We start from the raw sequence: 144,179 nt of genomic DNA on the forward strand, positions 1-144,179 counted from the left end.
CATTCATTTGTCTTTCATTTTTCTAAAGGGTTTAATGTTTTTCTTATTCATATATTTGTTTGTTGTAAATTTAATTTTTCTGTGAATTTACTTCATGTTTTAACACACAATCAATAAATTTAGAAAGATATCTTATGGGATCTTCTTACTTTTTGATCTATTTTTTTAGTTTTTGACCTTTTGTTGATATGGGATTATTTAGATTTTTAATCAAATCAAACATATATTTTAATTTATAATCCATTTTTTTTTCTAAATAACCTTACTACTTATATAATACATATCTTTTCAACAACTAAATCATTGAGTCCATTACTTAATTTTTACAAAAATTAATTTTAAATACAAAAATACATTATAATAATTGAAATTAAATAATTTACTTTTCTATCAATATATTAAATTCAAATTACTCAATATCAAACAAGTTTAAGGAAAAAATATATTTCATTTTCCAAAAGTGAGACCTAGGAAAATGTCAGAGACAAGTACTCCTAGGTAATAGTAAAGAAATATAATTTTGTTAGGGTTGTCGATTACAACTGGTTTATGTTTGATTTTTTCTTTTTAATCATTCAATTGCCTTATTTTATTTTTATAAAATTTAAATACCAAAATCTTATAGTAATTTCAATCAATTAAAAACTTAAATAACATATTTTTTCATCATTTTTATTTTCCAAAAAAACCCTAAATAAACCAACATCACACAAGCTCTTAAAAGATGAGTTTTCCAATGATCTTGGCATTTATTATACAATTCCTCAAATTAACCAACAGTAAATATAGTAAATATTACGTACACAGTCTACTACAACCATAAATTACATACACAAAATATTTTTTCTATAAACAAAATTAAAAATATCATAATATCTAAACTCAACACAAAATTAGAAGCCAAGAAATTATGCTCTATAAAATAAATACATATAACTAGCTAGCTAGTTGAATCCTTCATTATATCATTAAAAGGTCTATAAAGAAACATAGAGAATAATAATAATAATAATCATGTAAAAGAGATAAGTTCATTTTGGAATATAAATTATAATATATATATTATAAAGTACCCTACTACCCATTTTTTGTTTTTATTATTCTTCATCATCATCATCATGATCTTCACCACCATCTTCTTCTTCTTCCTCTTCTTCTTCAAATCGATCTACACCAAAAGCTCCATGTCCATGACCAAAAGCTTTAATATGATCTTTAAGAGACCTTTTATGTTTAAAATCAGAACCACAAATACAATACCAAAGCTTTCCACAATTCTTCTCATGTGTCCTCCAATCTCCTCTAACAGCAAAAGCTTTACCACATTTCCTACAACTAAAAGGTTTAATCCCATGCTTCCTCTTGTAATGTGTTTGAAGAGTTCTGAAATCTTTCAACGGCTTAGATCTCGGATGATCGATGTTGTTTCTACACCCGGGTGCACAACAGTAACAAGGAAGTCTTAGCATCCCAGTTGGTTGAGTTCCCCTTAATGATTCTGGTCCTTTTCTATATTGTGATCCATGCCCCCACATATGCATCTATATTTTTAAGAACACATGATGATATGTGACATATATATAAATCATGAATGTTAAAATAATGTCTTGTTTGCAGGTTGAAAAGGAAATTCTTGATTCCTTAACAGGAAATGATCTATCTATCTGGGAACAGTTCTGGGAAAGAAAATGACTTTTCAATCTTACACAGACTTCAAAGCATTGTACTCATAAATAAATAAATAAATAAATATATATATATATGGAGCAGAAAGAACATTGGATGTGTTGTTCAATCCAATTAATATTTCATATCCGGTCATGTCCTATCAACCCATCACCCATATGATTATAAATCCCCCACATGAAAATATTCTTAACAAATTAAATATGAGAATAATCTTCCATTTTAACAAATAGGGTTATTTGAAAATAATAACTTTATAAGTTTGTAAATCTGTAAAAAGTTGACAATTTCAAATAATCTATACATTCATTACATCTTTCAATTATCATATTGAATATATTGTATTTATTTTTTAAAAAAAATATTTTAATTATATATTTATGTCTTTTTACCTAATAGTCAAACAAGGGTATTTAGAAATTATTTTATTGAATACAGCAAAAAAAAAAAATAAGTTTTTTGAGTTATTTAAATAACCCATTAAATAAACTTGTTTGTTATCGGTTAAAAAGTTGGGTTATGACTTAAGGTATTAATTAAAAAATATTTTAAAAAATAAGACTGTATTTGGCATTTAGGTTAATAAATTGTATGATGAAGGGATTGTATAAATTGGTAAAAAGGGTTAACAGTAAAAAAAACTCCATTTGAAAGGAAGGAATGATAATTGATTTCAAGGTGAATAGATTAATGAAATAGTCAAAAATGGAAACTAGATAATAATTAAAAGAGAGAGTCAACACAACACATATAGCTAGGGTTTAGGTTACTTGATGTAAAATTGACATGATGATGATAATAATAAAATGATGAGAAATAATAAATAAAGATCTGATCACCTGCATGTTATTGTATCTGTTGAATGTCTTGAAACAAACAGGGCAAGAAAACTGAGTTGGTCCAATGAGAATCTGAGAAGGGGATGGAATCCAATACTGTCCTTTGTTCAATGATCTGTTCATATGTTCACCTTCAATCTTATCTCCATCAGTTTTCTGATCATTACTAGAAGTGGTAGTAGTTGTTGAAGAAGAAGAAGAAGATGATGATAGAATGGCTGCCATGTCTGCAGGACTAGGGTTTGGAAGTCCTATGTGAAGTGCAACTGTAACACCAGATGAGTGATGTTCTTGTTCTTGTTCTTGTTCATGTTCTTGTTCTTGTTCTTGATGGTGTTGTTGATTTCTCATAGGGCTTAGATTTAAGAGGGGAAGTGCTTCTCTAAGAGGAGGAGATAAAGGGATTTGACCAGCTGCTTCATGATAATTAAAAGTAAAGAAATTGTTTGAGAAGAAGGTCTGATTTGTATGGCTGAATCTGAACCGTTGATGATGAGAATAGAGATTTGAGTTATAAGGATGGTCTTTCATGATGTTAGTTGCAGAAAAAAAAGGGTGGAGAAGAAAGAAAGAATGGACCTTGATCACTTTCTTTTATAGAGAGATAATGAATAATATTTATAAAAGGGTGCCACTGGAGAAAATTAATTAATTACCCACTGTTTTTTTCTATGTTACAATTTATATTATTAAAATTTAAATAATTATATTAACAATTTGAAACTCTATGAGTCACTTCTAAAGTGATAAAAAAATGTCTCACCTTTATTTTATTTTCTTCTAACATACAGTTTTATGAATATCAATATAGAATAAAAATAAGTACATAGATTTAACAGGAATTAAATTACATTAATTAACCTGGAAAAAAATGTAAAATGTAAAATGTAACTTGAAAAAATTAAGAAAGATCTAGGTTTACCAAAATGTTATCTTGGTCTTTGGGGAATCTAGTTAATATACCGACAATTAAATAACACGTACATTGTTGACTAACAAGAATTATTTAATATAAATGTATTATGTACTACTTTTATTTAACTTTTTAAATTATGAAAAAAATAAAGTCGGTATATATAAAAAAAAAATAGTGTTGAAAACATTTGTCTCCACTATTTGAGTATTTTTTTCTTATCAAGTCACAATGTTAAGGATGAAAACAAAATCCAAATAAAGTTATTAAAATAAACTTGTTAGGTAAATCCAAACAAAAATACATAACCTAATATGTTGTGCGAACTAAGAACCAAGACTCGCGTGAACTTTCACGCATTTTTAATACTTTTTATCGTCTTTCTTGCTACCATTATAATTAACAATCTTGGTGTCAAAGGAAATGTAACTAGAAAAGAAATGTCGCCATGGGTGGAGAAAACGCAATGTTCGGAGAATCAATTGAATACCAATAGTTTAGACAATTAAGTCGAATATGATACAAACTCCACATTTTTAAAAGACCCAAAAGCATGGAGGAATATTTTCCTTAAATTTTTTTATTTGAACATGTGCTCCTTCTAGGTTGTTCATTCTAGGGTTATATGAATGTTGTGTCAAACCTATGATCCCAGCCTTTGCAATATTTATAGTTTCTGAAAAGTAAAAGAAAAATATAATAAGAGTATTATGAAACATAATTAATTAAGTTGAAACATGGTTATTTTATGGGGGGTAGATTGTAATTTTGTAAGCAATCAAATTGTGCATGCAGTCAACAAAGAATTAATAGCAACAAATTAAGAGGCCTTTAAAACATTTCCTTTTGCTGCATGGTGGGGACACACCTGTATGGGGAAGAAATGGAAATTAATTATAATTTGGCATAATACAATTTACAATATAACCCAATTGCATTTATTTTCCTAATCCATTACAAAGAAGTGAAATATTACTTATTAAGATCAGGATTAATTAATTTAGTCATGCCACATTATTATACTTTTTCTTTACCTCTATTTTTCGAGCTATAAAACAACTCGATTATCACTAAAACCACATTAAATTAAAGGGTTATGCAAACTTTCAAAATAAAAATAAAAAAAATACATTCCTGTTTAACAATATAGTTGGTTATTAATTAGTTTATGATATTCATAAAAATTTTACTTGAAAATATCTTTTTGTAAAGTTTAAGGGGATGTATTTGACTTAATTAATGTCCTTACATATTAATATTCAATGCCATGGTTAATGTTTATTTTTTTTTAAACCTGATTTTATTCTCTGACACTTCCTCAGCCAATAATTTATGTTAATCTAGATGAAAAACCAAATTTAATTTTCTATGGTGTAATATTTACTCAACACTTAAAAAAATGAAACAATTTTCCTATATAAAACCAAAATAACTCACCCTGCCATCTAAAAAGATTATTAAATCTTATATCATTGCTTCATTTTGTTTTCATCACATCTCCATAAATCGCTTAGTAGTGTCATCAAGGTCAAAAATTGATTGGTTCCTAAAATATACCCTAAAATTCTATTACTTAGTTTAATATATACTCGAAAAGATAAAAAATAAAAAAACTCGTAAAATCCGAGTATATAAAAAGTTAAAAATAGTGAATTCAAGCTAGATAAGCTCAAAACATATAAGCACATGTTATGTCGGTTTTCGAATTTGATATTCTTGGTTTCATTAAGAAAAATCAAAAGACTAGGTAACTAATTAGGGTGCAAAAACAAACAGGATATAGTTCTAGTTGGAAGAAGATCTCTAAGATATACTATTGGGTATCTCAAAAGAGAAATAAACTAACCTAATAAATCAAAGATATCATGTTCAATTTCATTAAGAAACAACCTAAACTAAAGTAGGGTAACTTCATAAAAACCTAAAACAGAAAAGTAAAAAAGTAAAAAAGTAAAAAAAAAAAATGAGAAAGATCCCAATACGAAAACCCAAATCCCCAAAAATATATACATTTATCCCAGCATTTGGTTTGGTAATAGTGCTCTCTGGTCGGTTTGGACTCAATTCAATTTCGGCCATTTTCTGGATTCCCATAATAATGTCTGGAGAAGATGGAGAAAATACACATTGATCCAAGCATTTGTTGCTTAAAATAAACAAATCAAATTTGGGTTCATTCAAAAAAAGCAAATCTTGTTTCTTGAAACTACAAATGGGTAAAATAAAATATAAAAAAATTAAAACATTCATCTTTCATTATACATGAAACATCATTTCACATTTCAAAATCAAAATTTTTTAATATTACCACTACTACTACTAATAATCCATTTTCTGCAAAAGATCGAAACTGCCTGTACCCATTTTCACAGGCAAACCGAGGCATATTCTCGCAGAAGGCGTTTCCATGGCGTCAATCATTGAGTGAGAGGACGCCTCCACTATGAACTTCGAAGCGGTCTCAAATGTCATCTTTAGGAAAGGCGATGTTGAGTCTGATATGGCACCATGTCTGCTCATAGACCTGTAACTGCCTGTATAGGTCATAAAGTCTGAGATCAAGCTGATGTGGCGAGGATCGATCTCCACACCGTAGCTGCTGAAGACATTGTTGACTTCTCTTATGATTGTTTCTCTTGCAGCTTCTACTCCGTAATTTGTAAGCATGTAGTAGATGTTATTAGAATAAATCCTGTTTACGTCTAGATCCTCTTGCATTTCCCATAGGGCTTCGAAATCGATCCCTGCCATCTTAAGCGCCCATGGACCCGGATCGTTTTCGTCGGAATCGTTTGTTTCATGGGAAACAGCCACATCATCAACTTCGGGCCAGATCACCTGGTCTCTTCCTTCCCGTGAGAATTTAACCGAATGGCATGTCTCAATTTTTCCAGAATTTCTTAAACAAACTTTCTTAGCAGCCTTTTGAGCAATCTGTAACAACATTAACAGTTGGTTTTAAAGAATGTGAAAACAAATAAATCAATATGTTGTGAGAAATGAAAAACAAACCTGAGCTAACAAAATGTGCGGTTCGTCAGTAAAGCTGAAGTGAACTTCGAAGTCTAAACCCTCGGCAGCGACAAAGATTGATTTATCCGATTCCTTTTTAGTCCTAGGTCTTTTAACTTCTGCTTTTTCCTTCTCGTTGCTTTCTGTTGGGTCAGGGTTTTTCTTTTTCATCTTGGAATCTTCGTCGTCCGTTGTATCATTCTCCTCGTTGGAATCCTCATCTTGCTTTTCTCTTTCATCCATTTCCGATGTCTCTGTTTTATTGAGATCATCGTCAGATACATCATCATAATCCATTTCATCTGTAGCCTGACGTCTTGTTTTCTCTGTAAGACCCAGATCATCAGCCTGTTCTTCAACATCAACTTCATCGTCATCATCTTCTACCCCCTTACTTGATTTGGCCTTGGAACCATCTTCATCTGTCTCGGATGAGAAATCGGAGCTTAGTTCAATCTCCGCATTTTTTATTCCACTGAGTCTGGAGAGAAGAATCATATGATGTTTTATAGCATCTTCCAGCTCCCTTACGTACATGTTTTCTAGAATATCCTTAGATTCTTCCAACAAATCCTCTTCATCTTTGGAGAATTTTAACTTGAGTTTGTAAACAGAAGTATGCTGGTCCTTCTGGAAAACTGGCAAAACGCTTACTTCAATGCTCTCAATCACATCTGCGACAGTTATCTTCCTAACCTCTTTCACAATTTCATTAACTCGGGAACTGCCAAAAAAAAATGGAGAATTTAATTCTGAATCCTTTTTATATAATAAAATTAATCATAACTCACCTCAGTTTCCCTTCAAGAAACGGGCATGTCATGATTGGAGTCTTGATTTCATTAGAACCAGTCATCAAGATCTCCTGTAAGCGGGGAATACCTAGAGTAACGTTCATCTCACCTCGACCGGCGTGATGGAAAGTGTTTAGTCTGAATAATTAAAATATTAAGTGAAAATAAAACCAAATGTCAGAAAAATGAAAATAAAAACGGAGGAAGAATTTACGTCATCTGAGTTGACGGTTCACCGACTGACTGTGCAGCAATTACCCCAACTGGTTCCCCAGCGTGTGCAAGGCTCGAGATATATTTCTGCCTCACAAGCTTCAACAAGCGTTTCAACTGTTTTTTGTTAGTAGCCGTTTTTTCCACTTCATTCAACTTCTCTATGTACTTCTTTGCTTTCTTTGCTAGCATTTCTGGCAACCCCGTGATGTAAGAATTAAAATCAAGATGATCTCGATATTTCTGGCTAATAATTTCCTGGTTCTGAAAATTCAAAGGTTTTGGGAAAAGAACGATTATAGTACCAAAAATATAGTATACATTTTAATGTAGACAAGATAAGAATAAAAGGCGTATTCACCTGTGTCAATGCCTTGAACTCAGTAATAAAACCTGTTTTGTGAACATCGACACCATCCCCACCATAGGTGAATTGTATAACAGAACCGTCTGCATCTCGAACAGTATAATCATAGCAAACTTTCAGGCTCTCCATATTTTTAACCAGGCACCTTTGCAAGTATCCACTACGAGAAGTTTTTACTGCTGTGTCAACCAACCTGCATGGGTGATGATGATTCTTTAGCATGTTATAATTCTTTACGAGCTATCTGGAAAATCATTGTTATGCAATTTTTACCCTTCACGACCAGCCATGCAGTGGAAATAGTACTCTTGAGGACGCAGACCAGTGAGAAATCGATCGCCAATAAATCCTCCAGATCTAGATGTAAATTCCCATGGGGCGAAGCAAGGCAACGTTTTTCCAGAAACCATTTTAGGTACCCTTTTCCCTTCAAGCTCTTGCTGACCCAGGCAAGAAGATATTTGTTGGAAATTGACCTGTTTACCATGTTACAAATTGTTTTAGGCCAATCGCTAGAAATAAAGTTATTTAAACTAGGAAAGGAACATGGAAAATTCATTATAATTACCGTACTGCCTTTAGCCCCACTAATGGTCATAAGAGAAATGCAATTCTTAGGAAAGGTTTTCAGTACTCCTTTGGTAAGCAATTTCTTATTGATGGTGGAAACAGTGTCATTCAGTTCATTCTTCATCCTCAAGTCCAGTAAAGTAACTGCTGCTTGACCATTGTTGTGTATTGCTTTCTCAATTTCCAATTGCAGTTTTGAGGAACCTGCAACACCAGAGTAAACATACACACAGAGACAATATTACAGGCAAGATTTGACAAAATCTCCCTAGAACATTTCCTTCTTTTTACTTAGAAGGAGTCATTCTCTTTTATTCCATAAAAAACTCCCCAAAAATGTATAGAATTGTGTGATTGCTTGAGGGTGCCTCCAAAGACAAATTCATTCCAATTCCAAACTAACGAGAGATGAGGGAATTTACACAAATGATAGATATTTATACTATGTAGCAGTGCATACCAATTGTACCCTGAATGACATTCAGGAATTTACAGTGAACCATTTCACCAGCTTCACCATCTTCTAGACACTTGTTGCGCTCCACGTCAGCTTTAGGCAATATCATTAGGTCGTCAAGGCCACATGTAAACCCGTGGAACTGAAATATAAATTCGAATACAGTTCTTCACATAACAGAACATAACATTGGTACTCTAACAAACTACAAAAGGAGCAAAGACGGGGTAAGAGAAAGCTTCACCTGTAAAAAGACTGTAAACAAGCGGCTAAATGCTGACAATAACAAGCCTGCAATATTTGACCCGTAGAGTTCCTGCACCGTGTGAACCAATCCATACTTCCCGAACTGAGCCTTGTCAATTACTCCACGCACAAGTTGGTTTTTCCAGATTAAGAGAACGTGTTCACCCTTCTCTTCTTTCATGTCCAATACATTTTTAGTAGGCTCGTCACGAAAATAAGAAGATGGAATCTTACCCTCTTTTTCAACAGTAAATGGGGGGTAATCTCTTGTCAAATAATTTAGAACAGCAGAAATGACCTAGGGTGACAATAAATGGAGTTAAAAACAAATCATGAGAAGATAAGGAGTTCGTACTAGTTTAATAATTCAAAAGAAATAGAAAACATATTTTGAAATAGTTACCTGTTTCCCAGTCCATAATGGACTTGGTTTCAAAATTGCAGGTAAAATTGGTGGCAGGTTTGCTTCAATTAGCAAGGATATCTTCTTCACTTGATTACTGTACAGTGAACCACTAGAGGCAGTGAAAATTCCAGAGGAATATAGGAGATGGTTAAATTGTTCGCGCGTTAAAAATGAGTCCTTCATCGTAAGGATGACACCACTTACGATGTGATCCTGACAGATAAGACAAAATATCAAAACCAGCAGCAACATCTGGAAGTAGTAAGCAATAAAAGTAACTGTGGATTTAGGTTACGTCACCTGAATTAACCCCCTAACAGTATCCCCCCTCGTCGGAACAATGTATTGCTCATTAGCATTTACAATGTTATATGCTTCAGAGCGTGAGATGTCGTCTTGAGGAAGATGGACATTCATTTCATCACCATCAAAATCAGCATTATAGGAACTACAAGTAAATTGCTTATTTAGAGACAACAAATGTATTTTGACTACTAGTATAAAGTAAAAAATGAAGAGCTCATGAAATGTGTGCATAGAGGAGGAACCTGCAATTGGCATAATGCATTCTCAGAGTTTTCTCCCCCTTTAACACTCGAACAACATGTGCCATTATACTTGGCTTGTGGAGTGTGGGCTGCCAAGATAGATTGAGCACAACATATCGTCAGAATAAGAATTCACTAAAAACGGTTAATCTTGAAATTACACTATCCAATGGTATCAAATTTGCACATGATATTGCTTCAATTCATCGGTAAACTATGCACATGATATGAGCAGTTTGCTTTTGCATAAACTGGCAGGTGAGGTCAGGTATAGATTGGAAATGAGTTTTTGTTCAAAATTTGCACTTGATAATTTCTTTAAAGTAATGGTCAATTTGTACACATTTGGGGCGGACAGGAGTACAAAGTTAAAAATAATATATAGGATTAGCAGCCATGTTTTTGCCATCCGAAAAGAGTCCATGCATTGATGACTCCCCAAACTTAGCAAACAAGCAATGTACCCTTGTCTATTTGTTATTATTTACTCAAATGGAGAGACAGAGAGACAAAAAAAAACCTGCCGATTGACAAGCACAATATCCCCATCCCTTAGATGGCGATAAACCGTCTTTCCCTCATAATCACCTTCTGAGCTCTTGCTAAACAGTGACACCACACCTCTTGAAGAAGGAAGTTTCCTCGAAATAGCAACACGCGCTTTCTTATTTACGGGAAGCTTCACAGTAGACATCTTATCAACATAATGAGTAGCTCCGGGATGAATTTCAGGGCCATTAATGATGGCATTTCTTAGATTTGTGGCATTCCAAGGAGTCAGTCTCTGCAAGCATAATAAGAAACTTCAGGATAAGAATTTGCAATATCTACCAGTAAATCCCAATAAAGCAAGCAACCATAAGCATGAGTAAACAACATTTCAGTGAGAACTGCGCGTAGAAAACTTCTCAAAAACAGCTTTACGACTAAACTAATTGTGATTCAGATTAACTTATTTACCTCTGGATATGTCAACCTTAACGCAAAGTAAGGAGGAATTCCAATTTCATTAACAGCCAAATAAGGATCGGGAGATATAACAGAACGGCATGCATAATTAACTCGTTTCCCCATCATTTTCTGACGGAAGATGCCTTCTTTTTTCTCCAGTAATTGGCAAATGCCAGAAGCAGAATCCTTACCTATATAAAATGTGGAAAAACACTTAGAATAACCCCAAAAGTGACATGGTTGTATCCCCACTATAGAACAATAAAGAAAAATATTGAGGTGCTATAGGTGTAACAATTCAGAACCTTGGATGCCAGTCATTTGTATGCAAGTATGTAAAGCCTTTACAGTATAGGTCAAGTTTACAGTAAAGGTCAAGTTTTCTGACCGTGTAGACACTCATTTTGGGTTACAGGGTGCAGGAGACAATAGCAAGCATGAAAAGACTAGAGATATAATGTACCCACCTGTAGATGTCTTGCTATCATACAGCACATTCATTGATTGTTGAAGTTCCCTCAACCGGTCAATAGTCCTTGATCGATCAGCACTGTTGGCATAAGAATTTGCCAACCCTATATTGGACTGCAACACTTTTTCCATTAAGACCGTTTGAGGATGCTCCATCACCTAAAGAAAAGAAAAATCAAAGACAAAGGCATATATATAACACTGGACAACCAATTTAGTATGGAAATAAAGCATGCAAACAATAATCTTTGAGCTGAAACATCATTATTTTAACTTTTTAATTTAAAATTAAAAAAATCAGGGAATCCTTCTTTGTCCAAATATTGAACAAAGCATGAGTATAAATAATTAGTGCTTGATAGAAAGAATGTACTTACAGAATCACCACCCTTGGCCGGGGGGCGGAACTTAGTAGGGGGTACAAGAACAGACTCCAAAAAAAACATAGAATAGCTGGAAACATTTGCAGAATCATTGTGATGTTTATTATGCTGAATATTGCAGATAAAAGAACATAAAGGAGCCTCGTTTTCCCACAAACGCTTCAAAATCTCCCTCGCCTGAAAGTTACAACTTTTAGGTGGTCAAATCAATGTGGAGTGTGGACAAAAAGATACATGACAAATTGTAGGTTGTCAAAAAGAAAAATGGCTTTCATACCAAAATTGGCACCATCAAAGACATACCTCATATGGTAAAAGAGGCCCTGAAAAGAAGTTCTTTTGCTTAGTGAATTCATCAACAATGTTATCTTCTTTTCTTTGTTTGTTTTTTGAGATAGCTCCTTTTGATATACTACTGTCACCATCTAAGACTTCCGAGGAGGATCTCTCCTCAGTTTCACCATATAACTCTTTCGCAGAGTTGCCTCTAACCACATTACCTTCAACATCGGAGTTGTTCGAATATTTCTGCGATGATCAAAGAAAAAATAAGAGAAGCAAAACGTTCATTCTCAACTTCATTTTTTAAAATCTAATCATGGAATGTGACTTCATTAATAATAAAAAGAAGAAGCAAACCATGCATGGACTCTATAATTGTTTCATTTTATCCGGACAACTTAAACACTAAAGCATATTGTATTCGAGGTAAATTGAGCTAGTGGAGAATGAGCAGGCAGGCCATGTATACATCAAGGAAATCACAAGTTATCGTTAACACTAGCATCCCAGCTTAACTTAGTATTATGAGAAACCTGTTCAGAGAAAACAGAACATATAAACTAAGCAACTTCAGTTAATGTGGAGATGATTAGTTGTTCTAAATCCCTAGAAACACAATACTCAAATGCAACACTTCCTAATAAGTTATTTTTTCAAAAGTCAACATAATAATTTAGTTGAAACAAAAATCTCTTCTATTTGATTCTTAGTTTGATAATTATCTGAAGAGCAAAATCCCATTAATAAATGGGCACACGATGACCTCCTTAATTTCCATAATATTCCTCATAAAGATAGTGTTTGTGCTAAAACAATAATTTCTTAAACACAAATAAGTGTTGTAATGTCCCAATTACTAAATTAAGGAGCATATTAGGTAATTAACATAAGAAAATGCAATTGGACCATTCTAACTGAGACAATTTGTTTGTCTTTTTTATAGAGGACGGTTAATTGAGAAAAAAAAAAACAAAAGGAAACACATACAAAAGAAAAAATTGTATCAGAAGGTTTACCAATTTAAACCATCCAAAACTGGGTCTAGTGATTTTCGGATTTTTATTTCCACAGTTCTTGCACTTCTTCGTTTTAATCTTCAAAAATGTATACAAAATAGACATTGCTTCTGTGAATTGAAGAGATGTCCATCCTTGTCTTCCATTATCTGAATAGCAAGTTTCTTCACTACTATGAACTGTAGAAGATGAAATATGACTCATATCACTGTCCTCAGGAAGCATTTCGGTGTCTAGTGAGGATGACTTTAATCTTTTGGCTCCAGCAATATCCCCTTTGGCAATAAGTTCCAATTGAGCAGCACATTTGTTAACCTTGCATGAAAATGTATACTCAATAAATAAGCCAATTTTTTTTGCAAAGGATACAAACAAGATTAGCATGATGCCTTTGCCAAAAATAAAGGTAAAGTTGGATTACCTGATTCTTATTTTCTCTGAAATGAAGGCAGAAGAAGCAAGTACTATGCAGAATATTGTTAAGCATGTCAATCATCAAAGGGTTAAAGACTGGTGTAACAAGATCGATGTGGCCACAATGACCTGGACAGTGAAAGTACCGCTGGCCACATGATTTACAACTGCATTTAGAAAGAAAATATACCTTATTAACAAATTGGCAAAATAGAATTTAACATAGACTTGTTCAATTCGATAAATCACTTGCGTATTATCAAAGAAAATAGCCTTGTTCAGAAGGAAATCCCATGTTAAATAAATTTAAGCAAGGGAATGTACTTAAATTTTTGCATTTGAGAAAGAAAAAAGAAAAAACAACAGAAGAACGTGATCATATATCTCAATAGTTAACCTAAACAAAATCCACTTGCTTCTAGATTTCATTGTTTATGCAACTCTGCAGTTTGTGTATTTCCAGGACCTTACACTCTTTCATGTTTATGATTAATTTGAGTAACTGTCATTATCATCTAGAAAGCAACAAATCCATATATGCTCATTCATCCATCTTTTGCAAAACCACATATATAAACAAGAAGTTCTAAAAACATCCAATTTTTTTGTATTCATCCTTATTTCAGATAATTTTTCCATAAATCTAGAACATTGTCACCAAATGCTTGTTAACCACAAATCAGGACAATAAGAAATATTAGTCAATCATGAAAGGTATCATCAATCAATCAAACCACATTGTGTGCATTCCATCCCATCCAAATTTGATTTATGAAAGCTAGATTCTCTATCCTAAAAACAAAGAACCCAACCAAACTACTTTACTCTGAAAATATAGTGAAGCAACTCCAGAGTTTAAATGCTTTCTCTAAATATCTGTAAATATATTTAAGCATCTCTAATAATCTAAATTCTCTCTAAAAATTAGACCAATTTCATTCCACTCCTCCAAGCTGACACTTTTTAACCCAAAAGACAATTCTAAAGTTTCATAGAGGTCTTGCTCAAAATTTATTAAATTCTACAACTTTACCACTTGATGATGTAAATTAAAAATATCACACCTTCAGTACATCAACATCACTAAATTAACATGACAATAAATAACCTTAATCACCAAAACCTATAACATATCAGGACATTTGAGATCATTCAAATTTTACTTGATAATTCCAATCCCATTGAAAGAAAGGGGAAAATATATTTATCAATACAAAAAATAAGGTTCTGAATATAAATGAAACTTACGGTGATTGCTCATCCAATGGGCCCATATATGGGTCATAAAGACCACCAGGCACAGGCTTGTCCATACTATCTAACAATATAGGGTTTGTGATTTTGACCACACTGTGCTTTCTGACCTCTTCATCTGTCATAAAACTGAACTGAACACCTTCCACCGTCTCCGATGCATCCTGCAATAAGCTTCATTAGATATACGACTACTAAAAGAAACTACATTCATTAATCAAACATGTCTTTCTCAATTAGTAACAGTAGATGAACGATAAGATTAGTAAGATTATATTAGATTACCTTGTCGGATTGAGCCATGTTTCTGTTGATAAAGAAACGCTGAAAAGGCAATGAAGGAAGCCGGCGACGAAGGTTCTATTGAGAAGGAAGCAGTCGGCGGCGACGACGGCGCGTTGAGAAGGAAGCCGGCAGCAGCGGCGGCGGCGGCGTTGAGAAGGAGGCGAACTAATGAGTGCTTTGCTACGTGAAGGAATAAATAAAAGAGCGGAGAAGAGATTTTGGGTTTATAGCTATAACAAAAAGAAGAAGATATGGGCCAATGTCAATGGGCCTAGTTTGGGCGATTTTAATAGAATCCATTTCTATCAATAAGATATATATTACAATATGTTATATATACAAATTATAAATATAAATAAATAAAAATTAACTTAAATATTATACGTTAAAATAAAAAATATATATATATATTATATTAAATAATAATTTTTTAAAAATTGTATTAGGAGATTAAATCAAACTTATTATAATGTTTAACTAAAATAATTACATATTTTATGAAAATCATAACATTTTATATTTAAATAAAATTATTATATTAAATAAAAATAAAAATATCCATTCCAAAATAAAATAAACTTAGCCAAAATTATTAAAATTATTTTAAAATATGTTGGTTGGTTGATGAACATGTCGACTTTTGAATTTACTATGTTATATTTTGAACAGTGAAAATTTGAAAATCTGAATCAATAAAACTAGTATAAATCTTCTTGTTATAATATAACTAATAGTTTATCTAGTTATTTGTGAAATTTTCTTTATTATAATATAAAGTATTGGTATAAATCTTTGTTTCAATAAACTAATAATCCAATTGTTTTATTTAACTTTTTTTTTTGGGTGATAAGTCAAAGTGGAAACGGGTGAGTTTGTTTCTCAAAATAACTGTATACTTGAATTTTAGTTTCTAAAGTTTTGGATTATACCATTCATTTATTTATTTTTTTAAATTAAAATTATATCATTAATTTATAATAAGAATATTTCAAAAATAGATAGACATTGATTTAAGAGATTTTTGAATTAAAAAGCAATCACAAATAACAAATCCCAATAGAGCTACCCAAACCTAATAGATGCCTGTTTATAAGGGTGGGAGAATTCCAGATATTTTTTTTTTAGTTTTAAAATACCGGTTTATAGGTAGAGCTCAAAGCCTCACATTTGTGCACTATTAAAAAAAAATGTTTATCCACGGTTGATAACGAGGGTCAATACCAACTGTTGGAAAAACGCTTTAGTGCAGATGTGTTAATATCAACAGCTTAAAATCGTCTTTTAATCTGTTATTATTACTCAATATTAATTGTTTTATCTTTAATATTAAAGAAAAATTATGTCTGTGTTAGACATTTTTTGTTACTAGCGGTAAAAATATGAATGATAATGAGTACTTGTATGTCTGATATATGTGAGTATTTGATAGTCGGGTTCAGGTATTTTAAATCGGGTACGGGGTCGGGATGAGAAATGTGTGAAACTCAAACTCGATACCCGACTATATATAAAAAATAAAATGCTTTTTTTAAACTTAATGTGACATTTCAAATACATCATCGTTACAAATATCATCAAAAATATTTTATTTTTATCCGCATTCCACTCTAACATTATTTTATAATTACTCTTTTATTCTAATTAATTATATAATAAAAAATTATTTATAATATATATTTACATATAATATAATAACAATATACTATAATATAATATATTATTATGTATATATATTTATAAATGGTAAATAATAATAATTATATTTTTTCTTAATTATTTTCTCTCTCATTAATTATAATATATATATATATAAATGATAGAAAAATTAAAAAAAATATAAAAAGATTTTATCTTATATTTTTCTCTATAATTAATCAATAAAATATATATTATCTTATCAATAATTATATATATAATAACACTATAATATATATATAATTTTTATAAATGATAAATATTAAGTGGGTGGTGAGAAAATAAATATATGTTAATATTAAGTTTAAGATTAAACTTAATTTTTACAAACTAAAACTAATATAAATTTATTAAATTTGAATAATATTAATTTTATCTAAAATATTTATAGATAAATAATATTTTATATATATTCTTAATTTCTGTAATCATTGTATTTATGCTAGTTAATATTAGTTTCGATTAAAGATAGTAATAATTTTCCTTTAATAAATTCAAACATTATAATAAGAATATGAATGGTTACATAATCATAATACTAAACTTTTATCAATTATACTAATTATTATCTCTTATATTTATCAATCATAGATTCATAGGAGTGTAAAAAATAAACTCGACCCTCGAACCCGAACAGTTTCCCAAACTAACTTTGTTTGGCATTCACTTTCCTAAACTAACCTAGTTTGTTCATTTATTCCCAAACTAACCTAGTTTACTATTCAAACTCATTTTTATTTTTTTTATATTTCAAATTTATTATATATATAGATATATATATATATTTAAATTATTATTTATAAAAAATAAATTATTTATATTTTGATATATATTTTAAATTATTATTTTTATAAATTTGATTATTTATATTTTTAATATATAATTTAAATTATTTTTTTATAATTTAAATTATTTATATTTTAATATATATATATATATATATTTACATTTCAAATTTATTATATATATATTTACATATATATGTGGCGGTATGATTTTCATCCCTATAAAAAAATTTTTACTATTCAAATTATTATTTACATTTATTGGGTTGTCTTTTATTAAAATATATAATTCAAAATATAAATAATCAAATTTATAAAAATTTTATTGTGAAATTATATCATAATGAAAAGTTGTCAAAATTATTTTAATAAAAGACAATCCAATAAATATAAATAATAATTTGAATGAAAAATTGTTAAAATTATTTTAATAAAAACAACCCAATAAATATAAATAATAATTTGAATAGTAAAAAAAATTTATGTGATGAAAATCATACCGTCACATATACATGTAAATATATATATAATAAATTTGAAATATATATATATATATATATTAAAATATAAATAATTAAATTTATAAAAAAATAATTTAAATTATATATCAAAAATATAAATAATCAAATTTATAAAAATAATAATTTAAAATATATATCAAAATATAAATAATTTAATTTTTATAAATAATAATTTAAATATATATATATATATAATAAATTTGAAATGTAAAATAAAAAAATATAAAAAAATAATAAATGAGTTTGAATAGTAAACTAGGTTAGTTTGGGAATAAATGAACAAATTAGGTTAGTTTGGGAAAGTGAACGCCAAACAAGGTTAGTTTGAGAAACTGTTCCTCGAACCCAACACGAGTCGACCCGAAAAATATTGAGTTAGGGTGGAGTGATTTCAGGTTTCGATTATGTTGGGTTAGACTCAAAATCTGACCTAAAAAAAAGTTGTGTTGGATTGGATTCGAGTCAACTCAGATGGACCTTAATTAAAAAAATTTAATTTGGGTTGGCTTGATGATTTTTTTGATCGAATAACATTGATCACAATTTTTGTTATTTGATATTTATTTTGTTAAAATTTTAAATTTCCTAAACAATTTTTTTTTGTAGAGTAGTTAATATTTAGACTTAGACTTTAAATTTAAATTGTTGAACTTATCAACATAATTATTATATTTCTGTCAGTCTTGCTATTTTATTTTTAAATTAAAATATTTTTTTTTTATTATGTATTTTTAATTTTTATTTAATTATTTTGTTAAATAATAAAATAATAATTTTAATAGGAAAAAATTACTTCAATTGATAGGGTTGACCGGGTTGATCAGGTTAAGTTCGAGTGAAAAAATTTTATTTTATTTTATTTATTATTATTATTATTATTTTTTTTTGTTTATAATGTATTTACTCGAATCCACAGAATTAACACCACTTCAATCATATTCTTATTATATTTTATTTTATTTTTTAAAGTTAAAATAATAGAACCAATAATTATACCTAAAGAAAAAGTACCTTCCGCCCCAAGAAGACAAGGATTCTATAGAGGAACAAAACCAGAGAACCTAAACATTCCTTTGTGGCTTGTGGCGACTGGGGATCGCAGAGAGAGTATTCGAGAATCCGTACATCTCTCAGGAGTCAGGACCTCTTGGTTTCTCTCTCTACGACCCCTCCTTCCATTGAACTGATTTGCTTAACTCTGTATCTGGAATTCTAGGGTTTTTCTCTGTCAAATTTGAAAATGGTGAGTTTGCTTCAGCTCGCAATCGGTTCGTATTCGGTGCAATCAAGATTCCGAGTTTACATCTATCCCTTCTCATGTTGATTAATATGAAACCCATGTTAAGTTGAAGCAGTTTCTTTGCTTTAGCTCAAGGGTGGTTAACCCTTGAACCCCAGTTTCTAATTCCTCATTTGATCTCTATTAGGTGCATGTGTCATATATCATAGCAAATTCACTAATTTGGCAGTCATCTGTTCAATTTTAGTAGCATATTTTAATTTATTTGAAAAACTTGTCCTATGTTTGTATTACTCATTATTACAATCTTGGAAGTTTTATATTCGTCTAGGATATTATGAATTTATTACAAATTCGGTCTCTTTCCCCTTTTTATTGAATTCATAATTATGTCAATGTCATGTGATTCTGTATCCAACTGCAGAACAAGCTCGGTAGAGGTCACCGAGACAAGGTTCAGCAATTAATGACAATAACTGGAGCTAGGTAATTTTGATAACTTGGGATCAGCTTCTCTTGAATTTATTTGTTTAAGTTCCAATTATGTTACAAGAAGTTCTTGGAGCTATGTTTAAGGCCCTTTTTTTCTTTATCTATTCTCTTATGAACATGCAGTGAAAAGATTGCTCTTCAGGCCTTGAAGGCAAGTGATTGGCATCTCGAAGGGGCATTTGATGTATTTTACAACCAAACCATGGTTAAATTTGCTGATTCTAGGAATTTGGAAGAACTATACAATAGATACAAAGGCCAGTTTATGTTTTATACCTGCTTCCTATTGGCATGTGCATATTCAAATCATATATTGTTTACATGTTGGTTAATACATTGAATTAAAAATGACACTTTTGATTCGGAGTTGCTGACTTTTTAATTATTGAAATATGTTATCTTTTGTGTTAGGATGTGAATAGGTTGGATTGGGGTTAAGGCATTCTTGCAAATGTAATAGATGACATAATTGTAAATAGTTGTAGAGAATAAATAATATTAGTTTAAACTCTTGTATTAGAGGATAAGTTAATGAATTGAAGGAAATATAGTTTCCTACTACTCTCATCCATCAAGTTCTTCTCAAACCCTAGAAATCTAACTTTAATCCTCACACATGTGATGGCGCATAGTCTTCATCATCTTCTTCTTTTCCTTGTTCTATTTTGAAAGAGGTAGTTCTTTCCGTGAACAAGATCGCAAAGATCGTCACAACAAGAAGTAAAGGAACAAATAATACAAATACCCAAAACACTATCTTTGTCATTAGCAGTTTTTGGAAATCATAATTGAATCAAGTGAGCCATTACGAACAGGGTTCAATCCGAATGTGTTTTGGTTTTCGTTAACCAGAAGCCAAGATAAGCCCAAATCCCGTTGAAGGCAAGTCCTATGTTAGCCAACCATATCAGCACAAGAAAAAAAAAGAATGTTATCTAAGCCTAAATTCTTCTTCAATTCTTATGTTCTGGATTCAGTAAGTGACATTGTTTTCTAGTTTGTGATAAAAATATTATATGTGGTCATTTGTAAGAAGCTTATCTTAGCGACTTTCTGCAATGAATAAGCAAAAAAATAAATCAAGTGGAAGAAACTTGTCCTATTTTTGTAGATCTTAGAAATCATTTCTCTTTGTTTTATGATTTAAAATCTATTAAGTGTACATTTGATGTATGCTGTCATATAAGGTGCACTTAGCTGCAAATTTTGTGATATCTGTAAGGGGCTACCATGCTAAAAATTATGGCTATGGTTCTTCAAGTTAATGAAGTATACCTTTAAAGTAAATTTTTTCTTTTATCTATATATATTTTGAAAACCTTACTGATACAAATAGAAAATAAAATGCCAAAAGGCTTCTTAAAGGATCATAATGATGTAAAACTAAGACTATGTTACGGTTTATGATGTGAATTTTGTTTGGTGGAGTACCCGGTAGAAATTTTAAAATTGTAGCTCAAATTAGATTCCCACAAAACTGCTTTGATTACAGAAAATTTATATTGGGATCGAAGGAAGTCTAACTCCAAGAAACTTTCATGTTTTTTCAGACCCTTATGCTGATATGATTTTGGTTGACGGCATCACTCTTCTCTGCACCGATCTTCAGGTATTCCAGGTTTACCCATTAATAGCTTGTGAATCAAGGGAAAAGTGGTCAAATTATTTTGAAACTCCTCATGCATCCTTGTCCCAAAACTAGATTCTTTTAAGCATTATTCTTTCCCTTGTTGCCTTTGTTGAGATCCCCACCTGATCATTGAGGTAAATTTGAAAGTAGCTTTCTTATGTAAGTTAAATGACTTACCAAGTTCTTCTCCATTGGCAGGTGGATCCACAGGACATTGTTATGGTATGTGAATATATTTATTTACCCGTTTCCCCAGTAGGAGATAGATATACATCACATCTCAATGAATGCCGTTATTTGGGAAGTTTTCCCTCCAATATATTATAGATTGCTGATTTCTTTTGTTCTGTCCAAAAGTTTTGGAACTGTCTGAAAGAGGGGAAGTCTTGTAGTTCTTGATAATTCTTTTGCAATGTCATAATTCTTTCACTGGATTTTGTCATGGTACTCCTGGATATGATTTGTTGTTCACATTCTGCATTGTATGTTTTCCTTTTACAACTGTCAAATTATTTGTGGAATGTGAACTTATAATTTGTCTGTGTAGCTGGTCCTTTCTTGGCATATGGAGGCTGCAATCATGTGTGAATTTTCCAAACAAGAGTTTATTGGTGGTTTACAAGCTCTTGGGTAATTGTTTTCAAGTTACTTAAAAATTCATAGTGGTTCATGTCAAATTTGGCAAAAACTAGTGATAATGGTTCTGTGATAAGATCTCAATGCATTTTCAATCTAATTGACAGGATAGATTCCCTTGACAAGTTCCGCGACAAACTACAATACATGCGTTCTGAACTGAAAGATGAGCGTATGTACATGTGATATTGCACTTCATTCTTGATTACAACTTGAGTCTATACTTATTTCCCCCCTTCAATCTCACTAACATAATGGATAGTATTGTAGTAACTAAACCATCTTTCTTCACAATCATCCAGAAAAGTTTCGAGAGATCTATAACTTCGCCTTTGGCTGGTCAAAAGAGAAGGTACGTGAAAGCTATGGAACACGTTTTTTTATGTTTGTGACTTTATGATCCATATTTCTTATTCATGTATGGAGTTTGAATTTCCATAATTTTGTGTTTTCATATTTCAAATTATTTATGGGTTGCATGATATCTACAAGAGATGAGCAATAATATGAAGATCGAAATAGATGTCAGATAAAATATATGTTGAAGATCAATTGATTGGGTCATGTAGAGGCCGAGGTTGCTTATTAAGGAACATTTCAGTTTTAGTCATTTAAGTAGAAAAGTAGACTATAAAATATATGTTCAAGATCCTCATGATTGGTCTCCTGATTAATCTATATCTTTTATTTGTCTTTTAGCATGTTCACAATTTTCTGCATCCATTCATCAGATTAGGGCCTTATTTGATGTTGGGTTCCCACTATCCAATCAATAATCTGATATGAAAAGAGAGCAACCAAGGACAATAAATCTGAAGACATCCAGTGAAACTGAAGACTAAGTAAGGGAAAAGTGCGTGGAAGGTTACTAGGGTTGATAGTTAAGCATGTGCTCGATAAATTAATGCATTATCAATTAAGAATGGGCAAACTAATAAATAATAAGACACAACGCTATAGCCCATAGAGAAATAACCCAACTTTCCAGAAATATATGAATAGGCTAATTAGCTACTATTGCAGATTAGAAGGTGTGAGTTGTTTAGTTCGGAAAAGAATTCTAAGTTCTCATCCCCTTTCTGGATTTCTAATACAATTTCTGCAGTTCTTAGGTTACTTTGTATATTTTCTGTTTTCTACTTATCACAATCTACTCATTCATCACAGCATTCAAATTATCAACCAAAATACCCTCTATTTTGAAAGTAAATAAATATTTTCATTATATATTTAAACCTCTAATATTGTGTTTACCCAAATAACATGATTTTCATTAACCTACAACAAAAAAGGTTATTTGGAATTTCTTTTGAAAAACAAAATATTTACTAATTATTCGTCCGGAATAAAATTTCTTAAGCGCATATGGTGGTAGTTATTAATTTTTCCGTTTATGCCCGACGACAAAAGCATTTACAAATAACCCCTTATCATCTTCCCTTTGAAACCCAAAATATTCCCAAAAATATCAAAATCGTCCTATACATTTCCTTGTCCCTAAATGTCCTATTCACATCCAAAAACAACTACCAAACACCACATTCAAACACATACAAGCAACCAAACACACCATACACCCAAACACAAAACAAAACATAAGATGAAAATTACATTACCTTACCTCTTCCTTTTCACCTTTTTCCTTTATTTATTCATTCTTTTCTTATCTTTCCATTAGTATACCCCTCCATTCAATTCTTCCTTTATCTCTTTTCATTTCCTTATTTTCTTTACATATACATAGTTCTCTTCCTTTATATGCTTTTCTCTTTATCCTTTCCCTTCTTCTCAATCCCTCTCATCTGTTTTTGCTTCTTTCCTCCTCACCCCCTTCCTTTGGCCATGTTTATTTGTTATATCTTCTCACCACAATAAAACCACCAACAAACAAAAAGGAAAACCTCCTACACAATACTTCAATTAACCCTTGCAACATTATCCGTCAAAATCTCTTTTCTACTCTTACTAATCAATCCTATTATACATCTCATTCTACTATCATTCGATCCAACTCAAATCTCTCATATTATTATCAATGAATCAACCCATTAACTATCTACTTAATCCCAGTCAGCATAAAAAAGAGCATCATAAACATTTAAGACTACACTATTAAGAGTTAAACTCTTACCTTGTCAATAAGACACTCTCTTGCTCCTTCTATCCTCCACCCATTCTTCCTTTCCTTCCACTACTTCATATATATGATTTCCTCTATCAATTCTACTGTTTCTCCAAATGATTTGCATGGCATTTCATTCTTAGCATCCGTCAATGTCATAAAAAACATACTTATAATCAACTTCAATGGCGTACTTTTGTCTTCAAAGTCTCTTATAATCAATCATATTGTTCACTTATTTACATAGATTGGTGTTGCAATAATGAAGATTGATTTGTATGCAAGTGGTAGCTCCAATATTCTGCTTTAATCTTAGAGTAAAAATGGATTCTTAATTTTGAACGAAGGAGGGTATTTGTCTTTTTATCATGAGCTTAACTGGGCTACAAGTGGTGTACTGAAGTTACAGTAAAAAAATGGCTCTCATGGTCTATTCCATATTGTATGCTGTTGTATTTCCAATTGTCAGCTAATGAAACATATTTACTACTTGTAGGGTCAGAAATCTTTGGCTTTGGATACTGCAATTGGGATGTGGCAATTACTCTTTGCAGAGAAGCAATGGAACTTGGTCAACCACTGGTGCGAGTTCTTACAGGTCATGCCATAACAATTTCTTTTGCATCCGAGAGATTTTTTTTACTTAATCTTGTCTATGAATGTTGGCGTCCGTTCTTAATCATCTTCATCCTCGTCTTTATGCAAATGCTTATATAATTAACACCATTTTAACGTAAATTACCTGATTATTTCGAATGATTTCTAGAGATTGATCCTTAAAGTGAAATTCATACTATGCCTTCATAATCTTGTCAAATGGAATAGAACAAATATTGGATCATCATTGCCTTAAAAAATCCAAACCCTCAAAATCCGTTGACAAAATTACAAAATAGATATTGCAATCTTTGGAATTTTCAAAGAAGATCACGCATGCGGTAGCTCAAGTGGTAAGTGTATTTGGTTTTCTTCGACCTGGGTGAGCTTTAGGTTTGATATCGGTGATAAAGAACTTTATTAAAATATTATACCTCTTTGATGTGCAAGATTATGCATATTTTGGTATTGTTACTAAACTTGAGTGGTGTATTTATCTGACTCATTAAGCTTTGTAATATCCTTCCATGTATATTTTTCAACATTTTTGGTGCTACTTATTTCAGGCCCGACATAACAAGGCAATATCTAGAGATACATGGTCTCAACTACTGGAGTTTGCAAGGGTAAGTATTATGCTAAATCTGTTTCCTGTGCTCAATTTGTCTTCAATATAACAATTGTTATCAAAGTGGGAAGCTTTTATAATATGTTTTGGGAATAGGTTTTAGAAAAAGAATCATGGGATCCTATTGGAACTTTGCCAAAATTCATGGATTTTTTTTTTATCTCATTCCATATATATTCGATTATGAATTGCAATATTTGTTTACTGTTAATAATATAATACAGTCGGTGGAGCCAACACTGGCCAACTATGATGCGGAAGGAGCTTGGCCTTACCTAATTGATGAATTCGTGGAGCATTTGTATGACAGTAGCATCATTATAAGACAAGGATGAGACTGTCAAATCTTATGTGCTCTATCAAGGAGAGTGGCCTTTGTCTATGTTGTTAAATGAATTTGCAGTTTCATTTGTTACTGATGCCTCAATAGCTAAACTTTGTTTGACTATTTCCTTTTATTTCCCTCCTACTATTGATTGATTCAAAGCTTTAACCTAAGTTAAAACCTTGCAGAAAAAAAAAATTTTTAAAAAAATTATTTGCAGGTGGGTGGGTCTATCATTTTTTTTACGCCATGAACTGATTACCTTTGATAACTATCTGCTTTTGGTTCTAATAGTTTAGTTTAAAAATATTAATTATATATTATTATTTATATTATATAATTAAATATTTTATATTTTAACCTTTAATATATATATATATATATTTAATTTTAAAATCAAAATAATAAGTAAATAACATTATAAAATAAATTTTATTTAAATAAATAATAATTATTTATAATTTATAAATATAAATTTATTTAATTTTAATGTAATCTAGTAAAATAATTTTTTTTTTAAAATTTAAAATCAAAAAGTTTAAGTATTTTAAGACTTTACCTTAAAATAAGAATTAATACGAAATTTAATGTTTATCAAAAGTTTTTTTCATTGAAAATAAAACAAAAAATGAATTCAAGGATCCATAAAAAAAAAAAAAAGTCAACTCACCACGAAGCTAGAATGACTATTAGGAGTCATGCTAAGCTATTATGATAAATATTATATATCTTAAACAAAAACCTAGGAATTGTTGGCTGCCACCAGAGCCATATGCTCTATCAAGTCCAACACTCTATTGCTGCAAAAATATGTCCATAAATTAAATGCATTATATTAGTCAAATTGTACTAAATCTGAAAATAATGAAAGTAAGCCAATTACTAATCTTACCTATAACCCCACTCATTGTCATACCACGAAACTAGCTTCATGAAATTGGAACTCAGACCCATTCCAGCCTTTGCATCAAATATACTTGACCTGACATGTACAATTTTTTTATAAATTCTGTAAAACAAACAAACAAACAAATCGAGAGATTTTATGTTCAGATACATAAACATTACCTTGTGTCTCCAACATAATCGCTGGAGACCACTTCCTCGTCTGTGTAACCCAGAATGCCCAACAGTGGCCCTTCCGAAGCATACCTAAGTCAGAACAAATATTAAATTGTGTGAAAATTGTTAAGAGCATGAGGTTGATCAAGTAAAAGACGCACTTTATGGCTGCTTTGACATCATCATAAGACGCGCTCTTCTCAATTCGACATGTTAAGTCAACCACAGAGACATTGGGTGTTGGGACACGAAAAGCCATTCCTGTTAGTCTTCCATTAAGTTCCGGCAGAACTTTCCCAACAGCCTACAAAGGCCAATAAATAAAGCAGCAGATTGAAGTATTATTTTGTTTTTTTCTTCTAAAAATAAAACAAAAGAATCTGTTCTTCTTACCTTTGCTGCTCCGGTTGAACTTGGAATGATGTTTTGTCCAGCGCCACGCCCCCCACGCCAATCCTTCATTGACGGGCCATCTACTGTCTTTTGTGTTGCTGTTTTCCAAAAGAAAAAAAAAAGAGTTCAATTTTGATGCTAATACAAGAAATGCTATAATTCAATTTCTAATAGTTTTTTATAAGAACCTGTGGTTGCATGCACAGTTGTCATTAGACCTTCTACTATGCCAAATTCCTCGTGAACCACCTAGAAATTGCATGCCAACAGATAGTACTATATGTCAAAAGAACAGTCTTGGCCTCATTTGGAAACACTTGGGCCTTGTTTGATGAAGGATTATTTGGATTTAATCCAAATAACTCCTTATCTAATCATCAACTAAAATATTGTTACTTTATTTTTTATAACATTTTAAAATATTAAATATAAAGAATATTATAGTCAATTAACCCAAATAATTCACTTTTTTTAACAAACAATATTTTTTTCAAATAAACTAGATTATTTCCAAATAACCCTACTTCAAATAAACTCTTGGATACAAAACTTCTGTAATCTGGATTGAACTCTGTTTGGTAAGTGTAGAAAATTAAAGAGCAATGAGATTTCTTCATATATTGGAATGAATTAACTATTACAATGGGAGGCCAATTTATTGGCAATAGATAAATAAAGAAAAACTTCAAAGATAGAAATAAATAAGCATTTTGTTGGAAAGACTTCAAGTTAACAATGTCTATTAGAAATGAAAAAGGTGTTTTTTTTTTTTGGAAAAAAACTAGTTTGATATTTCCAATGTAAGTGTTTCTGGATCCGCTGGGCCCAGATCTAGAAATACATGGCACACAATCAAATATTTGTCATTACAAAAATATGGTATCTTAAATCCAACTAAAAAAAATGTTTTAAAGGTTTTTACATTTGTATCTCATGCAGCCACACTTGTAATACCAAATGTATCTGAATTCAGATCCAAAAAAAAAAAATCACAATTTTTCAGCCAATTTAGTTTGATATGATTAATTGAAGCACACGGAACAGGCTTTAGGATACAAAAAACATCTCTAACTGCAGAAATTACTGAAGTGTTTACCTTGGCGAGAGGAGCAAGGCAGTTTGTTGTGCAACTAGCATTAGATACAATATCCATGCTTGGATTGTATGTAGTCTCATTTACTCCAACAACAAACATGGGTGCGTCAGCAGAAGGAGCAGATATTATCACCTTTCGGGCACCACCCTGTACATCAACAAATACTATAACAAAATACTTAACAGTAGAATATTGAAAATAACTACATTCTCTTGTCAAATGACCAAATAACAAAGTTAACCTTCATATGAGCAGAAGCCTTCTCTAATGTTGTGAAAATTCCAGAAGATTCAATTACATAATCAACCCCATAATCTCCCCAAGGAATTTCTGCAGGGTCTCTACATAAAATATATAATTCAGAATGTTAAATTTCATAACAGAATAAATTTTATAAAGTCACTTGACTCTTAAAACCTTTTATTGGTAATTTTAACTTCTTTCCCATTAATCTCCAATGTTGATTCATCCAACACCTTAATGATTCCATCAAATACTCCATGGGTGGAATCATATTTAAACATATAAGCCTGAAAGAAAAAAATAGCACATATCAATGGTATATGCATAGAGTTTGAAAAATATTAAAGCAAGCCGGGCTTGTCTTCTTCAATACAGCTTGGCTACAAAATGGAAGAGAAGGATATTCTTACCATGTATTTTGCATCAATAAAGGGATCATTGACAGCGATAACATCCATATCATCCCTGGAGATTGCTATTCGCAAAACCAGCCTTCCTATCCGACCAAAACCTGACAGATTCATGCATCATAAGCCGAATCACAAGAATGCATGATCAAAATAGTAACTGAAATAGCAAAATAAAAAAGAGGCAGTATAGTTTGAAATCAGAAGTTGATAATCTGCAGGATCATAAATAAGTAGATTAAGAGGACAAAGAAACTGGAGTTGTTAACAAGGGGAAACATTTGAAGGAAGTTCACATCATCATCATAACAAAGTCCGTCTTAAAATGTAAGGAGCCACAGTAGAAAGGAATGTGAGTTTATTAAGCATGTGCAGGCTGTTCATAGAATATATATGATGCAGACATACCATTGATTCCAACTCTTGTCTTCTCAGCAATTTTCGGGCCTAAACATCATAGCAAACAAATAAGACTAATTTGACCAGGAAAAGAGAAAGGAGAAAAATAAAGCAACTATCATTATCAGTAGTATAATCTTATGAATCTTACGTTGAGATGTAAGAGGCATTTCAGTTGCAGTAGCTTTGATCGGCTGATTAGTCCTGGTACATCAATCAGCACGTTGAGCATTCAATACATGTGAAACACATAACTAGACAAGCATATGCAGTAGAGAGAAAGAGAGAAATAAGCTCAACCTTAAGCTAGATGAGCAGTCAGGAACAACAGGACCGAAAATGCCTGACTCAAGTTTCGTGGAGCACAGCTTGTGATTGAAACCATGTCTAAAATCCTAGTGAGCAAAAACACAAATGAAAACTAAACAAGTTCTTTAAACAGAAATCATCAAATATCTCAATATTTCATCAAAGAACTAATTATTATCATCATTCGTAGCACAACAATAAAAACGAGCTTCTCATTTTGAACAGAATGAAGTCTACAGACAGTAATCAAGTATTAGATTCTAGCTTATTTTCAGTTACCTTTGATGATCGTATTATTATTATCGTCATTCGGAGTACAACACAAGAATATAAACGAGCTTCTCATTTTGTTTCTATTCTTAAGATTTGAAGTTTGAACAGAATGAAGTATACAGACAGCAATCAAGTATTAGATTCTAGCTTATTTTCAGTTTTGAGTTACCTTTGATGGATAAGTCGGTCGGCGGGAGATCGACGGCGGCATTGAGATATCGGAACGCGAGCAATGTAAAGAAGGAGGAGGAGCTGAATATCTGACGAGAGAAGAGAACGCCATTTTTGAAGATGAAAGACAGAGAAGTTCTTCTTCTTCTTCCCTCGATAGATTGTTAAGATTCAAACCCTAGTTTTTCAGAGAGAAAGTCAGTCGTATTTGTTTATGAAATAAATAAATAAATAAAATCAGCGGAGATTCTAAGAACGCTTTTTGTTTTCTCTCCGACTCCGATTCTCGATGAATTCTTTGAGTTTCTTTCTCTCTCTATAACTGTCAAAACAAACAATGAGAAACGACGTCGTCTGTGTTTCTGCTACATGGCGCGAATTCAGGGATGAACTGGCGATTCCCTCGATAGCCACGTCAAATTTTTTTTTTATTTTAAAAATATATATATTATCATACAAAACTTAGTCTTGCTCTATTTGAATTTTTAAAAAAAATCAATTAAAATTAATTTTAATTAATTATTTTTTAATAATCATATCACTCATTTCATTAAATAAAATAACTAAAATATTTTATATTTTAAATCATTATTTTTTATTTTATTTATATATAACAATACCATTTAAGTCATTTTATTAAAAATAATCACTACCTCCTGGAAATCATTACTAATCAATATTTTTTTCTCAGTTTTTAAAAATTCTCAATCCATCCGAAGAAAGCCTTAAATTAGAGTAAGTTAATTTAATTTGAATGACATTTTATAACTAATTTTTTTAATTATTTTTTTTAGTTATTGTTCAATTATGTAATGTTATATAAAAAAAATTAATAACAGATAAAATGATAGTTATTTAGAAATTAAATTCTAATGTATTAATTTAGGAAAATGATTGAGAGAAAAAAAAAATGTAAAAATGTTTTTTTTAAAACGTTTTTCACACAAAGTGTTTCACTTTATTTTGAATAATTGGTTTTTAAGTTCAAAAGTTGTTATAATTATTTAGAATGTTTGTATATACGATTTTTGATGTTTGAAAAGTAAAATTTAAACAACAAATTTTCATGACATTGCCATTTGAAACGATTCACACAGTTCATTTAAAAATTTCTAACACTTTATTTTATTTCATTTGTAGAGTTCAAGTAAAACAATACACGAGGAGAAATAAGTTAAACAAACCTCCACATCAAGCAAGCACTCCACAACCTTGAAAACTACTGGCAATAACAACTCATTAATATAATTTTACTCTTGGTATGACGCAAACAAGTGTCCCCGTTTGAACAAAATGTTATGCGTTGACAAGACATTGGTAATTTTTATGTGGACATTGTTAGTTTGTTACAAGTTGTTCGTTAAGTTGAGTTCATATAATTTTTGTTGAAAAAACTTTAAGAGTCAAAGCCAAAATCTCGTTCTTTGGATTGAGTGTTATTCACGGTGGAACTCTTACGGATGATATGTGCATGAAAAAAAATTGTATTATGGTTAGTCGTTATCGTATGTGTTATGAGGAGGTGAATCAGCAACTCATTTAGTTTTACATTGTCGATGGATAATTAGTATCTGAAGTCTTTTGTGGAGTATCACTGAGATTCATTGGTGATGCCCTAGTCTTTGGACAGTTGTTGAGAAATTTGGATTGATTCGACTAATATAGCAGACATAAATAGTTGGGTTGTCATCCCAATTATTTTTTGGTGAATTATTTAGTTGGAGAGAAATCATTGAACTTTTATTGATCGTAGTCGTCCGATGCGTATCATTCATAATGTTATTATTATGATGTTTTTTAAGATTCATATAGAAAGTCGGTAAAGTCCGTCAGAGAGTTAATCGTTCTTCTCGAGAACTTATGAGCTCGATAACTTATTGACTAATGTTTTTTACTTTTTATTTTTATTTATTTTATATTAATGTCATGCTTTTATCATTGTACTCAAACGATTTTCATCATTTTTAATATATAATTTTTTTTAAAATAATAATAACTCATTAAGAGTATGTTGGGTATCTTCTTAAAAAAAAGCTTTCTAGAGATAAAGTTTCAATATCTAAACTAACGAAGGCTCCAACTCCAATGTTTAAAACATAAACTTCTCTAATGGACTTTCACAATATCGTTAAACAATTATTTGAAGACAAGAAGATGCAATGAAAGTTATTAGATTTGGTTCTCTTCTTTCATTGGTCGTATCTAAATGCACAATTCAATTCAAACCTTCGTTCTCCTGTTATTATTCTAAAAAAACATAATATAATATATATTTTTTAAGCTAAAATATTTATCTCACTATTATAATTTTCATAATTTTTTAATAAAAGAATATTATTGCTCTCTCATCCAACTTTATTTTCAACATTATTTTTTTAATAATTTTTTTCTCTAAAATTTAATGTTTCAATTCTTATAACTTTGTTATTTATTTAATTTATTCTCATATTATTACTTTAAAAAAACAAAATATATATAATATATATATATATATATTTTGTTAGTTGATTTATTATTTATCTCTTTTATTACTTTGGTAACATATAAATAAATAAATTAACAACAAAATATATATAAAATATATAAATAAGTTAACCAAAATAGATAAGCTATCAATAAAATATATAAATTAATTGGTCATAATCATCATTACTGAAAGAAAGAGAAAAGACTAACTAACAAAAAAAAAAAAATATATATAAGTGGATATTACAATATGAATGAAAGAGAAAAACTATGTCTCTTATTAATAAGGTGATATATATATATAAAATCTTTAGTTCTCATCAATTACTCTATTTATTATATTTTCACTCAATTTCTGATTTAAATTAAAATATTTCTCTCATCATTATTTTTACAATTTTTTAATAAAAAAATATTATTTCTCTCTCATGCATCTTTACCTTCAGTATTATTTTTTTTATAATTTTTTCTCTAAACTTAATTCTTTCAATTCTAATAACTTTTATCATTTCATCTAATAACAAAAGTATTTATGTAATTATTTATTTAATTTATTCATTCTCTCAATTAATACTTTAAAAAAATATAATATAATATATATTTTAAAAACTATATAATTATATATTTGGTTAGTTGATTTATTTATATATTTGGTTAATTGATTTATTAATTCTCTAACAAACAAATATATAATTAAATAAGTCAACGACAAAATAAATAAATAAGTTAACCACAAAATATATAAATTAATCGGTCATAATCTTTCCTTTGTTAACCTTTAGTTCTCAAATCCTTACTCTATTTACCCCAATTTCACTTAAAACTAAAATATTTTTCTAATTATTATTATTTTCACAATTTTTTAATACAAAATATTATTTCTCTATCGTTCATTTTTATCTTCAGCATTTATTTTAATAATTTATTTTTCTAAAATTTGTCTTTTAATTCTAATAACTTTGTTATTTCATCCACTAACATAGGTATGTAGGTAATTATTTATTTAATTTATTCAATTCTCCTATTATTACTCTAAAAAAACATGATATACAAAATATTTATATATTTTATTAGTTGATTATATTTTTATATTTTATTACTTGATTTATTAATTCTCCTTTGTTATTACTCTAAAAAAAATATATAAATAAATAAGCTATCAAAAATATATATAAATAAATAAGCTATCGAAAATATATATAAATAAATAAGCAAAATATATAGATAAATAATTTAACCACAAAATATATAAATAAATAATCTAACAAAAAAAATATGAGAAATGATTAGGTGAGGGAATTTGGTGAGGGAATGACTTGTCATAATCTTATTCGCTGAAAAAATCAAATAATTTCTCTCTTTTTTCTCTTTCCACCCACTTTTACATTTTCCAACCAATGAAGGTGATGCCAAGTCATTCCCTCACCAAATTCCCTTACCAAATTCTCTCTCTATCACTCCTTAAAAAATATATAAATAAATAAGCTAACGACAAAATATATAAATTCTCTGCATATATTTATCTATTATTTCGTTATAATATGAATTAAAATGAAAATATTATTTGTCCTTATAAACCTCTTGTTTTTAAGGTGATATATTATATATATATATATATATAATATCTTTAGTTCTTATAACATTACTCTATATATTATACTTTCACTTAATTTCATATTTTTAAAATATTTATCTCATTATCATTATTTTCACAATCTTTTCATAAAAAAAAATGTTACTTTCTCTTATCCATCTTTATCCTATGTATTATTTTTTTAATAATTATTTTTTCTAAAATTTAGTCTTTCAATTCTAATAACTTTATTATTTTATCCACTAAAATAAGTATATATATAATTATTATTTAATTTATTCCTCATATTATTACTCTAAAAAAACATAATATAATATATATTTTAAAATATATATATTTATATATTTTGTTAGTTGATTTATTAATTTTTTTTATTATTACTCTAAATAAATAAGCTAAACAAAAATATTTAAATAAGTTAACGAACAAAATTAATAAATACATTCTCTACATATATTATGTTCTCCTCTATACATTCTTTGCATATTCTTTCTTGACATGCTCTGAATATATTTAGTTTAAGATACTCGGATTAGAACGAATTCCCAAACCAATCTTATTTGACGTTCAACTTCCCAAACTAACCTACTTTGTTCATTCATTCTTAAACTAACATACTTTACTATTCAAACTCAAACTCAGTTTATTTATTTATTTATATTTTTTTAACTTTTTTATATTTAAGCTTATTATTATTATATATATATTTAAATTATTATTTTTATTAAAATATTTAAATTATTACTTTTATAAATTTGATTATTTATATTTAAATTAATATTTTAAATTATTTTTTTTTATAAATTGATTATTTATATTTTAATATATATTTAATTTTAAATATTATTTTATATAAGTTTTTATTTTAAAAAATATTATATAAACGAGAATGGTTTAAATATAATAACAAAAACATTATTAAAAAAAGATAGTTCAAAGTGTCACCAAATAAATTAAAAAATAACAAGATTAAGCATATGAGAAACAATAATAAAAACATAAGTAAAAAATATTTATCAACGAACAAACATAACACAAAATATAGTGTTAACGATTTCAGATATGTTCAAGAAAATTAATATTGGACGTTCTCAATTGGGATAAATATAATAATTTTATTCCTAGTGAAATTTTGAGAAAGAGAAAAATTAACGAAGTCAAAGTCAGTGTATTCGAATTGCTACGAATAACTCACGAAAGATTATAATTTGCGGGAGGTGTGGCCAAGAATGTTATACATGAATAATCACATTACAATTTGTGAGAGGTGTGGCCAAGAAGATTATACGAAATGTAGTCAAAGATTATTGTGAATAAAATTGTCAATAATTTAGAGAAAAATGATTGTAATTATTTTTATAAATTATTAAATTATTATATATGGTTATGGTTAAAATATATTAGTATTTATTAATTATTTATGAGGATTGTAAGGTGAATATTTATTATAATATAATAAATAATAATTGAAATATAAATTTATATATTAAAATTAAAATTATAATATTTATAAAAATAATAATTCAAAATATAAATAATAATGTAAATATATACATCAAAATATAAATAATTTAATTTATAAAAAAATAATTTAAATAATTTAATAAAAAAAGATTAATTTATATATATATATATATATATAATAAGTTTAAATATAAATAAATTAAAAAAATAAAAATAAATAAATAAACTTGAATAGTAAATATGTTATTTTGAGAATAAATAAAAAGTTAGTTTGGAAGTTGAACAAATAAGGTTAGTTTGAGAATTAGTTCATCTAAGCTCATCTGATTCTTAAATTATTACTCTATTTATTATACTTTCATCTAATTTCACATATTAATTAAAATATTTTTTTTATTATTATTATTTTAAGAATTTTTTTTTTCTCTCATTATTTTTTTTAATAATATTTTTTCTTAGTATTTTAATTTTAATAACTTTGTTATTTCATCCACTATCATAAGTATGTATGTAATTAATTATTTAATTTATTTATTCTCTTGTTATTATTTTAAAAAAACATAATATAATATATATTTTAAAATATATTTATATATTTTGTTAGGTAATTTATTAATTCTCACTTATTATTATTCTGGAAAAATATATAAATAAATAAATTAATGAACAAAATATATAAATAAATAAACTACGCATGAATCCTTTTATTTATAAGGTGACATATAGAATGTCAAATTTTAAATTCTCATATTATTACTTTATTTATTATATTTTCATCCAATTTCACATGTAAATTAAAATATTTCTCTCATTATTATTATTTAATAAAAAAAATATTATTTCTATTTTATCCATCTTTCTCTTTATCATTATTTTTTTAATAATTTTTTTCTCTAAAATTTAGTTTTTCAATTCTAGAAACTTTGTTATTTCATCCACTAACATGTATATAATATATTTTTATTTTGATATCATTAGTTTTAAAATTATTTATAATTTAATAAATTATATATATATTTTTCAACATCTAAAATTTAATACATACTTAATTGAGTTCGATATAACTATTTTCACATTCATTCTTAAGACCATCTCCAACGAAAAACCCATTTTCAAACTCATTTTGGTGTAAATATCACATCAAACAGTAATTCTACTCCAACCGAAAAACCCATTCTCAAACCCAAAAGAATATTCTTATAATATTCTTTTTACATCAACTTTTATAACTTTTTAATATCACCCATATCTTTTACAAACTTATAAATTACACCACAATATTATAATATCATCCAAATATTTTAAACTTAAATATAAATTAATTATAAAAATCAATTATATATATTAAAGTAATTTTTTTAATATTATTATAATTTTTTAAAATTATATTATAAAATTATGTTATATAAAAAATATTATATAAATTAAATTAATAATTATATAAATAAACTTAATATAAAATATAAGATAAAAATAAAATATAAATAAATAAAACATATAAATAAATAAAACATATAAACAAATTAAAATATAAATAAATTAAAATATAAATAAATTAAAATATAAATAAAATATATAAATTAATTATATAAATAAGTTTAATATATAAAATTGATGAAATAAAAGTTCAAGGGCTAAAAAGTAAAAAAAATATATATATATGCGATCTGCTACATCTGCTACAGTAGCAACGCATATATGCAGTATTTGGAGAGGGAGTATGAGATATCCCATTTTTGGTTTCCGTTTAGAGTACTATTAGAGCTGCTGATCCCATTTTGGGTTTCATTTTGCAGCTCCATTGGAGATGCTCTAACTACAACTACAATTACAATTTATCATTTTTATTTGCTCTACATACATTATCAAATTTTTTCTTTAAAATTATTGAATTAACTTATAACCGAATTAAATAATCTATGATTAAAAAAAATTCATTAATTATGATTTTGAGATTTTGATATTTTGGTAAAAGTATTAATATATACAGGGGTGTTCAACCGGCTGGTTAACCGGTTCACTGGTTAAACGGTTCCGGTTAAGATCGATTTTGCCATTTATTTTACAAACTAATTAACCGGCCGTTAATGATATCAGTTTTATCGGTTCTGATTCTACCAGTTTTGGTCGATTCCGGTCGGTTAACCAGGTTTAACCAGAAATCGATAATTCAATTTTTTAAATTAAGTAATAAATTTATGAAATGATTTTTTATAAATTATTGTTTGCACATTCCTATTCCTATTATACTATTCTCTATCTTTTCATGTCTCTATTATAATATATTTTTTGATATATTTAAGAATATGTTATAATATATAATTTTATTGTAACAATATAATATATTTTAGAACTATTTTGTTAGTTTTTAATATATTTGTTTAGGAAATTCAATTTCTTTGACCAACAAGTATATGCTAATATGATTTGAAACTCCTTCTTAATAGATAGAAGGAAAAATGGAATCGGTAAGAATAAATAATGGTTATCTGAATAAATTATTTTAGTTTGTTTTTAATTTATTTTTGTAAAATTTTATATAAATTATAATGTTTTAAAAAAATAATTCTATAAAAATTATAATTTAAAATTTAAAAATAAAAAAGATTTATAAATTATTAAATATTATTTATAATATATCTATTATTTATAAAATAACTAATATAAATTATAAAATATAAAAATATATAATTAAATTATTATCGATTTACCGTTAAACCGATAGAAAAATAGGTAAACCGAAAACCGAACCGTTTAACCGGTAAAAACCGGTTGACCGGAACCGCTAGAACCGGTTAACTAATAAACCGTTAAAATGGAACTGGTTAACCAATAAACCGTTAAAATGAAACCAGTTAACTATCGGTTCAGCTGGGTTACTGATTTTCCGGTTTTTTTACACAGCCCTAAATATATATAATAATAAAGTATATATTAAAAAAATATATTTGATAGAAAAGTAAATCATTTTATATATTAATTTTAATTAATTGATTAAATTTTAAAAAATAAAATAAAAAAAGGTAAAAGAATTTTTTTTTTTTTCATGCTATGATGACGGCGACTGCAGCCTGGATATGTAACTGGTAGCAAAATATATGTGTTTATGGGTTCCGTGGGCTGGTTTGACGTTGTTTGAATTTTTAATTAATTTAATTATTATAATATTTTTTAATATAATTTATATTAAAAAATAATATTTAATTTATTCACTCCCTCATTATTTCTCTAAAAGTATATAATATAATATATATTTATATATTTTGTTAGATGATTTATTAAATTTCGGTTATTATTACTCTAAAATATATATAAATAGATAAGTTAACAACAAAATATATTTATGAATAAATGAACGGACAAAATATATAAATAAATGTGCTAAAAAATATATAAATAAACAAGCTAACCACAAAATATATAAATAATTAAGATAACGAACAAAAAAAAAATAAATAAACATTTTGAATTATATGTTAGTCGGTCTAATCACATTTCACACGACAAAATATATAAATAAATAAGCTAAATAAATATTTTAAATTATTTATTATTCATTCATAATCAACTATACCGTAAAAAATAATTTATACTAAAAATAAAATATAATTCAAGACTTAGTCAGTTCAAAATATTATTCTTTTTGTTTTATTATTATTTAAAAAAAAATATTTATTTATTTTATTAGTTTATTTATTTATTTTTGCTTGTTATTACTCTATAATATATATATATATATATATATATATATATATATATATATATATATATATATAAATAGATAATCTAACTATAAAATATATCTATGAATAAACTAACGACAAAAATATAAATGAATAAGCTAAAAAATATATAAATAAACCAGCTAAGGTGTACAACTGTACATTCTATACTCACGACAAAAGAAATAAATATTTTAAATTATTTGTTAGTCAGTCATAATCATATTCCACAATATTCTCTCTCTATCTTTAATTCGATAATTTGATAATCTGAATTAAAATATTATCATTACACTAAAATATAATTTATACTAAAAATAATATTTGATTCAAAACATAATCATATTCTCTACTCAACAAATTATTTAAATAATTATTTATTTAATTTATTCATTCTCTTATTATTTCTCTAAAAAAATATAATATAATATATATTTATATTTATATATTTTGTTAGTTGATTTTTTAATTTTTGATTGTTATTACTCTAAAATATATATATATATATAAATAGATAAGCTTATGAACAAAATATATATTTATGAATAAGATAACAACAAAAAAAAATAAACATTTTAAATTATGTGTTAGTCAGTAATAATCACCTTTCACAACTTTCTCTGCAGACAAAAGAAATAAATATTTTGAATTATCTGTTAATCAGTCATAATCACATTCCAAAACATTCTCTTTCTATCTTTAACTCCTCTATCATGGACAAGGTAAATTACAATATTCATTCATTACACTAAAATATAATTTATACTAAAAAAATAATATTTGATTCATACTCTAATGCCTACCCAAGAATTAAGCTACTCTAATGCCTACCCAAGAATTGAGCTTCTCCATCCCATATAAAAAAACTTGGAAAAATAAATTTTGATCATTAATTTTAGGTTTAAAAAATTGTTAAAATAAGAATTTTAACACTAATATGTTAAAAAAAACTCATATATTTAACAAAATTTGTTTTGTTTTTTTATTAAACGGGGGATTACCCTAGAGCCGACCCTTACTCTAAGCTTAACAAATTACTTAAATAATTATTTATTTAATTTATAAATTCTCCTATTATTTCTCTTAAAAAATATAATATATATATATTTATATATTTTGTTAGGTAATTTATTAATTTTCGCTTGTTATTATTCTAAAATATATATAAACAGATAAGATAACGACAAATTATATATATGAATAAGCTAAAGACAAAATAAATAAATAAGCTAAAAAAAATTATAAATAAACAAGCCAACGACAATATAAATAAATAAGATAACAATAAAAGAATAAAAGAAATAAAATTCCCTCATACTAATAGACAAAATATATAAATAAATAAGTAACGGCAAAAGAAATAAATATTTTGAATTATTTGTTGAGTAAAGATAGGGGAGCCAAAGTTTTTACAGCGAATGTGTAGCGAAATAACGTGGAAGGGTGACTAAGCATAATTTCAAATATTTATTTATCTCTCTCATATTTATTAATAATTTCTTTCTCTTCACTTCATTAATAATTTATTTTTTATCCCTTCTCTTTATTTTTTTTCTATTTATTTTCTTATAAGATGTATTATAAATTCAATTAACTAACTCAAAATATTATTTACTATCTCCTTTTAAATTATCATTGAATCTCTTAAAGTGTTTTTTTATTTATATATAATTTTAATTAGATTAATTTAATAAATTATTATTTTCCCTATTATAACTCATTTTAAAAATAAATGAAAAACTAAATTATTAATGAAGGTAAGAGAGAGAAATTATTAATGAATATGAGAGAGATGTTTATTTATCAGCCTAGTCACTCTTTCACATCACTTCGCTACACATTCACATTCGCACCCTAAACTCTAAACTCTAAACCTTAAAATTTTCCTCCCTCTATCATTACTCTTATTTATTAGTCCGTCATAATCACTTTCCACAACATTTTCTGTCTATCTTTAATTCTTCTAACATTTAACATTGACAATATGAATAAAAAATAGGAAAAAAGCTCACTTAGACGTATGTACTTGTACAACTAGCTCATTTAGACGTATATACTAGTAAAAGGTCATTTAAACATATATATACTATCAAAAATTGGCTCATTTAGCCTCTTTTAATAACCATGATTAACTTTTATTTTTAAATTTATATATTTATTAATTAAATATTAATATATTTCTCTCTCCTTCTTTTTCATTAATTAAACTACATAATTTATTTTATTCTTAAATTTTTTATTATTTTAATATTAATTTCTCTTTTATATTTCATCTTTCTTTTTTATTAGTTTTTATTTCTCATTTTTCTTAAATTCTCATTTTTTTAAAAAAATTTAATAACTTATTTATGAATTTTATGTTTTACTGTAATATTTTTTTGAAAATTTTTTTCTTATTTAATTTAATGTAATAAAAATGAAAAGGGTTTTTTCTTATTTAGTTTAATATAAATAAAAATAAAATTAATAATTTTTTATTTAATTTTTATTCACGACTTATATTAGTAGTAAAGGAATTGTTTTGTCTAATATTTGATTATTACTCTTTAGTGTTTGATGAATGAGTTTTTATTATTATTCAATTTTTAATTCTTAATTAATTTATTTTTGTGTTGAAGGATTTTTATTGTTGAAAGAATTTTCATTGTTATATTCAATTATTGGGATCAAACAATTTTAAAAAAGTTAATAATTAATGTGAATATAAAAAAATATATAAAAAAGAAGAAGAAATATAGAGTTAAAATAATTAATGATGAATGCTCATATATATAAAATAAAATTAAAATAATCAATCATAAATACTCATATAAAAATAATAAAAAATTATAAAAAATATAAAAATAGAGGGTTCATTTATTTATTAGTAATAAATGAAATAATAAATGAGAAGAAAAGAGAGAGAAAATATATTAATATTTAATTAATAAATATATAAATTTAAAAATAAAAGTTAACCATGGTTACTAAAAGAGGCTAAATGAGCCAATTTTTGATAGTACGTACGTTTAAATGACTTTTTATTAGTACATACGTTTAAGTGAGCTAGTTGTACAAGTATATACGTCTAAATGAGCTTTTTTCCTAAAAAATATTTACTCATTAAACTAAAATATAATTTATATTATAAATAATATTTTATTCAAAACATAGTCATACTCTCTAATCTCTACTTAACAAATTATTTAAATAATTATTTATTTAATTTATTCATTCTCCTATTATTTCTCTAAAAAAATTATAAAATAATATATATTTTTTAAAATATATATTTTTAATTGATTTATTAATTATGTCTTGTTAAAATATAATATATATATAGGTGCAACCGAACCGAACTGTCTCACGAGCTTTTCGAGCCGGCTCTATATATATTTGATTCGAGTTCGAATCTATCGAATTCGAGCCGAATTCGAATATGTTCGATAATATTTCGAGCCGAACTCGAACCTAAATTATTTTGTTCGATTATTCACGAGCCGCTCGCGAACTTTCATTTAATATTTATATATTTTTTATTTTTACTTTTTTCGAATCGAACTCGAATTTGAATATGTTCACATATTTCGAATCGAACTCGAATTAATATGTTCACATATTTCGAATCGAACTCGAATTTGAATTATTTCGAACTATGATTCGAAGTTGTTCGAATCAAGGTTCGAACAATTCGAATCGAACTCGAGTTCGAACTTTATTTCGAATCGAGCTCGAGCCAAATTTTATTGAATTTTTGAACTTCGAATCGAATTCGAATACCATTCATAATTTTCGAGCTCGAGCTCGAATATCATTTTTTTTTATTATTCGGTTCGATTCAGTTCGTTTGCACCTATATATATATATATAAAAATAAAAGATAACGACCAAAAATAAATATATTAATTATTTCACGAACCTTCTCTGTATAGGTTTAACCCATCTATCATTTTGATAAAGTGAATTAAAATATTCACTTAGGCCATGTTTGATTTGGGATATAAAGTGTATTATACTATTGTTATAGTATAAACTATAACAATAGTGTTTTAATATGGTGTTTTTTTATATTTTTACTATTAATTTATACCATATATAATTTATATTTTTGGTATAAAATATTAACTAGTCCCCTTATGTACAACACTATTCTTATATATATCATTTAATTTTTAATTTATCTTTAAGCTCTTTATTAATAATATATAATTATTATTATATAATATATTAAATATGTTTTATTTAATTTTAATATTTTATTATATATAATTATTTTTAATATAAATATTTTTAAAATATTTCAATATTTTAATTAAAAAATATTTATTTATTTTTATAATAATAATTTTATTAATTATTATTTTCTATATTTACTTATATTATAAATAATATTTTAATTTTAATTTATTTTATTACAATTATTAATCATATTTAAATTAAATAAACATAATTTATCATTTATATTATAATTAATTTTTTTATATTTTAATTAAAATTATGTTAATTATTAAATAATAGCGATACAATAATTTATAATAATAATAAAAAATATTATTTATAATGTAAATAAATATAAATAATAATATTAATAATAAAAATAATTTTAAATTAATATTTATACAAGTTATACTACATTTTTATAATATGTATACCAAACACAAAATTATAAACCATATACAACTTATACCATTTCTTATAATTTATATCAAACATCAATAACCTATACAACTTAACCACCCTATATTATTTATACCTCGTTACAATTTATACCCCTATACAACTTATACCCTATATAATTTGTACCACTTATCAAACACTACATCATTACAGTAAAATATAACTTATACTAAAAACAATATTGATTACAAAATATAGTCATACTCTTTGCTCAACAAATTACTTAGATAATTATTTATTTAATTTATTCATTCTCCTATTATTTCTTTAAAAAATATAATATAATATATATTTTTTTGAATATATATATTTTTAGTTGATTTATTAATTTTCCCTTGTTATTACTAAAAAAATTTATATTTATATATAAATAGATAAGCTAACGAAAAAATAAATAAGATAACGAACAAAAGAAATAAACATTTTGAATTATGTGTTAGGTAGTCATAATCACCCTTTCAAAACATTCTCTGCAACTCAACTCTGCCTACTAACAACAAAATATATAAATAGATAAGATAACAACAAAAGAAATAAATATTTTGAATTATGTGTTAGTTAGTCATAATCACTCTTTTACACCATTCTCTCCATATTACCAACAAACTATATAAATAGTTAAGCTAAAGACAAAAAAAAAAAATTAAATTATTTGTTAGTTAGTCATAATCACCCTATCTTTAACTACTCTATCATTTGTAAATTAAAATATTCACTCATTACACTAAAATATAATTTATACTAAAAATAATATTTGATTCAAAACATAGTCATACCTTCTACATAACAAATTATTTAAATAATTATTTATTTAATTTATTTTTCTCATATTATTTCTCTATAAAAATATAATATATATTTTAAAATATATATTTATATATTTGGTTAAATGATTTATTAAATTTTCTTTGTTATTAAATTAACGATAATATATATATATATAAATATAAAATATATAAATAAATAGACTAACAACAAAAGAGATAAATATTTTGATATTCTCTGCTTATCTTTAACTCCTCTATTATTAACAAGGTAAATTAAAATATTTACTCATTACACTAAAAATAATATTTAATTCAAAACATAGTCATACTCTCTGCCCAACAAATTATTTAAATAATTATTTATTTAAATAATAAGTTAACAAAAGAAATAAATATTTTGAATTATGTGTTAGTACAGTTATAATCACTCTTTCATAAAATTCTAAAAATAATATTCATTTATTAAACTAAAAATATAATTTATACTAAAAATAATATTGGATTCAAAACATAATTATACGTTCAAAAATTAATTAAATTTAATTTATTCATTCACCTATCATTTCTCTAAAAAAGTTAAATTTATTAATTTTCCATTTGTTATTACTCTAAAAAAATATAAATAGATAAGCGAACGACAAAATATATAAATAAATAAGCTAAAAAATTTATAAATAAACAAGATAATGACAAAAAAAATATTTTGAATTATGTGTTACCCTTTCAAAATATTCTCAGAGTACTGACACCTTAAGAACAAAAAATATATTTAGGTCATAATCACTCTTTCACAATATTCTCTGTGACACGACAAAAACAATATTTCAAAAAATATATTTAGGTCATCATCACTCTTTCACAATATTCTTTGTGACATGACAAAAACAATATTTTGAATTATGTAGTCATAATCAACTTTCACGATTCTCTGACTATTTTTAACTTTTATATCACTGACTCTACCATTAACCATGTGAATTTAAATATTCACTCGTTACACTAAAATATAATTTATACCAAAAATAATATTTGATTTAAAACTGAGTCATACTTTCTACTCAACAAATTACTTAAATAATTATTTATTTAATTTATTCATTCTCCTATTATTTTTCTAAAAAATATAATATAATATATATATATATATTTTAAAATATATATATTTATATATTTTGTTAGTTGATTTATTAATTTTCCTTATTATTACTTTAAAAAATATATAAATAGATAAGTTAAAAAAGTATATAAATAAACAAGCTAACTAAAAAATATATGTTTAAATAAGCTAACCAACAAAAGAAACAAATATTTTAAATTATGGGTTAGTTCGGTCATAATCATTCTTCCACAACATTCTTTTCATTTTTTTTAGTTCCTCTCCTCTGTTATTAATATTGAAATTTAAAATATAAAATGTTGTTAGTTTAGTTAGTTAATATAAAATGTTGTTAGTCTAGTTAGTTTAGTTAGTTAGAGAATTGTATTTGTTTTTTTTTTTTAAATTGACATAATTATTCATTTACTCTCACATATATATTCAAATTAACTACAACTTTTTTGATCTCAGATCTCACAATATGAACATTTTAAAATAAGTAACATTTGACATTTAAAAATTAAGCAACATTATATATATATATATATATATATATATATATATATATTTAAATTAAAATATTCACTCATTACATTTAAATATAATTTATACTAAAAGTAATATTTGATTAAAAACATAATCATGCTTAAATAATTAATTATTTAATATATTCATTCACCTATTATTTCTCTAAAAAAATATAATATAATATATATTTTTGTTAGTTGATTTATTAATTTTCCCATGTTATTACTCTAAAAAAATATATAAATAGATAAACTAACTATATAAATATATATATATATATATGAATAAACTAACGTCAAAATATATAAATAAAAGATATAAATAAATAAACTAAAAAAATATATAAATAAACAAGCTATAAACAAAATATATAAATAAATAAAATAACGAACAAAAACACAGAATAATGTCTTAGTCGGTCATACTCACAACATTCTCCATACTAACGACAAAATATATAAATAAGCAAACGACAGAATAAATAAATATTTTCAATTATATGTACAATGCAAACGAAAGAGAAAAGACTACGTGTCCTCCTGTTTCTAAGGTGACATTATTAAAGATTCTTTAGCTCTTATATTATTAATCTAATTATTATACTTTTATCCAATTTCATAGGTAAACCAAAATATTTTATCACTATCGTTATTTTTACAATTTTAATAAAAAATTGTTATTTCTCACTTATTAATCAATCTTTATTTTCAGCATTATTAAATAATTATTTTTTCTAATTTAGTCTTCAATTCTAACACTTTTGTTATTTTAACTACTACAGTATATAAATTGGTTTTAAAGTTATTTATAATTTAATAATAAAAAAATATCAATATCTAAAATTTAATACATATTTAATCAAAGTAATGGTACCAACTAATAGAAAATAAAGAGAACCATCTAGTGAAATAAAAATCAAGTTTGGTACTATAACTTATCACTCATTCCTTAAACTTAAAATGATTCTAACAACTTATAGCCAAATTAAATAATATATGATTTTTTATTTATTTAAAAAAGATTGATTAAATATAATTTAAAAGTTTGATAATTTTAGTAAAAGTATTAATATATAATAATAAATTATATATATTAAAAATATTTAAGATTTCATCATTTCTATTTCTAGATATCTGGTTTGACTATTGAATTATTTAAGTTTTTAATTAAATTTAAAAAAGTATACATAAATCATTTTTATATTTTAACTTTAACTAATTAATTCATTAAATTGTAAAAATCAAATTAAAAAAAGAAAAAGAAACTTTTTTTTTTCAATTTATGATGACGACGGCTTCAGGCTGAGGCTGGATATTGGTAACAAGGTAGCAAAAATATTGTGTTCGTGGGTTTTGTTTAGTTATTATAATAAAATTTATAAGAATAAAGTACTAATATTTTAATATTTAAACTGATATTAAAAAGTAAATAAAATGGAAATGGATTAATTTTGAATAAAAGAAAATTAAAAAGACAAACCTGTTGGCGTAAAAGGGCTGTTTCTGATGGGGTTTGAATTGAACCATACAGAATCGCAACCACCACCCACCACCACTTCAAAATCTTGACACGCGTCGGAGGCATCTTAATAAAAACTGGACCCACGATTTCTCTCCTTCCCTAAACCCCTTTGCATGAAGCCCTCGTTTCACCCATTTTCAACTATAAATACTCTCTTTCCCTTGAAGCTTTTCTTCACATCTATTCACTTCCCAAGTACTACTAATTACTTGGTAAGTCACTCACAATTCCCTCTTTCTCTTTCTGTCTCTGTTTTTCAATTCTATTGCATGCCAGTTTTTATTTATTTTTTTGATTTCTTCTGTAAGTTTAAGTTTGATTGATTGATTTCATCTTCTTAATTTTGATTTTGATTTTGATTTCATAGTTAGGGCTCTTCTATATCAATCCTTTACTGTTGTTCTTTTCTTCTTGTGACATTTCTTTATACATGCATGTTGTCTGCAGTCTGCAGATTAATTAGTTTTCTGTTTGGAGACATTGAGATTTTGTTGATTGTAGCGATTCGCATGCGACTATGAACTATAGATCTGCTTTCTTGAAGCTGGGTTTTGTTCAAATTAGCACAATCTCATACAAAATGAAATCTTTCGTTATAAACAAGAAAACCCATTACTTTTAGTTGTATCTTTCCATTATTGATATCATTTTTTTAAAAGGGTAATTTGTTTCTCTGCTCAAGGTTTCATATTTCTTCATTGTTTCCATTCATTTCATATTGTATACATGGAAGCAACAAATCTAGTCTTAGATTTATTGATTGTGTTTAGTTTGAACCAAAATTTTGACTGACTGTAAAGAGGCATTTAATGTTCTAAACCGAATGTATTCGTATTTCAAATGTCGTTTCAAGTGTGTGAGTGCATCTAGTTACTTGATTCCCCTGTTTATGTTAATTATTTTTTTTCCTTTTAGATCTGTGCAGAGAATATATTTGATATGGATCAATCGGACCCAAGTCAGCAACAGCATGCTGGAGCAGCAGGAAATCAAATGGGGGCTTACGGTTCTTCTTCCCAGCCGTATCCATCTGGTCCAGTTCAACCTCAAGCCGGTTTCGCTAACCCGCAGCACCAGCTAGCATACCAGCAAGCCCAACAGTTCCATCACCAGCATCAGCAACAGCATCAACAACAACAGCTTCAATCTTTCTGGGAAAACCAAATGCAAGAGATCGAAGAGACTGTGGATTTCAAGAACCACAGCCTCCCACTGGCCCGTATAAAGAAGATAATGAAGGCTGACAAGGATGTGAGAATGATCTCTGCTGAGGCTCCTGTTTTATTCGCAAAGGCGTGCGAGATGTTCATACAGGAGCTGACTCTGCAGTCGTGGCAACACACTGAAGAGCACAAGAGAAGGACTCTGCAGAAGAGCGATATCTCTGCTGCCTTATCGAGGAATGATGTTTTCGACTTTTTGGTTGATGTTATTCCTAGAGATGAACCGAAGGAGGAGGGACTAGGTGTGACTAAGACTACCATTCCTACTGTGGTTGACCCCACCGCAGCAGACTCGATGCCTTACTACTATGTTCCGTCTCAGCAGCAGCCCGTCTGTCCTCCTGGGGTGATTGTGGGAAAACCGGTTGATCAAGGTCCGGTGGTGTATGGAGGTCAGCCTGTGGCCTTTATGCCATGGAATCCAAGTCACCAACATCAACATCAGGCTGACAAACAATAGAGAGCATCTAATGAAATAGGTTGTTGGTACTTTGTTTTTCATGTGTTTGTGTTTGTATTTCAAATGTTGTTTCAAGTGCATCTGGTTACTTGATCTCCTGTTTATGTTAATTTTCTCTTCATTCTAAATCAGCTCCAATATTTAAGACCTAAACATCTTCAATAATTCTCTTCTTTTATTGGTTATATCTAAATTTACAGTTCATCTGAAGCATTGGGAGACTTTTCAACTTTTGAGGGATTAGAAATTGAATAGTCTATTGGTAGTCTATTGGAGTCGACTATAACTCCTAGAGTAAGAGGACTTGTAGGGGTGTGGAGAATGAAAATGGGGAATGAATGAGAATAAGAGAGGTCCTCCAACGACAACAACTTTAAGATATAATTTGTTGTTTATGTTGTATCTAGTTTGGTGAACTTCTCAAAATCCGTAGGTATACCCCAATTTTTACTTCGTAACTATACGCGTATACTTATATTAAAAATTTGTGTCGAAAATTCAAAATCTTGAAATCAGGTTACTTGATCTCCTGTTTATGTTGATTTTCTCTTCATTCTAAACCAACGAATGAAGACCTAAACTTCTTCAATTGGATTTCACAATCTTGTTAAACAATTTTCCGTAGAATAAAAAGATACAATGATGGTCATTATATTTGGTTCTCTTCTTTCATTGGTCATATCTAAATTCACAGTTCAAAGTATTGTGATGGCCATTATATTTGGTTCCTCTTCTTTTGGTTCCTCTTCTTTCATTGGTCATATCTAAATTCACAGTTAAGTTCATCCGAAACATTGTGAGACTTTTCAACTCCTAAAGGAGAGTTCATCCTGAATAGTAAAGAGGAGGTAAACATTGAAGGAGATGGTGTGGAGAATGAAAATGGGGATACCAAGAAATTCTAAAGACCAAATCTGGAGACAACAACTTTAAGATATAATTTGCTGTTTATGTTGTATCTAGTTTTTGTGAACTTCTCAAAATCCATAATGTAGGTATACCCCAATTTCTAATTAGTTCTCTATTCTTTATTCATAACTATACGCGTATACTTATATTAAGAATTTGTGTTGAAAATTCAAAATCTTGAAATCTCTACGAGATTTAAAAAAAACAGTACAAGTTCACCTTAAGTGAACTTGTGATGGCATGACAATAAAACGTTATATTTCAATGGAGCATTGGCATTTTTTGGTAAATAATCAATTGACATTTAAATACATCGTTGTAATACACTGTTATAGTTTATTAGATATAATTTTGTTGATAACCGTGTTTTTTGGACTGAGTCATTAAACATATATTACACCTAAACATCCTTAGGCAGTAAGACTATAATAAGGTGTACGAGAGAGTTTCTTATGGCTATGTTTGTTATCCAGTAGTATTGTAGATAAAGTATAATCATAACTGCAATAAATTATAATTAATGTTTGGTTGATTTATATTCATATCTATAGTATTATTTAGGTATTATTTATACCTTCAAAAGAGTATAATATTATACTTACTCATACCTATTACAAGAATATATAAACTTCTATAAATTTTAATATTTTATTTTTATCCTTTAATTTTTTTTTGTTAAAGTATTAAAATTTTAATAACTGTAGTATATTTTAAAATATAATAATAATAATTATAACTAAATATTTATTTATATTTAAGTGTGTTTAATTTTATAATTTAAATAATAATAATAATAATTCAATTATTTATTTTTATTTTTTAATTTATATATATATATATTATGAGTAATGATAGGGAACGCTGGGGCCGCGAATGTCCGCGAAAATAGAATATTCTATTTAAAAACGGAATATTCCCTCTCCTTATATTAATTAATTAGTCAATTGGTGGTGATTAATTAATTAATTTATCTTTCTTTCTCTCAATACTCAATTAATTTATCTCACTAATTAATTTATTTAAACCCTAAACTCTAAATCATAAACCCTAATTATCCTAATTATTAATAATTATTAAGTTAGTTTAGTTGAATTATAAATTTATAAGAAATGAGTGAAAAAATTAATTTATTAATAATTAGTCACCACCAATTGTGCAGAAAAAATAATTAACGTGATAATAGAAATATTAGATAAACATTTATAAACAATAAAACTAAAAAAATATTAATAAGTCATTAAAAAAAATAATGAAAAAAAGAAAAAAGAGGGCATAAAGAATAAATAAAAAATATTTGATAAATAAAAAAATTGAAAAGTCATAAAAATATAAAAAAATAAAAGAGATAAATTCATAATTCAACTAAACAATGATATTAATTAGGGTTTATGATTTAGGGTTTATGATTTAAGGTTTAAAATTTAAGGTTTAGAGTTTAGAATTTAGAGATTAGAGTTTAGTGAAAAAAGAAATTAATTAATAAATACAAGTTGTAAAGTGTTATTTTACCAGTTAAATGAGAGATAATAAATATAAGAAAATTAGTGAAATAATTAATCGTGATAATAGGATAAATTAATCGGTAGAAGTAGAAAAAAAAATAATTAGTAAAAGAAGAAAGAATATTCGGTGTTTAAAAGAATATTCTATTTTCGCGGACATTCGCGGCCCCAGATTCGCGTTCCCTATCATTACTCATATATTATATATATATATATATATATATATATATATATATATATATAATATATATATATATTACGTCTAAACAAAAATTATAGCATTTTAAGGTTAAAATTATTTATGGTGATAATTTTATAAATAATTAAATATAATAATTATTTTTAAAAAACTATGTTAATTAAAAAAATAGGTGACATATATAAAATTATTATTATTAATGTTTTATTTTATAAAAAAAAAATTAATATTGTTTTAATATACAAAAATTTATAATAATACAAAAATTTTAATTAACATATAAATAAGTTTTATTTATATAATTATATAAGATAAATTATAAGAATTATATATAAAAGAATGTAATTCATAAAATAGGATTATATAAGACTATGATGCATGATAAATGATTGTTATCAAATGTTGTTAATACGTTCAAATTAATTTCAAAGGCTGCACAATTATTGATAGAAGGTACACAAAATCTAGAAGACATATCCCAAGCTCTCAACATTAATGCACTTCATATTTTTTAAGACGGTATTCTCCTTTTTACTGAACTCATAAAACATAATGCATTCATCAAAAGTGTCTTAACGACATCAACAAATATCCACCGAAGAGTTGAAGCCTTAACGACATCAACATTCCTCTTTAACAAGACATACACTGAAACAAATGAAGGAACATACACATAATGTCTTTCAATTGAATTAGTGAAAGTTCATACCTCACTAATTCAAGTCTTGGAAACACCAAAAGAAGCAAGGGCTATGCCACCCTCTAAAGCAATTCTTCCACTACCCTTTAAATCAATGGTTCATCCACCCTCAAAGTTTTTGGGTAATAAAATTGCATATGGCAATGAAATCCCCTTACTTCTCCAAACTTTTTAATGATGTAGATAGATTGACTCTGTAGTAGAAGCTTATTCTGGGGTTGATCTTTCTAGAAGGGTAAAACATAAAGTATGTTTTCTGTTAACACTTTTTTCTGAAAAAATGAAAAGTCTACAAATATATTATTGTGTTTTGTAGAAAAAAATTTTTGCGACTGCATTCGTACACTTGACGTGCGAGAACTTACTCAGCCTAGAGAACAATAAATAAACAGTGATATCATTGATGCTTGAACACATTTATTAATCGTGAATTATAGACAACAAATAAGGTAGATTATTTCATCCCTTCTTTTATATACTCTACGAATAATAATATATTGTTAATACATTTTGTATTAGTGTATAATACACTCTCTGTTTTAAATATAAGACATTAATCGGCGCTTCGTTGAATTTAAGTCAACGCTCATAGAAGAAATGAAATAGTTCGAATTTTCCAAACAAAACATCGACAATGCTAACTTTATAAGTAAATCTCTTATTGAAATTAAGTAGTGTGTGGCAAAATATTATATAAATTACTTGACTGAGCCATGTAAATTGTCTTACAAAAGTGTAAAATTATTCACAAGAGCATGTAAAACCTTATTGTTACATGGAAATAAATGTTAAATGTCACCCCCATAAACTTATTTAATAATCCTTTTACTTTAATTTTTATTATTAAAAAATATTTAATATTGTATCTCTATCATTTTAATTTTTAATATATTAGTATGTTTTTTTAAATTATATATATATATATATATTTATTTGTTACCTATATAAATTTATTATTATTATTATATATATATATATATATATATATAATTCTTTATAAATTTAAAAGAATATATATATATATTAATTTAATATATAAAAAGAAATTGAAAAAATGTAATTTTTTCATTATTTATTATTTTGTTAGATTCAATAATTTAATTTCTCATAATTAAAAAATTATTCAAACTAAAATAAATAATAATTAATTATATATACTTAATTAAAATATTTAATCATTGCACTAAAATATAATTTATACTAAAAAATAATATTTGATTCAAAACATAATCATACTCTACTCAACAAATTACTTAAACAATTATTTATTTAATTTTTTTATTCACTTATTATTTTTCTAAAAATATATAATATAATATAATATATATATTTTAAAATGTATATATTTATATATTTTGTAAGTTAATTTATTAATTTTCCATTGTATTACTCTAAAAAAAATATAAAAATAGATAAGCTAAGGATAAAAATTTATAAATAAATAAGCTAAGGAGAAACAAAAAAAATATATATATATAATAAGCTAACAACAAAATATATAAATAAATAAGCTAAAAAAGTATATAAATAAACAAACTAACGATAAAGTATATAAACATTTTGAATTATGTGTTAGTCTGTCATAATTACCTTTTCACAACGTTCTCCATATATTTTAGCTCCTTTATCACTAGCTCAAAAAATTACTTAAATAATTATTTATTTAGTTTATTCATTTTGCACGATTATTTCTCTACAAAAATTTAATATAATATATATTTTAAAATATATATTTATATATTTTGTTAATTGATTTAATAATTTTCAATTATTATACTCTAAATAATATATTAAATAGATAAATTAGAGACAATATATATATATATATATATATATATGAATAAGCTAATTAATATTTAAATAAACAAGCTAACAAAAAAAATATATGTGTTAGTTGGTCATAATTTTTTTTAATATAGGTTAACTAGTGGTCAGGATCACAATTGACCCTTCAACGATATTCTCTTAGTATCTTTAGCTCCTCTAGCATTCATACAATGTGATATCTTTATGTGATATCTTTAGCTCCTGTAACATTCATACAATGTGATATCTTTAGCTCATGTAACATTCATGTAATACAATGAATTAAAATATTCACTCATTATACTTAAATTTAAATATAATTTATACTATATGCTCAAAAAATTAGTTAAACCCTCCACTTGCTTGAAGGAAATTTATTTAATTGATTAATTCACTTATTATTTTTCTAAAAAATATAATATAATATATATTTTTTTAAAAATATATATATTTAAAAATATATATTTTTTGTTAGTTTATTTATTATTATTTTTCTTATTATTACTCTAAAAATATATTAATAGATAAACTAAATATATATATAATAAAAAAAATTAAGCTAAAAAATATATAAATAAACAAACTAATAAAATTAAATGAGATAACAAAAAAAATAAACATTTTGAATTATGTGTTAATCAGTCATATTCACTCTTTCACAACCGAGCCTTTCACAACGAGCCGGCCCCTGAGATTTGGGCTGCCCTAACTATAATTAAAAAAAATAGATTAAAAAAAGGTTTTGGTGAGATTTGAACCCATGATCAACTAAAAACCTTACATAAGTATCTTCTACCACTAAGCCACAACCCTTTATGTTTAAAATTATAACAAATTTAATAAAATATCTTAGGTAACGACAAAATAATATATATAATATATAAATAATTAAGTTAAAAAAATATATAAAAAAACAAGCTAACGAACAAAATATTAAATTAAATAAGATAACGACAAAAAAATAAATAAACATTTTAAATTATGTGTTAGTCAGTCATAATCACTCTTTCACAACATTCTCTACATTCTACTAACTACTAAAGACAAAATCTATAAATAAACATTTTGAATTATGTGTTAATAGCTCATAATTATACTAAAATATAATTTATATTAAAAAAAAAAAATATTTGATTCAAAGTAGAGTCATACCTCACTCAACAAATTACTTTAATAATTATTTATTTAATTTTTTTATTTTCTTAATATTTCTCTAAAAAAATATATAATATAATATATATTTTTTTAATATATATATATATATTTTGTTTGGTGATTTATTAATTTTTCTTATTATTACTCTAAAAATATATTAATAAATAATCTAAATAAATATATATATATAATATATAAATAATTTAAGTTGAAAAATATAGAAATAAACAAGTTAAAAATCAAAATATAAAATTAAATAAGATAACGACAAAAAAAAGCAAACGACAAAATAAATGAATATCCACGACATTCTCTGCAAATCCTTAACTCCTCCTCTGACAAATATAAATTAAAATATAATATATATTTATATTTTTTTTAAATATATATATATATATATATTTTGTTAGTTGATTTATTAATTTTTTTCTTATTATTACTCTAAAAAATTTATTAATAGATAAGATAAGGAATATATATATATATATAAATAATTAAGCTAAAAAAATATATAAATAAACAAGTTAACCACAAAATATTAAATTAAATAAGATAACAACAACAAAAACATTTTAAATTATGTGTTAGTGAGTCATAATCACCATATCACAAAATTCTCTTCTCTCTATACTATTAACGATAAAATCTTTAAATAAATAAATAATCTAACGAAAAAATAAATAATTATTTTTAATTTTTGTCATAATTAACTTAACTAGATTCGCTGTCCATATTTAACTCTTCTATCATTTATCATTGAAAATGTAAATTAAAATATTCACCCATTTTACTAAAATATAAATTATACTAAAAATTAGATTTAATTCAAAGCAGAGTCATACCTCAACAAATTACATAAATAATTATTTATTTAAAATTTTCATTTTCCTATTATTTCTCTAAAAAATATAATAATATATAGAAAAATGATAGAGAACGCGATTTGAGACAGCGAATGATCTAGCGATGCCTATGTGGACATGTAGAATATTCTCCCTCCTATTATTAATTATTTTCTCTTTCCTATTATTAATTAATTATTTTCTCTCTCTTCTTATTAAATAATTTATATCCTATAAAATAAAAATAAAATAAAAAAGAGGCCATAAAAAATAAATAAAAAATATTTGATAAATAAATGAATTGAAAAATCATAAAAATAAAATAAGAATAAAAGAGATAAATTAATAATTCAACTAATCAGTGATATTAATTAGGGTTTAGAATTTAGTATATAGGATTTAGGGTTTAGAGTTTAGATTGTATGATTTAGAGTTTAGAGCATCCGCAGCGCAAATGACCTCTGCCCTCTTATTTTGTCAAATTAATGTTCCACCTCAGCATAAAGCGGGCACATATTGAACTTGGGCAAAACACTCCAATGCTTCTGCCCGCCCTCTTATCTAAATAATTTAAAGGTGTTTTAAATAAATAACTAATTTATACTATTATAACTAATATTCCTATATTATAGGAAATTTTAAGAATTTAAACTTTAAAACGTGTTAATATAATTAATAGAAAAATATACTAATTTATTTGAAATATATATTTATTAATTAAATATATATATAACTAATATTAAATAAATTGAAATATAAAATATTTTTATAATTTAAAATATATTATAATATTAAAAATAAAAATAAATTTGAGAATAAATTTGAGAATATATAACTAATATTCCTATATTATAGGAAAATTTGAGAATATATAACTAATATTTTTATATTATAATAAAATATAAAATATTTTTATAATTTAAAATATATTATAATATTATTATAATTTAATATATAATAAAAATAATTTAAAATATATTATAATATTATTATAATTTAATATATAATTAATATTATTATAATTTAATATATAATTAATATTTCTATTTTATAGTAAAACTTTAGAATATATATTTATTTAATGTTATTATAATATTACTTAAAAATAGTAAAAAAAAATATTATAATTAAATATATAACTAATATTCCTATATTATATAATATATTATATTATATAATCATGAAAAAGTCAGAAGAGGGCATGACCGGCATAGAGGGCACTGCCCTCTTTTTCCTTTTATCTACAATGCAAAAAATGAAAAAAACCAATGACCTGCCCTTTTCCACATTGTCCGGGCACAGGTCATACGTTGGAGATGCTCTTAGGGTTTAGAGTTTAGGATTTAGAGTTTAAGGTTTAGAATTTATTTAAACATATTGTTAAAATATTTAATGTGAGAGTTTGGTGTAAATTATTGAGTTATATTAACCGTTAAATGTTAAATGAGAGATAATAAATATCAAATAAATGAGTAAAATAATAATCGTGAGAATATGGATAAATGAGATAAATTAATTTGTAGAAATAGAGAGAGAAATTATTTAATAAGGGGAAAGAGAAATTAATTAATAAAAGGAGAGATAATATTCTACAAATTTTAATTATTATTATATTTTTATTTATTTATTAATTTCACCTGTCGGTAGATCATCGCTCTACCAGTCGTTGTCTCCCAGTCGCACTCTCTATCATTCCTCCAAAAAAGGAATTAGTAAATAAATAAAAATATAATAATAATTAAAACACGTTTATATAATATTCTCTCTCCTCTTATTAATTAATTTTTCTCTCCTCTTATTAAATAATCTTTCTCTATTTCTACAAATTAATTTATCTCATTTATCCATATTCTGACGATTGATATTTATTATCTCTTATTTAACGGTTAAAATAACTCTAAACCATAAACCTTAAACCCTAAACTTTAAACCCTAAACTCTAAATCCTAAATCCTAAACCCTAAACTTTAAACCATAAATTCTAAATACTAAATTCTAAACTCTAAACCCTAATTAATATACTGATGAGTTGAATTATGAATTTATCTCTTTTATTTTTATTTTATTTTTTATGACTTTTCAATTCATTTATTTATCAAATATTTTTTATTCATTTTTTATGGCCTATTTTTCTATTATTTTATAGGATATAAATTATTTGATAAAAAGAGAGAGAAAATAATTAATAATAGGAGAGAAAATAATTAATAATAGGAGAGAGAAAATAATTAATAATAGGAGAGCTAGACATCGCTGGATTATTGGTTTTCTCAAGTCGCTCTCTATCATTTTTCCTCCAAAAAAACATATAAATAAAGAGAAATAATTAGTTGAGGGAATTTAGTGAAGGAATTTGGTGAGGGATTGATTGTCATAATTTTATTCGCTGAAAAAATTAATTAATTTCTCTTTTTTCTCTTTCCTCCCACTTTTACATTTTCCAAATAATGAATGTGATATCAAGTCATTCCCTCACCAAATTCTCTCTCTATATCACTCCTCAACAACCTCATAAATAAATAAGTTAACGACAAAATATATAAATAAATAAGCTAAAGAATATATAAATAAACAAGTAAACAATTTTAGGGGTCCGATTAAGCGCTTTCTTCAACTTGCTTGCTCTATGAATAAATAAGCTAACAGAAAAAAAACTAAACTTTTTGAATTATGTATTAGTTATCATAATAACTCTTGACCCTTCCACAACATTCTCTTCATATTTTTAACTCAATGAATATTAACACATTACACTTAAATATAATTTATAACTCAATGAATATTAACACATTACACTTAAATATAATTTATAAGCTCAAAAATTACTTAAATAATTATTTATTTTATTTATTAATTCACCTATTATTTCTCTAAAAAAAATAATATAATATACATTTAAAAATATATATATATATATATATATATATATATTTAGTTGATTTATTAATTTTTAGTTTATTATTAATTTAAAAATATATAAATAAATAAACTAAAACGAAAATAAATAAATATTTTGATTGGTGTTAATCATCCTTTCACAAGATTCTCTTCATACTACTCACAAAATTCTCTGCATACTACTCACAAAAATATATAAATAAATAAAATAACGACAAAAAAAATTAATTATATGTTAGTCGGTTATAATCATCATCCACCACATTCTATGTCTATCTTTAACTCTTCTATCATTGACAATATAATTAAAATATTCACTCATTACAATAAAATATAATTTATATTAAATCATACCCCTGCTCAACAAATTATTTATTTAATTTATTCATTCTCCTATTATTTCTCTAAAAAAATATTATATAATATATATTTTTTAAATATATATATATTTATATATTTTGTTAGTTCATTTATTAACTTTCCTTCGTGTTATTCCAAAAAATAAATAAATTAATTAATGAAAAAAATATAAAAATAAATAAGCTAAAAAAGATATATAAATAAACAAGTAGGTCATAATCAACTCTCCAAAAAAAATTAAAATGTTCACCCATTGAACTTAAATACAATCTATACTACAACTAATATTTGATTCAAAACATAATCATACTCTTCTCAAAAAACTACTTAAATATTTATTTATTTAATTTATCCATTCACCTATTATTTATCTAAAAAATATAATATAATATATATTTTTTGAAATATATATATTTGTATATTTTGTTAGTTGATTTATTAATTTTCACTTGTTATTATTCTAAAATAATTAACTAAGCAAACGACAAAAGAAATAAACATTTTGAATTATAGTCATAATCACCTTCTACTACATTCTCTACCCATCTTTAACTTCTCCATATCATGACAATATAAATTAAAATATTCACTCATTACATTAAAATATAATTTATATTAAAAATAATATTTGATTGAAAGCAGTCATAAACCTATTCAACAAATTACTTAAACAATTATTTATTTAATTTATTCATTCTTTTATTATTTCTCTAAAAAAATATAATATATATATATATATATATATATTTATATATTTTTGTTAGTTAATTTATTAATTTTCCCTTATTGTTATTCTAATATATATATATATATATATATATATAAATAAATAAATAAGTTAACTAAAAAATATATAAATAAATAAGTTAAAAATATATGAATAAATAAGTTAACAAGAAATGAAATAAACTTTTTTAGTTGGTTATAATCACCCCTCCACAATATCCTCTTCATATTTTTAGCTCTTTTATCTTTGACAAAATATGAATTAAAATATTCACTCATTACACTTAAATATAATTTATACTAAAAATAATATTTTATTAAAAACATAGTCATACTTTACTCAACAAATTATTTAAACAATTATTTATTTAATTTATTCATTCTCTTATTATTTTTCTAAAAATAAATAATATAATATATATTTTTTTAAACTATATAAATTTATATATTTTGTAAGTTGATTTATTAATTTTACATTGTATTACTCTAAAAAAATATATAAATAGATAATCTAACGACAAAATATATAAATAAATAAGCTAATGAGAAACAAAATATATATATAATATGCTAACAATAAAATATATAAATAAATAATCTAAAAAAAAATATATATATATATATATAAACATTTTGAATTATGTGTTAGTAGGTTATATTCACCCTTCCACAACGTTCTCCTCAAAAAAATACTTAAATAATTATTTATTTAGTTTATTCATTCGCTCGATTATTTCTCTAAAAATATAATATAATATATATTTTAAAATAATTTCTCTCTATTCTCTCTTTCCTCTCACTTTTTTCTTTTTCCAACCAATGAGCAATGAGGTGATGTCAAGTCAATTCCCTCCCCTATCACTCCTCTTAATATATTATTTAGAGTAATAACAATAAAAAATTAATATATATATATATATATATATATATATATATATATCAAAATATATATTATATGAGGAGTGATAAGGGTGGGAATTTAAGAAGGGAATGTGAGAGAGAATGATTGTCATCACCTCACTAAGTATGAGTAAAGAGAGAAGAGAGATAAATTATTTGATTTTTTCAGCTAATCATATTGTGCCACGTTATTCTCTCACCCAAATTTCCTTTCCCTAATCTTAAATAGATAAGCTAGCCACAAAATATATATATATATATATATGAATAAACTAATTAATATTTAAATAAACAAGCTAACGAACAAAATATATAAATAAATAAGATAACAACAAAATATTTTTTTAAAATTATGTGTTAGTCGGTCAAATTTTTTTAATATGTGTTAGCTGGTCAATGACAGTTGACCCTTCCATAACATTTATCTTTAGCTCCTCTATCATTCATACAATGTATGAACGTGAATTAAAATATTCACTCATTATACTTAAATATAATTTATACTATATAATCTGCTCAAAAAATTACTTAAACCTACTTCTTGCTTTTACTGAGGGAGTTACTCCACTTGCTTGACATAAATTTATTTCATTTATTTATTCACTTATTATTTCTCTAAAAAATCTAATATAATATATTTTTTTTAAAATATAAATATTTTGTTAGTTGATTTATTAATTTTTTTTCTTATTATTTCTATACAAATATATTAATAGATAAACTAAATATATATATAATAAAATAATTAAGCTAAAATATATATAAATAAATTAGCTAACAATAAAATATAAAATTAAATAAGATAACGACAAAAAAATATATATTTTGAATTATGTGTTAGTTAGTCATTATCATTCTTTCACAACATTCTCTGAATACTACTAAAACATTCTCTGAATACTACTAACGAGAAAATCTATAAATAAATAAATAAATAAATAAATATATAAGAAAACGACAACATAAAAGAATATTTTGAATTATGTCAATCTTTAACTCTTCAATATTGACAATGTAAATTAAAATATAATATATATATATTTTAATATATATATATTATTAGTTGATTTATTAATTTTTTCTTATTATTACTTTAAAAAATATATTAATAGATAAGCTAATGAAAAAAAATATAATATATAAATAATTAAGCTAAAAAAAATATATAAATAAACAATCTATATGTTAGTTAATCATAATCACTCTTTCACAACATCCTCTACATACAAAATCTATAAATAAATAAGATAACGGACAAGATAAATGAATATTTTGAATTATGTGTTAGTCTGTCATAATCACCTTGAACAATATTCTAGCCAATTTTTAACTCCTCTATCATTGACAATCTAATTTAAAATATTCACTTATTACACTAAAATATAATTTATACTAAAAATAATATTAGATTCAAAGTAGAGTCATACCCACCCAACAAATTACTTTAATAATTATTTATTTAATTTTTTCATTTTCCTATTATTTCTCTAGAAATATATAATATAATATATATTTTGTTTGTTGATTTACTAATTTTTTTTTCTTATTATTACTCTCAAAATATATTAATAGACAAGCTAAATATATATATATATAATATAAATAATTAAGCTAAAAATATATAAATAAACAAGTTAAAGAATAAAATATAAAATTAAATAAGATAACGACAAAAAAATAAATAAGACGACAAAATAAATAAATATCCACGACATTCTGCCAATCTTTAACTCCTTCAATATTAATTACTCTAAAAAAATATATTAATAGCTAACGAAAATATATATATAAATAATTAAACTTAAAAATATATATAAATAAACAAGCTAACGAACAAAATATTAAATTAAATAAGATAACGACAAAAAAAAAATAAAATTTTAAATTATGTGTTAGTGAGCAATAATCATCTTATCACAACTTCACAACATTCTCTTCTTGGGAGGCAGCGACTGGGGGAGCGATGGTCTAAGTGGCCTGGCCCACAGGTAGAATTAATAAATAAATAAAAATATAATAATAATTAAGACTCTTATTAATTAATTTCTCTCTACTTTTATTAAATAATTTATTTCTCTATCTTTACAAATTAATTTATCCCATTTATCCCTATTCTCACGATTATTATTTTACTCATTTCTTTGAAATCTCTTATTTAACGGATAAAATAAACTTAACAATTTACAACAAACTCTCACATTAAATATTTTAATAATATGTTTAAATAAACCTTAAACCTTAAACCCTAAACTCTAAATCCTAAATGCTTAACTCTAAATCCTAAATCCTAAAACTTAATTAATATCACTAATTAGTTGAATTATGAATTTATCTCTTTTATTTTTATGACTTTTCAATTCCTTTATTTATAAAATATTTTTTATTTATTCTATGCACTCTTTTTTCTTTTTATTTTTATTTTTTTCTATTAACTTATTAATATTTTTTTAGTTTTATTACTTATAAATGTTTATCTAATATTTCTATTCTCACCGATTAATTATTTTCTTTCCAGGTAACTAATTATTAATCAATTAATTTTTTTCACTCATTTCTTTGATAAATTCATAATTCAACTAAATAAGAGATATTAATTAGGGTATAAGATTTAAGGTTTATGGTTTAAAATTTAGGATTTAGAATTTAATTTTTAAATAAATTAATTAACTAGAGATAAATTAATTAATTAGTAAGAGAGAAGGAGAGATAATTTTTTTTTTAATTTCACCATGTACAGACGATGGTCTAGTATAGATATGTATCATTTTTTGTAAATTAAAATATTAATCCATTACACTAAAATACAAATTATACTAAAAATAATATTTAATTCAAAGAGTCATACCACGCTAAGCAAATTACATAAATAATTACTTATTTAATTTATTTATTTTCCTATTATTTCTCTAAAAAAATATAATATAATATAATATATATTTATATATTTTGTTAGTTGATTTATTAATTTTTCTTTCTTGTTACTTTAAAAGAATATATTGATAAATAAGTTAACGATAAAATATATAAAAAAATAAGCTAAAAAAGTATATAAATAAACAAGTAAACAACAAAATATATGAATAAATAAGCTAACATCAAAAGAATTAAACTTTTTAAATTATGTGTTAGTTAGTCATAATAATCCTTACCCTTCCACAACATTCTCTTCATATTTTAGCTCCTCAATCAATATTCACTCATTACACTTAAATATAATTTATAATGCTCAAAAAATTACTTAAATAATTATTTATTTAATTTATTCATTCACCTATTATTTCTCTAAAAAATATAATATAATATACATTTTTTTAAATTATATATATTTTTAGTTAATTTATTAACTTTTGCTTATTATTACTTTAAAAAATATATAACCATAAAAAGTAATAAATATTTTAAATTATGTGTTATGTGTTAGTAGGTCATAATCACCCTTTTATAACATTCTCTACATACTATTAACAAAATATGCATGCTATCAACAAAAAAAATATATAAATAAATAAGCTACTGACAAAAATAAATAAATATTTTGATGGGTGATAATCACCTTTTCACAACATTATCTGCATACCACTTACAAAAATATATAAATAAATAAGTTAACAATAAAAAAAATTAATTATATGTTAGTCTGTTATAATCACCATCCACCATATTCTCTGTGTATCTTTAACTCCTCTATCATTTACAATATAATTAAAATATTCACTCATTACCCTAAAATATAATTTATACTAAAAATAATATTTGATTCAAAACATAGTCATACTGTGCTAAAAAAATCACTTAAATAATTATTTATTTTATTTATTCATTTTCTTATTATTTCTCTAAAAAATATAATATAATATATATATATACTTTTAAAATATATATATTTATATATTTTGTTTCATTTATTAATTTTCCTTTATTATTATTTAAAAAATATATAAATAGATAAGAAAACTAAATAAATAAGCTAACGAACAAAATATATATATATATATATATATATGAATAAACTAACGACAAAATATATAAATAAACTATATAAATATACGTCAAAATATATAAATAAATAAGCTAACGAACAAAAAGAAATAAACATTTTGAATTATATGTTAGTTAAGTTATAATCACTCTTCCACAAAATTCTCTTTCTACCTTTAACTCCTTTATCATTCCTTTATCATTGACCGAATATAAATTAAAATATTTATTTATTACACTTAAATATAATATTTTATACTAAAAATAATATTTGATTCAAAACATAATTATACGTTAAAAAATTAATTAAAAAATTATTTATTTAATTTATTCATTCACCTATTATTTTTCTAAAAAAACATAATATAATATATTTTTGTTAGTTAAATTTATTAATTTTTGCTTGTTATTACTCTAAAAAGCTTGTTATTACTCTAAAAAATATATATAAATAGATAAGTTAACGACAAAATATATAAATAAATAAGCTAAGCTATTTTTTTTTTAAAACATTTTGAATTATGTGTTAGTCCGTCGTAATCCCCTTTCACAATATTTGCACGACAAAAATAAATATTTTAAATTATGTATTAGTGGGTCATAATCACCTTCCACTACATTCTCTAATATCTTTAACTTTTCTATTATTGACAATGTGAATTAAAATATTCACTCATTACACTAAAATATAATTTATACCAAAAATAATATTTGATTTAAAACTGAGTCATACTCTCTACTCAACAAATTACTTAAATAATTATTTATTTAATTTATTCATTCTTCTATTATTACTCTAAAAATATATAAATAAATAAGCTAACGAAGAAAAGAAATAAATATTTTAAATTATGGATTAGTTCGGTCATAATCACTCTTCCATAACATTCTCTTCATATCTACTCTATCATTAACACATTTTGTGTTGAAATTTAAAATATAAAGTATTGTTAATCTAGTTGATTAAATGATTATACTTGTTTTTGTTAGGTTGACCTAAGTATTTATTTTTTCACATATATATCCAAATTAACCATACAATTCTCTACCTAACAATACTAAAAGTAATATATTTGATTCAAAACATAATCATAACTTAAATAATTATTTATTTAATATATTCATTGTTTCTCTAAAAAAAATATAATATAACATATATTTTAAAATATATATTTATATATTTTGTTAGTTGATTTATTAATTTTTGTTTGTTATTACTCTAAAAATATATATAAATAAGTAAACTAACTCTATAAATATATATATATATATATATATGAATAAACAAACGACAAAATATAAGATAACCATAAAAAAAAATAAACATTTTGAATTATGTGTGAGTCATACTCACCCTTTCACAACATTCTCTGCATACTAACGACAAAATATATAAATAAGCAAACGATTCACAACATTCTCTGCATACTCACTACAAAATATATAAATAAGCAAACGATTCACAACATTCTCTGCATACTAACGACAAAATATATAAATAAGCAAACGACAAAAGAGAAAAGACCACGTGTTTTCCTATTTTTAAGGTGACACTATTAAATCTTTAACTCTTATATTATTAATCTATTTATTATACTTTTATCCAATTTCATAGGTAAACCAAAATATTTTCTCACTATTATTATTTTCATAATTTTTAATCAAAAAAATATTATTTCTCACTTATTAATCTTTATTTTCAGCATTATTAATGTTTTTTTAATAATTATTTTCTCTAATTTAGTCTTCAATTTTAACACTTTTTATTATTTTAACTACTACAATATAAGTAGGTAGGTAATTTATATATATTTATTTTGATATCATTGGATTTAAAATTATTTATAATTTAATAATAAAAAAATCAATATCTAAAATTTAATACATATTTAATTGAGATAATGGGTACCAACTAATAAAGAATAAAGATACACATAAAGAAACATTAGTGAAATAAAAATCAAGTTTGGGTTCTAACTTATCAATCATTTCTTAAACTTAAAAGGATTGTAACAACTTATAGCCTAATTAAATAATATATGTTTTTTTTTTTAAAAAGATTGATTAAATATGATTTATAAAGTTTGAAATTTTTAGTAAAAGTATTAATATATAATAATAAAATATATATTAAAAATATTTAAGATTTTATCATTTCTAGATATTTTGTTTAACAATTAAATTATTTAAGTTTTTAATTAAATTTAAAAAAGTATATATAAATCTTCTTATATTATAACTTTAATTAATTCATTCATTAAATTGTAATTTCAAATTAAAAAAAGAAAAGAAACTTTTTTTTGTTTTTTTATGTTATGATGACAAGGCAGTTTGACTGCCGGGGAAATTTGATCAAATAACCTCAAAGATGAGGTTATTTTATCTGATGGTAATTTATTAATTTTATTGCGCTCGTAGTGATTTTATTTTTTTGGACGATTTTGCCCTTGTCGCGAAACGCTAAGTGACTTAGCGTTTCGCTAAGTGGATTAGGTTTAGTATAAATACTCTAATTTTTTATTTTTTTCATTTTCTTTCTCTCTCTTCTTTTGTTCTCTCTTTCACGGCAGCGACGACGGCGGCGACGGCGGCGACGAAGGCGACGATGCTTATGCAGATACAGATTTACGTTCTTATTTACCTAATCTTTATTTCACCCTAACCTAAATCGATTTTTTTTATTATACGATCTTCATTTTTTCAAACCCTAACCTTAAACCTATTGTTATATAAAATAACCTGTTCTTATTTGGTTCATATTGGTTTATATTTGGTATTTGATTCATATTGGTTCATATTTGTGGTTCATATTGGTTCATATACGTCGATGATAATATTTGCAGATAATCTCGGATCATATGGGTTCCGTTTCGCTAAGTGTTTACCGTTTTGCTAAGGACTTTTCGTTTGGTGAATTGTGATACACTATTTGATATTCAATTATGTTAAAACTACATACATAAACATGAGTTGTCTTAGCTCAGTTGGTAGAGTGCATTTCTTTTAAGTACGTGGTCGTGTGTTCAATTCCCACAGACGGTGTTTTTTTTTTTTTTTTTTTTTTACTTTTGCATAAATGATATAGTATTGAAAGAAATGAAACAAAAGCAAATTAAACATTCATTAACAAATATCCAAAGAAAGTAGTTCACTTTTTACATATTATTATTTTCTAAATTAGAATTAATTTATTTTATTGAAGTAATCTTCAGTCCTACTCTTGAATCCAATTTGTCCAAAAGTCATGCCAAGAACAATCTCATGTGCCAAGTGAGAGCAGGGCCAGTTGGGAAGTGAGCAAGCTCAGTCCCAATGCTGGAAAAGAAGAGTCCGATCAAACTGTTGTCGTTGATCGCCGGAATACTGGAAGGTGCTAACCATCCGATCAACCCAAACCCAATCACGTTCAGATCTTTCCAATCCCTCTCGAAACTACAATCAATCAAACAAACAAATTTCAATTCTATTCTTATTTTCTTACATTACATACATACATGATACATAACATGTAAACTTTCCACCTGAGGCTTTTGCAACCATCAAAGGATTTATGGCTTTAACTGAAGCCTTTAGGAATCCTGAGCTCAGTCTCACCTTAGCGAAATGCTGAGCACTTAGAGAAACGGTAAGTCCTTGGATAAACATAACCATTTTTCTACAAATGAGAATTTGATTTATGCAAAAGTAAAAAAAAACAAACATAAAAACACCGTCAGTGTGAATCGAACCCACGACCACATACTTAAAAGAAACGCACTCTACCAACTGAGCTAAGACAACTCATGTTTATGTATGTAGTTTTAACATAATTGAATATCAAATAGTGTATCACAATTCACCAAACGAAAAGTCCTTAGCGAAACGGTAAGCACTTAGCGAAACGGTAAGCACTTAGGGAAACGGTAAGCACTTAGCGAAACGGTAAGTTATTGGAGAAACTTCCCTGAAACGGAACCCATATGATCCGAGATTATCTGCAAATATTATCATTGAAGTATATGAACCAATATGAATCAAATACCAAATATAAACCAATATGAATCAAATAAGAACAGGTTATTTTATATAACAATAGGTTTAAGGTTAGAGTTTGAAAAAATGAAGACTGTATAATAAAAAAATCGATTTAGGTTAGGGTGAAATAAAGATTAGGTAATAAGAACGTAAATCTGTATCTGCATAAGCACCGTCGTCTTCGTCGCCGCTGTCGCCTTCTTCGCCGCCGTCGCCGCCGCCGTGAAAGAGAGAACAAAAGAAGAGAGAGAAAGAAAATGAAAGAAATGAAAAATTAGAGTATTTATACTAAATCTAATCCACTTAGCGAAACGCTCGCGACAAGGGCAAAATCGTCCAAAAAAAATAAAATCACCACGAGCGCAATAAAATTAATAAATTACCATCGATCAAATAACCTCATCTTTGAGGTTATTTGATCAAATTTATTTTCAATCTTTATCAGCATTATTTCTCACTTATTAATCAATCTTTATTTTCAGCATTATTAAATAATTATTTTTTCTAATTTAGTCTTCAATTCTAACACTTTTGTTATTTTAACTACTACAGTATATAAATTGGTTTTAAAGTTATTTATAATTTAATAATAAAAAAATATCAATATCTAAAATTTAATACATATTTAATCAAAGTAATGGTACCAACTAATAGAAAATAAAGAGAACCATCTAGTGAAATAAAAATCAAGTTTGGTACTATAACTTATCACTCATTCCTTAAACTTAAAATGATTCTAACAACTTATAGCCAAATTAAATAATATATGATTTTTTATTTATTTAAAAAAGATTGATTAAATATAATTTAAAAGTTTGATAATTTTAGTAAAAGTATTAATATATAATAATAAATTATATATATTAAAAATATTTAAGATTTCATCATTTCTATTTCTAGATATCTGGTTTGACTATTGAATTATTTAAGTTTTTAATTAAATTTAAAAAAGTATACATAAATCATTTTTATATTTTAACTTTAACTAATTAATTCATTAAATTGTAAAAATCAAATTAAAAAAAGAAAAAGAAACTTTTTTTTTTCAATTTATGATGACGACGGCTTCAGGCTGAGGCTGGATATTGGTAACAAGGTAGCAAAAATATTGTGTTCGTGGGTTTTGTTTAGTTATTATAATAAAATTTATAAGAATAAAGTACTAATATTTTAATATTTAAACTGATATTAAAAAGTAAATAAAATGGAAATGGATTAATTTTGAATAAAAGAAAATTAAAAAGACAAACCTGTTGGCGTAAAAGGGCTGTTTCTGATGGGGTTTGAATTGAACCATACAGAATCGCAACCACCACCCACCACCACTTCAAAATCTTGACACGCGTCGGAGGCATCTTAATAAAAACTGGACCCACGATTTCTCTCCTTCCCTAAACCCCTTTGCATGAAGCCCTCGTTTCACCCATTTTCAACTATAAATACTCTCTTTCCCTTGAAGCTTTTCTTCACATCTATTCACTTCCCAAGTACTACTAATTACTTGGTAAGTCACTCACAATTCCCTCTTTCTCTTTCTGTCTCTGTTTTTCAATTCTATTGCATGCCAGTTTTTATTTATTTTTTTGATTTCTTCTGTAAGTTTAAGTTTGATTGATTGATTTCATCTTCTTAATTTTGATTTTGATTTTGATTTCATAGTTAGGGCTCTTCTATATCAATCCTTTACTGTTGTTCTTTTCTTCTTGTGACATTTCTTTATACATGCATGTTGTCTGCAGTCTGCAGATTAATTAGTTTTCTGTTTGGAGACATTGAGATTTTGTTGATTGTAGCGATTCGCATGCGACTATGAACTATAGATCTGCTTTCTTGAAGCTGGGTTTTGTTCAAATTAGCACAATCTCATACAAAATGAAATCTTTCGTTATAAACAAGAAAACCCATTACTTTTAGTTGTATCTTTCCATTATTGATATCATTTTTTTAAAAGGGTAATTTGTTTCTCTGCTCAAGGTTTCATATTTCTTCATTGTTTCCATTCATTTCATATTGTATACATGGAAGCAACAAATCTAGTCTTAGATTTATTGATTGTGTTTAGTTTGAACCAAAATTTTGACTGACTGTAAAGAGGCATTTAATGTTCTAAACCGAATGTATTCGTATTTCAAATGTCGTTTCAAGTGTGTGAGTGCATCTAGTTACTTGATTCCCCTGTTTATGTTAATTATTTTTTTTTCCTTTTAGATCTGTGCAGAGAATATATTTGATATGGATCAATCGGACCCAAGTCAGCAACAGCATGCTGGAGCAGCAGGAAATCAAATGGGGGCTTACGGTTCTTCTTCCCAGCCGTATCCATCTGGTCCAGTTCAACCTCAAGCCGGTTTCGCTAACCCGCAGCACCAGCTAGCATACCAGCAAGCCCAACAGTTCCATCACCAGCATCAGCAACAGCATCAACAACAACAGCTTCAATCTTTCTGGGAAAACCAAATGCAAGAGATCGAAGAGACTGTGGATTTCAAGAACCACAGCCTCCCACTGGCCCGTATAAAGAAGATAATGAAGGCTGACAAGGATGTGAGAATGATCTCTGCTGAGGCTCCTGTTTTATTCGCAAAGGCGTGCGAGATGTTCATACAGGAGCTGACTCTGCAGTCGTGGCAACACACTGAAGAGCACAAGAGAAGGACTCTGCAGAAGAGCGATATCTCTGCTGCCTTATCGAGGAATGATGTTTTCGACTTTTTGGTTGATGTTATTCCTAGAGATGAACCGAAGGAGGAGGGACTAGGTGTGACTAAGACTACCATTCCTACTGTGGTTGACCCCACCGCAGCAGACTCGATGCCTTACTACTATGTTCCGTCTCAGCAGCAGCCCGTCTGTCCTCCTGGGGTGATTGTGGGAAAACCGGTTGATCAAGGTCCGGTGGTGTATGGAGGTCAGCCTGTGGCCTTTATGCCATGGAATCCAAGTCACCAACATCAACATCAGGCTGACAAACAATAGAGAGCATCTAATGAAATAGGTTGTTGGTACTTTGTTTTTCATGTGTTTGTGTTTGTATTTCAAATGTTGTTTCAAGTGCATCTGGTTACTTGATCTCCTGTTTATGTTAATTTTCTCTTCATTCTAAATCAGCTCCAATATTTAAGACCTAAACATCTTCAATAATTCTCTTCTTTTATTGGTTATATCTAAATTTACAGTTCATCTGAAGCATTGGGAGACTTTTCAACTTTTGAGGGATTAGAAATTGAATAGTCTATTGGTAGTCTATTGGAGTCGACTATAACTCCTAGAGTAAGAGGACTTGTAGGGGTGTGGAGAATGAAAATGGGGAATGAATGAGAATAAGAGAGGTCCTCCAACGACAACAACTTTAAGATATAATTTGTTGTTTATGTTGTATCTAGTTTGGTGAACTTCTCAAAATCCGTAGGTATACCCCAATTTTTACTTCGTAACTATACGCGTATACTTATATTAAAAATTTGTGTCGAAAATTCAAAATCTTGAAATCAGGTTACTTGATCTCCTGTTTATGTTGATTTTCTCTTCATTCTAAACCAACGAATGAAGACCTAAACTTCTTCAATTGGATTTCACAATCTTGTTAAACAATTTTCCGTAGAATAAAAAGATACAATGATGGTCATTATATTTGGTTCTCTTCTTTCATTGGTCATATCTAAATTCACAGTTCAAAGTATTGTGATGGCCATTATATTTGGTTCCTCTTCTTTTGGTTCCTCTTCTTTCATTGGTCATATCTAAATTCACAGTTAAGTTCATCCGAAACATTGTGAGACTTTTCAACTCCTAAAGGAGAGTTCATCCTGAATAGTAAAGAGGAGGTAAACATTGAAGGAGATGGCGTGGAGAATGAAAATGGGGATACCAAAAAATTCTAAAGACCAAATCTGGAGACAACAACTTTAAGATATAATTTGTTGTTTATGTTGTATCTAGTTTTTGTGAACTTCTCAAAATCCATAATGTAGGTATACCCCAATTTCTAATTAGTTCTCTATTCTTTATTCATAACTATACGCGTATACTTATATTAAGAATTTGTGTTGAAAATTCAAAATCTTGAAATCTTTACGAGATTAAAAAAAAAACAGTGCAAGTTCACCTTAAGTGAACTTGTGATGGCATGACAATAAAATGTTATATTTCAATGGAGCATTGGCATTTTTTTGGTAAATAATCAATTGACATCTAAATACATTGTTGTAATACACTGTTATAGTTTATTAGATATAATTTTGTTGATAACCGTGTTTTTTGGACTGAGTCATTAAACATATATTATACCTAAACATCCTTAGGCACTGAGACGATAATAAGGTGTACGAGAGAGTTTCTTATGGCTATATTTGTTATACAGTAGTATTATAGATAAAGTATAATCATAACTACAATAAATTATAATTAATGTTTGGTTGATTTATATTCATATCTATAGAACTATTTAGGTATTATTTATACATTCAAAAGAGTATAATATTATACTTACTCATACCTATTACAAGAATATATAAACTTCTATAAATTTTAATATTTTATTTTTATCCTTTAATTTTTTTTTTTGTTAAAGTATTAAAATTTTAATAACTGTAGTATATTTTAAAATATAATAATAATAATTATAACTAAATATTTATTTATATTTAAGTGTGTTTAATTTTATAATTTAAATAATAATAATAATAATAATTCAATTACTTATTTTTATTTTTTAATATATATATATATATATATATATATATATATATATATATATATATATATATATATATATATATATATATATATATATATTACATCTAAACAAAAATTATAGCATTTTAAGGTTAAAATGATTTATTGTGATAATTTTATAAATAATTAAATATAATAATTATTTTTAAAAAACTATTTTAATTAAAAAAATAGGTGACATATATAAAATTATTAGTATTAATGTTTTATTTTATAAAAAAAAATTAATATTGTTTTAATATACAAAAATTTATAATAATACACAAATTTTAATTAATATATAAATAAGTTTTATTTATATAATTATATAAGGTAAATTATAATAATTATATATAAAAGAATGTAATTCATAAAATAGGATTATTTATTTTAAAAATAAATTTATATGATAATTAGATATTATTTTTTTATTATTAATTTTAATATAATTAATAATACAAATTATATATAAGATAAATATTAAAATAATAATTATCTAAATATAAGGGTAAAATAGTCTTTTATACTTCTTATATCATACTATCAAACACAAAATAATAAAACCTATATAATTTATACATATTTTATATTTTCAACCAAACACTAAAAACTTATATAATTTATACATTCTAATACCACCCTTATAATTAATTAATACCCCCTTACAACTTTTAACTATATAACTAGTATCACCTACTAAACACTACCTATGAGTACAAACGATACCTACTAAACACTACCTATGAGTACAAACATGATATTTGGATAGAGTACATACATTGCACACATTCCAATTATTCAAGAGGAGGATCAACCTTCCAATGATCTATTTGAGAATGACTTCCCTCAGAAAGAGTAGCTTGAGACTATGATGCATGATAGATGATTGTTATCAAATGTTGTCAATACGTTCAAATTAATTTCAAAGGCTGCACAATTATTGGTAGAAGGTACACAAAATCTAGAAGACATATCCCAAGGTCTCAACATTAATGCACTTCATATTTTTTAAGACGGTATTCTCCTTTTTACTGAACTCATAAAACATAATGCATTCATCAAAAGTGTTTAACGACATCAACAAATATCCACCGAAGAGTTGAAGCCTTAACGACATCAACATTCCTCTTTAACAAGACATACACTGAAACAAATGAAGGAACATACACATAATGTCTTTCAATTGAATTAGTGAAAGTTCATACCTCACTAATTCAAGTCTTGGAAACACCAAAAGAAGCAAGGGCTATGCCACCCTCTAAAGCAATTCTTCCACTACCCTTTAAATCAATGGTTCATCCACCCTCAAAGTTTTTGGGGTAATAAAATTGCATATGGAAATGAAATCCCCTTACTTCTCCAAACTTTTTAATGATGTAGATAGATTGACTCTGTAGTAGAAGCTTATTCTGGGGTTGATCTTTTTAGAAGGGCAAAACATAAAGTATGTTTTCTGTTAACACTTTTTTCTGAAAAAATGAAAAGTCTACAAATATATTATTGTGTTTTGTAGCAAAAAAAATTTGCGACTGCATTCATACACTTGACGTGCGAGAACTTACTCAGCCTAGAGAACGATAAATAAACAGTGATATCATTGATGCTTGAACACATTTGTTGATCGTGAATTATAGACAACAAATAAGGTAGATTATTTCATCCCTTCTTCTATATACTCTACTAATAATAATATATTGTTAATACATTTTGTATTAGTGTATATATAATACATTCTCTGTTTTAAATATAAGACATTAATCGGCGCTTCGTTGAATTTAAATCAACGCTCATAGAAGAAATGAATTAGTTCGAATTTTCCAAACAAAACATCGACAATGCCAACTTTGTAAGTAAATCTCTCATTGAAATTAAGTAGTGTGTGGAAAAATATTATATAAATCACTTGACTGAGCCATGTAAATTGTCTTACAAAAGTGTAAAATTATTCACAAGAGCATGTAAAACCTTATTGTTACATGGAAATAAATGTTAAATGTCACCCCATAAACTTATTTAATAATCCTTTTACTTCAATTTTTATTATTAAAAAATATTTAATATTGTCTCTATAATTTTAATTTTTAATATATTAGTATGTTTTTTTAAATTATATATATATATATATATATATATTTATTTGTTACCTATATAAATTTATTATTATTATTATATATATATATAATTCTTTATAAATTTAAAAGAATATATATATATATTAATTTAATATATAAAAAGAAATTGAAAAAATATAATTTTTAATTATTTATTATTTTGTTAGATTCAATAATTTAATTTCTCATAATTAAAAATATTTTTAAAAAATTAAAAAATTATTCAAACTAAAATAAATAATAATTAATTATATATACTTAATTAAAATATTTAATCATTGCACTAAAATATAATTTATACTAAAAATAATATTTGATTCAAAACATAATCATACTCTACTCAACAAATTACTTAAACACTTATTTATTTAATTTTTTTATTCTCTTATTATTTTTCTAAAAATATATAATATAATATAATATAATATATATATTTTAAAATGTATATATTTATATATTTTGTAAGTTAATTTATTAATTTTCCATTGTATTACTCTAAAAAATATAAAAATAGATAAGCTAACGATAAAATTTATAAATAAATAAGCTAAGGAGAAACAAAATATATATATATATATATATATATATATATATATATATATATATATATATAATAAGCTAACAAAAAAATATATAAATAAATAAACTAAAAAAGTATATAAATAAACAAACTAACGATAAAATATATAAAAGGGAAATTATGTGTTAGTCGGTCATAATTTCCCTTTCACAACTTTCTCTCCATATATTTTAGCTCCTTTATCACTAGCTCAAAAAATTACTTAAATAATTATTTACGATAAAATATATAAACATTTTGAATTATGTGTTAGTCGGTCATAATTACCCTTCCACAACGTTCTCTCCATATATTTTAGCTCCTTTATCACTAGCTCAAAAAATTACTTAAATAATTATTTATTTAGTTTATTCATTTTGCACGATTATTTTTCTACAAAAATTTAATATAATATATATTTTAAAATATATATTTATATATTTTGTTAATTAATTTAATAATTTTTAATTATTATTACTCTAAATAATATATTAAATAGATAAATTAGCAAAAAAAAATATATATATATATATATGAATAAGCTAATTAATATTTAAATAAACAAGCTAACAAAAAAATATATGTGTTAGTCGCTCATAATTTTTTTTAATATGGGTTAACTAGTGGTCAGGATCACAATTGACCCTTCCACGACATTCCCTTCATATCTTTAGCTCCTCTAGCATTCATACAATGTGATATCTTTAGCTCATGGAACATCCATACAATACAATGAATTAAAATATTCACTCATTATACTAATATTTAAATGTAATTTATACTTTATGCTCAAAAAATTAGTTAAACCCTCCACTTGAAGGAAATTTATTTAATTTATTAATTCACTTATTATTTTTCTAAAAAATATAATATAATATATATTTTAAAATATATATATATATTTAAAAATATATAAAAAATATATATATTTAAAAATATATAAAAAATATATATATTTAAAAATATATATATTTTATTAGTTTATTTATTATTATTTTTCTTATTATTACTCTAAAAATATATTAATAGATAAACTAAATATATATATATAATAAAAAAAATTAAGCTAAAAAATATATAAATAAACAAACTAATAAATTAAATGAGATAACAAAAAAAATAAACATTTTGAATTATGTGTTAATTAGTCATATTCACTCTTTCACAACATTCTCTGTATACTACTAAACAGAGCCGGCCCCTGAGATTTGGGCTGCCCCAGCCTCTCGCTCATCGGGCAGATCAATATTTTTGTTGTATCTTCTACCACTTAACCACAACCCTTTATGTTTAAAATTATAACAAATTTAATAAAATATCTTACTAATTTTAATAATTGGGACCATTAAGTTAAAAAAATATTTAAAATAAACAAGCTAACGACAAAATATTAAATTAAATAAGATAACATATTAAATTAAATAAGATAACGACAAAAAAATAAACATTTTAAATTATGTGTTAGTCAGTCATAATCACTCTTTCACAACATTTTCTACATACTAATTATGTGTTAATCGCTCATAATTATACTAAAATATAATTTATACTAAAAAAATAATATTTGATTCAAAGTAGAGTCATACCTCACTCAACAAATTACTTTAATAATTATTTATTTAATATTTTTATTTTCTTAATATTTCTCTAAAAAAATATATAATATAATATATGTTTTTTAATATATATATATATATATATATATATATTTTGTTTGGTGATTTATTAATTTTTCTTATTATTACTCTAAAAATATATTAATAGATAATCTAAATAAATATATATATATATATATAATATAAATAATTAAGTTGAAAAATATAAAAATAAACAAGTTAAAAATCAAAATATAAAATTAAATAAGATAACGACAAAAAAAAAATAAGCAAACGACAAAATAAATGAATATCCACGACATTCTCTGCAAATCCTTAACTCCTCTGACAAATGTAAATTAAAATATAATATATATTTATATTTTTTAAATATATATATATATATTTTGTTAGTTGATTTATTAATTTTTTTCTTATTATTACTCTAAAAAATTTATTAATAAATAAGATAAAGAATATATATATATATATATAAATAATTAAGCTAAAAAATTATATAAATAAACAAGTTAACCACAAAATATTAAATTAAATAAGATAACAACAAAAAAAACATTTTAAATTATGTGTTAGTGAGTCATAATCACCATATCACAAAATTCTCTTCTCTCTATACTACTAACGATAAAATCTTTAAATAAATAAATAAGCTAACGAAAAAATAAATAATTACTTTTAATTTCTGTCATAATTAACTTAACTAGATTCTTTGTCCATCTTTTAACTTTTCTATCATTTATCATTTATCATTGACGAGGAGTGATAGAATATATTACCTTCATTGGTTAGAAAATGTAAAAGTGGGAGGAAAGAGAGAAAAGAGAGAAATTATTTGATTTTTTCAGCGAATAAGATTATGCCACATCATTCCCTCACCAAATTCTCTCACCAAATTCCCTCACCTAATCATTTCTCATCATTGACAATGTAAATTAAAATATTCACCCATTACACTAAAATATAAATTATACTAAAAATTAGATTTAATTCAAAGCAGAGTCATACCTCAACAAATTACATAAATAATTATTTATTTAAAATTTTCATTTTCCTATTATTTCTCTAAAAAATATAATATATATATATATATGAGGAATGATAGAATGAGGGAATTTGGTGAGGGAATGACGTGGCATTACCTTCATTGGTTGAAAAATGTAGAAGTGGGAGGAAAGAGAAAAAAGAGAGAAATTATTTAATTTTTTCAGCGAATAAAATTATGCCACGTCATTCCCTCACCAAATACCCTCACCAAATTCTCTCACCTAATCATTTCTCATATATATATATATATATATATATATATATATATATATATATATATATATATATATATATATTTTGTTAGTTGATTTGTTAATTTTCTTTCTTGTTATTCCAAAAAAGGAATGATAGAGAGCACGCGACTGAGCGACTGTGAGAGCGATGGTCTACGTGGCCCCCACATGTGGAATTAATAAATAAATAAAAATATAATAATAATTAAAACACGTTTATATAATATTCTCTCTCCTCTTATTAATTAATTTTTCTCTCTTATTATTAAATAATTTATTTCTCTATCTCTACAAATTAATTTATCTCATTTATCCATATTCTTATCGATTATTATTTTACTCATTTATTTTATATTTATTATCTCTCATTTAACAGTTAAAATAACTCCATAATTTACAACAAACTCTCACATTAAATATTTTAATAATATGTTTAAATAAATTATAAACCCTAAACCTTAAACCCTAAACCCTAAACTCTAAATCCTAAACCTTAAACTCTAAACCATAAATCCTAAATACTAAATTTTAAACTCTAAATCCTAATTAATATTATTTCAATTATGAATTTATCTCTTTTATTTTTATTTTATTTTTTATGACTTTTCAATTCATTTATTTATCAAATATTTTTTATTTATTTTTTATGGCCTCTTTTTTTTTCTTTATTATTTTATAGTATATAAATTATTTGATAAGAAGAGAGAGAAAATAATTAATAATAGGAGAGAGAAAATAATTAATAATAGGAGATCGAATATTCTACCTGTCAACCCACGTGTCAACCCACGTAGGCATCTGGATCATTCGCTTTCTCAAGTAGCGCTCTTTATTATTTTTCCTCCAAAACACATATAAATAAAGAGAAATAATTAGGTGAGGGAATTTAGTGAGGGAATTTGGTGAGGCATAATCTTATTCACTAAAAAAATTAATTAATTTCTCTTTTTTCTCTTTCCTCCACTTTTACATTTTACAAATAATGAATGTGATATCAAGTCATTCCCTCACCAAATTCTCTCTCTTTATCACTGCTCAACAACCTCATAAATAAATAAAATAAGTTAACCATAAAATATATAAATAAATAAGCTAAAAAATATATAAATAAACAAGTAAACAATTTTCGGGATCCCATCAAGCACTTTCTCCAACTTGCAGAAAGCTCGAGGGTCATATGAATAAGCTAACAGAAAAAAACTAAACTTTTTGAATTATGTGTTAGTTATCATAATAACTCTTGACCCTTTCACAACATTCTCTTCATATTTTTAACTCAATGAATATTGACACATTACACTTAAATATAATTTATAAGCTCAAAAATTACTTAAATAATTATTTATTTTATTTATTAATTCACCTATTATTTCTCTAAAAAAAATATAATATAATATATGTTTTTAAATATATATATATATATATATATATATATATTTAGTTGATTTATTAATTTTTAGTTTATTATTAATTTAAAAATATACAAATAAATAAACTAAAACGAAAATAAATAAATATTTTGATTGGTGTTAATCACCCTTTCACAAGATTCTCTGCATACTACTCACAAAATTCTCTGCATAATACTCACAAAAATATATAAATAAATAAAATAACGACAAAAAAAATTAATTATATGTTAGTCGGTTATAATCATCGTTCACCACATTCTCTGTCTATCTTTAACTCTTCTATCATTGACAATATAATTAAAATATTCACTCATTACACTAAAATATAATTTATACTAAGTCATACTCCTGCTCAACAAATTATTTATTTAATTTATTCATTCTCTTATTATTTCTCTAAAAAAAATATTATATAATATTTATTTTTTTAAATATATATATTTATATATTTTGTTAGTTCATTTATTAATCAAAAAATAAATAAATTAATTAATGAAAAATATAAAAATAAATAAACTAAAAAAGATATATAAATAAACAAGTAGGTCATAATCAACTCTCCCCAAAAAATTAAAATGTTCACCCATTGCACTTAAATACAATTTATACTAAAACTAATATTTGATTTAAAACATAATCATACTCTTCTCAAAAAACTACTTAAATATTTATTTATTTAATTTATCCATTCACCTATTATTTATCTAAAAAATAAAATATAATATATATTTTTTGAAATATATATATTTGTATATTTTGTTAGTTGATTTATTAATTTCACTTGTTATTATTCTAAATAATTAACTAAGCAAACGACAAAGAAATAAACATTTTGAATTATGTGTTAATCAGTCATAATCAACTTCTACTACATTCTCTACCCATCTTTAACTTCTCCATATCATGACAATATAAATTAAAAAATTCACTCATTACATTAAAATATAATTTATATTAAAAATAATATTTGATTGAAAACAGTCATAAACCTATTCAACAAATTACTTAAACAATTATTTATTTAATTTATTCATTCTTTTATTATTTCTCTAAAAAAAATATAATATATATATTTATATATTTTTGTTAATTAATTTATTAATTTTCCCTTATTGTTATTCTAATATATATATATATATATAAATAAATAAATAAATTAACTAAAAAATATATAAATAAATAAGTTAAAAATATATGAATAAATAAGTTAAAGACAAATGAAATAAACTTTGTTAGTTGGTTATAATCACCCCTCCACAATTACACTTACATATAATTTATACTAAAAATAATATTTTATTAAAAACATAGTCATACTTTACTCAACAAATTATTTAAACAATTATTTATTTAATTTATTCATTCTCTTATTATTTTTCTAAAAATAAATAATATAATATATATTTTTTAAACTATATAAATTTATATATTTTGTAAGTTGATTTATTAATTTTACATTGTATTACTCTAAAAAAATATATATAAATAGATAACTTAACGACAAAATATATAAATAAATAAGCTAATGAGAAACAAAATATATATATAATATGCTAACAATAAAATATATAAATAAATAATCTAAAATATATATATATATATATATATATAAACATTTTGAATTATGTGTTAATAGGTCATATCCACCATTCCACAACGTTCTCCTCAAAAAAATACTTAAATAATTATTTATTTAGTTTATTAATTCGCACTATTATTTCTCTAAAAAATATAATATAATATATATTTTAAAATAATTTCTCTCTCTTCTCTCTTTCCTCCCACTTTTTCCTTTTTCCAACCAATGAGCAATGAGGTGATGTCAAGTCATTCTCTCACTCCCTCCCTCAAATTCCCTCCCCTATCACTCCTCTTAATATATTATTTAGAGTAATAACAATTAAAAATTAATAAATCAACTAACAAAATATAAATATATATATATATATATATTATATGAGGAGTGATAGGGGAGGGAATGTGAGAGACAATATTTGTCATCACCTCAGTGGTTGGAAAAAAAGAAAAAGTGGTTGGAAAAAAGGAAAAGTATGAGTAAAGAGAGAGGAGAGATAAATTATTTGATTTTATCAACTAATCATATTGTGCCACGTTATTTTCTCACCCAAATTTTCTCTCCCTAATCTTAAATAGATAAGCTAGCCACAAAATATATATATGAATTAACTAATTAATATTTAAATAAACAAGTTAACGAACAAAATATATAAATAAATAAGATAAAAACAAAATATTTTTTTTTAAATTATGTGTTAGTCTGTCAATTTTTTTTTTTAATATGTGTTAGATGGTCAATGACAGTTGAACCTTCCACAACATTCCCTTCATATCTCATATCTTTAGCTCCTCTTATCATTCATACAATGTATGAATGTGAATTAAAATATTCACTCATTATACTTAAATATAATTTATACTACATAATCTGCTCAAAAAATTACTTAAACCTACTTCTTGCTTTTATTTAATTTATTTATTCACTTATTATTTTTCTAAAAAATCTAATATAATATATTTTTTTTAAAATATAAATATTTTGTTAGTTGATTTATTAATTTTTTTTCTTATTATTTTCTATACAAATATATTAATAGATAAACTAAATATATATATATAATAAATATAATTAAGCTAAAATATATATAAATAAATTAGCTAACGATAAAATATAAAATTAAATAAGATAACGACAAAAAAAATATATATTTTGAATTATGTGTTAGTTAGTCATTATCATTTTTTCACAACATTCTCTGAATACTACTAAAACATTCTCTGAATACTACTAACGAGAAAATCTATAAATAAATAAGGAAACGACAACATAAAAGAATATTTTGAATTATGTCAATCTTTAACTCTTCAATATTGACAATGTAAATTAAAATATAATATATATATATTTTAATATATATATATATTGTTAGTTGATTTATTAATTTTTTCTTATTATTACTTTAAAAAATATATTAATAGATAAGCTAATGAAAAAAAATATATAATATATAAATAATTAAGTTTAAAAAAATCTATAAATAAACCATCTATGTGTTAGTCAATCATAATCACTCTTTCACAACATCCTCTGCATACCAAATCTATAAATAAATAAGATAACCACAAGATAAATGAATATTTTGAATTATGTGTTAGTCTGTCATAATCACCTTCAACAATATTTTAACCAATTTTTAACTCCTCTAACATTGACAATGTAATTTAAAATATTCACTTATTACACTAAAATATAATTTATACTAAAAATAATATTAGATTCAAAGTAGAGTCATACCCACCTAACAAATTACTTTAATAATTATTTATTTAATTTTTTTATTTTCCTATTATTTCTCTAGAAATATATAATATATATATATTTTGTTTGTTGATTTACTAATTTTTTTTCTTCTTCTTATTACTCTAAAAATATATTAATAGACAAGCTAAATATATATATATATATATATAATATAAATAATTAAGCTAAAAATATATAAATAAACAAGTTAAAGAACAAAATAAAAAATTAAATAAAATAACGACAAAAAAATAAATAAGCAAACGACAAAATAAATAAATATCCACGACATTCTGCCAATCTTTAACTCCTCAATACTGACAATGTAAATTAAAATATAATATATATATTTTGTTAGTTGATTTATTAATTTTTTTCTTATTATTACTCTAAAAAATATATTAATAGCTAACGACAATATATATATATATATAAATAATTAAGCTAAAAAATATATATAAATAAACAAGCTAACAAACAAAATATTAAATTAAATAAGATAACGTCAAAAAAAAAAAATTTAAATTATGTGTTAGTGAGCCATAATCATCTTATCACAACATTCTCTTCTCTACATACTATTAACATTAACGACAAAATCTTCAAAAAAAAAAAAAAATATTTTGAATTTCAGTCATAATCACTATTGGGAGGCAGGCACTGAGGGAGCGATGGTCTAAGTGACCTGGCCCACAGGTAGAATTAATAAATAAATAAAAATATAATAATAATTAAGACTCTTATTAATTAATTTCACTATACTTTTATTAAATAATTTCTCTCTCTATCTCTACAAATTAATTTATTTCATTTATCCCTATTCTCACAATTATTATTTTACTCATTTCTTTGAAATCTCTTATTTAACGGATAAAATAAACTCAACAATTTACAACAAACTCTCACATTAAATATTTTAATAATATGTTTAAATAAACCTTAAACCCTAAACCTTAAACTCTAAATCCTAAACTCTTAACTCTAAATCCTAAATCCTAAATCCCATAACCTAATTAATATCACTAATTAGTTGAATTATGAATTTATCTCTTTTATTTTTATGACTTTTCAATTCCTTTATTTATCAAATATTTTTTATTTATTCTTTATGCACTCTTTTTTCTTTTTTTTTTCTTTTTTTTCTATTAACTTATTAATATTTTTTTAGTTTTATTACTTATAAATAAATGTTTATCTAATATTTCTATTAATTATTTTCTTTCCAGGTAACTAATTATTAATCAATTAATTTTTTTCACTAATTTCTTTGATAAATTCATAATTAACTAAATAAAATAAGAGATATTAATTAGGGTATAAGATTTAAAGTTTATAGTTTAGAATTTAGGATTTAGAATTTAGTGTTTAAATAAATTAATTAGCTAGAGATAAATTAATTAATTAGTAACAGAGAAGAGAAAGAGAGATAATTATTTTTTTAATTTCACCCTGTACAGATCAGGTGATGGTCTAGTATAGATATGTATCATTTTTTTTTGTAAATTAAAATATTAATTCATTACACTAAAATACAAATTATACTAAAAATAATATTTAATTCAAAGAGTCATACCACGCTAAGCAAATTACATAAATAATTACTTATTTAATTTATTTATTTTCCTATTATTTCTCTAAAAAAATATAATATAATATATATTTATATATTTATATATTTTGTTAGTTGATTTATTAATTTTTCTTTCTTGTTACTCTAAAAGAATATATTGATAAATAAGTTAACGACAAAATATATAAAAAAAAATAAGCTAAAAAAATATATAAATAAACAAGTAAACAACAAAATATATGAATAAATATGCTAACATCAAAAGAATTAAACTTTTTAAATTATGTGTTAGTTAGTCATAATAACCCTTACCCTTCCACAACATTCTCTTCATATTTTAGCTCCTCAATGAATATTCACTCATTACACTTAAATATAATTTATAATGCTCAAAAAATTACTTAAATATTTATTTATTTAATTTATTCATTCACCTATTATTTCTCTAAAAAAATATAATATAATATACATTTTTTTAAATTATATATATTTTTAGTTAATTTATTAATTTTCACTTATTATTACTCTAAAAAATATATAACGATAAAAAATAATAAACATTTTAAATTATGTGTTATGTGTTAGTAGGTCATAATCACCCTTTTACAACATTCTCTACACTATTAACAAAATATACATGCTATTAACAAAAAAATATATAAATAAATAAGCTACTGACAAAAATAAATAAATATTTTGATTGGTGATAATCACCTTTTCACAACATTATCTGCATACTACTTACAAAAATATATAAATAAATAAGCTAATAATTAAAAAAATTAATTATATGTTAGTCTGTTATAATCACCATCCACCACATTCTCTGTGTATCTTTAATTCCTCCATCATTTGCAATATAATTAAAATATTCACTCATTACCCTAAAATATAATTTATACTAAAAATAATATTTGATTCAAAACATAGTCATATTGTGCTCAAAAAATCACTTAAATAATTATTTATTTTATTTATTCATTCTCTTATTATTTCTCTAAAAAATATAATATAATATATATTTTTAAAATATATATATTTATATATTTTGTTTCATTTATTAATTTTCCTTTATTATTATTTAAAAAATATATAAATAAATAAGAAAACTAAATAAATAAGTTAACGAACAAAGAATATATATATATATATGAATAAACTAACGACAAAATATATAAATAAATAAGCTATATAAATATACGTCAAAATATATAAATAAATAAATAAGCTAACGAACAAAAGAAATAAACATTTTGAATTATATGTTAGTTAAGTTATAATCACTCTTCCACAAAATTCTCTTTGTACCTTTAACTCCTTTATCATTGACCGAATATAAATTAAAATATTTATTTATTATACTTAAATATAATATTTTATACTAAAAATAATATTTGATTCAAAACATAATTATACGTTAAAAAATTAATTAAAAAATTATTTATTTAATATATTCATTCACCTATTATTTTTCTAAAAAAACATAATATAATATATTTTTGTTAGTTAAATTTATTAATTTTTGCTTGTTATTACTCTAAAAAGCTTGTTATTACTCTAAAAAAAATATATATATAAATAGATAAGTTAACGACAAAATATATAAATAAATAAGCTAAGCTAATTTTTTTTTAAAAACATTTTGAATTATGTGTTAGTCCGTCATAATCACCCTTTCACAATATTTGCACGACAAAAATAAATATTTTGAATTATGTATTAGTAGGTCATAATCACCTTCCACTACATTCTCTGACTATCTTTAACTTTTCTATTATTGACAATGTGAATTAAAATATTCACTCATTACACTAAAATATAATTTATACCAAAAATAATATTTGATTTAAAACTGAGTCATACTCTCTACTCAACAAATTACTTAAATAATTATTTATTTAATTTATTCATTCTTCTATTATTACTCTAAAAATATATAAATAAATAAGTTAACGAAGAAAAGAAATAAATATTTTAAATTATGAATTAGTTCGGTCATAATCACTCTTTCATAACATTCTCTTCATATCTACTCTATCATTAACACATTTTGTGTTGAAATTTAAAATATAAAGTATTGTTAATCTAGTTGATTAAATGATTATACTTGTTTTTGTTAGGTTGATCTAAGTATTTTTATTTTCTCACATATATATCCAAATTAACCATACAATTCTCGACCTAACAATACTAAAAGTAATATATTTGATTCAAAACATAATCATAACTTAAATAATTATTTATTTAATATATTCATTGTTTCTCTAAAAAAATATAATATAACATATATTTTAAAATATATATTTATATATTTTGTTAGTTGATTTATTAATTTTTTGTTTGTTATTACTCTAAAAATATATATAAATAAGTAAACTAACTCTATAAATATATATATATATATATATAAATAAGCAAACGACAAAATATAAGATAACCATAAAAAAAATAAACATTTTGAATTATGTGTTAGTCATACTCACCCTTTCACAACAATCTCTGCATACTAACGACAAAATATATAAATAAGCAAACGATTCACATACTAACAACGACAAAATATATAAATAAGCAAACGACAAAAGAGAAAAGACTACGTGTTTTCCTATTTTTAAGGTGACACTATTAAATCTTTAGCTCTTATATTATTAATCTATTTATTATACTTTTATCCAATTTCATAGGTAAACCAAAATATTTTCTCACTATTATTATTTTCATAATTTTTAATCAAAAAAATATTATTTCTCACTTATTAATCTTTATTTTCAGCATTATTAATGTTTTTTTAATAATTATTTTCTCTAATTTAGTCTTCAATTTTAACACTTTTTATTATTTTAACTACTACAATATAAGTAGGTAGGTAATTTATATATATTTATTTTGATATCATTGGATTTAAAATTATTTATAATTTAATAATAAAAAAATCAATATCTAAAATTTAATACATATTTAATTGAGATAATGGGTACCAACTAATAAAGAATAAAGATACACATAAAGAACCGTCTAGTAAAATAAAAATCAAGTTTGGGTTCTAACTTATCAATCCTTTCTTAAACTTAAAAGGATTTTAGCAACTTATAGCCTAATTAAATAATATATGTTTTTTTTAAAAAAGAAAAAAAGATTGATTAAATATGATTTATAAAGTTTGAAATTTTTAGTAAAAGTATTAATATATAATAATAAAATATATATTAAAAATATTTAAGATTTCATCATTTCTAGATATTTTGTTTAACCATTGAATTATTTAAGTTTTTAATTAAATTTGAAAAAGTATATATAAATCTTCTTATATTATAACTTTAATTAATTCATTCATTAAATTGTAAAAATCAAATTAAAAAAAGAAAAAGAAACTTTTTTTTTTTCAATTTATGATGACGACGGCTTCAGGCTGAGGCTGGATATTGGTAACAAGGTAGCAAAAATATTGTGTTCGTGGGTTTTGTTTAGTTATTATAATAAAATTTATAAGAATAAAGTACTAATATTTTAATATTTAAACTGATATTAAAAAGTAAATAAAATGGAAATGGATTAATTTTGAATAAAAGAAAATTAAAAAGACAAACCTGTTGGCGTAAAAGGGCTGTTTCTGATGGGGTTTGAATTGAACCATACAGAATCGCAACCACCACCCACCACCACTTCAAAATCTTGACACGCGTCGGAGGCATCTTAATAAAAACTGGACCCACGATTTCTCTCCTTCCCTAAACCCCTTTGCATGAAGCCCTCGTTTCACCCATTTTCAACTATAAATACTCTCTTTCCCTTGAAGCTTTTCTTCACATCTATTCACTTCCCAAGTACTACTAATTACTTGGTAAGTCACTCACAATTCCCTCTTTCTCTTTCTGTCTCTGTTTTTCAATTCTATTGCATGCCAGTTTTTATTTATTTTTTTGATTTCTTCTGTAAGTTTAAGTTTGATTGATTGATTTCATCTTCTTAATTTTGATTTTGATTTTGATTTCATAGTTAGGGCTCTTCTATATCAATCCTTTACTGTTGTTCTTTTCTTCTTGTGACATTTCTTTATACATGCATGTTGTCTGCAGTCTGCAGATTAATTAGTTTTCTGTTTGGAGACATTGAGATTTTGTTGATTGTAGCGATTCGCATGCGACTATGAACTATAGATCTGCTTTCTTGAAGCTGGGTTTTGTTCAAATTAGCACAATCTCATACAAAATGAAATCTTTCGTTATAAACAAGAAAACCCATTACTTTTAGTTGTATCTTTCCATTATTGATATCATTTTTTTAAAAGGGTAATTTGTTTCTCTGCTCAAGGTTTCATATTTCTTCATTGTTTCCATTCATTTCATATTGTATACATGGAAGCAACAAATCTAGTCTTAGATTTATTGATTGTGTTTAGTTTGAACCAAAATTTTGACTGACTGTAAAGAGGCATTTAATGTTCTAAACCGAATGTATTCGTATTTCAAATGTCGTTTCAAGTGTGTGAGTGCATCTAGTTACTTGATTCCCCTGTTTATGTTAATTATTTTTTTTTCCTTTTAGATCTGTGCAGAGAATATATTTGATATGGATCAATCGGACCCAAGTCAGCAACAGCATGCTGGAGCAGCAGGAAATCAAATGGGGGCTTACGGTTCTTCTTCCCAGCCGTATCCATCTGGTCCAGTTCAACCTCAAGCCGGTTTCGCTAACCCGCAGCACCAGCTAGCATACCAGCAAGCCCAACAGTTCCATCACCAGCATCAGCAACAGCATCAACAACAACAGCTTCAATCTTTCTGGGAAAACCAAATGCAAGAGATCGAAGAGACTGTGGATTTCAAGAACCACAGCCTCCCACTGGCCCGTATAAAGAAGATAATGAAGGCTGACAAGGATGTGAGAATGATCTCTGCTGAGGCTCCTGTTTTATTCGCAAAGGCGTGCGAGATGTTCATACAGGAGCTGACTCTGCAGTCGTGGCAACACACTGAAGAGCACAAGAGAAGGACTCTGCAGAAGAGCGATATCTCTGCTGCCTTATCGAGGAATGATGTTTTCGACTTTTTGGTTGATGTTATTCCTAGAGATGAACCGAAGGAGGAGGGACTAGGTGTGACTAAGACTACCATTCCTACTGTGGTTGACCCCACCGCAGCAGACTCGATGCCTTACTACTATGTTCCGTCTCAGCAGCAGCCCGTCTGTCCTCCTGGGGTGATTGTGGGAAAACCGGTTGATCAAGGTCCGGTGGTGTATGGAGGTCAGCCTGTGGCCTTTATGCCATGGAATCCAAGTCACCAACATCAACATCAGGCTGACAAACAATAGAGAGCATCTAATGAAATAGGTTGTTGGTACTTTGTTTTTCATGTGTTTGTGTTTGTATTTCAAATGTTGTTTCAAGTGCATCTGGTTACTTGATCTCCTGTTTATGTTAATTTTCAATATTTAAGACCTAAACATCTTCAATTTGTAAGACTTTTCAACTCCAAAAGGAGTCGGCATCCTAAATTTAGTGAAGAGGAGGTAAACATTGAAGGAGATGATGTCATTAAATATCTTGAGAGAAATTAGAAATTGAATAGTCTATTGGAGTCGACTCTAACGAGCTAGAGGCAAAAAATTCTAAAGAACAAATCTGTAGACAACAACTTTAAGATATAAGATATAATTTGTTGTTTACTTTAAGATATAAGATATAATTTGTTGTTTATGTTGTATATAATTTTTGTGAACTTCTAAAAATTAGGTATACCCCAATTTCTACTTAGTTCTTTATTCATAACTATACGCGTATACTTATATCTTATATTAAGAATTTGTGTTGAAAATTCAAAATTGTAAAATCTTTACAAGATTTTAAAAAAAACAGTGTAAGTTCACCTTAAGTGAACTTGTGGTGGCATGACATTAAAACGTTATATTTCAATTGAGCACTAACTTTTTTTTTTTTTTTTTTGTAAATAATCAATTGACATCGTTGTAATACACTGTTATAGATATAATTTTGTTGATAACTGTGTTACTTGGACTGAGTCATTAAACATATATTACACCTAAACATCCTTAGGCACTGAGACGACATCCTTAGTCATTCCAATTATTCAAGAAGAGGATCAACCTTCCAATGATCTATTTGAGAATGACTTGCCTCAGAAAGAGTAGCTTGAGACTATGATGCATGATAGAGGATTGTTATCAACTGTTGTCGATACGTTCAAAATAATTTCAAAGACTGCACAATTATTAGTAGAAGGTACACAAAAGCTAGAAGACATATCCCAATGTCTCAACATTAATGCACTTCATATTTTTAAGACGGTATTCTCCTTTTTACCGAACTCATAAAACATAATGCATTCATCAGAAGTGTCTTCCTAAATAGTTTTGAGAAAACAAATATTCACCGAAGAGTTGAAACCCTAACGACATCAACATTCCTCTTCACCAAGACATACACACTGAAACGAATGAAGGAACATCCACACAATGTCTCTCAATTGTATTAGTGAAAGTTTCTACCTCACTGATTCAAGTCTTGGAAACACCAAAAGAAGCAAGGGCTATGCCACCCTCTAAAGCAATTCTTCCACTACCCTTTAAATCAATGGTTCATCCACCCTCAAAGTTTTTGGGGTAATAAAATTGCATATTGCATTGAAATTCCCTTACTTCTCCAAACTTTTTAATGATGTAAATAGATTGACTCTGAAGTTGAAGCTTATTCCGGGGTTGATCTTTCTAAAAGGGAAAAACATAAAGTATGTTTTCTGTTAACACTTTTTTCTGAAAAATGAAAAGTCTACAAATATATTATTGTGTTTTGTAGAAAAAATTCTCTGTTTTAAATATAAAACATTAATCGACGCTTCGTTGAATTCGAGTCAACGCTCATAAAAGAAATGAAACAGTTCGAATTTTCCAAACAAAACATCGACAATGCTAACTTTGTAAGTAAATCCCTCATTGAAATTAAGTAGTGTGTGGCAAATAATCATATAAATCACTTGACTAAGCCATGTAAATTGTTTTACACTTTTATGAAAATGGAGAATGAATGAGGATAAGGGAGGTCATCCAACGCATTTTGTAAGCATAAAAATTTGACTTACCCTATTTGCAAAATAATATTATTATATTTAATAATATTTAAATAATATTTTGGATTTATATATTCAAAATAACTTAAAAGAATGAATTAAAACCTAATTAAGGATTAATTATTGTGATAATTAAACCTTAATTAAAGAAACTATTAAAAATTCCAAAAATAATTTGAGGATTAAATATTTGTATATATTTTACCCAAAATAGACTAAGGAAGGGGTTAAAAATATTTAATTAGGATTTATTCATGATTTATGTTTAATTCATGACTTAAACCAATTAAATAAAATTCCCCAAAATTCCCACAATTTCCGAAAAAAAATAAATATGATCATAATTGTTATTGTGATTTTAGAAATATTTTTTGTGAATATTTTGGCGAAAAAATGGATTTAAAATAATTAAATTCGAATTTTAATAACCTTTTAAATAAAATTTAAAATTGCATAATCCTGTGTGACTGAATTTATGTCTAAACTTTGCAGCAGGATCCTGGACCATCAGATGAGCACCCAGATCTCATCTGACAGCCCAGAGCGTGCCAAAAATCCAGCTGTAGCGGAACCACGCGCGCGCGCCCGCACTGGATCAACTAACGGGATAGACTAACCCCGTTAGTCAACTAGGCTGATCGTTGACGGAACCAGACGGAACTCGGCGTTCCGTTACTCAAAACGACGACGTTTTGTTCATCTTCTTCGCTGGGACACAGGGGTCGCCGGATTCGCGACCTCCCCGGCGAGTTTCTTCTAGAAGCTCTAACTTCGCCTACAGGCGATTAAATCCGTTGATTTTTTCGCCCACGTGATCCCCTCGTGAGCGCCTACGTTTCCCCCTTATCTAGAAGCCTTATCTTCTCCAGGATAAGACTGCCACGAATTAGGGATAAGAACGCCAACGATCAAAGAAGACTAAAATTGGCTTTTTACAGTCGACCTTCCAGCACCATAAATACTCCCCTACCATCCTAATACCAATCGATCAAACAATAACTGCAAATTACACATCAAATCGCCTCAATCGAAGACCTGCAATTTCCGGTCAAGAACAGTTTTCTGCAAAGCCTTCTCCGGTGAGTCAAGCTTCGATCCAGGCTTCTGGATCACTTCCAATACAGCCAGGAATGTTTTCCAATTGTTGGTATGATTCCAGAAGCCTTGATTTTCGATTTGTAATTCTTATGCTTGATTGTGTAATTTCTTTGTAGAGAATCATTATATATATCATGTGTAACTTTTTTGTTGAAAGAAAACCGATCAAATCAACCTAGAACAGAATTTTGTAAGAATAAGTTTGAAAATTGGATTTTTTGAAATGTTGTGCTCTTTGTTTAAATCTGAATTTGTTGATCCAGATTGTTGTTATATATGTTTATAAACATGTTTGAATCATTTCCATACAACTGTAATTAAGTTTTGATCATGTTTGATCAAAATTGAAATTTGAGAAAAAAGCTTGAAAATTTGAATTTTAAAACTTTATGTTCTAGCTTTTAATCTGATTTTGTTGGTTCAATTAGTTGTATTACATGTTTGTATACATGGTTGGATGATTTCTATGTGACTGTAATCATGTTTTGATCATGTTTAATCAAATTGAAATTTTGGAAAAAAAGGTAAAAAACTGGATTTTTGAAATTTCATGTTCTTGCTTCTAAGTTGGATTTGTTGATTCAATTAGTAGCTATACATGATTCTTAACATGTAGGGATGAATTCCAAATAACTGTTACACCCTTTTGATCATGTTTAATCAAATTTGGTTTTTGAAAAAAGTTAGATTTTGATTCAATCTTCAAAAACTATTTTAATGATGTAATGATGTTCTTGTTTTGGTATGGATTAACTATATTCATCATTTCAAAGCTAATGGAACAAAAATCATGCATTGAAATGGCTTAATTTAAAAGATCCCAAAATTTGACCTAGAAATGGTGTTTTAAAATTGATCCTTTTATAATTTTTAAAATAGTGATTTATGTTAGGGCTTTTGTTCTTCATGATCATATGAACCTACTGCAACTTACGGATTGTGATTTGGACATTTCAATCAAAAGTTATGGTCTTTTGAAATTTCGGACCAAAACAAGAACACCAGGCCCTGAAACTTTGCCTTAGGACCGAGAAAAACATGTCAGGACCGAGCCACCCGACTGAGGAAACCGCTCAAGACCATGCCTCCCGACCGAGAGAGTTGTCTTAGGGCCGACAAAACTAGCCTAGACCAAATTAACCTAGGACAGATCTTGCCACTTGACCTGGGATTGACTTTGACACCTAACATATGACCAACAATTAAGCCTAGCCTCATCTTAGCCTAGACCAAGCCCTAGCCCTAGCCTAGGATCAAACCCCCACTTAGCCTAAGACCGTTACAGCCCTAGGCCTAAGTCTGAACCCTCACTCAAGATTGAACCTCTCAAACCCTACTAAGCCCAAATTGACAAGATCAAACTCGAACCTAGGATTTAATCCTTAGGCCCGTTTGGTTCCAATTTTCAAAAATCCAAAACTATTTTGGAACCAAACCCCCATTTTCTAAAAAATGGTATTCTCAAGGTCAGAAAGTAACTCTCAAGATTCTCTAGGATATTTCTCAAAACAAATGTTTTGCTAAGGTCTTGTTTGATTATACTCTCTAATATATTTTTCTGATATTTTCAGGTTTTGTTAAATTTGAACATTAACGCAATAGGTACACACCTTCTTTAAATAATTTTGTACAATTATTTAAAGTCTATCCTCATTTAGGACCCCTAGACTACTAATTAAAGATAATGAATGTTATATAATTAGAAGGATTTTGAAAATCGTCCTTAGGCGGGCGTAGAGGACATAGCGCGAAAGCCCTTTCCCAAGCATAAACAGACAACGAACCACTTTTTTCAGAAACTTTGGTATAAATACGTTTGTACACGTATCATTTTATTGATTTTCATAAAAATTCTTGGCGATTCTGATTTTTAAAATAATAATCTTTAAATTAATTATGTTTAATTGATTTAAATCGAGTCAGGTTAAATTGTTATTTAGCCTCCTAGATTATTAATGTTTGAAAAAATGATTAATTATTTTTACACAATTAATTTCTTATTGCTCCAAGTATTTTCAAAATCTTTTAAAAACCAAATGTTTCATTTTAAAAGATGCCTGACACGCAAACCAAGGTCGAAATCATCGAACCTCGGGCTGTCTCGCGGTAGTCCTTCCATATTGCCATGTGCCTCACAATCACGTGATAAGCTATGGAACGGGACATAGACCGAGGGATAATCGGTTACACATTTAATACCAAAAAATTCTAAAGAACAAATCTGAAGACAACAACTTTAAGATATAATTTGTTGTTTATATTGTATCTAGTTTTTGTGAACTTCTCAAAATTCATAATGTAGGTATACCCAAATTTCTACTTAGTTCTCTATTCTTTATTCATAACTATACGCGTATACTTATATTAAGAATTTGTGTTGAAAATTCAAAATCTTGAAATCTCTCATAATTACAAGATTAAAAAAAACAGTGCAAGTTCACCTTAAGTGAACTTATGGTGGCATGACAATAAAACGTTATATTTCAATGGAGCACTAACATTTTTTTGGTAAATAATCAATTGACATCTAAATACATCGTAGTAATACACTATTATAGTCATTAAACATATATTACACCTAAACATCCTTAGGCACTGAGACGACAATAAAGTGTACGAGAGAGTTTCTTATGGCTATGTTTGTTATGCAGTACAAATACTACAGTAGTATGGTAGATAAAGTATAATCATAATAGATAAAGTATAATCATAACTACAGTAAATTATAATTATTGTTTGGTTGATTTATATTCATATCTACCTATTATTTAGGTATTATTTATACATTCAAAAGAGTATAATATTATATTTACTCATACCTATCACAAGACTATATAAATTTCTAATATTTCATTTTTATCCTTTAATTTTCTTTTTGTTAAATATTAAAATTTTAATTACTTTAGTATATTTTAAAATATAATAATAATAATTATAACTACATATTTATTTATATTTAGATGTGTTTAATTTTATAATTTAAATAATAATAATAATAATTTAATTACTTATTTTTATTTTAATTTTAATTTATATATATATATATATATTACATCTAAACAAAAATTATAGCATTTTAAGGTTAAAATTATTTATTGTGATAATTTTATAAATAATTAAATATAATAATTATTTTAAAAAACTATGTTAATTAAAAAATAGGTGACATATATAAATTATTATTATTAATTTTTTATTTTATACAAAAAGAAATAATTTTTTAATAAACAAAAATTTATAATAATACATCAATTTTAATTAATATATAAATAAGTTTTATTTATATAATTATATAAGGTAAACTATATATAAAAGAATGTATTTCATAAAATATGATTATTTATTTTAAAAATAAATTTATATGATAATTAGATATTATTTTTTTATTATTAATTTTAATATAATTAATAATACAAATTATATATAAGATAAATATTAAAATAATAATTTATCTAAATATAAGAGTAAAATAGTCTTTTATACTTCTTATATCATATTATCAAACACAAAATAATAAAACCTATATAATTTATACATATTATATATTCTCAACCAAACACTAAAAACTTATATAATTTATATATCCTAATACCACCTTATAATTAATACCACTTACAATTTATACCTATATAACTAGTATCGCCTACCAAACACTACTTATGAGTACAAACACTTATGAGTACAAACATGATATTTGGATAGAGTACATACATTACACACATTCCAATTATTCAAGAGGAGGATCAACCTTCCAATGATCTATTTGAGAATGACTTGCCTCAAAAAGAGTAGCTTGAGACAATGATGCATGATAGAGGATTATTATCAACTGTTGTCAATACTTTCAAAATAATTTCAAAGGTGGCACAATTATTGGTAGAAGGTACACAAAATCTAGAAGACATATCCCAAGGTCTCAACATTAATGCACTTTATATTTTTTAAGACGGTATTCTCCTTTTTACTGAACTCATAAAAAATAATGCATTCATCAAAAGTGTCTTCCTAAATAGTTTTGGGAAAATAAATATCCACCGAAGAGTTGAAGCCCTAACGACATCAACATTCCTCTTCACCAAGACATACACTAAAACGAATGAAGAAACATCCAAACAAAGTCTCTCAATTATATTAGTGAAAGTTCTTACCTCACTGATTCAAGTCTTGGAAACACCAAAAGAAGCAAGGGCTATGCCACCCTCTAAAGCAATTCTTCCACTACCCTTTAAATCAATGGTTCATCCACCCTCAATGTTTTTTGGGTAATAAAATTGCATATTGCATTGAAATCCCCTTACTTCTCCAAACTTTTTAATGATGTAGATAGATTGACTCTGAAGTAGAAGCTTATTCTGGGGTTGATCTTTCTAGAAGAGCAAAACATAAAGTATGTTTTCTGTTAACACTTTTTTTTTGAAAAATGAAAAGTCTACAAATATATTATTGTGTTTTGTAGAAAAATTCTTCGCGACTGCATTCTTATACTTGATGTGCGTGAACTTTCTCAGCCTAGAGAACGATAAATAAACAGTGATATCATTGATGCTTGAACACATTTGTTGATCGTGAATTATAGACAAAATAAGGTCCCAAAATTTAGATTATTTCATCCCTTCTTCTTCTATAAACTCTACTAATAATATATTGTTAATACATTTTGTATTAGTATTAGTGTATAATACACTCTCTGTTTTAAATATAATACATTAATCGGTTAATTCGAGTCGGCGCTTATAGAAGAAATAAAACAGTTCGAATTTTCCAAACAAAACATCACATTGCTAACTTTGTAAGTAAATCTTTCATTGAAATTAAGTAGTGTGGGGGCAAATAATCATATAAATCACTTGACTGGGCCATGTAAATTGTTTTACACTTTTATGTAAAATTATTCACAAGAGCATGTAAAACCTTCTTTATTGTTACATGGAAATAAATGTTAAATGTCACCACATAAACTTATTTAATAATCCTTTTACTTCAATTTTTATTATTAAAAAATATTTAATATTGTATCTCTATATTTTTTAATTTTTAATATATTTGTATGTTTTTTTAAATTATATATATATATATATATATTCATTACCTATATAAATTTATTATTATTATTATTATATATATATATAAATTTAAAAGAATATATATATATTAATTTAATATATAAAAAGAAATTTAAAAAATATAATTTTTAATTATTTATTATTTTGTTGGATTCAATAATTTAGTTTGTCATAATTAAAAATATTTTTAAAAAATTATTCAAATTATAATATATAATAATTAATTATATATATTTAATTAAAATATTTAATCATTACACTGAAATATAATTTATACTAAAAATAATATTTGATTCAAAACATAATGATACTTTACTCAACAAATTACTTAAACAATTATTTATTTAATTTATTCATTCTTTTATTATTTTTCTAAAAATAATAATATAATATATATATTTTTAAATATTTATATTTATATATTTTATAAGTTAATTTATTAATTTTCCATTGTATTACTCTAAATAAATAAGATAACGATAAATATTTTTTTAAAATTATGTGTTTGTTGGTCATAATTTTTTTTAATATGGGTTAGCTGGTCAGAATAACAGTTTACATTTCACATCATTTCCTTCATATCTTTAGCTCCTCTAGCATTCATACAATGTGATATCTTTAACTCCTGTAACATTACACTCATTATACTTAAATATAATATATACTACATAATATAATATGCTCAAAAAATTACTTAAACCTACACGTCTAGCTTTTACGTTGCAATTACTCCACTTACTTGACGAAAATTTATTTAATTTATTAATTCACTTATTATTTTTTTAAATATTATAATATTAGATATATTTTAAAATATATATATATATTTTAAAAAATATATACTTTTTTGTTAGTTGATTTATTAAATTTTTTTCTTATTATTACTCTAAAAATATATTAATAGATAAACTAAATATATATATATATAATAAAAATAATTAAGCTAAAAAATATATAAATAAAAAGCTAACGACAAAATATAAAATTAAATAAGATAACGACAAAAAAAAATAAACATTTTGAATTATGTGTTAGTTAGTCATAATCACTCTTTCACAACATTCTCTACATAAGTAAACGAAAAAATAAATGAATATTTTGAATTATGTGTTAGTATGTCATAATCACACATTCTCTGTCAATCTTTAACTCCTCTATATTAATAATATAAATTAAAATAAAAAGATAAAAAGTGAAGAGAGAGAAGAGAGATAAATTTTGTTATTTTTTTGGCTAATCAAATTGGCACATCATTCCCTCCTCGTTCTCTTCCTCAAATTTCCTCTCTCAATATTTTCTCATATATATATATATATATATTGTTAGTTGATTTATTAATTTTTTCTTATTATTACTATTAATAGATAAGCTAACGACCATATATATATATATATAATATAAATAATTAAGCTAAAAATATATATAAATAAACAAGCTAACCAAAAAATAATAAGATAACCACAAAAAAAAAAAACATTTTGAATTATGTGTTATTCAGTCCTAATCACTCTTTCACAATATTCTCTACATACTACTAACTACTAACCCAAAATCTATAAATAAATATTTTGAATTATGTGTTATTCGGTCATAATTATACTAAAATATAATTTATACTAAAAATAATATTTTACTCAACAAATTACTTTAATAATTATTTATTTAATTTTTTCATTTTCCTATTATTTCTCTAAAAAAATATAATATAATATATATTTTTTAAAATATATATTTTATTTGTTGATTTATTAATTTTTTCTTATTATTACTCTAAAAACATATTAATAGATAAGATATATATATATATGAGGAGTGATAGAGGGAGGGAATTTGGTGAGGGAATGACGTGGCATCACCTTCAATTTGTTTATTAGAAATGTAAAAGTGGGAGGAAAGAGAGAAATTATTTGATTTTTTCAGCGAATAAGATTATGCCACGTCATTCTCTCACCAAATTCCCTCACCTAATCATTTCTCTCTCTATATATATATATATATAAATATAAATAATTAAGTTAAAAAATTATAAATAAAAAAGTTATCAAACAAAATATAAAATTAAATAAGATAACGACAAAATATAAAAATAAATAAGATAACGACAAAAATAAATAAATAAGGAAACGACAAAATAAATGAATGTCCACGACATTCTCTAACAAATGTAAATTAAAATATAATACATATTTTTTAAAATATATATATATATTTGTTAGTTAATTTATTAATTTTTTTCTTATTATTACACTAAAAATATATATTAATAGATAAGTTAACGAAAAAAATATATATAATATAAATAATTAAACTAAAAAAATATATAAATAAACAAGCTAACGACAAAATATTAAATTAAATAAGATAAAAAAAAATAAACATTTTAAATTATGTGTTAATGAGTCATTCTCTTCTCTACCTACTAATAACGACAAAATCTATAAATAAATAAACTAACAACAAAAATAAATGAATATTTTGAATTTCAATCATAATCACCTTCAACTAGATTTTCTGCCCATTTTTAATCCTTCTATCATTGACAATATAAATTAAAATATTCACTAATTACACTGAAATATAAATTATACCATAAATAATATTTAATTTAAATAAATATAATAAATATATTTTGTTAGTTGATTTATTAATTTTCTTTCTTGTTACTCTAAAAAATATATAAATAAATAAGTTAACGACTAAATGTATAAATAAATAAGTTAAAAAATATATAAATAAACAAGTAAACAACCAAACATATAAATAAATAAGCAAACAGAACAAAAAAAAAAAACTAAAATTTTGAATTATGTGTTAGTTATCATAAAAATCATTGACCCTTCCACAACATTCTTTTAGTATCTTTAGCTCCTAAATGAATATTCACACATTACAGTTCGAAATTTTACTTAAATAATTATTTATTTAATTTATTAATTCACCTATTATTTCTCTAAAAATTATAATATAATATACTTTTTTTAAAAATATATATTTTTAATTGTTTTATAAATTTTAACTTATTATTACTCTAAAAATATATAAATAGATAAACTAACAACAAAATATATATATATATAAATAAGTTTCCGACGAAAATAAATTAAGTAATTAAATAAGTTAAAAAAAAATTAATTATATGTTAGTCGGTTATAATCATCATCCACCACATTTTCTGTCTATCTTTAACTCCTCTATCATTATCACTCACAATATAATTAAAATATTCACTCATTACACTAAAATATAATTTATACTAAGTCGGTTCGTTCGATGCTACCTTTGCAGGCACTGCCTGAATCCATTCACTAAATGACACATGTCCATCATAAAATAGGTTTCTCTCACCGTTAACTCATAAACTTAACTCTCTCACCATTAACTCATAAACTTAACTATAGTTGAATATTTAAAGATAGCTGAGAATTTAAAGAAAAAACTAATATATTAAATTATTATATATTTTATTTTAACAAAAAATAATATAATTATTTAAAATTATAATATTATTTCTCCTAAAAAATATATATAATAATTTAATACATAATTTTTTCCTTTAAATACTCACCCCACATATAATAATATTAATAAAATATATATATTTAATTAATAGTAATTTTAAATTATTATGTTATAATTTTTATGTCACTACTAAATAATATTAATATGATATATATTTAATTAATAATATATTTTAAAATTATTATATTGTTCCTTATAAAATAATATATATAATGATTTAATGCATACGATACAAAACATATATAACATTAATTTGTTATTAACGAATAATAATAATTTGATATATATTTAATTAATAATAATTTTTTAAATTATTGTGTTATTCCTCGTAACAAAATATATATAATAATTTAATACATATATATTTATAAAGGTGATTTAAAATTATTATGTTATTTTTATTTAAAAAAGAATATAAAATAATTTAATATATTATTTCCTCTTTTAAATTATGTTATTTTTACTTAAAAAAGAATATAAAATTATTTAATATATTATTTCCTCCTTTAAATTCTCAACTAGAGTTAAGTTTAGCTAAGTTTATGAGTTAGTGGTGAAAGAGAGAAATTTATAGATTTAGATGTGTCAATTATTGATTAGATTCAGGCAGTTCAGGCACTGCCTGTATAGGTAGCATCGAACTAACCCTTTTATACCATACCCTACCCTACCCTACCCTACCCTACCCTACCCTACCCTACCCTACCCTACCCTACCCTACCCTACTCTACTCTACTCAACAAATTATTTAAATAATTATTTATTTAATTTATTCATTCTCTTATTATTTCTCTAAAAAATATAATATATATATATATATATATTTATATATTTTGTTAATTGATTTATTAATTTTTCCTTCTTGTTATTCCAAAATATAAATTAATTAATTAATGAAAAAATATATAAATAAATAAGCTAAAAAGATATATAAATAAACAAGTAGGTCATAATCACCTCTCCACAAAAAATTAAAATATTCACTCATTACACTTAAATATAATTTATACTAAAAATAATATTTGATTTAAAACATAATCATACTCTTCTCAAAAAGTTCTTAAATATTTATTTATTTATTATATTCATTCGCCTATTATTTATCTATAAATAGATAAAAGATAATATATTATATATTTTTTAAAATATATATTTATATATTTTGTTAGTTAATTTATTAATTTTCCCTTGTTATTATTCTAAACAAAATAACAAATAAAATATATATACAAAATATATAAATAAACAAGCTAACAACAAAATATATAAATAAATAATATAATAACAAAAAAAAATAAACATTTTATGTATTAGTAGTTCATAATCACCCTTTCACAACATTCTTGTCATACCCAGGGATGGACATAAGAATCAATGTTGGGATAGGCTTAAATTTTAAAAAAAAAAACTCATCTATATACTTATACAATTAGCTCACATACACATATAAACTAATAAAATATAACATACACATGTAATATTAAAAATAGCCTAAGTTAGTAAACCTAATTAATTTTTATTTTTATTTAATTATTAATATATTTCTTAATGTTTAAATAAGTTAAACTCTAATTTTAAAAATAAAGCTAATCATTAATAAAATCTATTTTATATTCTTAGCTAAATTTCGTTCAATATACAATATTAAACAATCGACAAAATAATTATTCTCAATTTTATTGCAAAGTTTCGTTTGCACCATCTTAATGGCAGAAATATGTAATATTAAAATAAGATATATCAACCTAACATAAACTTTTGATCCTTCACTCTCTATCAACATAACAACTCAATAAGGGTAAAAACGTTCAAATTATGCTTATCATCAAGTTTATAATTTACAAATTCATATTTCCAAAACAATAATATCTTCGTCTATAAAATCTTCATAATAAACTTCATTGCGAGTTTCCAAATATCTTATTATTAAATAAGTCAATGAAATTTTTTAGTCTAAAGATAAACCTATATTTTTATTTATACATTCAATTAAACATATATGTATATATAATCTTATAGTCATTATATATACATAATTACAATTATTCAAATTAAAAAGATAAAAATTATAAAAGACAATTAAAATTATTTTTGTAAGAATTAGAAAATTAATTGTCTGAAATTTAATTAAAAATAATTAAAAAATGGAGAAATAGAATGAAATACTTAAAAATAGAAAGGAAAGTAATTTTATATGGGTGAAGAAGTAGGTATATACCATACATAATATAACTGTACATGAAAGAGAATAGATGTAGTTTAGTTTATGCTTTATGTGATTTCAGTTTTAATTTGATATATACATATTAAAAAAAAATAGGGGTGGGCTTAAGCCCACCTCATCCCTTCTTTGTTTTCGTCTATGGTCATACCAACAAAAAAAAAATATATATATATATATATATATATATATATAAATAAATATATATATATATAAATAACTAAGTAAACGAAAAAAATATATTTTAAATTATGTGTTAATCAATCATAATCACCTTCCACTACATTTTCTACTCATCTTTAATTCTTCTATCATTCACAATATGAATTAAAATATTCACGCATTACACTAAAATATAATTTATATTAAAAATAATATTTGATTCAAAACAGTCATAAACCTTTCCAACAAATTATTTAAATAATTATTTATTTAATTTATTCATTCTTTTATTATTTCTCTAAAAAATATAATACAATATATATATATATATTTATATATTTTTGTTAATTGATTTATTAATTTTTTTTATTGTTATTCTATAAATATATAAATAAATAAGATAAAAATATATATAAATAAACAAGCTAACGAAAAAATAGAGAAATGATTAGGTGAAGGAATTCGGTGAGGGAATGACTTGGCATAATCTTATTTGCCCCCAAAATCAAATAATTTCTCTCTTTTTTCTCTTTCCTCCCACTTTTACATTTTCCAACGTGATGCCAAGTCATTCCCTCACCAAATTTCCTCACTCTATCACTCCTCGTAAACCGAAAAAATATATGAATAAATAAGTTAACGACAAATAAAATAAATTTTGAATTATTTGTTTGTGGGTCATAATCACCCCTCCACAATATCCTCTTCATATTTTTAGTTCATTTATCTTTGACACATTACATTATAAATTAAAATATTCATTGATTACACTTAATATAATTTATACTAAAAATAATATTTGATTCAAAACATAATCATACTCTTCTACAAAAATTACTTAAATATTTATTTAATTTATTCATTCACCTATTATTTATCTAAAAAAATATAATATAATATATATTTTTTTAAAATATATATTTGTATAATTTGCTAGTTGATTTATTATTTTTTTGCTTGCTAATATATATATATTAACAACAAAATATATAAATAAACAAGCTAACGACAAAATATAAAAATAAATAAGATAACCATGAAAAAAATAAACATTCTGAATTATGTGTTAGTATATCTTTAACTCTTCTATCATTACACTAAAATATAATTTAAATTAAAAATAATATTTGATTAAAAGCAGAGTCATACTCTGGGCTAAACAAATCACTTAAATAATTATTTATTTCATTTATTCATTCTCCTATTATTTCTTTAAAAAAATATAATATAATATATATTTTTAAAATATATATATTTATATATTTTGTTTGATTTATTAATTTTCCTTTATTATTATTTAAAAATATATATAAATAGATATTAACCACAATAAATAAATATATATATATATATATGAATAAACTAACGACAAAATATAAATAAATAAACTATATAAATATAAGACAAAATTATTTATTTAATTTATTCATTCACCTATTATTTCTCTAAAAAAAAGTTATTAATTTATTCATTCACCTATTATTTCTCTAAAAAAAAGTTAAATTTATTAATTTTCGCTTGTTATTACTCTAAAAAAATATATAAATAGAAAATATGTAAATAAATAAGCTAAAAAATTTATAAATAAACAAAATAACGAGAAAAAAAAATATTTTGAATTATGTGTGAGTAGGTCATAATCACCCTTTCACAATATTCTATGTGACACGATAAAAACAATATTATATTCTATGTGACACGTGACACCGACAAAAACAATATTTTGAATTATGTGTTAGTTGGTCATAATCAACTTCCACTACATTCTCTTACTATTTCTAACTTCTCTATCATTGACTCTGTGAATTTAAATATTCACTCAATACACTGAATTATAATTTATACCAAAAATAATATTTGATTTAAAACTATGTCATACTCACTATTCAACAAATTACTTAAATAATTATTTATTTAATTTATTCATTCTTCTATTATTTCTCTAAAAAATATATTATAATATATATATATTTTAAAATATATATTTATATATTTTGTTAGTTGATTTATTAATTTCCCTTATTATTACTTTAAAATATATATAAATGAATAAGTTAAAAAAAGTATATAAATAAATAAACTAACTAAAAAATATATATGTTTAAATAAGCTAACCAACAAAAGAAATAAATATTTTAAAATATGGGTTAGTTTGGTCATAATCACTATTTCACAACATTTTCTTCATTTTTTTAGCTCCTCCATCATTAATATTAAAATTTAAGGATTGTACTTGTTTTGTTTTGTTTTGTTTTTTTTTTTTTTTTTTTTTTTTTTTTTTTTTTTTTTTTTAAATTCACCTAATTATTCATTTACTTTCACATATATATTCAAATTAACCACGACCTATATGGATATTTTAAAAATTAAGCAACAATATATATATATATATGAATTAAAATATTCACTCATTACACTTAAATATGATTTATACTATAAGTAATATTTAATTCAAAACATAATCATGCTTAAATAATTATTTATTTAATATATTCATTCACCTATTATTTCTCTAAAAAAATATAATATAATATATATTTATATATTCTGTTAGTTGATTTATTCATTTTTGCTTGTTATTACTAAAAAAAATATATAAATAACGATAATATATATATATATATATATATATGAATAAGCTAACGAAAAAATATATAAATAAATAAGCCCAAAAAACATATAAATAAACAAGCTATATAAACAGAATATATAAATAAATAAGATAACTAAAAAAACATTTTGAATTATGTGTTATTCCGTCATACTCACAACATTCTCTGCATACTAACAACAAAATATATAAATAAGCAAACGCACAAAATAAATAAATATTTTGAATTATGTGTTAGTTGGTCATAATTACTTTCCACTAGACAATGTGAATGAAAAAAAAGAGAAAAGACTGCATGTTTTCCTGTTTTTAAAGTGACATTATTAAAGATTCTTTAGCTCTTATATTATTAATCTATTTATTATACTTTTATCCAATTTCATAGGTAAACCAAAATATTTTATTACTATTGTTATTTTCACAGTTTTTAATAAAAAAAATGTTATTTCTCACTTACTAATCAATCTTTATATTTAGCATTATTAATAATTTTTTTTCTCTAATTTAGTCTTCAATTCTAACACTTTTGTTATTTTAACTACTACAATATAACAATATAAGTATGTAGGTAACTTATATATATTTATTTTGATATCATTGGTTTTAAAATTATTTATAATTTAATAATAATAAAAAATCAATATCTAAAATTTAATATATATTTAATTAAGATAATGGTACCAACTAATAGAGAATACAGAGAACCATTAGTGAAATAAAAATCAAGTTTGAAACTATAACTTATCACACGTTTCTTAAACTTAAAATGAATAATTTATAGCCGAATTAAATAATATATGATTTTTTTTTTAAAAAGATTAATTAAATATGATTTTAAAAAAAAGATTGATTTAATATGATTTACAAAAGTATATATAAATCTTTTTTTATATTTCAACTTTAATTAATTCATTCATTAAATCGTAAAAATTAAATTAAAAAAAAAAAAAAAAAAACCTTTTTTTTTTCATGTTATGATGACGAGGCAGTTTGACGGCGGCTTTAGGCTGGATATTGGTAACAAGGTAGCAAATATATTGTGTTTGTGGGTTTTGTTTAATTATAATAATAAATTATATAAAAATAAAGTAATAGTATTTTAATATTTAAACTGATATTAAAAAGTAAATAAAATGGAAATGGATTAATTTTGAATAAAAAAAGAAAAGAAAAGAAAAAAAACAAACCTGTTGGCGTGAAAGGGCTGTTTCTGATGGGGTTTGAATTGAACCATACAGAACCGCAACCACCACCCACCACCACTTCAAAAACTTGACACGCGTCGGAGGCATCTTAATAAAAACTGGACCCGCGATTTCTCTCCTTCCCTAAACCCCTTTGCATGAAGCCCTCGTTTCACCCATTTTCAACTATAAATACTCTCTTCCCTTTAAGCTTTTCTTCACATCTATTCACTTCCAAGTACTACTTACTTGGTAAGTCACCACAATTCCCTCTTTCTCTTTCTGTCTCTGTTTTTCAATTCTATTGCATGCCAGTTTTTATTTATTTTTTTGATTTCTTCTGTAAGTTTAAGTTTGATTGATTGATTTCATCTTCTTGATTTTGATTTTGATTTCATAGTTAGGGCTCTTCTATATCAATCCTTTGCTGTTGTTCTTTTCTTCTTGTGACATTTCTTTATACATGCATGTTGTCTGCAGTCTGCAGATTAATTAGTTTTCTGTTTGGAGACGACATTGATTTTGTTGATTGTAGCGATTCGCATGCGACTATGAACTATAGATCTGCTTTCTTGAAGCTGGGTTTTGTTCAAATTAGCACAATCTCATACAAAATGAAATCTTTCGTTATAAACAAGAAAACCCATTACTTTTAGTTACATCTTTCCATTATTGATATCATTTTTTTAAAAGGGTAATTTGTTTCTTTGCTCAAGGTTTCACATTTCTTCATTGTTTCCATTCATTTCATATTGTATACATGGAAGCAACAAATCTAGTCTTAGATTTATTGATTGTGTTTAGTTTGAACCGAAATTTTGACTGTAAAGAGGCATTTAACGTTCTAAACCGAATGTATTCGTATTTCAAATGTCGTTTCAAGTGCATCTGGTCACTTGATCTCCTGTTGTTTATGTTAATTTTCTCTTCATTTTATTTTTTTTTCCTTTTAGATCTGTGCAGAGCATATATTTGATATGGATCAATCGGACCCAAGTCAGCAACAGCATGCTGGAGCACCAGCAAATCAAATGGGGGCTTACGGTTCTTCTTCCCAGCCGTATCCATCTGGTCCAGTTCAACCTCAAGCCGGCTTCGCTAACCCGCAGCACCAGCTAGCATACCAGCAAGCCCAACAGTTCCACCACCAGCATCAGCAACAGCATCAACAACAGCAGCAGCATCAACAGCTTCAAGCTTTCTGGGAAAACCAGATGCAAGAGATCGAACAGACTGTGGATTTCAAGAACCACAGCCTCCCACTGGCCCGTATAAAGAAGATAATGAAGGCTGACGAGGATGTGAGAATGATCTCTGCTGAGGCTCCTGTTATATTCGCAAAGGCGTGCGAGATGTTCATACAGGAGCTGACTCTGCAGTCGTGGCAACACACTGAAGAGAACAAGAGAAGGACTCTGCAGAAGAACGATATCTCTGCTGCCATATCTAGGACTGATGTTTTCGACTTTTTGGTTGATATTATTCCTAGAGATGAACTGAAGGAGGAGGGACTTGGTGTGACTAAGACTACCATTCCTACGGTGGTGGACCCCACCGCAGCAGACTCGATGCCTTACTACTATGTTCCTTCTCAGCAGCAGCCCGTTGGTCCTCCTGGGGTGATTATGGGAAAACCGGTTGATCAAGGTCCTGTGTATGGAGGTCAGCCTGTGGCCTTTATGCCATGGAATCCAAGTCACCAACATCAGGCTGACCAACAATAGAGAGCATCTAATGAAATAGGTTGTTGGTACTTTGTGTTTGTGTTTGTGTTTGTGTTTGTGTTTGTGTTTGTGTTTGTGTTTGTGTTTGTGTTTGTGTTTGTGTTTGTGTTTGTGTTTGTGTTTGTGTTTGTGTTTGTGTTTGTGTTTGTGTTTGTGCTTGTGCTTGTGCTTGTGCTTGTGCTTGTGTTTGTGTTTGTGTTTGTGTTTGTGTTTGTGTTTGTGTTTGTGTTTGTGTTTGTGTTTGTGTTGGTGTTTGTGGTTGGGTTTGTGTTTGTGTTTGTGTTTGTGTTTGTGCTTGTGCTTGTGCTTGTGCTTGTGCTTGTGCTTGTGCTTGTGCTTGTGCTTGTGCTTGTGCTTGTGCTTGTGCTTGTGCTTGTGCTTGTGCTTGTGCTTGTGCTTGTGCTTGTGCTTGTGCTTGTGCTTGTGCTTGTGCTTGTGCTTGTGCTTGTGCTTGTGCTTGTGCTTGTGCTTGTGCTTGTGCTTGTGCTTGTGCTTGTGCTTGTGGGGGAGAATTGGTTACAATCATCCCACGTAAGTTATGTGTAAGTTATGTCGTGCAATAATGTTATGCTTAAACTTGGTTTGTTGACAGTAAGGTAGTAGTACTTACTATGTGAGCTTGTTGAGTTTCTGTGACCTTATATATTATGGTATTATGCTAAGTTCTAGATCCACATGCTCAACTTCAATTTGGTCTAAATATTTATGTTATCCATATCTTATATATTTTGATATTTTGGGAAAATGTTAAATCATTTTATTAATAGATCCAAAAGAATGTTACACCACCTAGTATTTTTTTTACAAGGATTTAATTTTCTAAGAAAAAAATTGCCAAAGAAATTAAAGGTCTCATTCTTAATAAAAAAAAAACAAAGAAGAAGAAGAGGATAGTGACTTACGGAGATTCTTCTATCTTTCTAAATTAAAAAAAAGTTTTTTCTTTTAAAATTTACTTGATATTTAGTCAATTAGATACAAATTCTCTTATCTTAAACTTATCTTATATTTGTTGAGTTACAATTTTAAAACTTGATTTATATTATTATATATATTTTTATTCGAATGATGCCTCCTGGAGAGGGGATGAACTTATGAGAATCATGAGGAGACTGGAATAAACTCGCTAGAAAAGGATATTCCCACCCCATAAACTTAAAATCCATAACCCCAATTGTTACGGGAATACCATTTAATTGGTCTATACCTCTTTGAATTTTTTTAATATTTTTTTTAATAGCACCATAATAGCCTCTCCTTATGAAGGTATCTTCAATTCTTATTGGGAATGTGAATCGAAAACTTAATCTCGTCGTAATAGTTATTATGAAATAGACTTAGAGTCAGTGAGACAACTGTTATCTTGTTTTCTATGTCAGCCTGGTAGGCCTTAGTATATAAATCCTGAAAATTGTGCATTATTAATATACTTAAAACTAACCCAATAAACTATTGTTACACAATTTCAGTTTATGAGAATTGATTATAAGATATCAAAGATAACTAATAGCTATATCAATTCCAAAAGAGGTATTCTAAAAGTCATGTTTATAGGGCTAGGGCTGGTCCTATCGGAGAATTTTTTCTCATTTTAAATTGAGTGATTAAATTTGCACCAATAGAAACCATAAATTTCATACACAATAGGGGATATAAATAATTTTTTTTTTTTAGGGCGGCTCACTTATTAAAAATATTAATGTATTTAATAAAATTTATTGTAATATTAAACATAAGAGAGGGTCAACTTAGTGGTTAAGGATAAAAACTTATTTTTATATGAGTATAGTTCAAATTTCAACCAAAATAATATTTTTAAACTAGAGATTGAACAATATGGATTTTTTTTCTACGAGATGGCAGGGTGCCCTGCTCTACATGTTTATGACAAGTAGGCCCATCCAAACAATACCAAAAATTTGGGTACTATGGAGAAAAAATTGTTCTTATTTTTTATTTAATTTAATATATTTTAGGTTATATGGTAAAATTAATAATTTTGTATTAAATTTAGTATAAAAATTTTAGTTTAGTTGATTAAATAATATTATACTTTTTTAAGAGATCTTATATTTAACTTTGTTAAGATGTTATTTTTGTATAAATTGTTGGACCTTTAAGATTGAGGGACTTATACAGCTACATTGGTTGTCTTTTCCTAGGCTCTAGGATAAACTCGAAATAAGTGATGACATTTAAAATTAACTTTTAAATACAAGAATTATATTGTTATTGTTTGTTATTTTATATTAATTTTGACCTCATATTATTAATCTTATTTGAGGAATGAGACATATAATTAAAGTTTTGTTTAAGAAATAAAAAATGTGTTTAATTTAAGAGAATAATATTATAATTGAACTAATTTAATTTAAATAATAAACTCATCAAGAGTGTTAAGTTTTTCTTTAATAAATAAGAAAGTTTCAATTTCAATTCACATTAAAATCTAATAAGTTAAAATAAAGAGTAATTAAAGTATAAGTATTGTTAATTTTCTTCATTTTAAAAATTAAGAAATATATAGGAGAATAATACAAGGAATAAGAATAAATTATTATTTAAAAAAAACAAGAAAAAATAATAATTGAAAAAAAGAAGTAAATATGGAAGAGATTAGGGATTGCAACGAGTACCCTATCTGCCGGGTAGTGAAGTACTCATTCCGAACCCGATTATCATTTTACTACCCGAACTCGAACTCGACCCCAATGGGTATCTCTTTAATTAAAACCTCTATAAATTAATAATGTTGTACAATACATTTTATTAATTTAAAGAGGTTATACCATTCAAAATTTGTGACGAATACCATTCAAAATTCGGTCGATAACAAAGTTAAAGATGTTTTAATAATTTTGGAACCGATCACTCAAAAAAAAAAACATTGCAAACGACAATAACTCTTCACAATTTTTTGTTGCAATACAAGAAGACAATGCCCAAACTCAAACTCTTAACTGCAATGTAAATATTTAAAAATAAACTCAGTACCGATTTAAAGTTAAAAAAATAAAAAATAAGTGATTATAAATTATTTTTTACTAGACAATCTTATAATTTAAAATTAATTTATAGTTTTGTTGGGAATACTAAGATCTTAAAAAAATTATTATCTTATTATTTTATCGATTGTGGTACAATTTTGTAATGGTCTCAATTGAGACTAGACAAATTATTTATTTTATCGAACTTATTAATTTATCGAATATTAATTTATAAATATTTTACTGTATATTTTCATCCCGATCACTATCACTCACTAGGTACTAGATCCCTCCCCATTACCCGATTAAAAAATAAAATAATAAAACAAGAAAATAAAAAAAATAATTGAAAAACGAAAGGAAGCAAATATGGATGAGACTTAGAAAGTATCGAACATCTTGAACCTCTACTCTATGATAAGAGAAATCTTCCAAAAAACCAACCATATCCAATCCAAAACCCTATAACATTCCATCTCTCTTCTCTTCTTCACTGGTTACTGCCTTCAATCTCTCTCCCATTTCAGCAATAATGGCATCTGCTGCATCACCTTCTTCCCTTTCTCTCATCCATACTTCATCTTCTTCCTCTTCTCGCACCCGTGCATCTCCATCTTCTCTTTCAACAAGCAGATTCATCCGTTCTACCCCACTTCGGGGTCTAGGTTTCGCCGCCGCTGCCGCCGACCCTTTGCTGACCCATGTCACTTCAAAGATTCAATCGATCAAGGTAACTGGAAAGGCATCAAGAGGAGTGGCTTCGATGGCAAAGAAGAGCGTTGGGGATCTCACTGCTGCTGATTTGAAAGGGAAGAAGGTCTTTGTTAGAGCTGATCTCAATGTACCTTTGGATGATAACAATACAATCACCGATGATACCAGAATCAGAGCTGCAATTCCTACAATCAAACATTTGATCAACAATGGAGCTAAAGTCCTTCTCTCCAGCCATTTGGTTAGTTCTTTCATATCGAAAATTAGGGTTTTGATTAGATTTTATTGAATTCTATGAAACCCAATTAGGGTTATAGTCATTTACTGAAAACTAATGATGTATGGTGCTTGAATTTAGGGACGGCCTAAAGGAGTAACTCCCAAATACAGTTTGGCTCCTCTTGTCCCTAGATTGACTGAACTTCTTGGAATTGAGGTAAAAACCGTGATATCTGTAAAAAGTAATCAAAGAAGAAGTGAAAAATTGGATCTTTGACTCTTGATTGTACAGGTAGTGAAAGCTGATGACTGCATAGGACCGGACGTTGAAAGTTTGGTAGCTTCACTTCCAGAAGGTGGTGTTCTTCTTCTCGAGAATGTAAGGTTTTACAAAGAAGAAGAGAAGAATGACCCTGAATTCGCAAAGAAGCTCGCCTCTTTAGCTGATCTCTATGTAAACGATGCTTTCGGTACTGCACACAGGGCCCATGCCTCAACTGAGGGTGTAACGAAATTCTTGAAACCATCTGTTGCAGGTTTCCTCTTGCAGAAGGTATAACAAATCTGCTCTGTTTCATTTCTATTTTGGATTTTTAACGACAAAGACTCAATCTTTCTCTGTTGGATTAGGAATTGGATTACCTTGTTGGGGCGGTTACTGTCCCAAAGAGGCCGTTTGCTGCCATTGTTGGTGGGTCGAAGGTCTCTTCGAAGATTGGAGTGATTGAGTCGCTCTTAGAGAAAGTTGATATTCTTCTTCTTGGTGGTGGAATGATCTTCACATTCTACAAGGCTCAAGGTCTTTCGGTTGGATCATCTTTAGTGGAGGAAGATAAACTGGGTCTTGCTACTTCTCTTCTCGAGAAGGCCAAGGCTAAAGGAGTGTCTCTTCTGTTACCTACTGATGTAGTTATTGCAGACAAATTCGCCCCCGATGCAAATAGCAAGGTATGTTGTTGTTCCTTAATTTAAAACTACGTTTCAATATGTATAATTGGAATTGGAATTTGAGTTCAACCATTCTCCAATTGTATAGGTGGTGCCAGCTTCAGCCATTCCAGACGGATGGATGGGATTGGATATCGGACCAGACTCCATCAAGACATTCAACGATGCATTGGAAACTACCAAGACCGTAATCTGGAATGGACCTATGGGTGTGTTTGAGTTTGACAAGTTTGCAACTGGAACAGAGGCTGTTGCTAAGAAGCTGGCTGAGTTAAGTGGGAAGGGAGTGACCACAATCATTGGAGGTGGAGATTCAGTTGCGGCTGTTGAGAAAGTAGGAGTGGCTGATGTGATGAGCCATATCTCAACCGGAGGTGGTGCCAGTTTGGAACTGTTGGAAGGAAAAGAGCTTCCTGGTGTTCTAGCCCTCGATGAAGCAGAGGTTGTTGTTGCTGCTTAAAGTTTATCGCTATAATTTATTAATTTTAAGAGTTATATTCCCGAATGTACATGAGAAGTCACATTGAACTCGAACTATATATGGGTCTACGAGTCCTTGTTGTTCGTCGTCTTTAACTTAAGGATGTCGTGTTTCGATCTGTTGTGCTTTAGCAAATACTGTAGAGAAGCTTTTTTTCTTTTAGGCAAAGTTGATTATCATTTTGCATTCATTAATAAAGTGGCTTCTTTTATTTTCAGAAGTTCTTACTATCCCTTTTTTCTCTTCTTTTTTCTTCTCCAGGAGTAGCACCTCTAGGCAGCACAGAATTCCACTATTGTGAATGGACTCCTTCAAGATTTTTTTTTTCAAATAAATTTATATTTTATTGATATATGAACCAGAAATGTGGCTATCTACAGATAATTTTCATTTTTTATCATTTGTTTATTTATACTGCTGAAGTTATCATTTTGTTTTATTTTTGCTGTTATGGATTTCTTTTGGTTGTTCTATACAATTGACTCAACCTAAGTCTGTTATTTCCAAATAATCCTAACTTATTTCATTTCAAAATAAAAAGGAATAATAGTATAATACTATTTAAAAAGAAAGAAAGCGAATAGAGCTCACTTTTTTTTGACCATATATAGTAAAAACATCTAAAAATTAATTATGTTGAGACTGAAATATTTTATTAATTTAGTAAAATATTATTATATCAATAAATTAATAATTTATTAATTTAAAAAAATTTTACGTATAATTTTTAAATTTTCAACTCTCATTCAAATAATATTAAAGGATGGTAAAATATGAAGTTGTTTTTTCTACCGCCACTTCAAAATTTTAATCATGATGTGATAATTAGATCTTTTAAAATTGACTAATGTAAAAGATTTTATTGTAAGATTTTGAAAAGATATGAGTTGAATACTTTTTCTTTGAAAAAGATTAATGTTTTATATATTATGAATTTGGTCGTCTCAGCTTAGAGAAATGTGCAACAAAAGACAATTGCTTTGGATTCTGTAAAATTCGTTCGGCGAATCCAACCGGCTTAATTGATTTAAAAATTATGGAGAAGACATTCATGAGCTTGAGAACTTGATTACGGGTATGCATTATCGACACAAAATGGATATGAATCATTCGCTAGATTATCATAGTGAAAATAATGAATGTTATGAATTTAAAGCATTTGAAGAAATTGTGGAGGATACCATTCAAAATTCGGTCGATGACAAAGTTGAGGATGATGCAATAGTTTTGGAATCGGTCACTAAAAAAGAAGCATTGCAAACAACAACAACTCTTCACAACTTTTATTGCAATACAAAAAGACAATGTCCAACTCTTAAATGTAATGAGAAAATTTAAAAATAAACTCAATATAGATTTGAAGTTCAATAAAAAAAAAACAAGTGAATATTGATCATTTTTCCTAAACAATCTTAAAATTTGCAATCTTTTAATAATTATTAATTTATAGTTTCGTTAGAACCAATATATATATATATACTGAGATTTAAAAAAAAGTTATTATCTAATTATTTTATCGATTGAGATCCAATTTTGTATTGGTTCCATGTTGGGACTAGAAAATTATTAAGCGAGTTTAATAATTTATCGAATATTAACTTATAGATGTTTACGGTGCATAAACATGCAACTCAGACCAGACCCAATTTCTTGCGAACCTACGCAAGTAAGGACGGTTATTACATATTTATCATTGATACAAATGATATTTGAAACTGGAATTTGGATCGTTTTCATGACGAGGTTTGAATTTTGAATTATGGTATACGAGTCTAGAATTATCAAAATTTTAGAGTTCAAAATTGACAAATATAAATTGAATGTCTTTGAAAATGTGTAACGTGAGGATGCTATTTTATTAAAGTAAAAAAACGAGAAATAACTAAAATTTTGACAGGTTAAACCAATAGACAAAATAATCAAAGTTATTTAATAACAATTGTGCCATTTATCATTTCATCAACTGTTCTGTTACTCTGTTTCAATTGTATCTTACAGTAAGCTACTGAACTTCCCTCTTTCTGCTGATTTAGCTAGCTATCTTATTAGTTATATGCATGCTCATTTCTCGATGATCATCATATATAGTTGCTTATTTAGCTAGCTATCGTTAAGCTAATGAATCTCGATATTATCTCTTCACAGATGCATGCTTATGCATAATTCTGTTTGCGAAAGCTGTGCAATTGGTGCTGTGATCTGTTGATTAATTTTTACTTTTCGAGTTGAAATTTTGCAGAATGGCCACAAAGAAGAGTGTAGGTTCTCTGAAAGAGTTTGATTTGAAGGGAAATCATGTTTTTCTGAGGGTTGATCTGAACGTTCCTCTAGAGTCTAGACCATAACTTCAACATAACCGATGACACCACAATCCGAGCTGCTGTTCCCACTATCAAGTACCTGATCGGTCATGGTGTCAAAGTTATTCTTGCTTCACATCTGGTATCAAACTTACTAAATTTCGCCTAGCTTTATACATACCATAAGCAGTCTACTATGTTAATTTGGAAGCTGAATTGTGTATTCTTCGAAATCTTTGTTAAGAAGAGTGATTTTCTTTGTCACTTTTTCTAGTTAGTACAGTTTGTCTTTATATCTAATGTTTGAAATTTTAACTGGTTTTTAATATGTAATCTACATATTTTATAATCTTTTGTTCCCAGGCTTATCCTCAGGATTATCTATGTATGACCTGAAACAGAGTTCATACTAATTGTTCCACTCCTATGTAGACTGTAGTGTTGATTTAGTGGCATTTTTCATTGGTGGTACTTGTTTTGCATAACCCCGACAGGCATGACATCTATTTAACTTAAGACGTTCTAAATGGGAAATGAACCCGTGACCTTTGGTTTTTAGGAACCACTCTTGCCACTTGATTACCTTAGTGGATTACTTGTTTTACACTTCTGTTATTTGTTTACATCTTTATCTTGTATTTTGAGTGATCTTCTTTCCTAAAAGACTATTTATCACCAAGTGTGGTGAAGTGAGTACTAATATGAATGAAACAGTCTGAGAAGTTTGTGGATATCTTCACTTGTTCTCTTGATGCGCTTCTTTTATCTCTTGAGATGAGTTGGTTTTCCCTGTACAATTTGTGATGAGGTGGTTTGCACAAAAGTAGCAACATCTTTCTGCCACTGGTTCTTCAATTCATTTTCTTTTGCGGAAACTGATTCTTTCCAGATGTTTGTTTGTTAAAGCATTCTCAAACTTTATTGAGCATTTGGATTTTGTTGGTTTTTCCCTTGCTTTCTTAATGTAGAGATCCTTGGTTTTGATTTTCGATTGTTATTAATATCTTGTGCTTCTCATTTTCATGTTCCTTAATGTGGTGTAGTATTTAGTAATTCCCTTATTTCAACATTGAGTTGTCTACAACTTTTTTTTTAAAACTTTGGATTCAGGGACGTCCAAAGGGTGTCACCCCAAAGTACAGCTTGAAGCCTCTAGTGCCTAGACTATCTGAATTCCTTGGAAATGAGGTTTGTTTCTATTCATGCACTTCTTAATTGATTTTATAGTGGGTTTGAGCTTACTTATCTGCCATTTACAGGTTAAGATGGCAAATGACTGTATTGATGTTGAAGTCGAACAGTTGGTAGCTGGAATTCCAGAAGGAGGGGTATTGCTTCTGGAAAATGTTAGATTCTATAAAGAGGAAGAGAAGAATGAACCCGAATTTGCCAAAAAGCTGGCAGCTTTGGCAGACCTTTATGTAAATGATGCATTTGTCCGCTCACCAAGCGCATGCTTCCACAGAAGGAGTGGTTAAGTTCCTGAAGCCTGCTGTTGCAGGGTTCCTTATGCAAAAGGTCTGGTTTTGGATTTACCCAAACTTATGTGCCAAATTATTCTGATCTCATTCACTTCTTGCACGGTCACCTGTCCAGTTGAAATTCATTTCTTATGCATTCTCAGCCAGTACATTTTGGGTTTGCTTACTTCAAATTTGAAGAACTATTCAGTTTGGTTATAGCTCATTTGTTTCAGGAGCTTGACTACCTTGTTGGAGCTGTTTCCAATCCAAAGAAACCATTTGCTGCAATTGTTGGTGGTTCAAAGGTGTCATTGAAGATTGGTGTGATAGAATCATTGCTAGAGAAGGTTGACTTACTTTTGCTTGGAGGTGGCATGATATACACATTTTACAAAGCACAAGGTAACTCTGTTGGATCATCATTAGTGGAAGAAGATAAGCTTGACCTTGCAACCTCTCTTCTAGAGAAGGCCAAACTCAAGGGGGTGTCTCTCCTTCTCCCTTCTGACGTAGTTGTAGCAAACAAATTCGCTGCAGATGCTGATAACAAGGTACTTTTCTACATGGAAAGTTGGAATAAGATAATAATAGTAGTAAATAGTATGAATGTATAGGTAAGAATGGTGTAGTAATAGTAAATAGTATGAATGTTATAATTACAATTAGTGTTAACTAAGCTGTTACAATATGATATATGTGTTTTGCAGATTGTGCCAGCCTCTGATATCCCTGATGGTTGGATGACTTTGAATATTCGGCCTGATGCTATAAAGTCTTTTGGTGAAGATCTGGTCAAGCGAAAACCAACTTTTGACACGATTCACAAACAGACTTCACGTTAAACCATCTCAATTACATAGTTCAAACCAAAACCAAGAACCAACTTTTGACACGATTCACAAACAGGCTTGTACGAGTTAACCACAACTTGGGAAATCAGCACATTGTAGAATCTCCATGTTTTTGATCTCCCCCAGTTTGTTGTTGATTGAGCTCTCAATATGAAACTTACAATTACTATCATTCACTAAGTGTGTAAAGTCAGTTTAATATACCATAATCTCTACTTTTTTGCCCACATTATTAATTTCATTATGTCACCTTAAATTGATTCACCAAGCTAGCAAATCCATTTGTAACTTAAATAACTTACAAAATTATGGATTTGGAACCAAAAAAAGTAAATGAAAATTAAAAAAATTAAAACGATCGCGATGGGACTCGAACCCACAATCTCCCGCTCCGGAGGCGAGCGCCTTATCCATTAGGCCACGCGATCTTATTGCTTAAATAATATACATACATATATAAATATATATAAATAAATATTATATATAATTCAAACTTCATGATAACTAACTAATCACAAATAATTACAAGTTGAATAATAATAATAATACATTTACATAATGAAGTTCTTCAAGAATGGGAAGAAGAAGATGATGATGATTCCATAGTGTTCTTCACTTTATAGCGATAAAGTATACGCTTCTTCTTAAAGCTTGTATTCTCAACAATCAGCGCCACTTTCCCTGGTTCTCTGCTTGTAAACGAGTTTCCAATTGCCGATTCATTCAATCCCATTTTCTTGCTCTTGTTTACAATCAACGTGTAAGATCCTTCATCTTCAGGTACAAATTCTTCTCTGTAATTCACTTCCCATCCTACTACTGTCAGGTCCCATACCAGTGTTATCCCCTCCTTCATTCATTCATCCATTTCAAATCAACAAACATATCAGCGTTATAATTGTTTACATTTATTCATTCATGAAATTGTTGCTGATTCATTTACCTTTGGTGTAGGTAGCTCAATTGTTTCAGATCCTCCAGCTTTTACTATAATTTCCTTAACTTCATCTTGGCTGGTGAACTCTGAATCATTCTCTTTCTTAAATCCGCCGTAATGCGCTGGAATCTCCTCCACAGGTATGTACCTTTGATTTCGTTAATAGATATGTTTTAGTTTGTTGATTGTTCAAAGTTGAAACCCTAGGTTAAGACTTAAGAGAGAGATAGATATATTTACTTGAGGAGTGTTTCTGATACTTTTGAAGGACGGGCGAATACGAATTTACTCTTGGTTCTTTGTGTTAAGAATGGATATAGGAGTGCATTGAATGCGTAATACCAAAACGGAACATTGATGAAAATCTGTGAAAAATTGTAAACGAAGTAGAATTAGAGGTTTGAAATGGAATTTCAATGTGGAAAACTATAGATCTTACATTTGTTTCAACAAATTCAGGATAGTTATCTTGGAGAATTTCAACAGCTTGTTTAGTTGCATTTCGTAACTCTTTCTTAGCTGGAACTGGTGTGTTCTTGAGATCGTTAACCTGTAGAAAGGCGGTTACTCCTCCTGGATTGAAATCTAACTGCTGAATACCCTTCTCCATTAGCTGAATCCTCCACCTTAGAAACTTCTGTCTACCTTCCTCAGTCCCGAACATTTTTTCGAAGAATTCGTCTGTCCAGAACACGTCGTAAACGTTGTAGCAAACAGGGTGGCGTTGTCTGTCAACGCCACTCATGTTGGCAACTGGAGAGAAGTGGTTTCCGAAATCCTCATCTAAGATTGTGTCCATCTTGAACTGTTTTCTCCATTGGAGGGTTTTCCTTATCATTTGGAATGATTCTTGAACTTGGAAATCATTTGCTTTTAGGAATTTCATCAGGACTGTATCTGTTCCTTTGTTTCCTTTACTGGGTAATAAAGGTATTCCCCATAAGGAAATATCATTGTCTACTTCTTCAGTTACAATATCAATTTCAACTTCAACTTCTTTCTCTTGTACAGCTCCTTCTTCCTTAGCAATCACGACTGCAGGTTCTTCATTCTTCTTCGCTTCCTCGCCTTCAGTGGTGGGAATTTCATTATTTTCTTGTATTATCTTTTCCTTTGAGCTTTCGCCACCCTTTGCCAACAAACTCGCTTCTCCTGTCTCCTTCCCTGTCTCCTTTGTATTCTTGAATAGAGTGTTCCCAAGGATGGCGTTTTCCAGCATTGATCTCAGTTGTGTCAGCGCCTTGGTCTCGATATCGTCGGGCGATAGATTTACATCTCCTTTGAATGTGAGTGCTCGCAGCATTGACGATAAGTCTCTTGGTTTGCCTTCGATTTTCTTCTCCTCTTTGTTTGATGTCTGGGACTTATTAAGTTCTTCATTGTCTGCCCCTGGTCCTTCTTTGATTAGTGTCTGTTCAATATTTGTCGTGTCATTTTCGTAAAATCCTTCTTTGATCGCCGTTGGCTCGATCTTGGCGGCAATGTTATGTTCTTCAGTTTTGCTGTTGTTTAATCCCTGTTCGGGTATGTTGTCTGATCCTTCTTTGGATTTAATTGCATCAATTCCAACTGTAGGTCCATCTTCTTTAGGAATATTGGTCGTTTCTGACATTGTTATTTTTTTTTGTTGTTCTTGGCGTTTTCTTTGTGGTAATTAAAATGTCAATTCAGTAAAAATGGAGTTAAAAAGGGTAAGAGAAGGGGGGCACACAAATGGTGTGATTCTCCCCTGTTTTAGCTGTTCCGTGAAATTGGGTAGAAATGAGCGGTTAATACCAGTTTGAACGGTTGTAATCTGTTAGAATTTTACCCAACTTAACTGCCAGGACCATCTGATTACAATGGTTTAGTTATTTTTAAATATTTATTATAATGTGATTTAATTATTATCCAAATTATCAAAACTATTCCAATAAAAAAACATTTATACTATCTTACAGGCAAAAGAATCAAACCATTTTCCGTGGCTAGTCTATTGTAATGGGTGCTACTATATCCTGGATCTTTCCTTAAACTTCTCAATTCCAACAATTTCCTCGTTTTCCAAACATTATCCCACAAACCAGCTCCAGCATATATACTTCCCAAAACCACATAATTAACCGCCTTCTCCGGTTCCATACAAAACAATCGCCTAGCCGCCATCTCTCCCATCGACATATGCCCATACCTACAACACGCCCCAAGAACCGCACCCCATAACGAAGCATTAGGCACCACATTCTTCATATCACACAACAAACCGTAAACTTCTTCCAACCGTCCTCCCCTAGCAAACATATCAACCATGCAAGAATAATGCTCTGCCCTCGGCTCAATCTTGTACTTACCCATCATAACATTGAAATACTCCCATCCTTCCTCGCTCAAACCGCAATGACTGCACGCGAACATAACTGACAAGAAAGTAACATCGTTCGGTCTGATTCCTTCAGTCTCCATCCGGCCAAACAATGCAACCGCCCTCTGTCCCAAACCGTGCTTCCCGCATGCGGCGATCATCGACGTCCAGGAAATGACGTTTTTAACCTCCATCTCGTCGAAAACCTCGTTCGCGTCCTCGATCTCTCCCGATTTCGAATACATGTCGATGAGAGCGTTTCCCATCGCCACGTCGCCCCCACCGCTCCAAGATTTTAACGTCAAAGCGTGGACTTGTCTTCCTAAGTCGATCCGAGCCATATTTGCGCACACGTTGAGCATAGAGCATAACATGATGTTGTCTACGCCTCCCTTGTGAGTCCTCCGATGCGCTTCCCGGAAAAGGGCAATCGAATCTTCTCCGAAGATCCCTTCCCGGGCGTATCCGGTGATCAATGCAGTCGTAGATACAGTGTCTTTACGTTTCATGTTTTCGTGAACGCGATACGCAGATCTCACATCGCCGCATTTTGCGTAGGAATCAATCAAGGAACCGGAAATTACATTGTGAGATTCATAACCATGTTTGATTACGAATACGTGAATCGCGCCCGCCCCGACCCTAGTGGTTCGATCATTCCCTCGGGTAGTGCTTGCTTTAATAAGACTCCCTAAGGTGAAACTATCGGGTATCAACCCTATCATCAAAAATCAAGATATAAGTACCATACATCACAAACCAAAGAAGTGTCTGTTGAGATTAGTTTTACCTTCTAGGAGCATAGAACGAAACAACACAAATGCTTCGGTTGGAAAACCTTGAACAACATAGCCGCCAAGCATGGAATTCCACGAGACTAAATCTCTCATCGACAACGATATCAACCCGAAGATATATGAAGCATCTTCCATCTTTCCACATTTAGAATGTAAATCAATCAAAGCACTCTGCACAAATAAGTTATCTACAAGCTTATCCTTTTGAATACATCCCTGGATTTGTTTACCAATCTTTAAACACCTCAAACTAATACATGCCCTTAAAGCACTTCCATAAGTGAACTGGTTAGCCTTAACATGACCATGTCGATGCATTGACGAGAATATCGCCAAGGCTTCTTCTGGGTAACCGTTTTGAGAATACCCAGATAAAAGAGAAGTCCAGCTAACTACACTTCTCTCAGGCATTCTGTCGAACACCTTACGTGCGTCAACCATACGACCTATTTTGCAGTAAAATATTACCAGCTTGGTAGTCAAGTACGTGGTTGATTGAATGCCATTCGTTTCTATCTGATTGTGAACAGAAAGGCCTAACCTTTTGGAATTTTGATCGATGCAGGTTTGCAAGAGCTTCGAGAAGAGATCGTAGTTGGAGAATGTAGATTTCAATATTGCATCTCGCAGACTTGTCAAGTTAGGTAATTTAGAGTAAAGGTTTGATCTTAAAGCCATTGATAGGTTTAGAGTATATTATTATAATACCTTCGTGCCTCTTCCTTACCGTCGTCTCGTTACGTCTTCTTTCCATGCAGGTCGTCGTCGAACTTCAGCCATTGACGGAGGGAGGTTAGTTTTTCTTTTTGTAAATAGATTTTGAAGAGTGGTTTTATGAATACAACTATTTCATAAAATAAAAGGATAAATAATGAATAGTGTCCAAAGAATAACTATAAAATTTTAAATAAAACTAGTTTATCATTCTTTCTTAATAATTAAATAAATATTAAATTTTTTAAAAAATTAGGTAAGTTTCAAATTTAAACAGTAATAATTTTTTCTTCTTTAAGGATGGACTGCATAGATATGTTTCTGTGAACCCGTTAATAAGTAAATTGAAAAATTCTTTTTCTCTCTGTCTTCATACTTCATATACTATCTCAATCTCTACTCTTTATTTATTTATTTATTTATTTTTTTATATGATTATTTCATCATCACTTATCTTCATACTTAATACACTATCTCAATCTCTAGTCTTTTCCTGATCATTCATCACCACTTATTTATCTATAACACTATTGTTAACAAGAACAAAAGATTAACATTACAAATTATAAACACAATTGTTAATTTGTGTGGCCAAGGTCGGCCGGAGTTGGAAGACCAATGCAAATTCAAATTTTATGGCTCCACAAACTACAAATTAAAATGAATATAATAATTATATAATTTATCAAAAAAACATATTAAATATATAACAATATTAGCTGGTGTAAAAAATATTTCAAAAAATATATTAAAAATATTAATATAATAAGTTGTAAACGAACAAATATACCATAATAATTTTCAATTTTTGAGGCAAAATTCTAAATATTTTTTTTTTTCAATGGATATCATTAAGGATTTAAGTTTTTACTTCTCTTGGTAACATTATTTTCAAATTAATAAGTTCTTTAAATAATGCATTACCATCAATGTTCATTTGTTGGTTTAGAAAAAAGCTAAGAAGAGAGAGAAAATTCTCTCCCCAATTATTTTTCTTTTCTAATTTAGTACAATTCTTCAATAAGGGTTCTTCATTAATATTTGTTATTTTCCCTTGAATAAAAATCTAAAGAGTTCTTCATCCCATTCAAATTACTCAAACTGATTTGATCCATTCAAATTACTCAAACTGATTTGATCCATTCAAATTACTCAAACTGATCTCGAAGCTTAAATAAATTTAAGGGTATTAAAAAGTAATCTCAAATATGATTTCTTTCTTTGTAAACTTAAAGATGATATAAAAGAGTAGGGATATATAAGATTTAGAATATGGATAGATAGAAACAAGTCTAATATTAAGGATAAAAATATGTTATAAAAATAATAAAATGCTTACAAATTACAATATAGATAGAGCAGAAAAAAATTAGTGTATTATTATATTATTTATAATATTGAGAGAAAAATAAGTAATATATTATTATCTATTTTGAGGGAAAGCTGTCTTCCTTGATGCCCGTGATGTTGAAGATGTCCTACTTTGTTTTGTCCTTCATGCCTTCATAAAATGCCACACTTTTGCTTTCATTAATCGTTAAACCTGTAACCTCAGAAAAGAACGTTAGTGCAACCCTAATAGTTTTAATAGAATCAACGTCTGCGTGCGCTAGAATGAACAAATCGTCAGCAAAGAATAAATGGGTTACCTCCTCTACCTCACAGAATGAGTGAAAGATGTATGAACGATTCTTTCGAAACATTGCGAATATGCTCTCAAAGATCGCCATGATAACTACGAAAATGTAAGAAGAGAGGGAGTCCCCTTGCCTTACCCTGTTTTTACCCTTGAAATAGCCTCCGTAGACTCAATTGACGCTAACAACAAAACATGATGATGAAACGCACTGCATAATCCAATCGATAAAAATCATAGAAAAGAAAATACAACCAGAAAGTCCCGAATGACTTCCCATCTAATAGAGTCGAAAACTTTCTTGATATATATTTTGAAAGCCACTCTCAAGGATATTTTCTTTTTCTCGTAGTCTTTTAAAAGGCTATACATGAGAAGAATATTATGAGAGATTGTCCTACCGGGGATGAATGCAGATTGATTAAGATTTATTATTTTTCCTATGACATTATTAAAGCATTTAGAAATGATTTTTGAAATTATTTTATAAATCACATTTCAATATAAAATTGGTCTGAAATCTTGTACTTTCTCGGATACCGCAGTTTTAGGGATCAAGGTTAGTACCGCTGTATTCCATTTCTTTAACATCTTCCTGTTTTTGAAAAACTCCAAAACCCCACCAGTAACGTCTTTACCCACAACCGACCAATTGTCTTTGAAAACTATGCATTAAACCCATATGAACCTAGGCTTTTATTCCCATCAATACTAAATAGAGATTCTTTAACCTCAACCCTCGTGACCACCCTTATTAGCTCGCGACTATCTTTTGCAAAGATTTTCCTATCAATAATGAGAGGTGAATACTAACCCTAAGTTCCTGGGTTCGATCCCATCAGGCGACAAGTTTTGCACATGCTTAATTGGTTAAGTGTGTTTGCGGGCTATATACTTAATCCGTTGTCCCATTTTTTAAACTCACCCAAAAAACGCGCCTAGAGAGAAATTTTCTCTAGAGATTTTTTTCTCACATCGGGCACGACCTACACATCAACGTCGCCGGAGCTTCCGACGTCGGAATGATCTCAAATTTCTCCAGCAGTTGCGTCTCTTTCCCCCTATAATCTGACCGAAGAAATTTCAATTTGGCCGGAGGAATTGGAAGATATCGTGATTATAGTTTTTAGATCGGATATTTGGGTCACTTTCGACACGATCGGCACAATCGGCATGATCGACACGAATGACACAAATTACATAGTTTCTCGCTGTGACCGCACTTCTACATCAAAAGTCGGCCGTCATCCTCCAGCGCCTTCGATCGGTTGTCGTGCGCCCTCTGGAACATGTTCTGTTGTGCAAGTAATGGTCGCGGTCATCTTCTCATACCGTCGACCGGAGCATTTCGTCAAAACCCCCTTCTACAGAGACTTGGCGTCAAATTGGCGTTAGTTGCCTTCCTCTTCTCACTTTTCTCTTACAGGTTAGTTCGGAACTCGGTCGGGACATCAAACCACACCGCGAGGCGCGGGTAGGTCTCCATTGAACTTCTTTCTTGCCGTTGAATCAAGTGTTCGGTCTGGAGAAAGCTTTCGTAGCTACAGACCGTTCCAAAATTGCTTAAACCCTTTCTTGTTTGATCAATTATCTTCAAGCCCCTGTTCCGATGCGATTTGTTTCCAATCGTGCTGTTTGCGCCCACCCTTTGCTGCAGAATTCCAACCTTTGTGGCTCCTTTGAAGATTAGACAGTTTGCGCTTGATCTTTCCAATGACTGGTACGCGCCCGTCAAATATAATTACTCGGGCAAGGGACGTCCTTCAAGTCTGCCCTGATGATCCTAAGAAGGTGCTGAAGGGACCGTTGACAAGCAGCAAGGCTAAGTCCGATAGACGAACTCGCAGGTCTCTTAACAATCATAGGAAGCAGAAGCCAGAAATCATGGATGAAGTCCTAAACAATGGAGAAGATGAGCCTATTGATTCTATGCTAAATACATCATCGGGTATGAATTCTTTTCCACGTGCTGATAAATTATATGAGAATAGTTATATTGGGATTCATACTGTAATGATATGCATGTTCATAATAGAAATGATAGGATTAAATTAATAGGAAAAGATAGAACTGCATATAGAAATGATAGGACTTTAATTCTAGAAAATTTTGTTGTTATTGAACTTGCTGCACAGAATGGACCATTATGGTCGCTAGTTGGTACACTAGACCTAATCGGTCATTATATTGGGAATTTGGAATTGAAATCTTGTCTGGTTGAAACTGATCACAATCGGGTTGCTTGTGCTAAAAATTCGGTCTCAATGCTGAAGATAATCTGTCAAAAGGGCTCTAAGGTAATGCAGGAAAATGACATAAATTGTACAGGTTTATCGGGTCCTATTGAAAGCTTAATGTTGGGGTTTGTTTCTGCATCGGGTGAAAACATTATGCTAAGATCTATGTCTTTTTTGAATGATCCTACTAAAATTGGTATTAGGGTTTCTATTGAGGTAAGTATGACAAGGCTGAATAAGACTGTTGGTCGAGAATTAGTAGGTTCAAAGAATATTACAAGGTCGGAGTTAGTTTCAGAAATATGAAAAAATGACAGTTTAAGTTATTCAGGTGCAGAGAAAGATTAGAAAATAGATTTTACCAGTCCTGCTAGAGAGGATGCTGAACTGGGAAAAATGGGTCAAATTGAAATTGCCTCTACAAAGTTGGAGATATCAGCTACTCAAAGTCCATTGGGTCTAAAGAAGGACATAATTTCAGAATCTTGTTCTGCAATGAGAAATCTTGCAAATCTGAAAGTCTTGGGTTCCATTGATGATTAGAATGCTAAGTCTACCTGTCCTGCTAAGGATCAGATGGAAATTCAGACAACCAGACTATGGACTAAGCTAAAAAAATGTTGGACAGAAGACACTAAATGCGCCCATGATTTTGAAATTGAGGCTAAAATTGCAGGATCTTCTAAACAGCCTACACATCTTGCTGAAACTATTGAAAGACATAGTCTAACAGAATCTGGAAATACTGAAGAAATTGAATCTGAGTTGAAGTTGGTCATGAAGATAAATTCAACTAAATTTTCTTTGGGATTTACTTCAGCATTCTTCTTGAACTTGAGTTATTTGTCTTCATGTTTTTCCTTTCTTTGATTTTCGATCCATTATTACCCGTCTTAGCTGTTTTATAATTATTCAATCATGTTTCTTGACCGATCCTTTCAATTTCAGCACTTGTTTTTTGGAATAACCCAAACTGTCATTTTTTCTTATTTCTGAAACTAACCCAATCTTGTAATATTCTTTGAACCTACTAATTTTCAACCAAAAGTCTTATTCAGCCCTGTCATACTTACCTCTAACAATACAATTTAAAATATCCTCTGTCTTAATTTTATTTAAAATATTTATTATCATAACAATACAATTTTTTAGACGGTGTTAATTTAAGTAAAACTAGTACATACTATAAGAGTAAAATTAAAATTAATTTGAATATCTCAACTCTATATTGATTCAGTCCGAATCAAAAACAATATTGGAACCGCATATAATATTTTGATAGAATAATATACGGTTGATAAAAAGTATAAATTAAATCAATTGGATCCCTTAATATATTTTAATTAATGTTATGATGTATGTAAAATTCATTTTAGATAGATCAACTTAAAATATTAAATTTTTTGTAAGTTTTGTTTTTAATTATATTCATAATATTTAATTTGTTATTATTATTATTATTATTATTATTATTATTATTATTTTGTTTTTAAAAATAGAATATATTTTTTATTATTTAAATGTTGAATGTTATATTTGTTAATTAAATATATTATTTTTATTCACGTGAATGATTTCAAATTTTTAGACGTTATTATTTATCTATTCTTAAATTTATGTAGTTGACAAATTTTATTTTAAATAAAATATTATTATTTATAAATTTGACTTTTACATCTTTGTTTAATAAAAAATAATTGATTGTTATTATAATTAATGTTTTACTTAATTTTATTTGATTAATTATTTTAAAACTAATTAAAAACTTATCGAATATATAAGATTCCGACCTCCTAACTATTATCGAACAATTCAATATCAATATCAAATAGATTGAATTAAGATTAAAGGTAGGATATTTATTTTGGTAATTATATATTTATATATATAGAAAATGTCTCAATCCAAACTCAATTTAGCTGGCTCTCTTATTTCATATCATAATATATTTAGTTTTAAACCTTAAATAAATAGGTTACTTAGTCAAGTTTACTATCACTTCCAAGACGTTCATTATCATCTTCTCTGCAACTATCACTTCCGCGATGTGTATTGTTGCCTTTGTGTTTTGGTTTTTTTACCATGATTTTGCATATGCATGACTTATCGGGTAACATTGTCCACTCATACCGAGCTATTTTGCATTGACCACGACTCTTGGTAATGCTAACTTATTTTACCTTTGAAAGTCTGCTTTTTACTAATTTATACTCATCAACCACCGATGATTATTACTCATCCTTTGCCACTACAAATAATATCAAGTTAAACCATTTAAAAAATAATAACATAACAATTTGAGAGATAAAATGATAAGATAAGAGCTTAATTATCAGGAGCATAACATAGGAGGAGGAGAATGAAGAAGACACTTAACCTAGGTCTAGCCGTGATTCCCTTGCAAAATATGGACTCCAACGTCTATATGTTTCAGTCCTTGGCAAACTTCAAAAATAGTTTGCGCGCTTTTCAAAGGAAAGATCCGAAATGAATATGTCTTTCTCCTATCTCATCCAAGTGGCAAATTCATTGTTTCTCAAGAAGTAGTCATGAAAGGAAATTTCTTTTGATAAATATGCACAAAGCAAGTAATTCACAACATATAATTTGTGTGTGTTTATGTTCTTCTAGCATCATCAACAACATATTTAACAATTATAGCTTAAAAAATGCAACAGAGATATTATAGCAAAAAAAAAATTGTCATTGAACATAAATTAATAAATTAACAATTGATTAGCACAAAATAATTACAAGAAAAAATACATAATTTATTCTGTTTTATTGAAGAATTGTTTCTTTTATACATATGAATTCATACCTGTCATCATTAGGTTGGACTTGAAAAAAAATAAAAAATATATTTGAGACAAACTCTAAAAAATTGAAAAAATAAATAATATGTAATTAAAAAAAATCAATAAGATATGATTTTACAAAATTTATCACATAGACACTAGGTAAATAATAATAATAATACTATTGTTTTTGAAATATTAGAATATGTTCCCTTAATGTTAATTATTTTTAAATAATAATTATATATTATAAAATATTATTTGAACCTAAAAAATGAATAAATTTGAAAAATAAAAAATACATATAAATTATAAAAATACTAAAATAATAATAACTAAAATCCAAATAATCATAATTAAACTTAATAAAAATATTAATTAACAAATATGTACGGTTAAGATCTCTTTCTTTCTCTCCAACCAATGAGGAATTATGAAAAAAATTGTTCATTATGGTTAGTCGCAACATAATGAGTTGCGAAAAGGTGGAGACAACACCTCACTTGTTTTTGTATTACTAAAGAGTGACTGCAATTTGAAACCTAATTTAAACATGATTGACATTTAGGATGCATGAACAATAATCGGTTATTGAGATGTTTGGATAGAAATCTCGAGCTCGGTTGGATTGAGTTGATGTGTTCTATCCAGATTATTTTATAGTGGATTATTTGACTCAAAATAAACCGTATGACGTCTAGTGACCACAATTGACCAATATGTTACTCACAACTTTATTATTACGACAATATAAGAGATTTTTTTTTCTGAAAAATTGGTAGAGACTGTCGGTGAACTTATTGATATTATGAGGATTTCTGATCTCATTAACTCTAAATTTTATGTTATTGTTAATCTCGAAATGATTAATCTTATTTTATTTCAGGTGTCTTTAATGACAAGGTAAACACTAATATTTTTATATTATTTTTATTGTTACGTTCAACTCTCATTAATATTGTATAATATTGACATTTAAAAAAATACATTATAATAATACATTCAATTATAACTTAAATTTTAAATCTCAAGTAACCCATCATAAAACAAGCTCAGGTAGGCTATTAAAATCTCAAGTTGACTCTTAAAATCTTACGATTTTATAATTTCACATTAAGTTAAAGAGTCTGGTTTTAAGTAAACTCTTAAATAGGTAAACTCTTACGATTTTAAATTTACGATAATAAAATTTTATGATTTTACGAGTTTATAAATAATTTCGATTTTACGATTCTATACGATTTTACGTTTAAAAAAAATAAATTTATATTTAAAAAATAAAAAATAAAGTTATTTTGTATTTAAATAAATTAATTAATAAAATTAAACTTTAAGTACAATTTTTTAGTATTATTATTTACTTATAATTATTTTATAATTAATTTTATATTTAAATATATAAAATTTTAAAATTAGTTAAGTATAAAATACTTAATTATATATAAATAATATATATATATATTATTTTTTAAAATTAAACTCTTACGATTTCAAGTAACTCTAGATTTTACGAGTTTACAACTGGCTAACAATTTTACGTAAATTTTCGATTTTGACAGCATTGGTTGAAACATTTAATGGTGAGCTCCATCACCCCATCGTCTCTTCTATATTGAAAAAAGAACTTGGAGATTTATCTTAAGAATTCAAATATGGAATAATAATGAGAACTCTATCATATTAAGAGAGTAGAAGTATGTTAAAAGTCAAAAGTTTTCTAAAAAAAAATAAATTGAAATTAGATTAAGACTTGGATTCCTAAAATTTAAAAAGAAAAGAAAGATCAGCCTTTTTATTATTTTAAAGAAAATAAAAAATTCTTGAGATCGATTAAGATTGCACTTTATGCCACTCCATTTTGTCCCCTACTACCCAATAATATCTAAACACTCTAATATTACTATAAATTAAAGAGGTCATTGTGCTCCATCTTTCAAGATATAAATAAATAAATAGTTATCAATAACAAATAAGTTAAGAATGGGAAAAGAGTTGTGCTTCTTGTTGGGTGTCTTCTTGCTCCTCCACATATGTTTTGCTGGTAGCTATTTTCCATCTTCAATCTCTTTATCATTTTTTGTTTTGTTTTTTTTTTTGAAATGGTAAGAAGAATTATAGTTTGAAATTTCTTTGCAGCAAAAGATGAGTATGATGATTCTTTCATATGGGTAAAAAACAAAAAATTCAAAAGGATGTGTATTACCAGGGACCCATGCCATCTAGCTTGTGTGAATGATAGAGCATTTGGAGTAGCATTGGATGGAAAATGTCAACATTTTTCATGCTACTGCAAAGTCATTAACCAAAACAGACGTCCCTCCATTCCCTAGTGACATAGGAAACTAAATATATAATAGGAGAATACCATCTTTATGTTATTGGGATAACAAATTTGAATAAAGTTAACATGAATATGAATAAAGTATTTCATTATTTCTTCATATATATAGCATATATTATATATCATTATAAAACTAAGTAGTCATGACATGAATATTCACAAGTTTAACTAAAGAGAAATGTAACAATTGATCTCTTATAAGAATAATAGGTTTGAAGAACTTTAACCAGAATTACTAAATTAATGATCCCATCAATTTGTAAGAACAAGTTCTACTTCCTCCGTCCCTCAATAATTCATAAAGTTGACATAACCTATTATAGTAATTATACTATTGCTGCTACACTACAAGGAAATATAAAGGAGAAAGATAGATTCATTTACTGTTTAATTTTTCAAATTATATGCTGACCTAGGTCCATCCTCGATTTCCTCTAAAATCTGGGCTCCAGCCTCTGTGTTCCATTCCTTGACAAACTTCAAAAATAGTTTGCACGCCCTCTCACATTAAAGATCCGAGAAAAATATGTATTTTTCCTCTTTCAGCCGAGTGGCAAATTCATTGTTTCTCAAAAATGAGTCATCATGGGATATTTTCTTAAACTCCAGTTTTGATATATAAAATTTATAGAGTATTCAGAAAAAAGTATATATACACAAATCAAATAATTCACGACATATAGTTTTTTTGGTCTGTGTTTATATTCTTAGTATCATCAACAAGACATTGTTGTTTAATGGATATGATTATAGCAAAGTATTTTTACTAAATATAAATTAATAAAATAAAATTTAACAAAATAATTAAAAGAAAGAGTACATTATTTTTTTTTTTGTTTTATTGAAGAAGATTTTTTTTATATATGTTTTTATTAAATTCCAATAGAATTTATACAGGTCACCATTAGGTTAAAGCTGGACTTAAAAAAAAACATATTTGATAAAAACTCCAACAAATTAAAAATTAAAAATAATATGTATAGTAAAAGAATCACCATACATGATTTATAAAATTTATCACATTACACATAAATAACTAATAATAATACTATTGATTTTTAATGATTGAAATATGCTCCCTTGTTAATTATTTTTAAATAATAATTATTTATTATAAAATATTATTTGAGCTTAAAAAAATAAATAAACTTAAAAAATAAAAAATTCACATAAATTATAAAAACATTAAAATAATTATAAGGGGTATAATTTGTATAGGAGTATTAAGATGTATAAATTATATAGATTATTAATGTTTGGTTGGGAGAATAAAAGAGGTATAAATTATATAAGTTTTATAATTTTGTGTTTGGTTGTTGGTATAATAAAATAGTGAAAGGAGTAAAATGTTATTTTATCTTTGTATTTATATAAGTTATTTTAATATTTATCTTATTTTATTTTTAATTATTAATTAGATTTAAATTAATAAAAAAAGTAATCATCATATAAATATTTTGTAATTAAATAATAATATTATATAAAATCTTTATATATATGATTTTTGTATATTATTTATCAGGGTTAAAAAGAGAAAGAAAAATTAAAAATAATTATACCTAGGCATATCAGTTACAATATTATATTTTATTTGAGGTATAAGTTATACCTTTAATCACACTGTTTATACAAAATAAATTGACCAAGCATCAACTAAAAATTAGTGTAGACATAGATATCCATATCTACAGTATGTTATATAGATAATATAGACAATAATATAGAGTGAGATAAAGACTCTATATAAATTAAGCCTATTGGATTTGTGCTTATAATATTTTAATTAATGTTATATGATGTATGCAAAATTCTTTATTAGATAGATTAACTTAAAATATGTAGGTTGATAAGTTTTTTATAATATTTAACTTGTTGAATAATTAACTTATTAGATATATTATTTTAAAAAAAGAAAAAGATATATATAAAAAAAAAAAAAGAAAAAAAAAAGTTAGAATGTTATATTTGTTAGTAATTATATTATTTTTTGAATTAGTTAAATGATTTCAATTTATTAGTTCTCGAGAATCTTTGAGTTACATTCTAAAAAACTCCATTTGATTTCATTTAATTTTAACATTAGATTTTATGTTAGGTTGGTTGTTAGTGAATATTTTTGATTTATATGTTATGTTTATTTTTTAGTGAACATTTTTGACTTATAACTGTTACTCTACAAATGGTTAATCTCGTTCGTTGTGTTTCGTATTTTTTATTATTATTTTTGGCATTATGTTTAAACGTCTCTCATTTATATTATACTATTAAGGAGAATGATAAGTTGTTTATTGTTTAATTTTCCAATTATGTGCTGACCTAGGTCCAGCCGTGATCCCCTCCTACAATCTGGGCTTCAGCATCTATCTGTTTCAGTTCTTGATAAAATTTAAAAATAGTTTGCGCACCTTTTCAGAGGAAATATCCGAGAAGAATATGTCTTTCTCCTCTTTCAGTCAAGTCGCAAAATATTTTTTCTCAAGAAGTAGTCATCAGATATTTCCTTAAGCTTCAGTTTCTAGTAAATAAAATATATAGAGCATTCAACACAAAAAACATATATAAAACATAATTTTGTTTGTTTATTATCTTCTAGCACCAGAAACAACCTATTGTTGTTTAATGGCTTGAAAAAATGCAACAGAGATATGATTATAGCAAAAACATTTTTCATTGAATTTATAACAATTGATTAGCATAAAATAAGTGAAAGAAAAAGTACACTGTTTATTTGGTTTAATTGAAGAAGGATTTTTTATATATGTAAATTCATACATGTCATCATTATGTTGGACTTGAAAAAAAATAAAGAAAATATTTGAGACAAATTCTAAAATATTAAAAAGATAAATAATATATAACTAGAAAGAATTGCTAAGATATGATTTATAAAATTTATATACACTACACTAGGTAAATAATAATACTATTATTTTTTAAATATTAAAATATGCTCCTTTAATGTTAATTATTTTAAAATAATAATGATATATTATAAAATATTATTTGAACATAAAGAAATTAAATAAACTTCAAAAATAAAAAATACACATAAATTATAAAAACCTAAAATAATAATACCTAAAATCCAAATAATCATAATCAAACTCTAATACAAAAATATTTATTAAATGATATGTTAGTTAACATCTCTTTCTTTCTCTTTCTCTCAAAGAATGCCTACAAAAATCTCAATTTCATACAGACCATTGTTTATACATGTATATAAAAAATATTATGGATGAGCTAGTACGTGATTAAGCAGTAATGAGTTGCGAAAAGGTAGGGACGACATCACTTATTTTTGTATTGCTAAAGAGTGATTGCAATTTGAAACATACTTTGAAACATGATTGACATTAGTATGCATGAGTCAATTGTCGGTTGTTAAGATGTTTGGAAAGAAATCTCGAGCTCGGTTGGATTGAGTCGATGTATTCCTTTATAGTGGACTATTTGACTCAAAATAAACGGTATGAATTGACTGTGGTCGACTGGTATGTTTATTCACAACTTTATTATTACGACGATATGAAAGATCTTTTCTGAAAAATCAGTATAGGCTGTCAGTGAACTCATTGATATTGTGAGGATTTCCGAGCTCGTTAACTCTAAATTTTGTGTTATTGTTAATATCAAAATGGTTAATCTTGTTTTGGTTTAGGTGTCTTAATTGACAAAATAAACACTTGTGTTTTTTACATTAAAAAAAATTAAATTATAATAATTCATTCATTTAAAATGTTATATTTTAAATCTAAAATAACCCATCATAAAACAAGCTCATATTGAAACAATAAATAGTTGAGATTCTATCACCGCCTCACCTCTTCCATATTGAAAAAAAAGAACTTAAAATTTATCTTAATAATTCAAATCTGAAATAAGAATAGATGAGAGCTCTATCATATTAAGAGGGTTCAACCATATTAAGAGACTGATTATACCTAAACAAACAACTCAAATTGAAATTAGATTATGATTTTGATTTCTAAAATTAAAAAAGAAAAGAAAACTCAGCCTTTTTCCTTTTTAAAAAAAAAAAGTAAGAACTTGTTGAGATCGGTTTAGTTTGCACCTTATGACCCTCCATTTTTTCCCCTACGTACCCAATAATAACTAAACACCTTCATATAACTATAAATTAAAGAAACAATAAATTGTTGAGCTCTATCATATTAAGAGAGTTCAAAAATATTTGACTAAAGTCTCCGAGTTGATCCTTACTAAAAAAACAACTTAATTGAAATTAGATTAAGACTTAGATTCCTAAAATTTTAAAAGAAAATAAAACTCAGCCTTTTTCTTTATTAAAGTAAGTAAGAAATCTTGAAATATGTTAAGATTACACCTTATGATACTCAATTTTTGCCCATACCAATAATAACATAACACCATCATATTACTATAAATTAAATAAATAATAAATGGTTGAGCTCCCATCACAGTCTTGCCTCCTCCATAAAAAATCAAATCGGGAATAAAATGGATGAGAGCTCTATCCTATTAAGAGAATTCAACCATAATAAGAGACTAAAGTCTCCGAGTTCGATCCTAGTTAAAAAAATAACTTAAATTGAAAATAAATTACGACTTAGATTCCTAAATTTTAAAAAGAAAAGAAAGTTCAGCCTTTTTAATATTTTTTAAAAAAAGAAAAGAAAGTTCAGCCTTTTTAATATTTTTTTAAAAAATAAAAACTTTTTAAGATCGGTTAAGATTGCACCTTATGCCCCTCCATTTTGTCCCCTACCCAATAATAACTGAACACCCTCATATTTACTATAAATTAAAGAGGCTGTTGTGATCAATTTCTTTAGATTGAAGAAGTAAACTAATAGTTATCAATAACAAACAAATTAATAATGGGAAAAGAGTTGTCTTTGTTGTTGGGTGTCTTCTTTCTTCTCAACCTATGTTTTGCTTGTAACTATTTTCGATCTTCAATCTCTTTATTATTGTTTTTTTTTGACATGTTAAGATGAGTTATAGTTTGAAATTTCTTGGCAGTTGAAGAACCTTTTGTGTGGGTAAAACACCCAGATTTCAGATGGGCGTGTATTAACAGGCCCCCATGCGTTGAAGCTTGTGTGAGAGAGGGAGCAGTGAATGGACAATGTCAAGATTTTGAATGCTACTGCAAAGTCTACCCTGGACGGAGGACACTAAATATATAATAGGAGAGAAAACTATCCTCTATGTTGTTGGGATAATAGATTTGAATAAAGTTAACATGAATATGAATAAAGTGTTTCATTATTTCTTTATATATAGCATAATATATGCTTATAAACTTAAGTCATGACATGAATATTCACAAACTTTATTTTTTCATATTTTTGAAACTAACTCCGACATTGTAATATTCTTTGAACCTACTTGTTAGGATCGGAGTCGCCCTTGGAGGACCGGGGTGTTCCGGTTTCGAAAGGGATACCGCTTACAACAACACAACACACAATTTGGTGATAGTCCGGTTAAAGACTAAAACCGTTCTCAACACTACGCAAACTGTCACAGACTCTTGAACCGTGTTCAAGGGTGGAAATGTCTGTTTCAGTCTGAAGCAACACGCACGACTTGGATGAGGTTTATGAAGAGTCGGTTTAAGGAGTATGTATAGACTGGTTTTGATTAAGGAGCATGATTATATTTCGGTAAGATTTGGTTCGGTTTTAGAGTAAGTAAACAGGAAATAAGTAAAAGACACGAGACAAGATATTTTATGGATGTTCGGAGCAAACCCTCCTACGTCACCCTTCTTCTCAAATTATGAGAATGATCTCCACTAACTTTCAAAGTTACAACACTTACAATGCCGGTCGAGCCTAACTCGCTACTCGCCGGTTACACCAAATCACTTTGATGTAATACAATAATACAGTACAATAAACTTTCGGTAAATGAAACAATAGTTTTGGATCGCGCGTGAGATTTCTTTCTCTCTCTTAAGATATTTCTGAACCGTCATAAATGAGGTCGCTTCGTCTTCCTTTTTTAGTGAAGAAGATCCCAACGGTCATTTTCTTCTCTCACCGTGGGATTGGTCAGTTTGAAGCCACGCCGGTTCAGAGATGTTGCGTGCACGATTCAATTTCCTGACACTTGTCAAGGATGCATATACCGGTTAGGTATGGATGACGTAGTCGGCTTACAGCTATGGACACGTGTCAGACATGCACATTCCGGCTGTCTGAGTCGGATCTTCGGATCAGCAAATCATCATTGTTTTTATCGCATGCTTCTGATCCAGATCTTATCTTCTTATATTTTCCTAAGACACGTCTATTTCGTCATATTACGTCATTTTTGTAATTCTTAGTTTCCGGTTGACTCTTTCGTAGTGTGGTCCGGCTGGAGTATGAACTTTTTCTTTGCTAGCCGGTCTGTTTAACACGTTGAAGCCGGTTCCTCTTGATCATGACTTGATCATGTGGAGCTGGATTGCTTTGATATATTCTTCGGCCGGTTTATGTAGTCTCCAGCCGGCTTATATGACTTGGTCTGTTCCTGCATATGAAAGCTAATAGTGGTTTAGTTTTCTGGTCGCTTAAAAATTAACTTACTTAATTTTTCTATCAATTTCTCCCTTTTTGATTATTTAGAATAAATATTCAAAAATTGTAATGTGTGGCCGGTTTGAAAATTAACTTACTTAATTTTTCTATCACTACTAATTCTCGACCAACAGTCTTATTCAACCCTATCAAACTTACCTCAATAGGAACCCCAATACCAACTTTAGTAGGATCATTCAAAACAAACATAGATCTCAGCATAATGTTTTCACCCGATGCAGAAACAAACCCCAACATTAAGCTTTCAATAAGACCCGATAAACTTGTACAATTTATGTCATTTTCCTGCATTACCTTAGAGCCCTTTTGACAGATTATTTCCAACATTGAGACCAAATTTTTAACACAAGCAACCCGATTGTGATCAGTTTCAGCCAGACCAGATGTCAATTCCAATTTCCCAACACAATGACCGATCAGGTCTAGTGTACCAACTAGCGACCCTAACGGTCCATTCTGTGCAGCAAGTTCAATAACAACAGAATTTTCTGGAATTAAAGTCCTATAATTTCTATATACAGTTCTATCTTTCCTATCAATTCAATCCTATCATTTCTATTATGAACATGCATATCATTACAATATGAATCCCAATATAACTATTCTCATATAATTCATCAGCACATGGAAAAAAATTCATACCCGATGATGTATTTGGCATAAAATTAATATGCTCATCTTCTCCATTGTTTAGGACTCCATCCATGATTTTTTGGCTTCTGCTTCCTATGATTGTTAAGAGACCTGCGAGTTCGTCTATCAGACCTAGCCTTGCTACTTGTCAACGGCCCCTTCAACACCTTTTTAGGACCATCAGGGTGGACTTGAAGGACGCCCCTTGCCCGAGTAACTACACTGGACGGGAGCGTACCAGTCATTGGAAAGATCAAGCGCAAACTGCCTAATCTTCAAAGGAGCCACATATGTTGGAATTCTGTAGCAAAGGGTGGGCGCAAACAACACAATTGGCAACCAATCGCATCGGAATAGGGGTTTGAAGATAATTGCTCAAACAAAAAAGAGTTTAAGCAATTTTGGAACGGTATATAGCTACGAAAGCTTTCTCTAGACCGAACATGCACTTGATTCAAACGGTGAGAAAGAAGCTCAACGGAGACCTATCCGCGCCTCGCGGTGTGGTTTGATGTCCCGACCGAGGTCCGAACTAACTTGTAAGCGAAAAGTGAGAAGAGGAGGACGACCGACGCCGATTCGACGTCAGGTCTTTATAGAAGGGGGTTTTGATGAAATGCTCCGGTCGACGGTAGGAGAAGATGACCTTGACCGTTTCTTGCACAACAGAACACGTTCTAGAGGGTGCACGACAACCGATCGAAGGCGTTGGAGGATGACGGCCGACTTCCGATCTAGAAGCACGGTCGCGGCGAGAATCTGTGTCTTTTGTGTCGTTCGTGCTAATTGTGCCGATCGTGCCGATCGTGCCGATTGTGTCGATTGTGCCGATCGTGCCGAAAGCGACCCAAATATCTGATCCAGAAACTATAATCGCTATATCTCCCGATTCTCCGTCCAAATTGAAATTCCACTAGTAATATTGTAGGGGGGAAAGAGACGCACCTGCTGGAGAAATTTGAGATCATTCCGACGTCGGAAGCTCCGACGGCGTTGATGTGCCAGTCGTGCCCGATGTGAGAAAAAAAATCTCCTGAGAAAATTTCTCTCTCTAGGCGCATTTTTTTGGGTGGGTTTAAAAAATGATACAACAAATTAAGTATGTAGCCCACAAACACACTTAACCAATTAACCAGATACAAAATTTGTCGCCTAACGAGTTCAAACCCAGGAACTTAGGGTTAATATTCACCTCTCAAATCCGATAGTTAGAGCCAACATGAAAATGAAAATAAAAATTATAACCTTATATGTGTAAAATTTTGAAACCAAATTTAGAAGAGTTTCATCAATGATGTTTCATTCGTATCTTAATCATAAATTCACTGTATCTTTAATCATAAATTCACTTTGAAAGATAGTCTTTTAGTGAGTAATAAATTTGTTAGGTAAGTTATTGAACTTTCAATGATAGTTATTTGATGCATATCATTCATAATACTATTATTATGTTGCTTTCTGAGATTTGTTCGAAACCAGTAGAGTCTGTCAGGAAATTAATTGTTCTTCTCGAGGATTTACGAGCTCGATAATTTATTAAGTATTGTTTTTTGTTATTTTCATGATATTATTTATTGTTGTGTTTAAACGATTTTTTTATATTTTAATATGCATGGTGTTTTTTTTAAAAAAACCAATAAATTTTTTTAAGTAAGATCTGTATAATCCTAACTTTCTTCCTTTTTCTTTTTCTAAAAACAAAGACAACACTATATTTCACTAAGGTTTAATTCTTATTTTTACTACAAATTTATAGGGTAAATTAAAACTCGTATTTGTACCTAATTAAATTATTGCCCAGATCATTTTTGTCTTCTAAAAAGAGACATAATAATGAAATTTTATTTTAAATTGGACATTATATTCCGTCTTAATTTTATTTAAAATATTTATTATCATAACAATACAATTTAGACTGTGTTAATTTAAGTAAAACTAGAACGATAAGAGTAAAATTAAAATTAATTTGAATCATCTCATCTCTATATTGATTCAGTCCGAATCAAAAACAATATTGGAGCCGCATATAATATTTTGATAGAATAATATAGGATTGATAAAAAGTATAAATTAAATCAATTGGATCCCTTAAGATATTTTAATTAATGTTATGATGTATGTAAAATTCCTTTTTAGATAGATCAACTTAAAATATTAAAATTTGTAAGTTTTGTTTTTAATTATATTCATAATATTTAATTTGTTATTATTATTATTATTATTTTGTTTTAAAAATAGAATATATTTTTTTATTATTTAAATGTTGAATGTTATATTTGTTAATTAAATATATTATTTTTATTCACGTGAATGATTTCAAATTTTTAGACGTTATTATATATCTAT

At 26.7% G+C, this 144,179-nt stretch overlaps 11 protein-coding genes, 1 non-coding gene and 2 pseudogenes across 12 annotated transcripts; 7 read left to right on the forward strand and 7 right to left on the reverse strand.

The window, feature by feature from the left end:
* Window positions 1-899: 899 nt before the first annotated feature.
* On the reverse strand, window positions 900-3,093 carry LOC124940096 (zinc finger protein WIP2-like). Its single transcript, XM_047480578.1, has 2 exons — window positions 2,526-3,093; window positions 900-1,541 (listed from the first exon to the last, which is right to left on the reverse strand). Exons 1-2 carry the CDS (start codon window positions 3,054-3,056, stop codon window positions 1,098-1,100), a joined length of 975 nt encoding a protein of 324 aa, XP_047336534.1. The 5' UTR covers window positions 3,057-3,093; the 3' UTR covers window positions 900-1,097.
* Window positions 3,094-5,668: 2,575 nt separating this feature from the next.
* LOC124937679 (DNA-directed RNA polymerase I subunit 1-like) lies at window positions 5,669-14,999 on the reverse strand. The gene is made up of 20 exons (XM_047477979.1): window positions 14,817-14,999; window positions 13,576-13,735; window positions 13,155-13,469; window positions 12,160-12,384; window positions 11,851-12,033; window positions 11,470-11,632; window positions 11,012-11,193; window positions 10,572-10,835; window positions 10,052-10,140; window positions 9,804-9,951; window positions 9,501-9,716; window positions 9,096-9,395; window positions 8,855-8,993; window positions 8,393-8,598; window positions 8,098-8,300; window positions 7,819-8,017; window positions 7,459-7,721; window positions 7,242-7,382; window positions 6,451-7,174; window positions 5,669-6,372 (listed from the first exon to the last, which is right to left on the reverse strand). The coding sequence occupies exons 1-20, from the start codon at window positions 14,945-14,947 to the stop codon at window positions 5,758-5,760; spliced, it is 4,866 nt and encodes a 1,621-aa protein (XP_047333935.1). The 5' UTR covers window positions 14,948-14,999; the 3' UTR covers window positions 5,669-5,757.
* Window positions 15,000-19,143: 4,144 nt separating this feature from the next.
* On the forward strand, window positions 19,144-25,911 carry LOC124938393 (DCN1-like protein 2). The gene is made up of 11 exons (XM_047478822.1): window positions 19,144-19,351; window positions 19,773-19,834; window positions 19,964-20,097; window positions 21,391-21,449; window positions 21,669-21,692; window positions 22,018-22,100; window positions 22,214-22,278; window positions 22,409-22,458; window positions 24,725-24,826; window positions 25,392-25,451; window positions 25,678-25,911. Exons 1-11 carry the CDS (start codon window positions 19,349-19,351, stop codon window positions 25,786-25,788), a joined length of 753 nt encoding a protein of 250 aa, XP_047334778.1. The 5' UTR covers window positions 19,144-19,348; the 3' UTR covers window positions 25,789-25,911.
* Window positions 25,912-26,416: 505 nt separating this feature from the next.
* Window positions 26,417-30,441, reverse strand: LOC124938654 (glyceraldehyde-3-phosphate dehydrogenase GAPCP1, chloroplastic-like). The gene is made up of 14 exons (XM_047479134.1): window positions 30,130-30,441; window positions 29,679-29,773; window positions 29,530-29,582; window positions 29,388-29,426; window positions 28,983-29,083; window positions 28,747-28,859; window positions 28,571-28,670; window positions 28,330-28,476; window positions 27,422-27,482; window positions 27,234-27,331; window positions 27,002-27,144; window positions 26,847-26,930; window positions 26,671-26,760; window positions 26,417-26,578 (listed from the first exon to the last, which is right to left on the reverse strand). Exons 1-14 carry the CDS (start codon window positions 30,241-30,243, stop codon window positions 26,521-26,523), a joined length of 1,296 nt encoding a protein of 431 aa, XP_047335090.1. The 5' UTR covers window positions 30,244-30,441; the 3' UTR covers window positions 26,417-26,520.
* Window positions 30,442-48,860: 18,419 nt separating this feature from the next.
* On the forward strand, window positions 48,861-49,734 carry LOC124940302 (nuclear transcription factor Y subunit C-2-like). Its single transcript, XM_047480811.1, has one exon. The coding sequence runs from the start codon at window positions 48,885-48,887 to the stop codon at window positions 49,626-49,628; it is 744 nt and encodes a 247-aa protein (XP_047336767.1). The 5' UTR covers window positions 48,861-48,884; the 3' UTR covers window positions 49,629-49,734.
* A 19,052-nt stretch (window positions 49,735-68,786) lies between these two features.
* On the reverse strand, window positions 68,787-69,254 carry LOC124939534 (annotated as a pseudogene).
* A 2,571-nt stretch (window positions 69,255-71,825) lies between these two features.
* Window positions 71,826-72,698, forward strand: LOC124940284 (nuclear transcription factor Y subunit C-2-like). The gene has a single exon (XM_047480791.1). The coding sequence runs from the start codon at window positions 71,850-71,852 to the stop codon at window positions 72,591-72,593; it is 744 nt and encodes a 247-aa protein (XP_047336747.1). The 5' UTR covers window positions 71,826-71,849; the 3' UTR covers window positions 72,594-72,698.
* Window positions 72,699-90,739: 18,041 nt separating this feature from the next.
* LOC124940305 (nuclear transcription factor Y subunit C-2-like) lies at window positions 90,740-91,573 on the forward strand. The gene has a single exon (XM_047480814.1). The coding sequence runs from the start codon at window positions 90,764-90,766 to the stop codon at window positions 91,505-91,507; it is 744 nt and encodes a 247-aa protein (XP_047336770.1). The 5' UTR covers window positions 90,740-90,763; the 3' UTR covers window positions 91,508-91,573.
* An 18,530-nt stretch (window positions 91,574-110,103) lies between these two features.
* LOC124938686 (nuclear transcription factor Y subunit C-2-like) lies at window positions 110,104-110,938 on the forward strand. Its single transcript, XM_047479172.1, has one exon. It carries the CDS (start codon window positions 110,115-110,117, stop codon window positions 110,859-110,861), a length of 747 nt encoding a protein of 248 aa, XP_047335128.1. The 5' UTR covers window positions 110,104-110,114; the 3' UTR covers window positions 110,862-110,938.
* A 3,366-nt stretch (window positions 110,939-114,304) lies between these two features.
* On the forward strand, window positions 114,305-116,430 carry LOC124940299 (phosphoglycerate kinase 3, cytosolic-like). The gene is made up of 5 exons (XM_047480808.1): window positions 114,305-114,803; window positions 114,921-114,998; window positions 115,074-115,334; window positions 115,412-115,729; window positions 115,818-116,430. Exons 1-5 carry the CDS (start codon window positions 114,381-114,383, stop codon window positions 116,187-116,189), a joined length of 1,452 nt encoding a protein of 483 aa, XP_047336764.1. The 5' UTR covers window positions 114,305-114,380; the 3' UTR covers window positions 116,190-116,430.
* Window positions 116,431-119,697: 3,267 nt separating this feature from the next.
* Window positions 119,698-120,815, forward strand: LOC124939535 (annotated as a pseudogene).
* Window positions 120,816-121,179: 364 nt separating this feature from the next.
* On the reverse strand, window positions 121,180-121,252 carry TRNAR-CCG. Its single transcript has one exon. It is a non-coding gene; the product is annotated as a tRNA-Arg (tRNA).
* Window positions 121,253-121,392: 140 nt separating this feature from the next.
* Window positions 121,393-123,373, reverse strand: LOC124939536 (patellin-4-like). The gene is made up of 4 exons (XM_047480001.1): window positions 122,201-123,373; window positions 122,002-122,126; window positions 121,768-121,909; window positions 121,393-121,674 (listed from the first exon to the last, which is right to left on the reverse strand). Exons 1-4 carry the CDS (start codon window positions 123,371-123,373, stop codon window positions 121,393-121,395), a joined length of 1,722 nt encoding a protein of 573 aa, XP_047335957.1.
* A 278-nt stretch (window positions 123,374-123,651) lies between these two features.
* LOC124940330 (pentatricopeptide repeat-containing protein At3g20730) lies at window positions 123,652-125,730 on the reverse strand. Its single transcript, XM_047480840.1, has 2 exons — window positions 124,893-125,730; window positions 123,652-124,820 (listed from the first exon to the last, which is right to left on the reverse strand). Exons 1-2 carry the CDS (start codon window positions 125,575-125,577, stop codon window positions 123,691-123,693), a joined length of 1,815 nt encoding a protein of 604 aa, XP_047336796.1. The 5' UTR covers window positions 125,578-125,730; the 3' UTR covers window positions 123,652-123,690.
* Between the last annotated feature and the right edge of the window lie 18,449 nt (window positions 125,731-144,179).

The sequence above is a fragment of the Impatiens glandulifera genome, chromosome 5 (assembly GCF_907164915.1).
Source record: "Impatiens glandulifera chromosome 5, dImpGla2.1, whole genome shotgun sequence".
In the NCBI taxonomy this organism is placed as follows: domain Eukaryota; kingdom Viridiplantae; phylum Streptophyta; class Magnoliopsida; order Ericales; family Balsaminaceae; genus Impatiens; species Impatiens glandulifera.

Excerpts from the sequence above, each read along its gene's own strand:
- LOC124939536 (XM_047480001.1), bottom strand. The coding sequence starts at position 123,373 with ATGTCAGAAACGACCAATATTCCTAAAGAAGATGGACCTACAGTTGGA. Across the intron at positions 122,127-122,200 it reads CTGAATTTGTTGAAACAAAT|ATTTTCATCAATGTTCCGTT; the intron begins GTAAGATCTATA and ends AATTTTTCACAG. Across the intron at positions 121,910-122,001 it reads GTATCAGAAACACTCCTCAA|GTACATACCTGTGGAGGAGA; the intron begins GTAAATATATCT and ends ACGAAATCAAAG.
- LOC124938654 (XM_047479134.1), bottom strand. The coding sequence starts at position 30,243 with ATGGCGTTCTCTTCTCTCGTCAGATATTCAGCTCCTCCTCCTTCTTTA. Across the intron at positions 28,671-28,746 it reads GTTAAAATTACCAATAAAAG|AGACCCTGCAGAAATTCCTT; the intron begins GTTTTAAGAGTC and ends TATTTTATGTAG. Across the intron at positions 27,483-28,329 it reads GCCTTGCTCCTCTCGCCAAG|GTGGTTCACGAGGAATTTGG; the intron begins GTAAACACTTCA and ends TGCAATTTCTAG.
- LOC124937679 (XM_047477979.1), bottom strand. The coding sequence starts at position 14,947 with ATGACAGATGAAGAGGTCAGAAAGCACAGTGTGGTCAAAATCACAAAC. Across the intron at positions 11,633-11,850 it reads CGGCCAAGGGTGGTGATTCT|GTGATGGAGCATCCTCAAAC; the intron begins GTAAGTACATTC and ends TCTTTTCTTTAG. Across the intron at positions 7,722-7,818 it reads AGTTCAAGGCATTGACACAG|AACCAGGAAATTATTAGCCA; the intron begins GTGAATACGCCT and ends TTGAATTTTCAG.
- LOC124940096 (XM_047480578.1), bottom strand. The coding sequence starts at position 3,056 with ATGAAAGACCATCCTTATAACTCAAATCTCTATTCTCATCATCAACGG. Across the intron at positions 1,542-2,525 it reads ACAGATACAATAACATGCAG|ATGCATATGTGGGGGCATGG; the intron begins GTGATCAGATCT and ends TTAAAAATATAG.
- LOC124940330 (XM_047480840.1), bottom strand. The coding sequence starts at position 125,577 with ATGGCTTTAAGATCAAACCTTTACTCTAAATTACCTAACTTGACAAGT. Across the intron at positions 124,821-124,892 it reads TCGTTCTATGCTCCTAGAAG|GGTTGATACCCGATAGTTTC; the intron begins GTAAAACTAATC and ends TTTTGATGATAG.
- LOC124940299 (XM_047480808.1), top strand. The coding sequence starts at position 114,381 with ATGGCATCTGCTGCATCACCTTCTTCCCTTTCTCTCATCCATACTTCA. Across the intron at positions 114,999-115,073 it reads CTGAACTTCTTGGAATTGAG|GTAGTGAAAGCTGATGACTG; the intron begins GTAAAAACCGTG and ends TTGATTGTACAG. Across the intron at positions 115,730-115,817 it reads CCCCCGATGCAAATAGCAAG|GTGGTGCCAGCTTCAGCCAT; the intron begins GTATGTTGTTGT and ends CCAATTGTATAG.
- LOC124940305 (XM_047480814.1), top strand. The coding sequence starts at position 90,764 with ATGGATCAATCGGACCCAAGTCAGCAACAGCATGCTGGAGCAGCAGGA.
- LOC124938686 (XM_047479172.1), top strand. The coding sequence starts at position 110,115 with ATGGATCAATCGGACCCAAGTCAGCAACAGCATGCTGGAGCACCAGCA.
- LOC124940302 (XM_047480811.1), top strand. The coding sequence starts at position 48,885 with ATGGATCAATCGGACCCAAGTCAGCAACAGCATGCTGGAGCAGCAGGA.
- LOC124940284 (XM_047480791.1), top strand. The coding sequence starts at position 71,850 with ATGGATCAATCGGACCCAAGTCAGCAACAGCATGCTGGAGCAGCAGGA.
- LOC124938393 (XM_047478822.1), top strand. Across the intron at positions 20,098-21,390 it reads ACTATACAATAGATACAAAG|ACCCTTATGCTGATATGATT; the intron begins GCCAGTTTATGT and ends ATGTTTTTTCAG. Across the intron at positions 25,452-25,677 it reads AACTACTGGAGTTTGCAAGG|TCGGTGGAGCCAACACTGGC; the intron begins GTAAGTATTATG and ends AATATAATACAG.